Source organism: Natator depressus, chromosome 6 (genome assembly GCF_965152275.1).
Source record: "Natator depressus isolate rNatDep1 chromosome 6, rNatDep2.hap1, whole genome shotgun sequence".
Lineage (NCBI taxonomy): Eukaryota > Metazoa > Chordata > Testudines > Cheloniidae > Natator > Natator depressus.
This window is the reverse complement of record NC_134239.1, coordinates 123,809,480-123,953,658: the sequence shown is the minus strand read 5'-3', so window position 1 is coordinate 123,953,658 and position 144,179 is coordinate 123,809,480. Positions and strand designations below refer to the sequence as shown.

The window sequence follows — 144,179 nt, the reverse complement described above, 5'->3', positions numbered from 1 at the left end:
GGCATATGCAGGACGCCATCGCAGCCTTTTGAGGGTGGCTGCAGCCATGGTGGCAGAATTAAATTGTCGAAACAAAACAATTTCTGGCCCTGTGACCGCACGGCAAACCTACACAGCGCTGTCTGCCAGGGCCTTCAGCTAGGGCAAAGATGTGTAACGTTTAGTGTTATTGTCAATAAGTAAAAGATATCACCCTATGTCCCCTACCACAATCACAGTAGAGTATATTTGACTAATCATTTTAGTTCCTGTTTCAAAAAGATCTGATCTAATCAACCTAAGGTATAGAAACTGTTTGGGGAGGAGGGGAACCAGCCTTTTGTTCTGTTTTGTTCCATGCTTACCACAATACGGTCCTGGGCCATGTCTAGGCTCCTAGACACTACTGTAATAAGACTAATATTGCCATTAGCATAGTCTCTGTTAGTATATAGGTCTGTTTGTCAGCCTGGGATAGCATTTTGGGTTTGACTTTTTGAGCCTCTTCTCTCTTATACTAATGTGCGTGAACAAAGGACAAAGAAACCGTGATGTTGCTTCTGCTTAGTCAGATGGATTTGTTCGTACAATGGGAACAGATAAGAGCAGTTAAAGTGTGACTCGGGGTATGTCTTCACTAGCAAGGTTACAGTGGCTGTGTAGTTGAGAGCTCTCCCAGCGCTGTAATAAAACCACCTCCCTGAGGGGAGTAGCTCCCAGCGCCGGGGCACTGTCTACACTGCCACTTTACAGCGCTGAAACTTGCAGCGCTCGGGGGTGGGGGTGGGGTGTTTTTTCACACCCGTGAGCAAGAAAGTTTCAGTGCTGTAAAGTGGCAGGGCAGACAAGGCCTCAGAGCACACTTTAAGATTGCCTCAACCCCTATCTCAAGGCAAAGTCAAGCAACCAGTCGGGAGGGGCAAAGGGGCTTGGGGGGTGGGGAAGGTATAAAACACTAAAAGACCAAAGACATGCCTGTCCCTGACCACAGCAGAGCCTCACTCCTTTACCCTCCCCTGGGGTACAAAGGGGTGGGATTGTAGGCGTGCAGTGCAGCTATATGTGGGCCTGCTAAGGAGGAGGAGGTGGGGATAGGGAATGGGGACACAGGCAAGACTCTGTGGCGTCAGAGCTGGGAAGGGGGACATGGGGTAAATGCTCTGCGGTGTCAGAGCTGGGAAGGGAACACTGGGAAACAGGCTCTGCCGGCATGTCGAGCTCTGGATCTGTTTGTTTGGAACTAACCCCAATAAACGGCACATTGCCTGCACTTCAGCCTTCTGCTCTCTGTCTGCGTGACAAGAACCAGGGGCGAGAGTGAAGGGAAAGCCCTCTAGCAGTCTCTAGCCTGGGGTAAAGACTAATGGATATCATGTCTACACTCATTTTTTCCTTCCGCCTCTAGGTGGTGATATTACACATTGTATTTACAGTACTCCACAAATTCTAATGCTTGTAATGCTGTGAGGCTGGTGTATGGAAAAGGGGGATCCAGTGGACGTAGCGTATTTAGATTTCCAGAAAGCCTTTGACAAGGTCCCGCACCAAAGGCTCTTCCGTAAATTAAGTTGTCATGGGATAAGAGGGAAGATCCTTTCATGGATTGAGACTTGGTTAAAAGACAGGGAACAAAGGGTTGGAATAAATGGTACATTTTCAGAATGGAGAGGGGTAACTAGTGGTGTTCCCCACAGGTCAGTCCTAGGACCAATCCTATTCAGCTTATTCATAAATGATCTGGAGAAAGGGGTAAACAGTGAGGTGGCAAAGTTTGCAGACGAGACTAAACTGCTCAAGATAGTTAAGACCAAAACAGACTGTGAAGAACTTCAGAAAGATCTCACCAAACTAAGTGATTGGGCAACTAAATGGCAAATGAAATTTAATGTGGATAAATGCAGAGTAATGCACATTGAAAAAAATAACCCCAACTATACCTGCGCTACGATGGCGGCTAATTTAGCTACAACTAATCAGGAAAGAGATCTTGGAGTCATCATGGATAGTTCTCTGAAGACATCCACGCAGAGTGCAGCGGCAGTCAAAAAAGCAAACAGGATGTTAGGAATCGTTAAGAAAGGGATAGAGAATAAGACGGAGAATATCTTATTGCCCTTATATAAATCCATGGTACGCCCACATCTTGAACACTGCGTACAGATGTGGTCTCCTCATCTCAAAAAAGATATACTGGCATTAGAAAAGGTTCAGAGAAGGGCAACTACGGGTCCCATATGAGGAGAGATTAAAAAGGCTAGGACTTTTCATCTTGGAAAAGAGAAGACTAAGGGGGGATATGATAGAGGTATATACAATCATGAGTGGTGTGGAGAAAGTGAATAAGGAAAAGTTATTTATTTGTTCCCATAATATAAGAACTAGGGGCCACCAAATGAAATTAATGGGCAGCAGGTTTAAAACAAATAAAAGGAAGTTCTTCTTCACACAGCGCACAGTCAACCTGTGGAACTCCTTGCCTGAGGAGGTTGTGAAGGCTAGGACTATAACAGGGTTTAAAAGAGAACTGGATAAATTCATGGAGGCTAAGTCCATTAATGGCTATTAGCCAGGATGGGTAAGGAATGGTGTCCCTAGCCTCTGTTTGTCAGAGGGTGGAGATGGATGGCAGGAGAGAGATCACTAGATCATTACCTGTTAGGTTCGCTCTCTCTGGGGCACCTGGCATTGGCCACCGTTGGCAGACAGGATTCCGGGCTGGATGGACCTTTGGTCTGACCCAGTCTGGCCGTTCTTATGTTCTCGGGCTGTCTCACTAGCTTAGTTCCTCTACGTGGGTTAGTGGTGTTAGTTAATTCTTAGGATCCGGTGTGCAGCCACATGACAATGTCTTAGTGACCACTGCTGCAAAGAAAATGTGTTCCAAAGACAGCACGATGCTTTGTGATTTTTTGTACTGAACTTTCATCCTGGGAGAATAAATATTTCTGGAGGTATATTATATATATATTAGCAGGAGAGAGACAGAATGTCGAATCATACTGTGTGTGTGTGTGGCTTTCAATATTAATGGTATGTAGTTGAAAACAAAACCACAGAGCTGCACACAGTTAAACGTCTCCCATTGTTTCTCTCCTGCAGTACCGGATCCTTCCTCAGACCCCACTGCCAGTGGGGTCAGGAAATCCTGCAGGGTTATTTGGGAATTATGAACGGAGTCATTAAGATGATCTGATTTGTTTTGTGACCGAGTGCCTGAAGGAAAGTTGAGCACTGTGTGTTCCAGATGTAATAATTTCCTTTGTTTTAGGCAGTGTGAGCATTAATGATGTCACTGTTTTTGGCTACAAGTACTGGGTGAGATGTCAAAGGTAGTTTCTGCTCTGAATCGCTCGCTCTGTTTTATGCATTTTATAGACAGATTTTTTTGCGTGGACAGACAGGCATAGTGAGATTCACGCCAGATTTACACCAGCCCCTTGGCATCAATAGAACAATGTTGATTTATGCCAGCTAGTGATCTGGCATATTGAGTTAAAAGGAGGGACAGCAGTTTACACCACTGAGGAATCTGGTCCATTGACTTCAGTGGTGCTTGGCTGATTTACACCAGCTGCTGATCTGGCCGTTTAGGTAAAAATGTTTTGAAAAATCAGCTTTAGGATAAAATTTTCACAAGTGCTTGTGGGTACATCCACACTGCAATGAAAGCCCCACAGCCCGGCTGTGGCTGGCCTGGGTCAGCTGACTCGAGCTCGCGGGGCTACTCAGTAGCCATTTGGGCTCAGGCTGGAGCTTGGGCTCTGAAACCTCTTGGGCTTGTTCTACACTAATGCTTAAATTGATCTAAGTGACTCTAGTTAAGTTACATAAATAACGTAACGTAAGTTGACATGCCTTAGATTGACTTACTGCGGTGCCTATGCTACGCTATGTTGATTGGCGACACTCTCCTGGCGATTGAATTTCTGCCTCTCATTGAGATGGGTTACAGATGTCGACGGGAGCGTGCTGGCCCATCGATGTCACGCGTCTTCACCAGACCCACTAAATCGATGCTGCTGCATCAATTGCAGCGGCGCCAATTTAGCCGCTGAGTTTAGACATGGCTTTGGACTCCCGCCCAAGCTTGAATGTCTACACAGCAGTGTTTAGCCCCGCAGCCCCGTGCCTTGCAAGTCAGAGTCAGTTGACTCAGGCTCTGAGAACTGGTACTGCTGGGTTTTTTTATTGCAATGTAGATGTACCCTTGGAACCTAAGTCCCATTGACTTTCAGTTACACTCAGGCTCCTCAAAGGGAATGGCCGTGAGCCGCTGAGCCTGGTCAATGGCCTTGGGCTAGGGGTCTTGCACTCGTGCTCTAAGAACAGATGGAAAGACAGTGATTTTAAGCTGCAGCTCAGGCTAGTGGCTGGGCTCGTGAAGCCTATTCCCGCCCAAAGCTTCAGGGCCTGAGCTCCAGCCCAAGCCATAATGTCTGCCAATCTATTTTTAGTGCTGCAGTGCATGCCCTGTCCTCTGGTGTCCGTGCCGTGTCGTGGTGGGACGGCTTGCATGCTGTAACGATCCCCAGAGTCTGTGTCGGCAGGGGCATTTTGCTCCTGGTAGGTTCAACCATGCCGGATTGGTCTGTGGGGGAGAGGCCAGACAAAACAGACACCCTGGTCCTCCAGGTTGGGGGTTAGGCACAGGGTCCACAACCCTGTTCCGTAAAAAACAAAATATGTTATGGAAACAGCGATGGAGAAATCGCCCATTACTGTGTGTGATGGCCTTCAGGAATCCCTGCTTTGAGCAGGGGGTTGGACTAGGTGACCTTCTGAGGTCCCTTCCAACCCTGATATTCTATGATTCTATGATAACCCATATGACTGCCAGTGGTGAAAGCCAAAAGGAAGCCACTGGCATGAAGACTAAAGTGCTCAACACCAAGACAAAAAACAAACTTGGTTTTTGGAACGTATGGACAAATGTATGAAACAGGGAAGCTAGCTCAGGTCCCAGCAGAGATGAGACACTGCAGCTTACACATCTTGGGTGTCAGTGAGAGCAGATGGATGGGATCAGGAAGATTAACAACAGCCCTGGGAAAAACTTTGCTCTTTTCTGGATGGGATGATGGACAACACCATGAGGGTGTTGCCATCCTTTTGAAGAAGGGAGTGGAGGTCCATCAGCAGCAGACTTATGAGGGCCAGACTGAATGGGAAACATAATATCAGCCTGATTCAATGCTATGATCCGACAAATGACAGTGATAAAGAGGTAAAGGATAAATTCTACCTTACACTACAAGCGGAGTTAGAGACAGTACCATGCCACGACCTAACTATCGTCATGGGAGACCTGAATGCCAACGTCGGTGAGGACAACACAAACAACGACAGAGCAATGGGAAGACATGGGTGTGGCACCATGAATGAAAACGGAGAGAGGCTTGTTGATTTCTGTAATATGAATGACCTAGTCATCAGCGGAACCCTATTTCAACATCGTGAAATTCACAAGTTGACAAGGTGTTCTCCAAATGGCAGAGATAAGAACCAGATTGGCCATATCATGATCAATGGCAAATGGCGACGCTCACTGACAGATGTGAAAGTGAGAAGGGATGCAGATGTTGGCAGCGACCACCACCTTGTGACAGCCTCCATCAAGCTAAAACTGAGAAGTGTGGGTCCACCAAACAAGGGATATAGACATAATGACATTGACAAGCTAAGTCCCTTGAAATACAGAAAGCCTTCGTTCTGCAGTTAAAGAACAGGTTTCAAGCACTTGCAGACCTTGACGAAGAGGAGGGGAATGCAGATGAGGAGATCAACAAGAAGTGGGACAAAGTAACAGCAATTTATAAACAGAACAGTGAAGCCTGTCTAGGCTACATGCAGAAGCGAAGGAAGGACTGGATTACACCCAGCACATGGAACACCATAGAAACCAGACAAGCCCTGAAGTTTTATATACAAAATCCCAGAAGCTAAAGGACAAATACCACGAGCAGTATAGCAAGGCACACTGGGAGGTCAAATGCCTTGTGAGAGTGGACAAATGGCATTATATTGATAGTCTGGCAACACAAGCAGAGGATGCAGCTGCTCATGGTGAACAAGGAACCATCTACAAAATGACGCAGCTTATCAGTGGTAAACGGCAGATCCAACAAACACTCTCATCAGGAGCAAACGAGGACACCTCCTAACAACTGGAAAAGAACAAGAAGTGCGCTGGACAGATCATTGAACAGGGAGCCACCTAAAGAGGAAGCAAACATCCAGGAGGCAGAAGAAGATCTTAATATCAGCACAGACACCCCAACTAAGGAAGAGATCACTCAAGCCATCAAATCCTTAAAAAATGGGAAAGCTCCTGGCAAGGATAACTTGAGTGCAGAATTGTTCAAGGTAAATCCTAAGTTAGCAGCATCTATCCTGGCCCCTCTGTTTACATCAGACTGGGAAAGGGAAAAAGTGCCAGATGAGTGGACCAATGGGGTTATAGTGAAGATACCAAAGAAAGGACCTCTCAGTAATTGTAATAACTGGCATGGTATCACACTTTTATCTGTGCCAAGCAACGTATTGTGTCAGATCATAGTCCAGCGTATATTAGAGGGAGTCGATAGCGTTCTCAGAAAAGAGCAAGCTGGTTTTTGGAAAGGACGTGGATGCACAAACCAGATCTTCACTCTACGAAACATAATAGAAGAGTGCTTAGAATGGCAATGGCAACTCTACATAAATTTCATAGACTTTGAGAAGGCTTTTGATAGCATTCACAGGACCAGCCTGTGGTGCATTCTGCGGGCATATGGAATCCCCTTCTGTATAATCAATGTCATCAAAAGCTTCTATTTCAACTTTACATGCAGTGTTGATCACAGTGAGCTCAGTTTTGAAGTCAAAACAGGAGTACGTCAGGGGTGTGTCATGTCTGCAATCCTCTTCAACATTGCCATCGACTGGGTAATGCGGCGTACAACAGAAGACAGGCCAAGAGGTATTAAATGGACTCACTTCTCATCCCTTGAAGAACTGGACTTCGCAGATGATGTCGCTCTCCTATCGCATACCCAACACCATATACAAGAAAAAACAACTCGACTCAACGCATTCAGCCAGCAAAGTGGACTGAAAATCAACTGCAATAAGACAGAGATGATGACCTTTAATATTGCCTCATCATCCCCAGTGCGGATAGAGGATTATGTTCTCACCAATGTAGAAACATTCACATACTTGGGCAGCACCAGCAGCCAGGATGGTGGAACAAGCCGGGCATCCGGAATAAAATCAATAAAGCTAGGAACACCTTCAGGAGCTTAAATACAGTCTGGAAATCATCAAAATACAGCACCAAAACTAAACTCAAGACTTATCAGAGCTGTGTACTTCCAACACTACTTTATAGCGCAGAATGCTGGGGAATGAGAAAGTCCGACATGTCCAAACTGTCTTCATTCCACACAACCTGCCTCAGAGAAATCCTCTGTATCTTTTGGCCCAGAACAACCTCAAACCAAGATCTATTGACACAGTGCAGCCAAGAGGATCTGAGCACCATCATTGCCAGGAGGTGTTGGAGATGGATTGGCCATGTGCTTCGGATGGAAACTGATTCCATCACCAGAGTGGCAATAAGATGGACACCTGAAGGCAAGTGAAAACAACATGGCGAAGAGCTACGGAAGCTGAGCTGAAAAACCTGGGGCACAGCTGGGGAACCATTGAAAAACTTGCCAGAAACAGACAGGAGTGGAGGAGCTTCGTCACTGCCCTAAACGTCAGAGGCATAATAGGAACATGATGATGATGAGTGCAAGCCCTGTGCGCCCAAGTCTGTCACCTCCAGCTGGGAGCGAGCTGCCGCAGGCTGTCCGGACAATACCCAAAGTGACTAGGTCACCTTTGGAAAATGCGATTTAGGATCCTAAGTCACTTGGGCCCCTTTGAAAATTTACCCGTAGTCATTTCAGCCCAGATCCTCAAAGGTATTTAGGTACCTAAGGCCCCTGGAGGTGGTGGGCCTTCCTCTCTATTTTAAACCACTGATCTGTTCCTGTCCTGTTTCCCTGTTTATGAAGCGATTACAAAAAGTACATGAAATAAACCGTCAATTTGCAGTTTTAAATCCTGACCAAGCGCTATGGAAGATTTGCCATCAATTTACCTGGGAACAAGGGCAGGCCCCTAAAATATGTGTAAGCGCAAAAACGGGTTCTTTCGATTAATCTGACGGGTGATGCTGAGCTGGTGATAGCTCTGACTCAGACATGCTTCCCCTGGCGCTGCAGCTTCTGCCACGCAGCTCAGGGTGGGGGGCGATGAGTCTGTTGTTCGTCAAACACGCCCCCCCCCCACACCGCCCCCGTGTCCTGACTGCTTCCCTGATGACATGACCTCACTGTTTATTAAGCATGGCCAGGCTGCCTGCAGATAATACTGACAGGCAACGGCAGAAAGTCATTCAGAAACATTCGGCCAACGCCTCAGCTGGTGCAAATTGGCATGAATTCAATGGAGCGACCTCGAGTTACACCAGCTGATGGCCTGCCCCACAGTGTGTGGTGGGTGGCAGGGAGCATGTTGCGATAACTGACCCAGGGAATGTTTTCTGGCATCCCTTCAGCGTTGTGGCGAGGGCTGGGTTAAGGACATCACGGAGCCGGCAAGAGGAAGAGTTAAGCAGCATTGATGGGGACTGGTGAAAAGTTTGATGGAGAGGCTTACAAACACAGGCCTGGGAACTGGGGGCGGGGGGTGCTGCAGCACCACCAGGTTTTATGTGGGGCTTTGCTCCCTGCCCCACACCCAGGGTTCCGGTTGCTGGGCCTGCGCCCAGAGCGCTGCTCCCAGCCCCGCATGTGGGATCCTGGCTGCCAGCCCCACACCTGGGGCCCCGTCCCCCCCCCCAGCTGTGGCCCCAGCCTCAGCCCTTTGACCTCTGCCAACATCCCGCCCTCCTGGAGCCACGGCCCTGCCCCCGGCCCCAGCTGTAGAGGTGGGGAGTGGAGAGGGGCACGGCCCCCCGCACTCGAAAAAGTGTTCCTGCACCACTGCTTACAAATGCGTCTCACCTGTCAGCTAATTTCATGGAAAATGCCACCACGTGGAAAAAGAGCATGATCGAGATCGAGTGGGCCCTTCCCTGCCGACGTCTGTGTAACACAGATCAGATGAGAGCCATGGTGCTGGTGGTAGGGGAGACTGGCCAGCGTCCAACAGAGACAGTGGGGTCGCTTTCCCTGTGGCTCTCTGGCCTCTGTCGGATGTGGAGGCCACTCCCCTCGCGCTTCCTCTCTGACTCCCCGCAGCTCAAGGGCAGCTTCCCCATCTGTAAAATGGGGCTAATGAGGCTGACCTTTCTAAAGCACTTTGAGATCTACAGCTGAACAGGGCTAGGTCAGAGCGAGGGATTAGCAGTAATGGGAACCTGGCTGAAGGGAACCGTGTGGCGCATCCCAGGCCCCGTCCCCATCCCGCCGCTTTGGCCGTGAGTATCACACGTGGCTCTGCTGGATGAGACCCCAACCCCACTCACACCTTTCGTTCTCCTGCCAATGTCTGTGATCAGGGGAAGGATCAAGTGTTTCAGAGGCGGCCTGGATGGCAACAGGCTTCCTTGCTGCTGCTGGCTGGCTGTGGGTTTTGTGGGTCTTGGCTGGGTTAAAGTCAATTGCTGAGTGAGTGCACCAGTGTTCAGAGGGTTCCTGAGAACTGTGCTGTGAAGCTGTCCCAGGCACATGGGATGTACGACTTAAAGGGACTTCCTGGGTCATCAGACATCCCCGTCATAGACTCCAACTGTCACAGTCCAGGGTGCCAATCCAGCCCAGTGAGGGGTTGTGACTGCCTGTCCTGCAATCCCGGGTGCCTCACAACGCTTTGCGGTTGTAACTCCCAACCTGGGCCATTCACAACCAGCCTACCAGCATGCAGGTCACACCTTGGGTGTCTGTTTATTGCTGCAGCCCTGGTCCAGTAACTCTGACCCTTGCCAACAGCACACGCTGCTTCCAGCAGCCTTGGTTACTACTTGCAGGGTGACCATCAACATACTCCCAAATTTCCCCACAAATGTGTGTTATGCACTGCCCAGCCCTCTCCTGGACCATTCCGAGATTAAAGGTCCGCTGCCCCTGTAAAGGGTCAATATTCAACAGTTTGCTGCTTTAACTGGAGTGAATACACAGCTCAGTTTAAACACAGCACCCGACTAACTTAGATTAAAAATAAAACAAGTATATTTAAAGGGATAGGTTTAAAGTGAGTACAGGTATAAGGTATTAAAGTCAGAAATGGTTACTAGAGAAATAAAGATAAAATGCTTTCTAGCAGCAAAAACTGAAGGAGTTAGATTTGGTTCAAGGTAAAATCCTTAGCACAGGTTCCCAAATTTTCAGGTCAGGATCTCCCCGCAAAGTTAAAAAGCCTGGTTCCTTTGTCTTCTTAAGTGAAAGAGAAAGAGATGAATTGGGGTGTTTTTGCCCCTCACTTCTATAGTCCAGTCACCCTTTGTATTGCATTTTCCTGAGGGTCATCCCTAGATAAAGCTCATTCCAGCTGTGAGGACAGAGACATGGAGTCTCTTGGCGAAAGAAGTTCCAGGCTGTTTTTTGCTAAAACGCAGATCCATCTGTTCCTGCTCCCCTCCATTGACAAAGAATGGCCCCGTGACAGGTGATGGCCAATCAACTTCGATGACACTGGCTAGAGGCATCAGCTTGTCCTTTGTCTTTGAGAAAACGGTTTACCCTGTCCCCAGACTTGTACATGCATTGTAGTCATAACTTCAGTTTATGTCCATAACTCTTAATATGCATTTCCTCCATACATTACACAAGAATATTGATGATCAGTGTGCTCTTAGTTTTTAAATGATACTTCACAACGCATATGTTGCACAAGCATTTCAGTCACACCTGGTAATAAAACTGTCACATGACCTCCTATCACATGGGCACCTCACACCTTTATCTGAGGGGGATTGTGTTCCTACCCCATGCTACCTGGTACAAGGTAGGCTAATAGGCCTGGCTCCCATCCAATGCACAGGGCAGGAGGACAGGGTACTTAGCAGTCTCTCCCCATGCTCTGGGAATGGACGACAGGGGATGGATCACTTGACGATTACCTGTTCTGTTCATTCCCTCTGGGACACCTGGCATTGGCCACTGACGGAAGACAGGATACTGGGCTATATGGTCCTTTGTCTGACCCAGTATGGTCGTTCTTATGTTCTCTCCCTTTCATGTGTCACTCCCTGTAACCCCAGCTGGCCTGGTTTACAGTCACACTCTTGAGTGGTCAAAGAGGTCTGTGGGGCCAATGGACTAGCGTTCTCATCACTCACCCTGTGAGTACCTGGGGAAACCGATGCTCCAACCAGCAGCCCACCATCAAAGTCCTTTCTAGGGCTGTATCTTGGTCACTTGCCTGCCGACGTTCCGGGCGCAATTCTGCCCTCCCGCCGTTCGAGCCTTCAGGCTAGCCCTGAGAATACTGCCGCTCAGCGCTGAGGGGTTGCCAGCAGCCAAGCACAGCATTGCCAGTGTTTACCAGAGCAGTCCTTGCAATGCTTAATTCTGCACTGCATGCCATTAAAACCAATGGGCGCTTCCCCTGTAGGAGGGCTAGAGCATCAGTGTGAACTCCTTTAAGACCTGCTTGATTTTTACAGTCACTGATCCAATTCCCTGAAATCAAGGAAATCTGCCCAAGGACTTGAAGGGGCCTGGGACCAATCCTTTCAAAAGATCCCATAGGATAGATCTATAACTAGCTCTGTGGGTGAGAGCTATTAGAAGATTTCAACTTCCCTGCCCTATTCCCAGCCAGTAGATGCTGCCGCCTGGTATTGCCCATTGTTTCTGAATGAGCTGCAGGATGTTTATCTCCGGGGTTTAGTCCTAAGGCAGGATTTGAATAAGAGCGGCACGTTTCACTATTTGTGTTAGCTCCTCTTCTGGTCCCAGCTGACATCATGCTGCATCCACCCGTTATGTTGTCTTTGACGCTGTAACTCTTCACAGTTGTGAAGGCCAAGACAGTAACAGCCTTAAAAAAAGAACTAGGTACATTCATGGAGGATAGGTCCATGAATGCCTATCAGCCAGGATGGGCAGGGATGGTGCCCCTAGCCTCTGTTTGCCAGAAGCTGGGAATGGGCGACAGGGGATGGATCACTTGGTGATCACCTGTTCTGTTCATTCCCTCTGGGGCACCTGGCACTGGCCACTGTAGGAAGGTCAGTCTTGACAAAGCCCTGGCTGGGATGATTTAGTTGGGGATTGGTCCTGCTTTGAGCAGGGGGTTGGACTAGATGACCTCCTGAGGTCCCTTCCAACCCTGATATTCTATGATTCTATGACAGGATACTGAGCTAGATGGACCTTTGGTCTGACCCAGTGTGGCCGTTCTTATGTTCGGGGGCACCTTATGCCTTTATCTGAGGGAGATTGTGTTCCTACCCCATGCTACCTGGTCCAAGGTAGGCTAATGGGCCTGGCTCCCATCCAATGTATGTATAGTCATTTACTATACATACATCCTGCAGATGTGCAGCTCCTAGGACAACGGTGCCACCAGCCAGTTGGCAGCTAGGTGGCACATCAATATAAATCTTAAAGAACAATGGAAAGCAATGGCTCTGCTCCAGGTCAAGGTGCTGCACACCAGGAGCGAAGGTAAGAGGAATATGTTCTTCCGTGTGAGTATGCAGCCAGCCTCTGTTGCACAAAGTGAACAGGTGGTAAATAAACATTTTGAGGGGATAGACTTTCAAAGGCACAAAGGGCAGCCTGGCATCCACCCCCACTGGAAGTCAATGGGGACCGGGCAATGCCTTCCTCTTTGTTCTTTTGAAAGGTCTCCCATCCAGGCTATTCTTGCATTTGTCCCTTGAGGGAACTGATGTCTGCCTCAGTACATTTCACTGAGCTAGGAACAAGAGAGTGATTTCCAGTACATATCCCAGAGCCTGGCAATTACAAAAGCCAGGGTAAGTAACATTCTTATCACACAGGATGCTCCTATTTATTTATTTTAATTTTAGTACAGGAAAGAAAACCACAGCTTGTTTTTCGGGGCTGACCATCTGCTGACAAGCCCAGAAGAGAGCAAAATTCCCATCTGAGCAAGATGCTCATTTCTAGGCCAAGGGGGAGTGTGAACGCTCATGTTGGAGACTTCCCATCAGTCTGGCTTATTAAATCAGACATTGCAGTACAGTCCAAGAAAGGCTGTCGAGATGCTGACGCTGCTTTGCGTGAGGTGAAACGCTGAAGAGACTTATGAATGTTGTTTCCTCCATAACGAGATAAAACACCTTTGTGGCCTCTGCATTTGGGGACAGCCGGCCAAGGAAGGAATTATTCTGGCTTTCATTTTCTAAGTACAATTTTTAAAGCAGGTCAGAATTATTTGAATTTCCAAACAATGCCAATGAAGAATTTTGCCACCATTTTGAATTTCATTACAACAAATGGGAACATTGTCAAAGACATGTTGAGGGAAATTCAATTTCAAAGAGGTTTTTCAACCAACTATAGATGGGGGGATAACATTTTCAAAAGCAGCTAAGTGACTTAGGTACTCAGGGTTCCTAAATCACCTAGGTGCCTTTGAAAAGTTGTGGGGTTTTTTAAATTTCAACATTTCAAATGTTGACAAAAAATCATAAAATCCAAACCAAAAAAATCCTCCAAACTTCTCACCAGATTGAAAAATTAGGAACCAACCAGTTCTAGCAACATTGTTTTCCCTGGGATACATTCATGTGTACCTACGAGGGGAGACAATTGCTAGAGAGGGGTTTTCCAAGTGTAACATGGGAAATGCCTCCTCAGCATTCCTTAGTGCATTGCAGGCTGTGTGCAGACGCCCGTCCTTGAAAACACCCTGGGAAAAGGCCTCGATTGTGTTCTCCGAGTACGAAAACCAGCTGAGGTGGTTAAGCAAACAGAATTAGTAGTTTTAGGGGAAGAATCCTGAAATGCCTTGAGCAGCTGGATGGACGCAGCAAGTTGAAAAGGGCTGTCTGCGACGCCACTGAAAACGGAGGAGTGCGTGTGTCTGCACTACACTGACTATGTTATACTTTATAGGGTGTTAAAAGGAAAAAACGGGAATGGGGAATGTTCTCCTAATGCTTTATTTTATGCATTTAAAAAACCATCCGTCATAGCTATTTGTAGATCATTTACCTCTATAGTAGCTAGATTCTACAGTAAAACAAATTAAAATAAATGCCTGCAGTGTGTTACAAACCATTGTATCTCTAAGGAGCACGCACGCCTGGCTATAGCTCAGCCCAGCTTAACGTCACTAGGCAGATTATTGCAGGCTCGGAGCCACCATCTGAAAATCGTTCCACACTCATCATTGCACCTCAGACAGAGCAATTTATTGTTGAGAGCTGAGGGGGTCGCTCTTTGATTTCTAGTGTAACGCAACGTTACCTGACATGAGAAACGGATTAGAGCTTCGCCCCAATCCACGTCTTCCTGATTCTACTGCCATCAAAGCAAGGAAACCAACAGCCATCTGGCAACCTGCCTGGACACTAATAAGGATAATTTAATTTTGTGTATAATTTTGTCTGTGGGATGAATTCTGTCGCCCTGAACTGGAACATTCCCTGACAATGACAGTATCCGATACAGTACAGGTCTCAGAGACTCATTTCTGACTTCAATTTTCTTGTTTGCCTTGTACTTCAATCAATGGGAAAAGCAGACATTTGTGGCCTGGTCCAGCATACTTCCCTAGCACTCAAGCCCCAGAAACTCAGGACCCCCCAGGAGGAGCTCAGCACGGGCCTAGATGGAACCCCTAGCCTGATTAACTGAAACTGTCAGCACGTTTTCAAATTGCTTCTTAGAGCCTGGGAGTGGAATTACGGTCAGGGTGGCTTTTCACTTACTTAATGAGTTCACACCCTGAAGGAGAAAAACGGAGAGTCCAAGTCAAGCATGATGGAACTGGAGGAGGTTAAGAGGCGCATCTCATTTAGATTAAAAATACCACAGAAAGATGTAATCTACTTTAGAAATAAACAGTGTCATAAACCTGAAGACTTCAGCCTTGGTATCAGTGCTATCATTTTTTCCCCCTTTTAACCAAAAGGTAAACCTGATTAAATCCAGATTCAGACCAGAACATTATTCACTGAGAAACAGAAAACATCTGACCGAGAACACAGGGAAGAAATCACTATGTTGGTGGAAAGATTCAGTGATAGAAGATTTCAGTCAATAACCAAGCAGCATGAAGGGTTTGAAAGCTGTGGTTTCATGTGACATGTTTGAGAGGTTTGCTAAAGTCACCGAGTAGTTCTTTCTTGGGTCTAAAGATGGAAAGTACCGAACCTGGAGAGAACATAGCTCAGGCTCTTTCATGTTTAGCTGACTCATCCCATTGGCACAGCTTGGCTTTATTGCATGCTAGTGTTACCCAATTCATCACTAACTGCTCCTTGGAGGACACCACTCATTGTGCTGGCCAGCAAAGCTGGCGGGGGGGAAATAAAGGGCTTTCCAATCATTCTTCCCGAAACATTGTCCGGCCAATGTCAAGGTATTTCCTGAGGCACTGTTAAATCACCGAGATGGGTTAGAACGGCAAACTCCACTCTCAGGGCTAGGAGCTGAGTGCCTCCCGGGAACACAGTCATCGTCATCAAACACATTACGCCAAGGACCATTGTGCCAGCCAGCGTGACCACGGTTGATGGCGTTGCACCAGGCACCACATGGCAAAGGGCCCCCACAGAGTGAGAGCCCTCAACCCCTGCCGGAGACACACCTTCAAAATAGCAGTTGAGGTCTGACCTTCGGACAGTTCAACCCTGTGCATCTCTGCTTTGAAGAGCCAAAGCTGAGCCCTAAATGGTCACACAAAAGTCTTGGATCGGGGATTTCCAAGTAAATCATTCTTGCATTTCCTGCTGCTATGGGGATTACTGCTGGGGCAAGAGGATATGGTCAAGGTCAATGCTGATCTCAGGCCACTGATTTGCTGTAAGTTACTTTCAGATACTGTAACAGGAAACGAAAGTTCTCTCTGTAATTGTTCAGGCTTAGTAAATTATGACCCTCTTGAAGATTACTGTGGTGAATATAGAAAGAAATCATTTATAAGTATCCTTTCCTTTTCTGTTTCGTCAAGTGGCTTCCTTCCCCTCCCCATCTCTCAATTTATCAAAACAGAGCTAAAAGAAACAGTTTTGCATGTGCAGCCAGAGGGCCCTCGATCACTCAGGAAGAAACAGTGGTGGGTTAGGTGGAGCCAGAGGCCTACTTGTTAGAGAATGGCTGTGGGAAGCTGGAGACCCAGCTTTGCCATTCACTTCCGGTATGACTTTGGGCATCTCACTTGAGCTCTCTCTGCCTCAGTTGCCTAATCTATACCCCAGGTACAACCCTCTTCTTTGCAAAGTGCGGTGAGATCCTCGGGTGAAAGGTTCTGCGTAAATACAAAGTACGACTGTACTACATCGTAAAATGAGTGTCACCACTGTTTTACGTGTCGGACTTTTGGTGGGATTTTGTGCAAAGTTTAGTTGTAAAATATGCCACAGATGCCTTTATATGGTGTCTTTGGTCAGAGCTGGCCCTAAAACTCAGCCTTAAACCCAGCAGGGCCCCCAGTTTGAACCCTTCTTGGCACAATCTCTCTCAGTTTGCAGTGGGGTAAGGCACAAGTTGCACTAGGCATCGTGTTCCAAAACCACGCCTGCTGGTTTGCTGGGCTCAGAGAAATGCACGTGCAATTAGGATGTCTCTTAAGAGGTGGCCACCAAGGAGCTCTTGAATGCTAGCTTCTGGGATGCAGATAATGGGTGAGGAAACATACAATAGAAAACATGAATGAAACTGAGCCATACAGAAGCATAGGGGAGCTAAGAGGTTCTCTTGCTTAATGAGTTAGAATTGGGCCCGGAGTCTCTCTGTACTACTCTGACACATCCTCAAAAGTCTCATCCACTCAACACTTGGTCAGTGCATTCTCTGGAGCTCCTGATAACAAACTGGATCCAGGAGCTTCCAAGGGTGAGCTGAAATGTTAGGGGTCACATAGCCAGATGGGCCCAGCTCCTCAAAGGTATTTAAGTGCCTAACTCCCATTGATTTTGGAGTTAGGTGCCCAAATACCCTTTTGAGGAGCTGCGCCATGGAACCTGAGTTGCTCTATCACCAAACCGCACTAAGTAATTGTGTGCCCATGGCACTACATCCCCCACAAATCCAGATCCATTCCAAAGACTTCTTCTAACACGTGAATCCTTTGTGAGCATGCTCTGCAGCTGGGTAACACCTAGGGCTGTCACAGAAAATCTCTGGCAAACACTAGGATTCAGCATCAAAATGTCCCAGAACTTTGAGTAACTACCAGATGGGGTCTCCTAGCTCAGAGAGAAGTTTCTTGGAAGGTTGAGGTGGTCCAAATAGCAAGAGAAATTTGAAGCAAAGTCCTCTTTGGGCAAACCAAGGTCCGAGTGGAGGTCTCTCATTATGATGACCCTCCCCTCTTGCAGACCCAAATTTACTTATATTGCATGCAAATTTGGTGCTCTCCCCACACTGTGAGGGCTCGTGGCTAGAGAGAGGATTGCTTTAGTGCAGTCCCGTTCATTCCGACAGGCTCCAGGTCACGGCCCATCAGCCATGAGGGCTCCCTTGTTTGGACTCTGGCCCACGCTGGCTAGGTCTAGTCTGGGCAGCCAGTAGCTGTGTCTTGACGCTTAACCTTTGCTGAAGCCAAGAATGTTATTCTGGCAAACGCCTGGGGATTTCACCAGCAGCGTGTCTCCTCTGCCAGCCAGCCTGACACAGCGGTCTCGACAGCACTGGAATCTGAGCGTGGGCCTGAGAGCAGTGGTGAAAGGCGTGAACAGCTGAGTTATGTCCTGATCTGGATCATTAAGTGTCAGCTGGCAACGCCATTTTCCTCCGTGGTGATACCGTGCGACATACTCAGCATTATGCTACATCATGGGATAACTAGGGCTACAGAGCCTTGCGCTTCACACCAGCGCTTGCTCTCTGCACTGTAAATTATTCATTCATTTTGGCCTATGAAGGGCTGGTGAACGCTGTGCAATTCCTTGCTTCAAAGGTCATGTGAATCTCCCATCTGCTGGCTATTAAATTACTTCAGGCTTAAAAAGCTATATGAATTTTAGATGACGCAGCCAGCAGACAGCCAGCTCAAACAGCCATGCAACTCCCCCCGACACTGCATTAAGCACTCAGGCAGCCGGTTCCCATTACCAACTCTTTTCTTTTTTAATGCAAGGTGATTGCCTGGCTCAGACAGTCACACGGCAAAGAAAACCACAGGCTGGCTTGGGCGCTTGTCTGTGAATTCTTATTTTGATTGGTTCATCTCTGGAGCTGGCACGGTTTCCGCCACATGTTTCTCACCTCTAGAGAATGGGCTATTGTTTCTCACCTCTAGAGCATGGGCTATTGTTATGTGTATTGCAGTAGTAACTGTAGATGACTAGCTCCTAGCAGAAGCTCAGTGTGCTAGGCCCTGTACAAACACATACTAAGAGACAATCTCCGCCCCAAAGAGGCAAAGTGTGATGGGGAAAACAGAGGCAGATGGAAGTGAAGAGACATGCTCAAGGTCACACAGCAAATCAGTGCCAGAGCTGGGAATAGACCCCCCAGGTCTCCTGATTCCCAGTCCAGGGCCCTATCCATGACTACATAAAAGCAGAGCATGCTGTCTCTGCCTGCCTTAGTGTGGGGCGACAGACTAGCTGCCTTCTCGAGGTCCCTTCAAGCTCTGGATTTCCACGACTCTGCACGGATTTATCACTCTAACGTTAGGCACCCATCTTGTCAAATGACTTTTGGTTCTTCCATCCATCACCAACACGTAGGGCCCTGCTGTTTCTGAGAACCCTTGGTTTAATTACTTTAAAAACCACCACTGACGTTCTCCAAAGTGGTCACGGATTTTGGGTGCCCACCCTGAGTCTGAGGTGCTTGGCTTGTCTGGAAAAATCAGGCCGAAGGTCAGCACCCAAAAATGGAGGCCTCTGAACTCAGTGGCCGCTAATGACAATTCTGGCCTTGAGTCGTCGTCATATATTTTAACAACAAAATGCATTTCAAACTTTTCTGCGCCATGGGATGGGGGCCCCAGAACCCGTCTGTCCAGAACTGTTAGCTATCGCCAGGATGTTAGACAGGAAAGAGAAGCAGGTTGGCTACATAGATAGGTATTGGGGAGTCCTCTCCGTTAGCTCCTGATTAATTAGGCCATGCATGGGGGGGGTCCTGGGTAGCAGCCAGCCCTATGCTCAGTGGCTGTCCCACAAGCATCGTGTATGCTAGGATTCCCCCCATGGAGTGGCCTGGGTGTAGACTAGAAATGGCTGCCTTGCCCTCCCCGTCATGTCCCTCCCTCTTCCACGGTAAACTGCTGCTCGGAAGCCCTCTGCAATTTAGCCCCTAACTCTCTGTCCTGTTATCCTATTGACTTCTGTCACGGCCCTGCCAAGACCACGAGCCGCCACTGCCCACTGTCCTCTTCTCCCACAGCCACGGGACAGCCACGTTGCTCATTTTCCCAGGCTCTCTCTCGAGCCACGTTACCGGTTCCTTCAGACTGATTGTCCCCATCAGCACATTTTGTCACCTTCCTCCTCGGACATTCCGGGGTGCAATCCAGACCAGTGGGGGGTTGGGGCATTGCTTACCTTGCAACCTTGGGGGCCTCCCAATGCTTTGCTGCTGTAGCTCCCACCTGGGCCGCTCACAACCAGTCTCACAGCCCGCGGGTCACCCCTGGTGTGTCTGTGCATAGCCACAGCCCTGGGCCAGCAACTCTGATCCCAGCTGGCGGTCAGCAGCCCCCAGTCACACTTTGCTTCCAGCAGCCTTGGTTACTGCACCTCTACCCCGATATAACGCGGTCCTCGGGAGCCAAAAAATCTTACCGCGTTAGAGGTGAAACCACATTATATCGAACTTGCTTTGGCCTAGACCATTTCCATTATTAATAGTCACTTCCCGCCCCCCCGACTGACCCCTCAGAACCCCCGCCGCTCCTTGTCCCCTGATCACCCCCTCCAGAGACCCCCCGCCCCAACCACCCCTCCCAAGACCCTACCCCTTCAGCCCCCCTGCTCCTTGTCCCGTGACCACCCCCTCCAGAGACCCCCCCGTCCCTAATCACCCCCAGGATCCCACCCCCTACTCAACCCCCCTGCTCCCTCTCCCCTGACTGCCCCGACCCCTATCCACACCCCCACCTCCTGACAGGCCCCCTGGGACTCCCACGCCCTATCCAATGCCCCCATCCCCTGATTGCCCCACCCCCAGACCCTCCAAACTATCCAACCCCCCCTCCTCCGTGTCCCCTGACCGCCCCCTGAGACCCTCTGCCCCTTAGCCAACCCCTGGGCCCCGGCCCGGCACCTTAACACACCGCTCAGAGCAGCGTGTCAGAGTCAGACATGCTGACCTGCCAGAGCGTGCAGCCCCGCCCCGCCAGAGCGCTGCTTCACCGCGGTATATCCGAATTCGTGTTATATCGGAGTAGAGGTGTACTTGCAGGGTGACCCCCCAACACATGCCCAATTCTGGATTTCCCCCCTAAGACGCGTGTTCTGCACTGCACAGCCCTTTCCTGGACAGTCCTTTAAGGGCATCAATATACAACAGTCTGCTACTGTCAAAGCTGAATCCCCACTCTCTCACTCCGAGTGCGGAAGTGTGGGCCTCCAAAAATTAATACTGGCCACTCCAGGCTTGTATTACACTCCCAAGGTTACAGCTTTCCTCTGACCTTGGCTTGGTAAACGCTGCCACCACCCAAATGCAAAAAAAATCCCTTTGAACCCAGGAAGGAGCACTTGGGAATTCCTCCCCCTGGGGTACTCTCAAGTCCTTTCGCCCCCCCCTCCGGGGAAGAGCTGAGAAAGAAAACAAAAGAAATTAGCTGTGGCTACCAGCTAATCAAACAACAAGCACAAACCTCTTAGGACCCCAAAAATCCAACCCTGTTCTTAAAAAAGGTAAATTTTATTAAAAACAAAAAGGAAAAAATTACATCTGGAACGTAGGCTTTTGCTAGATTTTAAAAGAGCAATTCCAAAAATCAAGCACCCAAACTAGCTTTCTTGGGGGTTCAGCTTAAAGGTTACAAACAAACAAAAGCATCTGGGGTTAGCACAGAGGAGATCCACAAGCCAAAATAAAAAATAAACCTGATTGTGTCTAACTAAACATTCCCTATCCAAATAATTTCTTCTAGGTATGGAAGATGAATTTTCATACCTGGTTCAAGCCTTACACAGCATTGCTGCTCTGTCCCTGCAACCCAGAGAACAACAGACAAAGGGAAAGTTTCTTTCCCAATTTTAAAAAGTTCTACCTTCCCATTGGCTCTTTTGGTCAGGTGCTCAGTCCTTTTCTTTTACCTGTGGGCTTGTTACCCCTTTACAGGTAAAGCAAACAGAGAACAGACCAAGAGGGATTTTACAGCTAACTGGCTGGCTGGGTGTCCATCAAAGGGAGCTACTCCCCCCCCACTTCACGTATCAAAGCTACTTTGAAGGGAATTACCCACACTGTTCAGTTTAAGACAGCACTGGATTTGTTTTGATTAAAGAATAAAAAGTGTATTTAACTACAAAGAGAGGTTTCATGCGAGTACAATGCATTAAAGTCAGAAATGGTTACAAGAGAAATAAACAAGCCTCCTAAACTTAACTAGACTTTTTTCAAGATGAAGTCCCTTACCGTAGGGTTCCAGTAACATGGCTGACCAAACTCTTAGGCCAAGACCTGTTCCCAAAGTCCAACAGCTGTTTCTTTTGTCCTCTTAGGTGACAAAGAGAGCGATGGAGAGGGAGAGACCAGTGGGGTGTTTTTGCCCCTCTCTTTCACAGTTCAGTCCTCCTTTGAAATGCATTTCCCTGAGGGTTACCCCTAGAGAAAGGTCCTTCCAGCTGTGAGGATGGAGACATGGGGTCTGGTAGTGAAAGAGGTTGCACGCTGTTTCTTCTCACCTCTGTTTGCTGAAATGCACATTTTCCTTGTTTCCCATCTTCCCCCTTTTGCTCTCAGAGGACTCTGTTTACAACCCATATGTAACTTGAAGTAAGTAAATACACATTCCTTTGTTTAACATGGGTTTAAACATATGCCACCAACATCAGTCAGGGGAATTCATAACTTTACATACAACGTTGCCGCACACATTTCATCATGATATTACTGACCAGTGTGTTGTTAGTTTTCAAATGATACCTCAACAAGGGACATCTTGTACAAAGATTATTACAATGATGTGGAGTGTGCGCATACAAGGGTGCATTTGGTCACCCTTTCATACTCTATCTTGCAAGTTATTGGGCCATAATACTGAATCCTAATTACCTCCCATTCATTCTATTTCCACTCACAGGTCTTCTGTGCCCAAGGCTGCTCCAGGTCCACACCACACCAAACTCCCTGGCTCTTGAGATTAGGGTTTCAATAATATTTTATCTATTGCTTCCCTAAAGTCAAGGCAAAATGCATTGATGGTTTCTTCTCAGCAGCTGTTTCAAAGAAAAAAGTCCCACAATGTTGGGCGTCTGCTCATCTTGATCTTCTTCAACCCAACTGTAACTTCCTAGTTCTGTTCCTATTCTGCTACTTCTTCACATTTCCAGTGGCGGATGTTTCAGTGTACAGGTCTAGACTACCCTCAGGCCCCTTCTTGCCTGGAGGAAACTCTGCATTTTCATCCACAAAACTTCCTCCTTCAACTGTTCTTTAATGTGTGCTTAACAGAGTGGGGCCTGGTCCATGACTTTAGCTCTGAATCACAATGATACTACAAATAAATAATAATAATACATTCTTAAGCATAAGCATATCAGCATCAACAGCTGTCCTCCAGAGATAGTCTAAATACCCTCTGCTAAAGAATCCAGTGGTTCTTTTGTCACTTTCTTTATCGTTTCTTATCATTCCCTACTCTGGGATGAGTCTTTTCCATTGGTATTTCTTCTTCCTGCCCTCAAGACGGAGCTACATATGTGTTGTCAGCTTGTGGCGAACATTCCTCATTGTCCTGTAAAGGGAAGATTATTTTTTTAAAGCAATGTCTGCCTTCCCATGACCCTTCACTGACCCCTTCTGCTTTTGTACTTACAATGTTTCCTATCATTTATCTGACAAGCTTTTGCAATCGTCCTTTTATTCTCCACTTTTGGACTTTAAAAAAAAAAAATCAAATCATGTTCCTAACTTGAGCCCTGATCCAGCAAAGTACAAGAACATTGGAACTGCCAGACTGGATCAGAACCAAAGGCCATCTAAGTCAGCATCCCGTTTCTGACAATGGCCAGTCACAGATGCTTGTCAGGAAAGGGGAGGAATCACCATGAGCAAGTGTGGGGTAATCTGGCCTGCACACAGGTCTTACCCTGACCTCTGATGGAGATTGGTTTGAGCTCAGCGGCACGAGGAATAGAATCGTAGGGCTTGTCTTCATGTACAGCGCTGTGTGGGTGAAGCTGCAAGCCTGTAGCACTTTTGAAGACACTACTACGCCGACGGGAGAGCTGCTCCTGTCGGCGCCGTTAATCCACCTCCCCAAGAGACGGTAGCTATGGCAATGGGAGAAGCTCGCCCGCCGAGATAGTGCTATCTACATGTTGAGGGGTTAGGTCAGTAAACCTGTGTTGCTCGTGGGTGTGGATTTTTCACACCCATGAGTGACGTTGTTATATCGAGATAAGTCTGTAGTGTAGACCGGGACATAGAAACATAGGGCTGGAAAGGACCTCAAGGGGTCTTCTAGTCCAGCCCCTATGCTGAGGCAGGACTAAGTATTGTCAAGACATCCCCGACAGGTGTTTGACTAACCTGGTCTTAAAAAAACAACCTCCAACGATGGAGGTTCCATAAAACCTCCCTTCCGGTAGTTTTGTTAGCATTAACTGTGGGCATTCTTGTCATTCATACAAATATCCACTGCCTTTCAAATTTTGTTAAGATTCTTAAACCCTTACGTTACTTTAAGCATGTGCTTAACTTCCTTCCCGGGGTTGCTTTCTCTGACAGGGCTCTGAGTGATTAGCCAGGCTTTTCCAGTGCAATGCAACCGAGTCATTTGGGCAGTCTGCTGGTGCTTTCTGGAGTATGCGTGCAGGCTTGCTGGGTACGTACAACTCTTTTGGTCTGCTGTCCTTTATACGAAAGGAGCAGTGGTGCAGCTCCCCACACAATAAAAAGGTCTCATGAGTCAGCCAAACTGAGCTGAGTTCCTGACTTATCTGGGGCAGACACTGCCTGTTGCAATCACGGAAATATGGAACTGAAGGAGGCAGAGAAATAGTGAAAGTGAAAATGCCGAATGGGCCGTAAGTGCGGAGAAGTCTGTGGTGGTTCTCGGAAACGTGCCATACAGTATGGAACCCTGGCTTGCTCAGAGCGACACTCTATCCCCCTGTCAAGGTTCCTTCCCCACTCTGAATGCTAGGGTACAGATGTAGGGACCTGCATGAAAACCTCCTAAGCTTACTTTTACCAGCTTAGGTTAAAACTTCCCCAAGGTACAAACTATTTTACCCTTTGCTCTTGGACTTTCGCTGCCACCACCACACGTCTAACACCGGTATTATTATTATTAGGAAAGAGTTCGTTTGGAAATGTCTTTCCTCCCCAAAATCCTCCCAAATCTTACCCCCTTTTTTCTGGGGAAGGTTTGATAAAAATCCTCACCAATTTGCATAGGTGACCACAGACCCAAATCCTTGGATTTTAAGAACAATGAAAAAAGCATTCAGTTTCCTAAAAGAATAATTTTAATAAAAGAAAAAGTAAAAAAGAATCACCTCTGTAAAATCAGGATGGTAAATACCTTACAGGGTAATTAGATTCAAAACATAGAGAATCCCTCTAGGCAAAACCTTAAGTTACACAAAAACAGGAATATCCATTCCATTCAGCACAGCTTATTTTCTCAGCCATTTAAACAAACAGAATCTAACACATATCTAGCTAGATTACTTACTAAGTTCTAAGACTCCATTCCGGTTCTGTCCCTGGCAAAAGCACCACACAGACAGACCCGGACCCTTTGTTTCTCCCCCGCTCCAGCTTTGAAAGTATCTTGTCTCCTCATTGGTCATTGTGGTCAGGTGCCAGCGAGGTTATCCTAGCTTCTTAACCCTTTACAGGTGAAAGGGTTTTTCCTCTGGCCAGGAGGGATTTTAAAGGTGTTTATATATACACCTTTCCCTTTATATTTATGACACGCCCTCTAGTGGTGGCCAAGCCTGTGAGAGATTGATGACCCTGCTACAGCCATGATTACATGACGTGTGTCTTGTAGCTCATGCAGTAGAGGCTCCTGTACTGAGTTTCAGAGGCCCCAGGTTTGAACCCCATGGCCGGCAAGTGGGGACTTGCTCTGGAAGTCTCTGAAGCCTGGGGAGGTTCGTCCGTACCCGGGGAGAGGATGAAACCTCCTGCTTGGTGTGGTGCTCTCTCCCCCTCTAGTGGCTAGGCCAGCCAGCTAGAGAGTGATGAGTCAGCTACAGCCTGAGCTAAGTGACATGTGTCTCCTTTTAGCTCACACATCGAGGTCCCAGGTTTGATCCCCACTGCTGTCGCCCCATGTGAGTCAACATTACACCTAGACCAGCTGGTGACAGTCACTACGGTGCAGAGAAAACCCAGTGATTAAAGGTGCACAGGTCTTTTCTGTTATACATGGTTCATCTGTTGGTTGCATTCCCCCAGGGAAATATTTGTACTTGCCCCCTTTAAACTAAAGATCAGACTTGTCTCACGGCTCAATAAGGCCGACGTCTCCACTCTGAATTGGCAGGGTGAGTCTCCGGCTCACGTACACACAGTCGTGCTAGCTCTCATGGAGTGAGCGTGAGCACAAATGGCAGAGTAGCTGGGGTAGCACGGGTAATGGCAGGGGTGGCACAGATTTACAGTCAATCAGGAGAGAAGTTGCCCTCACAACATAATTTTTACAGCTTGGTGATAGGATCAGGGAGAGCCCAGAGCGCTGTACAAAAATCAGTTGGGGGTTAATTAAGTAATTAATTTTTTCCTTTTAAAATAAGACACCAAGAAGCTTAGCTACTAAAGGTTCCCTGTAGTACCAAAGAGAGAGATGCTCTGCAGTTCCCTGTGAATGTCCTACTGACTAATAAGACATGGGACAGTCATATTTTATTAATAGCTGCATCGAAGAAAGGTTAGACGTTGGTATCTAGCAGAAAATCGCTTTCCCCCCTTTATCATTCCATATTTCAATTTTAAAAATCCATCGCCTGTGAGGACCTTGGCATTGTCTAATCTAACCTTCTGCATAACTCAGGCTGGAGAAGTCTGCCCTGCATTTGGCCCAAAAAGTAAGGCTGAACTACAGCATGTCTTTTACAAAGACATCCAGCCACTATTTAAGGATTGCCAGTGATGGATGATCTACCACCTCCCTTGGTAATCTGTGCCAATGGCTAATTCCTATCACGGTTAAAAACTTGGTTTATATTTCCAGTTTGTCTAGCATCTATTGCCAATCATTGGGTCCTCTTCTGCTTTTGTCTTCTCGATTTAAACAGCCATGTAACACCAGACATCTTCTCCCAGGGTACTGGTAGGGAAGAAGGCGCCATCCTACAGTAAGGGAAAGCAAAGGAGCTCTATGGAGTTCTCGACCACAGGCATGCGAGAGAATTGTGCTGTCTTCAGAAAGTAGAGTGAATTTCTAGGGGGCTCCTCTCTGCCATCCCCAGAGGGTTTTGGAAAGTGGACCAGGCTCTCCCTTGCAATAATAACCACCTCTCTCATCGGTGAGCACGGTGGTATCCACCTGCTAATGCACATCCTGTGTGGATATTGAGCAGGAAGAAAAGCTCCATCAGGACCACAGACTGCTCACTTGATTTATCTCTCTCATTTAACGCCCCCATTTGTGGCCAGTCAGCAGAACCTCCAGATTAATCGTAGCGTGGCTTTTTCATAGAGCTTCCTGTCTGCTCTCTCTTCACAATGCCCCTACTGTCTGGCTTGACTGCATCGTACACGTTTACTGGAATCATCTTTCCGTTCTGAGCCAGGCTTTTCCCCCAGCTGGCATTGCCATCAGATCTCTCTTACGTTTGTTTTGTGATCCTGGTTTGGAACCCAAAGTTGTGTGAAAAAGGAACAGCTGCAGCTTGTGTTATTTTGGTCAGTGGAGTTTTTCAATGACACTTCTGCATTCCCGGTTTTAGATTAAAAAAAAAGATTGCAATGTGAAGGTAATTATTAGCTTCATTGGCTGGGATAGCTTCTTCACTTTAGTATATTTCATGACAAGGAAATTCAGTTAGTAAATAGACAATATTAGGGACTGGGTGTCTTTATCTAGAGTCAAAACTAGTAAATTAGAAATACTACTTTCATTTGAAATGAGGCAGTGTTGTATAGTGGGTAGAGCACAGGATTAGGAGTCAGGAGATCCAGTTCTGCCACTAACTTGCTGTGTAACCTTGGACACATCACTTCCTGTCTTTGTTTCTCCTCCCACCTTATTTAGTTTGTAAGTTTCTTCAGGCTGGAACTGTTTTGATTGCACCTAGCACAGTGAGGCACTGATCACAGTTAGGGCCTTTAGGCACTACCATAGTGATAATAAAGTGGGATGATTTCCATTATTGCTCTTCCTTTGCATTTATACAACCGCCGAGTTTTGCAGGTAAACAGTAACAAATTCACACACTAGCTCGTTTCAGATGAAGATGGTGGAATTGTGCAGGCAGAGGTGGACTTTTTCCAGCAGGTTTGAATAAAGTCTTTGGATGGCACAGAACTCAGTGACCACCATATTTTAACATCACCCTGTATTTGGGTTTTTCCACTTACTTTTGTGGCAATATGAACTACAAATGAAGATTATACATCCAAACGGTTGACTGCTTTGAGTTGAGAAAGAAGTGGAAGATTTCCTTGTAGCGTAGACATGAATTTGTTAATCACATGAAGGCTAACATGGAAAAACGAGGTGTTATTAATCAGTAGTCGGAGCAAGTGAAGATGTATTTGCTAGAGCTATCAAGACTAATTATGTAGTTGCATTCAATGGAGCGAGTGCCTGTCAGCACAACAAAGCCACGGCTTACATATCATACATAGTCCTATCCACAGTTACTTGGAGAAGACTGTGTAGGATCAACCAACTATCAAACATACTGAAGAGTCCAATTTTCCACTGTCCAGTGAGATAATCCAGTATTTCTGATACCCATTTTCCTGAGGGAGGTCTCATTTCACATTTTCAATTTTATTGATTTGACGGAGGGAACCTCTATTGACTTAGAAGTATTTTTCCTTTGAAGACCAAACAAAAAAAGAAAACTATCAGATGCCACAGTACCTCGGTCTGCAAATGCAATTGCATCAAGAAACCATTGGAAAGACCACATGCTTTGCGAACCATCAAATGGGATTCACTTTAACAAATAAATACTTTGCTGTGTTAAGGAACTTAATTTTGGGAGTGGACTTCATAACTATGATGCGTTCTTCCAGGGACCAAATGGCAGGCAGAGGAGATATTAGTGCATTACTACCAGGTACTCAAGATCTTTTTATTATAAATCAATAGCAATCCGGCTAGTGTCTGAATACATTAGTTTTGTAAATGTCTTATAAGAGGCTTTCACAATTATTATTATACTTTTGTAAACTGAGTTCTGTCCTAATCAGGAAGTATTATTTTCCCTTCCATTGCACCGATCTTTACTCATCATACTAATAACATTGTATTTAAATTTCATTACACCACCAATTGAAAGGATAAAATGTAATGTTTACCCCATAACATTTTAAGTCTGGCTTGTAAGTAGATCAATTTTTCCCTCGCGCAAATATAATTAGCATTGAGCTTGGTGCACTTATGCCAAGGGGATTGTCAGATTGAAAAGTCCTTGCAAAAAATAATTATATCAGGGGATCACAATCATAGGATGGAAAAAAATTACAGAGAGTTGTTTTGCAGAGAGTTGAGGTCACTTTTTTGTTTTTTTAAATGGAAGCCTGTATTGTACTGGTCTGGCGGAAGCAAAGAGTAATTGAATCCTTTCATCAAAACATTTTCTTTACAGCGTGGAAACATCAGACATACATTGACGGGATGGGATGGAGGTGAAATACTGCAGGCTGTCAACACAAGATAACTTATTTTGAATGCCGGGTGGCGTAAGGAATCTGGCAGCAAGTCACAGGTGACAGTCGTAGCAGTTCAGGTGGCCGGTAATGAAGGACTTGAAGATGTAGTCCCTTTCTCGGTCTCATTCTATTTTGGAAAGGGCCGCCCTGTCTCAACGGCAGCAGCTTGCAGCCTGGCGCCTTCCATTCCAAGATGCACACCTCCATGTGTGTCTGCAATGGCAGGTCCTTGGAAGCTTGGCAGCAAATGACACAAAATAACCTGGGCCACCTTTATGGTTATGGCAATTGTTATTTCACTTGCAGTAGCATCTAACACTCCAGTTAGGGGTCAGGCCTGCCCCCGTGTACTAAGCACCGCACAGAAAAAACAGTCTCGTCCAGAGAGCTTGCAATGAAGGATTTAGCCAGAGCACAACAGCTGGCCGGGGGATGGGTGGGAAGGATACACTTCTAGCCAAGACGGATGCATAGGCATAAATTAATTTTAACAGGGGTTTTAGGAGTCACAAGTTGCAGCTGTCTGTGAAGTGTGTGTTGGAATGCTTTTATGCAGCTGAGCTGGAAACACGTAGGCCCTTGTGGGTGGGGGCAGCTGGGACAGGTAAGTGACATAAGAATTTGAGCTGAGTGGGTGAGGAATCAGAAGACAAATGATGAGGAGTAAAGCCCTTTGCCTCTCCCCAGGAGCTACTGATAGCAACATAAAATGGGAGAAGGATGACAGACTAGAATTAGCTATAGCAGGCTGTCCAGCATGCCCAGATTGGTGTGTTTTCCATAGACACACTAAAATGCTAATATTTAATGTATTACCTGGTGCATCGAAGGACATGGCTTTGCTATGCATGCAGCTCCTGAGTTGGCTGTTAAAAGGCTTCCTTGTTCCTCCAGGCACCATTTGTGCGTACAGGGTTTAACCGGAGGAAGCTCAGCAGCCTACAAGCCTTACAAGGAAGCGGCATTCTGCACAGTACATCCAGTTACACGCTTGCCAAGAGCGAGCGCGCCCTTCACGCTCAGGGAAAGCAAACACCAACAGCGGTCGTGCAAGTGTATTGACAGGAACAGGCCTCCTTATGCAATGGACTTTTACTTTCCCCTCTGGAGAGGTTAATCTTTCCTCTCCAGATTAGTTGCTATTTCACATGCAGTAGCAGATGCAGCCCAGATCCAGGCGCTGTACGGACGCAGCAACAGCCCCTGCCCCAGGGAGCTCACGATCTAAAAAGGCAGAGAGAGGGATCAGGGTTACGACTAACATACCACATTCACGTTCCTAAGTGCTCTCCTCCACCTGGCCTTACTGCATATGGTATTTAATCCAGCATCTACTAGAGCAAGGTCTATCAGATCGTGGCGTGCCAGTAATTGCTCATGTTGAACATGAACGACCAGTGGTGCTAGTGAAAAAAATCAAAGCTTAGCACCGCTCGGGGCTTAGCTCATAGGTCTGATGCTTCCATGATGCTCATCCTCTGATCCATCACTGGTGAAGCAATGCAGGATTAAGATCTCGTAACTGCCCCAATCCTCCTCTTGGGCAGGAGAGTTGACTAGCAGGCCACATTCCTGGTGAGTCACTCAGGTGATCGAACTATGGGAGAAGACCCTGGAGCTTTTCCTTTTAGAGAGAAGCTGGCCTGGGGTGGGGAATTACTTTACTTATCCCTGAGGAGCACTCAGTCTGAAGAGCTCTGAAGTCAGAGGACTGGCCTGAATTTGCAGAGGCATCCCTGGCTAAGTCTCTGCTGGGGGATGGTGGTGGCTATGGAACCTCCATCCCGACTCAAAGCCTATTCTTCTGGCAGAGAGCAGCTGCCGCAGCGGTCCCCTTCGGCAGCTCTGGAGGGGGGCACCTCTTAGCCTCGGGCTTGCTCACCACAGTGGGGACAGAGGAAGCAGCACGAAGGAGCTTGGGTGGCCCACAGGAGAGGTTCTGCTCCCAGCAGCCTGCAAAGACGGTTGCCAAGCTAAGATGCTAACGGACATGGTGGCAGCTGCTCTGTTTGCTCTGCCTCAGGCTGAGGGTCTCTGGAATAAGGCAGAAGAGACAGGACCAGGGACAAGTCAGGACCAACTCTGGCATGAATAGGGAGTGAGATGCAGTCCAAACGCTGCCTGGGAGGCAGGCCCATGTTTAACAGAGCTCAGAGGAATGTGGCCAAGCTGCTTTACGAATGCCATTTCTTGGACAGAAATCTCCTGACTCCTCAATGCTGCTCAGTTCACCTTCCCTTCTATCTCTCTCCCAGTCGCAAGATTCTCCATCGCTGTCAGAATTTCAAGCTTGGACTTGGCAGAGCTCCTCCTAGCATTTCAGCCTTGAAGAGACCCAGCTATCCCTGGCTAACACAAGGGTGCCAAGGTGCTTGTCTGCGAGGAAGTGTGTGCAGACCAAGGAGACCGGAAGGGAGATCTCGGTAGCAGGTTCCTTACCAGAGAAAGGTGCTTGTGTGTGCCTGTAGGCAGCAGGCAGGGTGTTGTGTGCACAGGTGGGGAATCTCTCCATCCCTTTTCCACAGAGATCAGGGGCCAGAATTTCTCCAGATCTCTGTGCCTGGAGGTCTAAGCCAGCGTGACAATCTTTGCACCACAAAGGGCTGTACTAGCAGCTTGCCAGGAGCCAGGGGGCCGCACACTGTTGTTACAGGTATTTACATATCTGCACATGAGCGATGAGGTGTTTAAGCTCATCTCACTTGCAGTCACCACACACAGTCTTGCTTTTACCTGTTCTCCTATTTCTTCCTTGGCTTTCATTCTCACTTAATTTTCTTCTCTCCTTGACCATTGTTTTAATTCTCCCTTGTACTATATGCTTTCCTTTGCCCCTTTTCCTTCCCCCTCCTGAACTGTGCCTTTTATTCGTTAGCCTTATTGCCTCCTGCCACAGCTGTTCTTCCACCCTGCTCTGTATCCTTGCCTTTCTCTAGCCCTCCAATCTCCATAGGATCATAGGACTGGATTGGACCTTGAGAGGCCTCAAATCCCCCACCCCCACCCAGTGCTGAAGCAGGACCAAGTAAACCTAGACCATCCCAGACAAACACCTGTCAAACTTGTTTTTAAAAGCTTCCTGTGATGGCAACTCCACGACCTCCCTTAGAAGCCTATTCTAGTGCTTAATTACCCAGACAGTTAGAAAGTGTTTCCTAATATCTAACTAGATCTCCCTTGTTGCACATTAAGGCCAGGACTTCTTGTCCTGCCTTCAGTGGACATGGAGAACAAGTGATCACCATCCTCTTTATAACAGCCCTTGACATGTTTGAAGATTATCAGGTCCCTCCCCCCGGCGTCTTTTCTCAAGACTAAACATGCCCATGTTTTTCGACCTTTCCTCCGAGGTCAGGCTTTTTAAACCTTTGATCATTTTTGTTGCTCTTCTTTGGACTCTAATTGATCCACATCTTCCCTAAATTGTGGTGCCCAGAACCGGACACAATCCTCCAGCTAAGCCGCACCAGTGCTGAGTAGAGCGGGACAGCCATCTCCTGTGCCTTACATAGGACACTCCTGTTAATACACCCCAGAATGGTATTAGCCTTTGTTGAAGCTGCTTCACATAGTGGATCACAAATTGAATGTGAGTGAACAATCACCCCCAGATTCTTCATCTCTTTCCCAGTCTCCCCCGCCCCTTCTCGGAGGGGTCCCTGCCCGCATCCATGATTTTTTTTTTTTTTTTACTCTCGGACTTCGACAGAGCACTGTCAGCCGGGCAGAGCTCCTCCTCTCCTGCTGCCTGTGCTCATGGATAGGTCACTACTGCACATGGTTTCCAGCCCAACCTCTTTACCCCTTGCCAGGAGACTGCCACACATGGGCCTGGGAGGAGAGGACAGCGGCAGCAGCAGTCGTCACCAGAGCTGGGAGTTTAGAGCAGAGGGTCAGATATTTGCTGGAGTGGGGAGCTATGGGCTTCTGTGAACAGTGTTGCGAGCCTTTGGTGGCTGCAAACATGCCAGCAGCCAGGAACTAATGAGCACTCCCCTTATTGAGACCTCCAAGCACGTCACAAACAATAATTAACACTCACAACACACACAGGAGGTGGGTAAGTGGTTTACAAGGATCCGTGACACACACAGAGAACATGAAAAGGTGGAGTAAGAGGCTAATTGATTAAGATGAGCTATTATCAGCAGGAGAAAAAAAAACTTGTAGTGATAATCAAGATGGCCCATTTAGACAGTTGACAAGAAGGTGTGAGGACACTTAACATGGGGAAATAGATTCAATATGTGTAATGACCCAGCCCTCCCAGTCTCTATTCAAACCCAAGTTAATGGTATCTAGTTTGCATATTAATTCAAGCTCAGCAGTTTCTCATTAGAATCTGTTTTTGAAGCTTTTCTGTTGCAAAATTGCCACCTTTAAGTCTGTTACTGCATGGCCAGAGAGGTTGAAGTGTTCTTCTACCAGTTTTTGAATGTTATGATTCCTGATGTCAGATTTCTGTCCATTTATTCTTTTGCGTAGAGACTGTCTGGTTTGGCCAATGTACATGGCAGAGGGGCATTGCTGGCACATGATGGCATAGATGTGCAGGTGAATGAGCCCCTGATGGCGTGGCTAATGTGATTAGGTCCTACGATGGTGTCACTTGAATAAATGTGGACAGAGTTGGCATCGGGCTTTGTTGCAAGGACAGGTTCCTGAGTTAGTGTTTTTGTTGTGTGGTGTGGTGAAATACAGCAGCTCTTTTACTGCATATGGCAATGCTACATATCAGTGTACGATCAGGAAAGAACACTATAGCCCACTGGAAATGCAGGGAGCATTTAGGGAGGCGAGACAGTGGGGGTTAACACACCCAACCACCTGGCTAATGCTGTAGGATACTGAGGGAATGTCTTTGCTGCAGAGTTAACTCGCGTTAACTCGAGTTACCTACACTGGAGTCACTCCTCTCAAGTTAGCCTAGCTTGTGAGAGTGGCTACAGTGGGAAGTTAACACTAGAGCTGCTGCATCCACACTGGTGCTGTACTCATTCATCTGTGATGCTAAGACTTCTGGGGGCATATCCATGGTTCTTCGTGCTGCAGGAAGCAGAGTCCCTCTGAATTGCTGGCCAGTAACTTGTGGGAGAACTTGTCTGTGCTTGTCGCACGGGGAAACTGCAGGAAGACACTGAGGACCAGTGGCATTTGAGTGGAGCTAGCCTGCGTCCACACTGCAGGGAGGTTGTATTAAGCACAGCTCACCAGCTGCTGACTCAGGCTTTAGCCTACACCCCATGACAGGCCAGCCAACTCAAGCACAACTGCACCTTGAGTTAAGGGTTTGTGTGTGGGGATGGGACTTGAGTTAGAGACAACACTCGAGTTAACTTTGAAGTGGAGACAAGTCCTTAGTGACCATAGCCAAGACATCCATTTCACATTTCGTCTGAAAGACAACACCACCGTCTAGCAGCAAAAAGTCGTCCCCCCCAGTACCATGCTGCAATATCTGTTCAGTACTGGCATGGAAGAAAAGAGTGCTACCTACCTAATCCCCAGTACTAGGGCTTGCCGTGAAGGTGATCCATCCAAGAACTGACCCACCCAGACAACACTTGCTCGTGAGATAGGATGGGATCACAGCATAAGGTTTGATTTCTTATGCAACTGGACAAGTTATTAGCTACAGTGACAACCTGTGAAATCCTATAGAACGTGCTGGTAAATCTATTTGGTAGGGTATGAAATTAAGATTACTCTACACAAGGCACAAGAACCAGAAGTGGAAACTGAACATTAAATAAAAGGACCGACTTTTATTTAAAATAAAATGCATTTGTACATAGTCTTTAAACCACAGACTATCGGAACACAATACTGGTTATTCCTCGGCGCTGGGTGGGACGGGAGCTCCCTTATTAGTATTAATTCTGCACTGGTGCAATGTATGGGGACATCCCAACTCCAGGCATTAGAGTTATTAAGGACAGTGTTGCACAACTCTAACAAAGTCATACTTAACTTAGATAAAAATGTATTGTACGTCAATTTTTTTTTCTAAATTGCTATCCATATCCTTTTAAAAGCACTATATAGTTAATGCGGACACTAGATCTATGCAAAATTCTAGTTGGCTTGTGAGACTAGTTAAAAAAACTGTACAATTTTATAAAATTTGTGTTTTTACATAAGTTACACAAAACTTATACTTCATAGACCTTTACTTCATATTGTAATGAAAAAGTTTGCATATCATAGGCAGACAGTGAGTATGCTGGTGAGTACTAAGAGTGTTGTAATACAATACAGTGTTTTAAAAAAAAAAAAAAAAAAGAAGAGAGAGACAATATAAATGATTATCCAAAGGAAATAGTTAACAAATAAACCAAACTATAACAGACTAACAGAGGACTGTTCTTCAGGGCCCCACACAACTATCTTCAAAATAACATCAGGCATCTGCAACTGTCCTGATTCATGTAGTGTGAAAATAGAGATCAAAATTCTACTCAAAGGGAGGAGGACTTAAAAAAAAAGGAGGTCAAATTTACAGTATAAAAAAAAAAAACACTAAAGAAAAAAACATGCATTAAACATGATAAATAGACTTCATATAGTTTAAGCCCTGGATAGCTTTATAGTAGATGGCTTAGAGTTCTCTTTATAATTTGGCTATCTTAAATCAGTCAAATCTGATCATGATCTGCCCATTGTGTCTTGTGTCTAAAGACCAGCGGCAGAATTTGCTACATTATGTAGCCTATAAACTGTCTCTTCATAGCAGATTAACGGAAGTGCTCATTAGTGCACACACATTAACTGGTCTGGTAATGCAAAAATTTCCATGATTAAAAAAAAAAAGATACATTTCAAGCTTACTTTATTAAGCAGCATATTTCAAATAACAGCTTTTAAAGTTAAATATTAATATGGCCATGGGGTTTCTCTCAGTATACAATACATCAAACTCACACCCAACCGCTGGTAAGTTTGTAAAACATCTCTTCGTCTAAACTTTCATTCTGGTCTTTTGCTCGCGTTGACAAGAAGATGTAGCCACCAATGAATTCATGAACCACTTTGCAATCCACCTCAGTGCAAATGAAGGAAACCCTTACATCATCTGCAAACTCTACGGTAACCTACAGTGCAAAGCACACTGGATTAGGATCAACAAGATGGTCATGTTAATTATACCAACTTCAAGAGTTCCCCCTGTCCACATTACTGTGCTTCTCCATTAGCCCAGATGTATTCTGTATTGTCTAAACAAACACAGTTATGTAGCTTAAGATGAAGCAAATATTGTTCTTGTCCAAACATTTTAAATCTCCTTTGCCCCTGATGGAATAAAGTCTCCCTTGTAGTAAGCAACTGTTTAAAGTTTCTTGCTTGATATTCTGTGTCTATTTTCTGAAGAGAAAAAATGATTGGATAGAGAACTATTAGGGGCCAGCATTTGCCCCCCAATTTATTAGTTTCCCCCAAGAAGCCTATTATGATTCTGTTAACAGTCTCATTTGAAGTCTTCAGAAAAATCTCCTTCCAGTGATGTACTGTTCATAGGCACCAACTTTCCCCAGCGCTGGTGGGTGCTCGCGCCCTCCCCCCGCCCACTGCCTTGACTACACCCCTTCCCCACTCCCATCCCAACCCCTTCCCCAAAGTCCACGTCCCAACTCCGCCCCCTCCCTGCCCCATCGGATCCCTCCCCCAAATCCCCGCCCCGGCCCCGCCTCTTCCCCGAGCATGCTGCGTTCCCCCTCCCTCCCAGCGCTTGCCGCGTGAAACAGCTGTTTTGCAGTGGCAAGCTGGGAGGGAGGGGGGAGAAGCGGGATGTGGCGCACTCAGGGGGAGGTGAGCTGGGGCGGGGAGCTGCCGGTGGGTGCAGAGCACCCACCAATTTTTCCCTGTGGGTGCTCCAGCCCAGGAGCACCCACGGAGTCGGCACCTTTGGTACGGTTTATTAATTCTTGAGGCCAGTAGTGTTGCTAGACCATACCAGTCAGACTCTGGGATGAGCAAAGCCAACAAGTTCCTTGCAGAGCATCTGGTCTGAACAACGTGGGATACTGTGGCTTAAGGAACTGGTTAAAAAAATCCAAACCGCCCCAAAATTTAAAGCTACTGGGACATATTTTCAGCCCTCAGCCTCTAATTGTGGATATTCACAGGCATGTGCCCTTTAAATAATCTACCACAACAGTGGGAAGTTTTAACCAGGCATTGCACCTGCAAAGTGCTGGTGGGAGTTTATGTATGTATGAGTAAAAGCTGGTTAGAGGACCAGCTCAATGTTTACACAACAGCATCTGATACTGACTGCCCATTAGTTCCACAGAACTCTAAGTTGGGCTGCAAATAAAAAAATGAAAACTAAAACAAAACAAAATCTAGGTAATTTAGCTATACACAGTAAGCAGTCCAGTATTACCCTCTTAGCCCAGAAATTTCATTTTGCTTAGGTATCGGGCTGCGTGTTTGCACACAGACTAGAAACATCTGCTGAGTAATAAGGGTCTAATTAGGGTTTAGTGAAAAAAGGTCACTGAATAGTTTTTAAACACTGGTTTTTAAAGATTCTCCTGTTGGAGTCAGAAAGAACCTTTTCGCTGACTAATGGAAGTAGAATAGGCCCCCAAATGACAAACACTGATTATACATTAGAGCTAAACAACGTCTTCCTAGAAATATTTATTTATTTTTTAAATGAAGCTAAATAAATAAAAATCAGAAAACTTTACTAGATCACCAAGACACAAAGCCACCCAATCTAGACAGGTTTCAGAGTAACAGCCCTGTTAGTCTGTATTTGCAAATCCTGGGGGGGAAGGAGGGGGAGGAATAAACAAGGGGAAATAGGTAACCTATTTCCCCCCCCCCCCAATGTTCCTCAGACGTTCTTGTTAAACCCTGGATTTGTGCTGGAAATGGCCCACCTTGATTATCATACACATTGTAAGGAGAGTGATCACTTTAGATAAGCTATTACCAGCAGGAGAGTGGGGTGGGGGGAAGAGAAAACCTTTTGTAGTGATAAACACACATTTTTTCATGGTCTGTGTGTATAAAAACATCCTCACTGTATTTTCCACTTTTATGCATCCGATGAAGTGAGCTGTAGCTCACGAAAGCTTGTGCTCAAATAAATTGGTTAGTCTCTAAGGTGCCACAAGTACTCCTTTTCTTTTTGCCAATCTAGACAATCACCAGGCCCAGCTAGGTGGGGGAGGTGTGATACAGTCGTTATTTCCAAGGAAGTAGTAAAATCTTAAGTGGATTCCTTATAGTGTATAAGAAACTCTTGGGGATGCTGTAAATGAATTAGCTCACACAAGACTGAATTGCACTCAAAAACCCTACACAAACTGTAAATAGTTTAAAAAGAAATCTTGGACTCAAAGGAGAGAAAGAGAAATAGTTTATGAAACCAAGCAGTGTCCTCCCATCCGACAAAATCAGGAGGAACTCTCAGGCTAAATCTAAGTCATGTGTAGTTCTTATCAAAAAGACGCCTTACAATGGACATTTGGGCAAACAACAGTGTCTCCCCAGCTCTGTAAATGCGACCTTGCTTACCATTTTTATTTCCCAGTTTACATTCCATTGTTTCATGTTGCTGAATCGCCATGTTTTAATTGCATCTCCGGTGCTTGCATCCATTCTTATCAGTCTGTTGTAGGCAATTCCAATCAGCTCTTCTTTCTTGCCCCCTTGGAATCTATGACATTTAGATTTATAAAAGGTAAACCTTAAACATATGCAGAAATGTTGTTTGTTCAATTATTGAACTGACTCATAAAACAAGCTGAACCAATGTAATTTTCATTTTTCTTTCCAGTGCTGATGCAACTTATTACTTCAGAGCTACAGAGAGGATCAATAAATGCAGCAATGGATTAAAATCCTTCCCCAGACATTTAAATAGAATTCTAAGTATTACATGCAAATAACGTTGCGTGTGAAGTTATAATTATGCATATTAAAGCATTTTACAGAAGCTGTTTCTGTCTAAACTACACTGTTCCCAACTAGGAATATCTCATAGTAGCTTCAAATAAGACAATAATCTGCACATTCATACATGAAATTTTACTTTATTACTTAGCAGAACCACTGACCTTGCAATAAAGTGTGTGATGCCAAATTCTGGTAGAGACTGCCAAGCTTGAATAAATCGCATCTTGGCTTCAATTAGACTCATCTGAGCTACATTCTGATGGGCCTCCAATATCCTGGCTGTGATCTGAATGTGATTAGACACAGTCTTCAGGCAACTGTTGTAACGTTTGAAATATTGTGTAAACCACACGCCCCCCCAAAACCATAACAAAACAAAAAAACAAAAAAAACAAACAAACCCTACACACCCAAAACCATGCATATAATGTTAGACTCCCTGTTGGGAATTTTAGTAAGTCAATTACACTGTCAAACAGATGTTTGCAGTTTCTAAACTGCATCATACGCTATCGATCATGAAATGGAGTATGTCACAGAAAATAGCTGCCATTCTTGCCATAGTTAATAAAAGATAAATATGGAGCTGCTTTTACCTAAGCACCACTAAATATTTGTGGGTATTATTTTTATATACCAGGCATGATTATAGATGCAAACATTTTGGGCACACATTAAATTTTAAGATGCACAATGAGAATCAACTCCTGAAATGTACATTTCTAGTATAAAGGATTCTTATTAGCAGATTGACAGCATAAAATCACTGGGGATCATCATTAATACTAAAAGAGTTATGTTCCTCTAGGTGTTTTGTTTTAGGACTTCTCTCCATATGAAAGGGTTTTAAACTATTTTTTAAATTAAATTTATCTGAATTTTAAATTTATTTATTTTTACTGTCACTTACCAAGTCTCTTATATAGCCTGGCTGTAGATGACAATGCGAATAAAGGAAAAGGAATCAGAAAGAAAAAAAAAAGCAATCAGAAATATGGCAATAAAGCAAAGAAAAAAGTGCAAATTATCTGCAAACTGAAGTTCAAGCAAAAAACATGCAAATTTTCTTAGGAAGGAAAACAGCAAAAAGTGAATGCAAGCATGAAAAAGGGAACAAGGAAACACAGAACTATCCCTCATTCTACAGCCATCAAAAATTAGGAATGTCTCATTCATCTAGAATGAGATATGTACGTTTTATAGGCGTTTCAGAATTCCACCAGTGGCCAAAGTCAAAAATAGAGGGAAAATTCCCATCCTCAGCCTTCTTTCAAGGTCTTTGGTTGAATGAGACTCAGGTGTACTTCTCTTTAGAGTGCGCAAAGCCATTTACCATTTAAAAAAAAACTAGCTTCGGTCACTTCAGATATGAGGAAAATATCCCCATAGTACCTTTCTCAGAGAATAAATTAAAATGCCCAACACAGTTCAGTGGCTACAGAGATTCTAAAATTACACGAGGAAAACAAAAATTAAAATTGCCATCTGCTTTATGCATCCTCTTTCCTGAGGATACAACTACACTAAGGACTGCAACCGTAAATGCAGTCTTCTGTTTATTTTGGACTGAATGTTTCTTAGATGTAAAACCACAGAAATTCATTGGTCTGAGCAGAGTAAATGCCACAAAACCAAATCAGAATTCACAAATTAATATTTAAACACTATGAACCTAAACAGTTTGCTATTGTGTTTCTGTCTTAGCACGTCCTAAATCCATTTGCAAACCTGTAATATTGCAAATGTCAGTTTACAGTAAAACCATGAACCAGTTAGAGGGCTGGTTTGTAAACCAAGTGTCCGTATCGCCACATTCCTAAGCAGAACAACTCATCCATCTGATACAATAATTAACGTGATCAAGGACATTCACATTTATATTGACCTATTGAGATCATTAGTCCAATAATGAGACTATATGGGTTAGTGAAAACTTGACATTTATCTTTAACAGATCAATGGATATTGTAAATGTACATTTCAGATAAATTTGCACTTGGTGAGAAGTTTCCCCCCAAAAATTACCCTCAATTTAATAAACTGCAATAACTTGGTGTTCCTTTTTTAGCTGGCAGGCTACATTCCATGAATTCCCTGAGGGCAGCATTTCCTCCATTCCCCATTACTCCCCCATCACATGATGCTGTGTGATAAACAGTCTCAATGCAACTTACACAACCTCCAGGACACCAAGAAGGAGGAAACTAATAAAATGCAAAGGGGGCAAAACTGCTGAACATTCTTGCTGCCTTTATAAATGAAAGGCTCTATTTATACTTAACTAATCTTCAAAAGGGATCTGTGGCTTCAGAATTGTTGGCCTGGCTTTTATAAGTCTTTAACTGCTATCTCCAGTGTTGCACCTATTGCTTCTTAACCAAGATATAAACACACTATGTAAATAATACAAGTTAATTGTTTCCCCAGTGTCTATTTTACTAAGATCAAGTCTACAATGTCTTATATATGTTATAATTTGTTATATATGCAATCCTTCCCCGTCCCCATAAATATAAAGGCTTATTCGGAGAATAATAAGGGCTATAGAAAATGAAATTCCACTGTCAGGAAATCATACTGTGCCAATAAACAGCTACATTTTCCCGCTTCTCTGCATGGCAATCCCCCTTCTGATTTCCAGAGATCAGATTCAGACACAGTAATTTAACTACAGATTAACAATCAGTGTACTTGAGTTTACTAAATCATCAGAGACACTGAGCAATGCTTTAGTTATTTTTGCAATTTTAGCCAAATACTGTGAGACTTTGTGCAACCCACGTATTTGCTTGTTTTGTGGTAGAAATAATATGATTCTACCATTCACTGACTAGATATAGATTACTACTCAAATTAAGTCACAGTTCTTTAAAAATATACATTTTCAATGGCTGGTATTTCATCTATTTACAAGTGTTGGAACAGTGCGAATAAAAAAAATACAGACTACATTACAGCAAAGCCTGTGTAGAACACTTTGTAAACAACGGGAACCTAAATTAATCCCAAGAATTTCTGCATGAGCTTTGTGCACATAAACTGAACTAAAAATCAATTCCTACTGTTGATTTACTCTGCCACAAACATCCCATTACATTAATATTACGGTATACAGAATTGACCAGTTTACTGATGTGCAGATGTTCTTTTCTGTGTACCATATTATAGAAGTTTCAAAAATGTGTGTAAAATAATTGACCCCCATTGTTCAGACTCTGGGAGATTGTCAACGTCTGTTATCTAATTGCAAATTTGACATACATAGTCTGAATAAAACATATTTAAGATGATCACTGGGATCACATGCTGCAATCACTTGATATTGGTTCAAAACCAAAAATTAAATTTACACACGATTTAAGTAGTAACATTGTCAAATTCTGTTAAAATGCATTAACATCCGATGTACCTAGGATGAAATCTTAACCCCAGTGAAGTCATCTACTGCCATGACAAAACTCCCATTGACTGCAATGGGACCAGGATTTCACTCTTTGGGTTAAACACAAGATTTCTGGAAAATGACTAAAACCCCAGTACCTGTTTGTTCTTGTACTTTTTCAGGTAGCGAGGTGAAACCAGACATTCTGGATTTATGTCAGTTGTGACTTGTTCTGGGATTAACTGTGGATCTGGATTCAAATGCTGCATCTTCAAAAATGACAGAATATTCTGAACTTCTAAGTTGTACGAGCTGTCTGCCATGGTCTTGCCCTTGGAGGCTAGCCTGCAGGCTGCCATCCAGTGTGCATACTGCTTCTCCTGCAATTAAAGGGAAAAAGGGCACTCAAAAGGAAGGCAAATCTTTCTTTTTTCTGTTCAAACAAAGCTCTGTCGAATTTTTCAGTATAAGAATCGAACATTTTTCAGTACAAGAGACATACAATGGGCCAAAACTCTGACCAAAGTGTAGGATATAACAGTGGTACATAAGAAAAAGGAGTAAGAGCCAGTCTTGTACATTACATCTATATACACACAATGCTGTGCGTTTGTCAAAAGAATATGACCAGCCTATCAAAATGTAAACCATGGTGGAGGAGTATATTGGGGGCAAAGAGAAAACAAAGCCAGTCAGGGACTTACATTATCACAGCGAAGCCAGATTTCATTCATACCATCTGCAACTGGAATCAGAAGTTTGATATTAAACTTCTGACCAGAGATGTTTACATCAGGAGTAACCTCGCACCCTGTAATAAAAGAGCTAGTGATTAGTGTGTATGGAGACACAGGCTCTAAAAACAAAACAAAACAAACACACACACCACTCCAGTCTAATAGTATTAAAACAGTGTCCCAGTGATATGATGTGTTATAACCTGGCTGAAGAATGTACACCATGCTTTGTTTTTAAAGCAAGTAAAAAATTAAGGGAAATCAGAGGAAAAAGTACAAAACAGTGTTAGGAGCAAACTGATGTCTTGCAGCTAAAGCCAGAGCTATTTGCCTGGTTGCAAAGGGTGTGGTACTGCAGATAATAATGTAAACCCACATTGCGGGATTTAGCTAACTGTTTAAATTACAATCTAGGCTATAACATTTCAGCTTCTGTGGTGAATCATCTCCGAGACGATGGAAGGAAAAATGAAAAGCAAGATCTATTTTGAGGGAGAAAAACAAAAACGCTATACAAGTTCAATTAAATTTGGCATTACAAAATTTGCTTGACCCTTCATTTCCTCTCAAATGGACCAACATTTTGAATGGAATTACCTAGTCTAAATAATTCTCTTATAACAGCAAAACCAGGTGTCAGGTGGGGTGTTACTAATCTAAAACTATCATCCTGTAAAAATTACATGGGTTGGGTGTGCTGCTTATACCTTCAGTACTGAGGCACTACTTTTCCTCAAATTTGGTTGCTGAAAAATCTTAAAATGTTTGTATTAGATGTTAGGCATTTTGAGAACTCCAGTTTCTTGAAAACATCTAAGTTAACGTGGGCTTCATTTCAACTCAGTCTCCAAGATTCTTTTAAAATGCAGTCAGAAGCAGCAACGTCAAAAGCTCCCAAAAAGGTATTCCAGGCTACACATCTCCGTAACTATAGTCTGAGATCATTTGGCAGCCTGTCTGTTGTTGCCTTCATGGTAAAAAATTAAAGCTGTCAGTAGTTTCTGCTGTTCCATAGCCCTCTGAGCTGGAATAGTTGACTTCTGAATATAAGAAAGGCCAGCAGCCTTAGGAATTTTAAACGTAATGTGCAAGTCTTACACTGGGACTTTACAGCGCTGCCACTTTCTCGCTCAGGGGTGTGAAAAAAACACCCCCCTGAGCGCTGCAAATTTCAGCGCTGTAATGTGCCAGTATAGATAGTTCACCAGCCCGTTATAGATGTGTTTTTTTTTAGAATGCTGAGCTGTGTTGTGACTACACAAGCCACGTTAAAGACCTGCCGTGGCAGCGCTTTAACGTTGCCAGTGAAGACGTCCCGTAAGACTTGTGTGCTTACATAACAGGGGAGAGGAAAAAAGGCTGCATTTGGAGAGAAAATATTGCTATTTACAACTCATTTGATGAAGTCTAAACTTGTTTATTTCAATAAGTCCATCACAAAAAAAAAATAGAATTACATAATATATAACTTATTTTTGCTTCACTCTAAAAGCCAGACACATGTACCATCAACTAAAATAAATGCAGATCTCAACAATGAACTTTGAATATTTTTTCTGTGTGAAAACAGGCTAAGTTTTCCACGAGCCTGCTGATCCATACAGCATTATTTATGCTATCATCACAATCACTTATTTAGAAGTGTATTTTTACACCATACTTAGAAACCTCAGTCACTTTTCCTTTAATACTCAACACTTCCTTTAATACTCAACACTACATATGAAGTGTAAAACAAAAGGAATTTGAATGTAGAAATAAATGGTGACAATGACAGACTTGTTTGGATAACGTTACTAGAACGGCACGCATCTCTCCTTACCTCTTAAGTTCATTTGGTGAGCTGGAGTCCCACTGGATTCATCTTTGCTTTTATAGCAGGAAATGGATGTGTCTTTGAAGGTGCACCAGTATTGCTTGTAACCTTTTAGCGTCAGTTTCTTAGGCCTGCCAGACAGGTTGATATTACTACATTAGATCTACAATTCACCTGGGTAATAGCGCTTAGTTTAAGGGACATTGTAGGTAGCTGGGCTCTTAAGCTGATCTTCTGTACCTTGAACATGTCCCATATTGAAGTTCCTAAATTCAGAAAGCCAGATGCGCAGCTTTTCCCTTTGCTTACCTCCCCAACCAAATCTTGCTTCCGCAGGGTTTAAAACCCCGACCTTACAATGATGTACAGTAAACAAACTCATGCATGAGTGATCCCACTGGATCAGTAACGGAGTTGCACAATTATTTGTCCGCTTATTTTCATTACCCTCTTACAGAGAAGATTTATTCAAGAAAAATAAAAAAGGTTACAAGCTTGGACTCTTGACTCCAAGTACTTCCATAGGGGACAAGTGTCAGAGTAACTCCTACTAATGCCTATAAAAAGAAGCTTCCATGAATCATGGAAAAAGGTTGTTTTTCTTCTGTAATATTAAAAGAAAGTTATTTATTATTTTGAAAGTTAATGCTTTGATATTTAATTGAAAATCATGATGTTTGTTAAACAAAAAAAATCAGAGCCACGCATATGTAATCTTTTAGGCACCTGATTTCACATGGTTTATTACAGCTGTCTCTCTTGCTTGCCCCTTACAAAGGGGTCTGTCCAGTGAAAGGTTTCGGTTCCCTCTCTGTGGGAGGCCTGAGTCCTGGACGCTAGCTCCACAGAAGCCCTTCATGATATTCTGTTCCACCAAGCCATAAGGGGATGTAGAAGTAGCCATCCTCATGCGTGAAACCCACAGAATTCTAATCCCCATCCCACTGGATTTTACATTTCACTCTAGTGGATCAAGTATTTTAGTTGCTAATGGGTGAACTTCGAGAAAGGTTTAAGAAGCTCATTCCAGCATAAAACTTCCGGTATTTAAAGCACTGATGCACCTATTTTGGCCTCCCACTGCGTACCTGCAACCCATTTCATCACCCAGCATAGCTCTCATTGACTTTCTGCCTCCTTAAGACGACCGGTACCCCCCCATACCGGGTGGGCACCAGCTGAAGGGGAGGACACATAACCTCCCCACGTCTCCTCCCTGCCCCACTCCCAGCCCGGGTACCCCCGTGCTCTCCCCGCTGCTCCCCACGTTACCAGTGTATGTGTGCATGGGGCTCTGTCCTCCCGCGGCGCTGGCTCTCCCCCACCCCCTGGCATGTTTGGCTGCTCTTCTTGGCAGCCGAAGCCAGGCAGGGAGTGGGACAGAGCCATTCCTGGATGCTGCCCGGTGCAGTGCAGCAGCTGCCTGGGAGCGCGCTGGGCTGTGGCAGCAACAGCCTGTTCCCCGCCCAGGCTCAGCAAGTCAGAGGGCCCCCTCCGCGGCATGCTCAGAGTCAGCTCCCGTTCCCAGAAGCAGAGCCTGGGCAGGGAGCGGGTTGCCACCCCTCCCCCGTCAGGTGGCAGGCTCTCTCACAGCCAGCATGCTTTGTGCGCAGCAGCCGCCAGCTGCGAGAGTGCCTGCAGGAGCAGACTCTGAGCACGCCGGGGGGAGAGGGGGTCCCCCCCCCCCGGCTCGCTCAGCCGCTGTCCCAAGAAGCTAAGCCTGGGCGGGGGGCAGCCTGCTACTGCCACAGCCAGGTGCTCTCCCAGTCATCCGGGATGCTGCGCTGCACCGGGGAGCGTGGCTGGAAGAGGCTCTGGCCCTGCCCCTCCCTCTCCCGGCCTGGGGCTGGCTGCTGAGGGGGGCCACTCGACCCTTCGTGACTCCCACGAGTCACTGGCTACTTCTCTGCTTGCCCTGCTTCCTCCATTTTAAGGGTAGAGAGCACTGTGTGGCTCAATAAGCCTTGGACTACACTGTTCAATTCCCAACATGTGAAATGTAAAGAGGAAATGCCCAGGAAACAGCAGGAAAACAACTGACTCCTCCTGTCCAGTCTAAAGACTGTAGGGAGAGAGAAGTCCTTGGTACTGGAGGAAGCCTGGAAACGTGGGGGAAGGGTTAGGAGGAAGTCAGGAGGTGGGGGAGAAAAATAGAGCCAAAGGCCCAGCTTTTAAATGAAGTTAGTGAAATGAAGTTCAAGTGAAGTTTAAACCAAGTTAGTGAAATGAAACTTTTAAATGAAGTGTTGGTTTCGGGATGAGCAGATGTCTGGTCTCACTCATATTTTGCCTTCATCAGTTTTCTCCATCCTAAAGTTCTAAGATATCACAATAGCCCTGTATGTGGTTGTGGGAAGGAAGGCTCAGTTTCAAAAAGTTTGCTGCCATGACTCCCCCAGTTTTCATTTAAAGATGTTCAGCCTCTAGCCAGAGAAGAAGAGCGAGCAAGTTTTTCCATCATTTGTCTGTGTGTCTTGATCCACGTTTTCCTTTGCAACCCTCATTTTAACCTGCAAGGGGCAAGGCAGGGCACTTTGGCTACTAAGCTTAGTCATCAGGCTGGTAGGTGTGAGGTAAGTCTCTCAAGCCCCAGGGACAACAGTGTTTCTTTCATGAATTAGTATAGCAACTTCTACACTCTAAAACATGCCCGAAGAATGCAAAGGACATGTCTCATCCAAGATTGGGCCAATTTATACATACAGTCATTTAAATGCGTTTCTTATAACTTACTGCCTGGCCCCATTTTTAAAAAAAAGTTCTCACAATACACTCTAGTCTCTTTATAGGTGAGTCAAGTCCTTTACAGTTAAGATATTCTCTTTAGGAAACCAGATGCCTATAGGAACACACCTTGGTTTCAATCTAGATCATCTGCTGCCTGTTAAGTAGTGGCAGCTTGAGCTGAAGCCATTCTCAGCACCTCAGACACACTTGGCTTTTTCTTTGGTGGAAGGCTAAAGAAACAGAACAAAGCCCCAGTTCGTCCAAACTGCAGCAACAGATGAAGCAGATGCTGTAGCTCAAGCAAAGACAAAGATGATGATTATAGCAAGGTCTGGAGAATTTAGGATCCTAGAGCACCCACTGCTTTGCCTTATAGATTTTTTAGATTTGTTTAACCTTTCTGTATATTAAAAATTCAATTTAAATATTCACCTCCTCTTTCCTTAGGCACATGGATCCAAGAGAGTCTAGTGAGTCTAACACCTTCCAAAAGATAAAATGATGTTAGTCCCACAACTCTAGTTAGCTAATCAGCTAGCTTCCCAAGTTATGCCTTTATTAACAATTAAGTATGTCAAACCGTATCAAAAACTAAGCCTCTCTCTTTTAAAAAGAATTCACACAGATGGATAGACACACTAGCTCTGAAACTGTGCTGTAGCAATCAAAATACACCACAGAGACCCAGACTGAGTCAGGTACTATAGCTAACCTGATAAATATGCCTTACAAGATGGACAAAAAAAAACTTTTTCAGTAAACAAATGACAGGCTACGGTTCAAGAAGACAAACCATTACAAAATAAAGGTTAATTACAACCCTGTTCTCATGCAGTTGCTTTTCTTCTGTTCCTAATCCATGAAGTCTCATTGAGATCTATGCACAGATTCCAGAACTTTCATCATCTCCCTAACATGATGCACACTCAATTGCAAGAGATGCCCATGACTGCCAGAATATTAGTCAAGATTCAAACATGACTATTCCCAGTTTCCACATACCATGATCCAATTTATAACTAAAAAAAGCAGTACATGAGCCGGAAGAGCACTGCAGTTAACTCAGACCTGCTCCTTTTGGCAGCCAGAAGAGAACAAGCAGATTAGAAGGACACTTGTTTGTTATTCATCTAGTCTCTCAAACCAAGAAAAGCACTTGAGTAAGGTTTCTAGTTTCATGACACAGTTCTAATTTTAGGATTGCCTGATTAACTTCCTAGCATAACATAATATAAACATTTCAGCACCAGCTAATGGTGAAGAGTAGCGAAAGCATGTCCCCTCCCGCAACTCCGGAGGGGTATGGGTGGGAGGGTGGGGAGGGGCATGGAGCAATGAAATTCTTATACATCTGAAGAACTGAATCAGTGTACTAGAAAATGTAGTAAAGCTACAGCTGAGTCCTTTAAATAACGTTAAGTGGCCAGTGTATAGAATAGGTGCAAAACAAAGTGGAAACAAACAGGAAGTTTTAATATCTAGAGCACCAGGGTATTTTAGCTAGACTGCAACTATGAAGTCAATGTGTTAGAAGACATTTCACACATCACACAAACCCAAGCAGTAGCATGCAGCAACGAATCCAGACAGCAGAGCAGAAAGGGAATTATGCAGTACTGTCATTAATTATTCATTGACATTAGTTTCACAAGCGCCTCTTCCCATGAGTACTTACTTGAACACTTTAATGTAGTCGGCAAGCTCAGGAATCGAAGTGATGTCACCCTGAAAATAAAACATCATTAATTTGATTTGTCTGCCAGATACAAGACTCAGTTCTAGGATGGGAGGATCCAAAAACAAGGCACTGGGGACAGTGATTCAGTTTATAGGACAATGCCACGCCATTTCCTCAGTTACGAGGGGGGAAAAGCTTGATAAAACTTCATTGTCAAATGTCAAGGGCTCACAGATTAGACTACTTTATTAGAATACAGTTTATTTCACAGACTGAGAAAGAGAAGAAAATTCACTCCAAAGAAGTGCTGTTTTGAAACTCTTTTCTCAACACACAAGTAGCAGGAGACAACTGACTCATTAATATAGGTTTTTAAAAGGTCCGTACTGCACTTGAAGTTCTGGAGTTGATTCTGCACGCGCGCGTGCGCACACACACACACACACACACACACACACACACACACACACCTCTGAAGTAGTGTAAGACTGGCCTGGTGTTTGAGAAGAAGTACAGGTTCTTTACGACTTCACGGCTTTTCCCTTGAACCCGAGCCCCCAAAAAAGATGCTGCTTTAAAATAACACAGGGGGTTGTTTAATTGCTTCCCAATGGTCTAAAATGGCAATATCTTTCAGTATGGTCACACTGGACTATACTCCTAGAACATATCTATGGATTTCAGAGTCACAAAAAAACAAACAAAATATTCATCCCCGAGGTGGATACTGAAATGGACAGTCTCAACCAAATGTGCCATTTCTAAATTTCTTCATTCTTATCTGGCAGGGTAGGCTCCTCAATATGACATTTCGTGGCACTGAAATCTGAAGATTCCTCCTATTGAAAACTGTCTATATCCTACATAAATAGTGGCTTTCCTTCTTCCCACTATACATCCATCAGAAGCAGCACAAGTTAATACTACTAAAGCTCGGTTATCAATAATGATATTTTAGCAAGCAAAAAATCCACATTAATTTCAAAGATACGCTATAAAATAGTTTAAAAATATACTTAAGATGGCTGCTAAAAGAGAAAAAAAACCCGAATTTGAAGATTTTGGTCTTTTATGCCTTGAAAGGGTTAGAACATAAACAAGTGAATTCAGAGCCCGCATAAAGTGTGTGATGCTCCACTGACTGGAGTTACTCCTCTGAATGAAGATACCGAAACCTTTCAAGGTTGGCATTTGGCCTTAACTCTTCTTTCACAGTTCTATTCTATTGAAGAGCCAAGTACTACAATAGTACTGTGTTTTGGAAGTTTTATAATTTGAAACTAGTCCTGGTTGACTAGGGCTCCTATGTGCTACGGTAATACAAACAAACGTGATATAGGAAAACAACCCTGAAATATATTAAGCTACTTAAGGCCAAAAACACTATCCAAATGATATTTTCACCATTACTTGTTATGAAAGTTACATGTGAAGAAACATGGTGGCTATTTTTGACACCGTAAAGCTTTGTCCACTAGTTAAGGAATAGTGGAAGAAAAACTAAATATATTCAGAACTGAAAAAAGAAAAAGGAGTACTAGTGGCACCTTAGAGACTAACCAATAAATTGGTTAGTCTCTAAGGTGCCACTAGTACTCCTTTTCTTTTTGCAAATACAGACTGACACGGCTGCTACTCTGAAACCATTCAGAACTGAGTATTTTCTAAGCAAGTACAAGAAACAGAAATTAGTGCATTTAATTTGAGTTCTCCTTGACACTGCTGTATTTCACATGTATAATGGCTCAAGTTTTAGTGAGGCCATACTTCACCCAGTTTTCCAGCAGTGTAAGCTAAAGCTTAAGGAGGCCAGTGTGACTCACTTGTGGTCACAGAGGCAACCTGTGGTTCATACTAGATTAGAATCTAATAATCTTCATGCCTCACAGTTTGTTGCTATAGCCACAAATATATTGTATACTTCATTTCTACAGGAGGATCTTTATATGCTAGCTGATTGGGCAACATTATGGCAGGTAACATTCAGAGTAAGGGATACATATTAGAACAAACAATTTGATCTACTGATACGTGTCAATGGGTTCTAAATTAACTGTAAATACTCAGGACAGAGAAAGGAGGTATCTGAACAGCTCAGTGAAATCATCTGCTCAGTAACAGTGTTGGTCAAGGAATATTATATTGCATTAAGGGCTAGAGCACAATGCCAAAAATACTATCCCCGCTAGCGTGCCTTCATACTACATGGCAACCCTATGCTTAGTTCTAATCAACCCTTCTTATATCCAATACAGCAGAAACACTGTCCAGGGAAGGACAGCAAAAATGATCAGAGGAATGGAAAAGATTTCCACCTGAGGAGCGATTAAAAATATTAGGCCTATTTAGTGCAGAGAGGAGACAAATAAGAAGGGACCAAAGAAGGAAGGTTGCTTCATCAACAAACTTACTATAGTACCACTTAAGTCTGCCTGATCACAAGCATTTATTTAAACTTTAAGAAGTCATTAACTCTTACCAGAATCGTTGATGTTTTACCACCTTCTAAAGTAATTTCCAAATCAGACAGGGCAGCGTCAACTTCGTCAACTTCTTTGTCACTGTTGTTCAAATGATTTTCTGATGACATGATTGATAGTTTGTTGATGTGGTACTGAAACACAAGTTAGAGACCCTGTTGATTTTAAATACACTGTACTTTAACAGAATAATAGAACATCTATCTGACCAAGCAGAAATCTCACTATTGTCACATTCACTGTCACCCACTTAAATAGCTGTAAGGAAAAACCAAAAAGAAAACCATGGTACAATATGGTATCCCCCGGGATCACACTTTGAATGACCACAGCAACAACATTGGAGAAGAGGCTGGCAATCCATTTTAGATGAGTGCTATGCTGTTCTATATTAAAGTAACCAGAAGATAATACAGCTATAGTATTGCTCTATGCTCCCATTTAAAACATTATGGAAGTTTGTGCAATTGTGCTTGCAGTACAGACTCTACGGGGCAAACAATGGACTAGCCAGTTACAAAAACAGGCTACATTCCATCACCAATACAACAGAATTTATAAATGGAGGTCTGAAGCACAGAACTCATGGGTGGGATTTCTAAAGCATGCTCTGCGTTGGCCTAGCTCAGCTCCCACTGCAGTCAATAGGAGATTTACCATTAACTTCAATGGGAGCAGAGTTAGGCCAATGCTAAGTGCTTTTGAAAATTCCACCTGAAGTGACTTGGCCAGGATCACAGGGAAAGCATGAGAGTCAGAAACTGAACCCAGATTTGAGTCTCAATCCAGGGCCTTAATCACAAACCCATCCTTCCCTACTCAGTTTAGAATACGTGAATGACATAGTTGGCTCTACACAGGTTTGGGTCCAGACAACATGGTTAACATGCGGCAGACGATGGCATAAAGCTCTTTCTGTAACCATAAAACATTTTGCTGTATGGTGCTAGTGAAACTAGTTTGGCTGATCCTCATCCCTTCTAGCTTTCCATGTGACAGAACATCTCGGAACGCACTGCCTCAAGTGATGCTGGTGCTGCTCTGTGAATTCTGGGAGCTCTATCTCCCAGGCAGCACGGGATGGCTACCAGATTGCTTGTCCTAGTTTATTCTGGGGAAAGCTCAACTCGACTGTATGATAACTATGAACGTGCAAGCCCAGCTGACATGTGACTGTTGTGAAAAGGCTGCTGTGCAGACACCTCAAACATGGCTTTTGTAATAGGGTCCGAGGAGTCTAGCATGACCTAGTCACAAACCGGAATTGTACTCAGGGTAGATATAGGCACATCTCAACTCTTGTTCTAGTCTTCTTTGGATTTTGCAGGACAGACATAACCAAAAAACCCCAAACGACAACCTAATAATCTATTTTAGGCTACAACAAAGTTTACCCAGTTACTCATTCTATACCAGAAAGGTGCAATGGGAAATGCCAACTTGAAATGCAAATGGCTGGTCTTATCACATTATTACATCCTTCCCACACCAATATTGGGGCACAGGGTGGAAACTAGTCTCTTCCCTTCCTCTGTCACTTGCAGCTGCTTCCATCTGCTCTAGGGTGTTGAGAGATCAACTGTTCTCTCCTCCCTGCTAGGGTTCTTAGTTTTCTCTTCAGCATCCTCGTTTCTTCACATCAGTTGGTTTCCACTTGCCAGCCTCCTGGGGAATCTGTGGGTTGGCATCCACAGTGCATGCCTCAAATACATCCTGCAATTCCTGACGAGCTGATGGTTGGTGATTTCTCAGCTCTCTCCATTGGTGACTAAGTCTTTCCGACCAGTGCCCATCATCTTTTCTAGGCACTTATTTTCGAAGGCATCTAGTTCAGTGTCTAATATTTTGGTAGATCTCCAGCTCTCTCAGCCATATGCTAGCACTGAGATTATGTTTACATTAAAAATCCTCGGTTTTGTTTGAGCGCTGTATATCTTTGATTTCCATATCTCACGGAGTCTAATAAATGCTGGGGATGCCTTTCCCATCCTTGATGTCACTTCCTTCTTGAGGTCTCCATTAGTCAATATGATGCCGCCCAGGTATGTAAACTGTTCTACTTTCTTGATATTTTTGTCTTCTACTTTGATATTACTGCTTGATGCCAGGGTTTCAAGGATGTTTGCTTTAGCATAACTAGTTTTGAGTCCTACTTGGCCTGGTATTTTTGCCATATCGTCTGTGTAATTTTTTGGGGGACGTCATTCAGTTGCTCAATATCAGCAGCAAAGTCTAGGTCTTCTATGTATTTGCCATCTACCCACACTATACCAGTGTTCGTATTGCAAATACACTTCATTATAACAAATAAAATGGCTGGGATTGCCATTTCAGCAACTGCTACTATCTAAATTCCTTCTTTGTATTCCCTTGCAATAAAAGCAGCATTGTGCACATTCAGAAAAGTATTCATGCTCCTTAAAGACAGTGGAATAGAAACAACATTCAGATCTACAACAAATCTACAACACTAGAAGCAATTCTTCAAAGAAGTTAATGGATCAGCTACATTAGAGACCGCATCTCCAGCTATGGCGCTCCAAGAAGGTTGTGCGCCTCTGGGTCAATAAAGATCACAGAGTCCAGCCAAAAGCACACAAAGCATCTCAGCTGAGGGGATCTGGCTGTGGAATGAACTTCCAAAGGAGTACAGAAAAATCCAGAGTCCAACCAGCTTCAGGAAATGTTGCAAAATCTATTTGATAAACCTTTTTTTTTAATCATAAGCAGAATGGCATTCATAGCATGATCTGCTCCCTCTTTTACCTCACCAGAAAAAACAAAAACAAAAAACCCAAAAATACCTACACCCCCAAACAGAGCCTTCTATAACCTGAGGAAGAACGAGAGCCAGAAATTCCATGAAGTCCGCTAGGGATTTTGCTACTGCCAATCTATTTTATGCAGCAGGCACTCAGGCACTAGTGTAATGGGCAGCAGTATAAAACCCTAAAATAGAAATGATCTTTCCGGGGAAGAGCTATTTTCTCTGGTGTTCATTCAATAAGCATTTTTGAAGGCAGAAACTTGTGACTAAGTATTATAATCCAGAGAAGATATAATTGCCACAGCAATACCACAATTAAATCTACAAAGCTGAAACTATTGATGTCACAGTGGATGTCAAACATCATGCACCTTGGGTTGCTCTTATAGGAAAACTGGAGAACAAACTTTTACATTCTTGCTTTCTCTCTTTTTTTTTTTCCCCTTCAAAAATGACTGCTACGGGTTGAAATCCATACAGCCCCGGATCTGCTAGGCCAGAGATGTTTCTGTATGGTGGAGAAGAGAAGCAACCTGGCTGCCAGATATACTTGGGACCACCCTTAGACAGAGTTTACAACCAGTCTTATGGAAATGAATGGTAAAAGCATTCACCACGTGTATTACCGATGCCAAATTTGCACATAATATTCTGCACAACAGATAAATAGTTCTGGGAAACCCACAGATCATCATCAGCTGTTCTAGGGGCAAAGAGCCAGAAACATACAGTTCAGTAACCTAATGTACTTATTTGTATTTTTTTTAAAGGCAAAAAAAAGTCAAGATAGATACACACATCTTTGGGGAAAATAATCTAAATTCCTTTTCATGTGAAGTAACAAGTAGCAAATATTTAAATTACCTAAAAAGTTTAAGTAAACACTAGAGAATAGAAAACAAGCCAAGTTTCACTAGAACAGAAAGTTCAGCTTCCTGACAAAGATAAAGCAAGGCTTTTATTGAACTAGTTGAAGGGCATTTTAGTTTCAATCCACCCCTTGATTTAAAGCCTACAGAAGGCTACAAAATTGCAATGGAGTTCAATTAAAAAAAAGGGTCCGTCTCTTACCTGTAACGCTGCAAACATCATCATTTCTTCTTCCGTACATTCTATTTCTTCTAAAAGAATAGCCCATTTAGATTGCTCATAAAGCTGGTTGATTCTGATTGCATCGTACTATAGTGAAACACAAACACACACCACACACACATAAAGGACCTGCAAAAGAAGGCCTGGGGCCCTTTACACTTCAAACATATCTAAATAAAAGAGAACAAACATCACTAGACTTATTTTTACATCCAAATTTCTACTTGAAATTTAAATGCTAAACCACTTCAACATTGAAACAACCAGAATTCCCTTAACAGAGGCTCAGGCAACCACCTGCTTTTATTCATTTAGCAGAGTCTTGATGTGTAAACAAACAGATACACTGTATTTATCATTTGAAAGACACAGGATCGCATTTTCACAGATGGGCAGCTGAGCAGTAGCCCATACAAATGGGCGTGCAGGCATTCTGAGTGCAGACACTGATCTCCACTTTTTGAACGTTTCGCCATATGTACAAGACAGAAATAACTCAGTACCTTTGGATTCAAGTCAAAAAAGTTGTAGTACTTGAACCGGAGCAGTAAGGCCTCATTTTCTTTCACATCTTGTTCCATGAGCGATCTTGACGAATCCAGCCATCTGCAAGTTGTCAACAATAGATAACAAAAAAGGGTCTGGTTGAGACTTTGTAACCATTTTAAGAATGCAGTTTAAGTTTTTAATATATGTCTTTAACTCACCCTTGGTTGATCTTAGCTTTATCAAGAAGTGCTTGTGGCTTGTACATTTTTGCTAAGATTTCTGGGGATGTAATTGGCTGGCTGACAGCAAGTATACCAGGATTCCCTTCTGATAAAGCACTATCTCCAAACCAAGCAGAAGTTGGAGACAGAGGGCTTCCATCGTGAGAATCATAGGTGGGCGTCATTGTTTTGCTATAAAGTCCCGGACTTGAGTATATGCTTCCTAACAGAACAGGAACAAACATGTGAAGTCAGCTTGTGTTCAAATTCTGTACACTCGATGCAAACCAAATACAGTAAATAGATTTTAAAAATCCTGAGACTTAAAAAGAACAAAAAAAGGACACTGCAATGCTTGTTTTCCTATGAAAAGCTAACCTACTTTAACTATCCTTGATAAACAAGACAGATCAAAAGTTCACTTTACATTTAACCCATGTGAAAATACTCAGAAATCCACCCTTAGAGGTATGAACTGTGCCTTCTTATGTTTCTACAGCACCTAGCACATTGGGGGTATTACTGGAGACAATAAAAGTAGATAATCTGTTGCTTACGCATTTTGAAAGTCAAAGTTTAGAAGAGTAGGAAAATAAGGAGACAGCCAAAGAAATCACAGGGGACAGGGACAAAAGTCTAATGAGGTGGGGCTCACCTTTCACTGGGCCGATGTAAAGAACATCAGTGCCTACAGAGAAGGAAAGAAAGGAAGTGAGAAGGCAAGAGGGAGACAATGAGAGAAGTCAGAAACAAAAAGGGACAGATGAAGAAAAACATGCACAACTGTAAAAGACTTAGAATATTTTGGTTACATTATGTCATATTTGTTTGTTTTCGCAAGTTGGACTTGAAACCAAAACTACCCTGTTTAAACCATGCCCTAATTAAGTCAATTTTGACAGCCTCCATACATGTGAGATGTATCAGTAAGAGTAGCTGTTGCTATCTACTGACTGAACTTTATGAAATGTGCTGCTTACTCTTCAGAACAGCGTGTGGTCGCCTAGCCTTAAGACCTGCCTTTTAAAAATAGCTGATAATTATTCCATTGAGTCTGGTAAATTTTTCAAGCCCACAAATTCTATTTGAGGGAAGTTTTCAATAACCCTGGGAGTGGTGTATGGGTCATTCACCAGTTTGGATATTTTGACTCCTCACCTCCGTGTAACAAATTATGAAAAAGTCTGTTAGGCCTGATCATCACTTGCTCTCTTCAGTGGTGACCACTTTTCCCACTGTGTATATTTGTATTGCACATTGGAACAAAGGTGTAAACTTGAGAATGATATATTTAAACAGATTTGTCTTAAAACTAGAGAAGATGTGGTGAACAGGATATATAAAAAAAAAAAAAAAAAAGCTTTTTGTAATTTATTTATTAATAAAATGGCTTTGATTATACACCAATGGCCTGGATTCTCTGAACTCCTTATTGACAATCTGAACAGTCTATTTAACTGCTGAGACACCGGGAGTTAAGATTTCTTAACATGACTGCAAATTGCCTTGCCTCTTTACTGCACTTAATGCTGGCGAGAGTCCAGCTACCCAGATGCAAAGCAGGTCCTGTTTAGTAGTTTTCAAGATACTTGTGTTGCCACAGCGTGTTCTGATCATCTCAGCTGTTTTTGAAAGGGAAGAAATATGCAGTTGATCTGTATTCTTTGTGTCTCTCCAACTCTTGGCATAGCTCAAAAAAGCAGAATTTTAAATAAACCAACAGGTCACTCTGTAAAGGCTGCTTATTTTCACTTGAAAATGTGCAAGTCAGATTATATGTGCATTAAGTGGGGTGTGTGTGTGTGTGTGTGTGTGTGTAAAAATATTCTTCCAAAGTGTATAGTACTTGGCAGGTTTGAGCTCAGCATGAAAGCTGCTCTATAACAATTAGACTTTTCAGCCAAGTCCCAGCACGAGCAGAGAGAAATTGAGTCTTTTGGTTCAACTATTTGACTTAAGACTCCTGGTTCTTGCAGAACTTTCAACAGTATATGGAAGGGTTTTCTCTCACTGTGTGTTCAGGCAAACCTGATACTTGGATAAAAAAAATACTCTCTCCTTATTGTCGTTCTAGAGAATGTTAATAAATAAATGGCCAATGTTTTGGCAGGCTGGCTTTCATCAGGGCACACAGACCAAATGAAGTCCCAACTTCAGAGTATTATTTATGCTGAAACTACAGTCATCAATCCTCAGGGGGTTTATTTGGAAAAAAAAAAAAGTATCTCCTTCTTAAAGGGTGACAAAGGGTAGAATTTAAGCGTCAGCTTAAGCAGCTCCCTGAAAAGTTAATTAAATAACAAAAAAACCCAAAACATTCCTACCTGTTTAAAAGCAGTATGTTAGGGTACAGAGGTTACTTTACTCATTTATTTTGTGAGTTAGGGGAGGGAGACTTTTTGCAAGGTGGAGATGGATGGTAAAAGGGCAAGAGTGAAGAAATGAAAGGAGAGATGAGAGATTGGGTTTGTATTAAAACAAAGTCTATTTCAGTCTTCAGTTAGGCCATTCATTCATATTGCAAAATGCTTTTCTCAATTCAAAGCAGTTGGTCCAGAATTCTTTAAAAAGCTATTGTGTGTACTCCAAATCCAGCTGTCACAGTACTGTCCTTTCTTTAATTCACCAGTGTAAAATAGCTGCTCTTCAGAATAAACTTTTCTTACTTAAGATATGCAACTGGCCCCTATGTCAGATTCAGTGGGGGAAAAAGGGTGGTTTTCCTTTTAAAAAGGAAACAAAGTTTTCTAGCTCACAAGGGTGCAAAGGAAAGATTCCAAATGTGAAAAGGAGGAAACTGATGTAGAGCTGGCTTCCTAAGTCTGCAGATATCTGGAAATAACGGAGAAGTAAACAGTCTCCATTTCTCTCACTGGAGGTATTCCTTTTAATTATCACACTAAGACCCAGACTTTCAAAACTGAGGTACAACAACTACACACCTAATGAGTATTATTACAATTGTGTCTGCAAATCAGGCAAATGAGGTTGACATTGCTTTAGTATAAATAAAATATATTTCCAACGTCTTGTACCCATTGGACAGCTCTACATCGGCGCAGCTGCACCAATGTAGCTGTACCACTGTAGCGCGTCTGGTGAAGATGCTCTATGCCGACGGGAGAGTGTTCTCCCGTAAGCAAAACTACTCCATCTCTGTGAGAGGCGGAAAGGTATCTTGGAGTGAGAGCGTCTCCCGCCAACATAGCACCGGTGTGGACAGTGCTTAGATAGCTGTAACTTGCATCGCTCTGGGGGCTGTTCTTTTTTCAAACCTGAGTGATGCAAGTTAAAATCGACTTAAGCAGTAATATAGATCTGCCCACTGTTTTTCTTCTCTGAGGATTAAATTCCATTATTAGCTCTTCATTGCTTCTGTACAGATAGCCAGTGGTCATTCTCTCAGTTCACTGTTTTTCATGCCTTCTTTTAAAAGTATTACTATTGTGAAATGGAAGTGCAATGTAGTTACTTTTGTAAGGCTACACTGGTGCCCTAGGCACTCAATTAAACCAGACTCAAAGTGCTTCTATGGTCAGAAGAATGACTGTGTAAAATCAGTGCCATTTAATTCAGCAGATCCACACCCTGTACTCAGTCACATCCCCTTGATTTCTGTCACACATATATCCTAACTACTACTATCCGTGCAGGGGAGGAGATCCTGCTACAGCAGAGTAAGCCAGATTCTTTTCATGCCTGCAAAAGCCATGGACTTCATTGGGATCAAATACAAGCCAACACTCACCTCTGGAGAAAATCACACCCTAAAATGTGTCTCAAGAAATCAGTTCTCCGCTGCTCTTAGAAAACTATTCCCAATCTAAAGCCTTGCCTTTACTAGGAAAAGAGGTGTGTCTTAACACATCCTAAAACCCTAGTGTAGACAAGGCAGTTTGTTAGTTTTAACACGTTAGCTGGCTGAAAGAAACTATAATGGGGAGTTCAGGTTTACCTTGACCAACTACCACAAATTAAAGCCACAAACTTTTGTTGTTTACACTAGGATATTGTTCACCATGTGCTAAAAATACACCTTTTTAAAATACAACGCAATCAGGTTTACACATTTGTTCCAATGTGCAATACAAATATACACAACAGGAAGAGTGCTTACTGCTGGAGCGAGTGTGTGCAGTTATTCATCAGATTGCTGCCTAAGAGGCAAGCCTTGTGCTCATCTTCCATGCCCGCAGAAAAAGCGGGAAGGGAGAAAGAGCCTTGAGAGTAGAGCTGTACGTGGAGTGGGATACTGTTGGATACTGGGAACCTGCATAGGAGATTTACACTCAAAGCTTGCTACAGAATCGCAGCTCCTCGGTGATCCTTTCTCGAAAGGCTCCTAGAATGGAGAAGGACCAGGGCATCAAAAGTTATGTGGAAAAGCTGGCTGCATCCCTTGTTGGAACTGCAAACAAACAGTGAGAAAAGCAGCTACTGCAGCCTCAAGGTAGTAACAGCAGCTGCGGTACAGCTCTATGCCACACCGGAGCCTAGGGGATGATTGCATTCCTTTTCTCCCTAGCTCAGAACCTGGGTGGGGACACCATCTGCCCTTAAGGGAGTACAGTATATATATAAAATTGCATCCACACGCACGGGCGAGGACACACACACAGAAACTCATTCAGGTTGCCAAGTCAAGCACTCAAATAGTAGAAAATAAATTAAATTTTTCTGTGCAAACTATTTCCCAGACTCCTTGTTGTTTTTGTGGATACAGACTAACATGGCTACCCCCTGATACTTAACTATTTCACTATTTTCTCCTGCCTCCATACATCTCTGCCTCCTGCTGAATCCATGTTTAAACAGAAAAATTAGAATGACAAAATGTGAATGATAAATGGGAACTGTTTAAGAACATTTTGCTAGGTGCCCAGAAAACATCTTGGCTAAGGGAAGTGAGAGTAGCAATAATACAAATTATATCTGTAAGACACTCAAAAAAAAAGGGGTGGGTGGGTGAATTTGATCGCAATTAATATAAATTAGAAGTTAGAAATTATACAAAATTGTTAAGGGGTACAAAAGAACACAGAAAATCTACGGCCAGTAGAGTTAAGGACAGTAAGAAAGAGGTGGGGTTTTTTTGCCTTTGTTTGGTTGTTTTTTTTAAAAGCACAAGAGGAACAAAAGGAACCCTGAGAATGGCACTGGTCCATTATTAGATGGAAATGGTAGAGCTATTGATAATAATGCAGAAAAGGAGAAGGGTTCAATAAATATTTTTGTTTTGAATTTGGAAAAAAGCCAGATGTACCTGCCACGATAAAATATTTTCCATTCCAACTGTAACTAACGAGGATGTTAAATAGCTGCTACCAAAGTTAGACATCTTTAAGTCAGCAAATTTGGATAACTTGCATCCAAGAGTTTTAAAGGAGCTAGCCAAGAAACTCTGTGGACCATTAATGTTAATTTTCAGTAAGTCTTGCAATACTAGGGAAGGACTGTGAAAAAGCTAATGTTGTACCAATATTTTAAAAGGATAAATGGGATGACCTGGGTAATTATAAATAAAGAATTAGAAGAGGATAATATAATTAGTGCCAATCAACCTGAGTTTATGTAAAACAGATCTTGTCAAACTATCATTTTGATAGGATTACAAGTTTGGTTGATGTTATACTTTAAGACTTCTACAAGGCATTTGATTTGGTTCTGCACAACATTTTGATTAAGAAACTATAACATACAAAGTCAGCATGGCACAGACGTCTCAAAATGTAATTATAAATAAGGAATCATCAAATGGGTGTGTTTCTCTTGAAGTCCCATACGGATCAGTTCGTGGCCCTATGTTATTTAATATTTTTATTAATGACCTGGAAGAAAACAAAATCAATAATAAAGTTGCAGATGACACAGATTGTGGGAGTGGTAAATAATGAAGACGACATGTCACTGATAAAGAGTAATCTGGATTGCGTGGCAAATTGGATATAATCCAACAATATATGCATTTCAATGTTGCCATAATATAAGGTCATACATCGAGGAACAAACAAACAATGAAGCCATACAAAGGAGGAGAGGGGTCCTATCCTGGAAAGCAGTGACTCTGAAAAAGACGTAGGGATCATTGTGAATACCTAGCTAACCATGGGCTTCCAGTGAGACACTGTGGTCAGAAGGGCTAATGCAATCCTTGGATGCATAAACAGGGGAATTTCAAATAGGAGTATGGAGGTTATATTACTTCTGTCTCCAGATCAGGGTCTGAATAGTGGGCACTAAATAAGGAATTCATAGACTCGGATTTTTATGGCCAGAAGAGACCTTTGTGTTCATCTAGTCCAAGGGTCTCAAAGTCCCAGCCCATGAACCTCCCCACTGCGTCCCGTGGCGGAGAGACCCATGCAGCCATGCTGCCGGCTGTCTGCAGCAGGCGCTGCCCCCCGCAGCTCCCATTGATTGCGGGAGAGGAACAGAGATACCATCACTAGTCATGGGGCAGAGTCAGCCATGAAGGCAGAGTCACTTTTTCCCCCACAATGAATATAAACAAGTCAACATACCGAACACCTATCTGATGCCCACCTTGCTGCAATCCTGAAGGTTTCAACTGCTCAGTCACTGAGGCCAAACATCAACAAACTGACAGAACTGAAGCGTTGCCAGGTGCCTGGCAAACACTAAACACTCTCTGGCAGGTGAAGAATCGTATAAAGTTGTATGACAATTTTATTATTTCTAAAAAATTCGAAATAAAAAATACAATATAAATGTTTTCTTTTCTGAACACCATCTTCAGTGACATTATTAGCCTGCTGGGAGGATTTGAGGACTGGCACTGGCCCTAAGGTAAATTGAGTTTGAGACCCGTGATCTAGTCTAATCTCCTGCATCACGCAGGCAGTAGGATTTCCATGAATTAATTTCGGCCTCATGTCCAACAGTTGTGGTTGAACTAGAGCATATTTTTAAGGGCTTGTCTAGAGAGCACTGCAGTGTGGTCTATGAGGGTGTGAAGTGTACAGCGCCCTAGTGTGTGGTGCTGTAATTGCCCTATGTAGACCTTGCTGGCACGAATGAAAAGATACCTAGTTTGTATTGAATGTAGTCCTGTAGGACTATATTAACACACACTAGGCATCTTTTCATTCTCACCAGCAGGATCTATATGGGGCAGTTATGAGTGAAGCACATTAGAGCGCTCTACAGCTAACACCCCACAGAACCACACTGTGGGGCCATGCTGCTATATTGAAGAGCCCTGCATCAAATTTCTGTTCCCAATGCAGGTTCTTAAATACAGGAATCAAATCACCCCTTAACCTTCTATTTGAGAAGCAGAATATAGTGAGTTCCTTCAGTCTCACTGTCAGGCCTGGTTTCCAGTCCTTTAATCATTCCCATGGCTTTTCTCTGAACCCTCTGCAATTTTTCAGCATCTTTCTTGAAGCGTAGACACCAGAACTGAACACGGTATTTCAGTAGTGGGCACACTAGTGTCAAATACAGAATTGTTAGTTTCCTCCCAGGATTTTCTATCATGCTCATCCCTAGAGTCTCAGCGCTTTGCGAACACTGATTTATTTTCCCAACACCCCATGAGATGAGGGAGATGTTATCCCTATTTTACAGATTGGGGAAATGGAGGCACAGAGAGACGAAGGTAAAAAGTATACACTATGTCACAGTTACCGGGCAAACTGCACCTCTGACACCTCCTGATTTGTGTTCCCTTTAAGCCGTGCAGCAGGCTCTCAAGGGCAGCACAGGCAAGTGGGGAAGAGGAGCCCCTCCCCAAGTCTGGCCCGGCCCCGCCGGAGCTGCTGGCGAGAGGAGCCCCTCCCCAAGTCTGGCCCGGCCCCGCCGGAGCTGCTGGCGAGAGGAGCCCCTCCCCAAGTCTGGCCCGGCCCCGCCGGAGCTGCTGGCGAGAGGAGCCCCTCCCGCAGTCCAGCCCCGCCGGAGCTGCAGTGGCTGGGGAGAGGCACCTCTCACCCGGCCCCAACCTGCTGGGGCGAGAGGGGGTTGGGGGGAGTCCTCTTCCCCCACTGCAGCCCTGGGACAGCCTGCACCACAACCCCCTCATCCGCAGTCCCACCCCAGAGCCTGCACCCCAACCCTCTGCCCGAGTCCCGAGCCCCCTCCCGTACCCCTCATCCCCAGCCCCACCCCAGAGCCCTCACCACCCACCACACCCAACCCTCTGCCCTGAGCCCCCTCCCACACTCCCAACCCCTCAGCCCCATGCCCACCACACATGACTTCCGCACATGGACATAAAAAATTAGAGGGAACACTGCTCCTAATCTATCTGGCTCAGGATCAAGCCGTTACCTCCATCGGGGCGGCGTGGGGGTGGGGGAGAACTCATCACATAAATTCCCCCACATCCAGACTGGGCCCTGGGTTGCAGTCACCTGGAATTAACCTATCACCTCAGCAGGTGTGACCTAGGCTCAGAACTTGCAGTTTTATCCCTTCTGAGACCAATGGCAGTGATCAATATGGTGACCAGACAGCTTCCTTAAAGCGAAGTATTATTTATTTTTACATCAAAGGCATTTCAGCAAAAAGATCTCTTAAAACCAATAAAGTAGACTGTACACACATCTAGCTTTTCCTTAAGGCTTACCATTCCCTGGCCCCACTTCTTTAGACACCCTCCACAGAGTCTCTTCTCTCTCTAGATACAGTAGCTGACAAGTAACCCAGCCTCCGTCCTAGACTCCCTTAGGAGTGCTTTTTAACCTTTTAGTGTTCTTTTAGTCTCTGTGCTGGGCACTGGGAGATACCAGGTTTGCAACGCCTTGGAGACAATTATTGAAGCTAACTGCTTGCCTCGCTGTCTTTCAAGTGCATACTAAGGTGTCCTTATTTAGCTCTAAGTTGCTTTCCTGCTTGCTTTTCCCACAGCCTCCTATTAAGCTAGATCAATATACTCAGAGAGGAAATTCTAACAACCGCCATAGCTATACAGTAATTACATCTCAGTGATCAGTTCACATCAATGTCAGTAAAACTATTACACATCAGCATTCATAGGTTAATATATAGCAAGGACACTGGGGAGGGGGAAGAGAGCAATTCCATGTCTGTCACGTGCTAATTTGGGGCATCCAATCTAAGACACTGAAACATGATTTTTCAGGGTATGTAGTATTATAGAACAGTCAAAGCATAACTCCCACTGACTTCAGTTACAGGTATGAGTGCTCAGCACTCCTGAAAAATCAGACACCCAGAGTAGGTGTAAGGCACCCAGAAAATGAGGAACACATAGCTAGTGGCTACCTGTGAAAAATTTGGTTTAAGTGACTTGCCTATAGCATCACACAGGAATTCTGTGACAGTGGCAGGTACAGAATTCAATTGCCCAGAGCAACATTCAACTGCCTTAACTACTTACCCATCCTTTCTCTTCCTGCAACCCCCGCCTCATTCACCTTACACCTTCCAACTTCTGCAACAAATGAGACAGCGATCCTTCAGACAACTGACTCTTCCCTGTACAACTCTTAAGCTTAGGCCTGCCCGTCCCAACACTTGCAATGGGTATACATCCCATTGCCAGGGATATGCTGTGCACTGAATGAAACAGGGCTCCTGTGGAAGAGAGACTATGTGATCATGTAACTAAAGACTGTATCATAATCTATCAGCACAAAGGGGTAAATTAAGGTTTCCCAGGCAACCTTAGCTCTGGCATTTCCTAACTTCTGAGCACTTGACTTTGCATTCTTAATGTACTATTTCCTTTCTTCAAAAAAGCATGCCATTGTGTGTTATCATATTGACACCCACAAGGGACATCAGCAGGGTTGGAATTTTTAGATCTACCACACAGACCTTGGCTCTTGCACTAATGGCATAACTGACAGGAGTAGCAGGTTGTAATCCTCTATATGCACCAGCAGTAGAAAGGGGTGAGACTCTTTGCCAGAGGATTTCACAAATACTTACTGACTGCAGAGGATCAGTAAGATTAAGCGATTGTGGGTTTCATTTCAAGCTCTGTAGTGGACTGTACTCTAGTAGGCACAGACTCTTCTGCCCATTTTCTCTCCCTCTCCCCAGTCTCCAATAACCTACTTGTTCCTCATCCTCACTGACTCTTGAGTCCCAGTCTCCCTTCCCCAGATGCCTCATCCAATCTCTCAGTGCCTCCCCCAGTTCCAGCTCCTTGTCCAGCCACTCCCTGCCCTGTGGCTCCCTGTAAGATCTGGCTCCCCTTCCTTCTGACCCTCTGATACTGGCTGGACAAGGAGACTAAGTGTCTCATCTTCTGCTTTCCAGTTCCCCTCTTCAACTCCCGCTAACCTCCAGTGTGGGTCTTCCCAGGCTCCTAAATCTACTCTCTCCCTCACTGGCTCTGGGCCCCTCTCAGTTCGAATCAGGTGGCTTCCTCTTCTTGCTGACTGGGTGTGAACAAAAGTGGGGCATTAAGAGCAGAGAAGAGACAAGCTCTCTGCTCTCATTTTCTGTGTCTGGGCCCACCACAGTCTGGAACTGCTGGGAATTTCAACTACAAGGAAGTTCTGCTTAGTCCTCTGCAGCATTGGACTGAAACATGCCCAGTGTGGATAGAATCTTCAGGGAATTAAGCTGCAAAGCTCTAGCAAAAAGAAAAGGAGGACTTGTGGAACCTTAGAGACTAACCAATTTATCTGAGCATAAGCTTTCGTGAGCTACAACTCACTTCATGGGATGCATTCAGTGGAAAATACAGTGGGAAGATTTATATACATAGAGAACATGAAACAATGGGTGTTACCATACACACTGTAAGGAGAGTGATCACTTAAGGGGAGCTATTACCAGCAGGAGGGGGGCAGGGACCTTGTATAGTGATAATCAAGGTGGGCCATTTCCAGCAGTTGACAAGAACGTCTGAGGAACAGTGGAGGGAAATAAACATGGGAAAATAGTTTTACTTTGTGTAATGACCCATCCACTCCCAGGCTCTATTCAAGCCTAAGTTAATTGTATCCAGTTTGCAAATTAATTCCATTGTTTCATGTTCTCTAGGTATATAAATCTCCCCACTGTATTTTCCACTGAATGCGTCCGATGAAGTGAGCTGTAGCTCACGAAAGCTTATGCCCAAATAAATTTGTTAGTCTCCAAGGTGCCACAAGTACTCCTTTTCTTTTTGTGTATACAGACTAACACGGCTGCTACTCTGAAAGCTCTAGAACATGTCTGAACTTTTTGATTTTTTCAAATGCTTATAACTAGGACAAATTTGAACAGATTTTCTCAGGGATGGCAAGCAGCACAGTCCTCACAAGGCCATAACCCCTGCCAAATTTCAAGTTCCTGCTCCAAACTACAGGAGGTGCTAGAATTTCCTCTACAAAATGGCTATATATTTTTCAACATGGGCAAAACAATGTATTTTCCCCCAATCTCATTCTCCGAAACAGATTTACCATTTTAGCTGAAACTTAAATATAAATAAATGAATGAATGAATGAATGAATGGTCTGACTAAAGTGGACACCGGCATAGAAAATTTCAGACTGAATGGTTACAGTTTGGCAAAGTTATAAGTAAGGCTACGATTTAGTCATGAGTATTTTTAGTATAAGCCATGGACAGGTCACAGGCCACGAGTTTTTGTTTATTGCCTGTGATCTGTCCATGACTTATACTAAAAATACCTGTGATTAAATCTTGAGGGGAGGGGGGGGGCACGCTAGGGGGACGCTGCTGGTGGGGGCACCGAGGGCCAGCGGCACCAGCTGCCGGGGCCAGCAGACCGTGGCTGCTCTGGCCGGACACCCGGGGACCGCTGCCCAGGGCCTCTGGAGCAGCAGCTGGTGTGGCTGTCTCCAGGGCCACCCGAGGAGCTGGCCCCAGAGTGGGCGGCCCTCGGGTCAGCCACACTGGTCCCTGTAGAAGTCACAGAATCCGTGACTTCTGCGACCTCCATGATAGACACTGAGCCCTACCTATAAGCAACTGAAAACAGGATCTTATAATAAATGTCGGGTAACCTTAGATGTCAGCAGCACTATCAGCTTTGCCTACAGTTATTTGCCTAGAAGTCCAGCGTCTACTGGTCAGGGTATCTCAATGTGCAGAATGTACCTCTGTAAATCCGTAAGCATAGAGACAGGCACGACCTGAAATGATTACTCATGTCACATGAGACTCAATAGCACAGAAATGGTATCAGTGCAGTACCAGGGCAAACTGAACAACAGCTGTTAATTATCGTGAGGTTATTCAAGTTAAATATATGCAATTTCTATTTAATTGGATAGAAACTTTACAGTTAAATGCATTTAACTAAATCACAGCAAACAAACATAGGTTCATATGCCGAACTAAAGGCAGCACTTAAAGATGCAGAGATGCCTTACCCCACACCAGACCTGGGTAGCCAACTGATTTGGGTGAAGGGAAGGAAAAACTATTTTCACTTGATTCCCTTGCTAGTCCAGAATCATTGGTGGTTCTAATAATGTCAGTGTTGTGTCCATTGCTGGTATTTTAAGACCAATTAAGGAAGATATTACAAGTGTAACTTCTTGTCTCCACTTCCCTTCTTGTGCTTGATTAATAAGCAACATCTTTAGAAGACATGCAGTTCTGAAACATGCAGAGAGCTAGTATGTACTGCTGAAAGCGTTTGTAAAGGTCCATTCTAGTTTAAGGTTCTCATGACTGGTGCGATATTCTCCTTCAGTTACTGGATTTACAACACCACCAAGGTGAAAGCAGTTCTGATGAACAACAGTTCAATTTTCCAAAAGACTAAGTCTGGCTCAATTTAACATTCACAGTAAGTAATGCATCCGATGAAGTGAGCTGTAGCTCACGAAAGCTTATGCTCAAATAAATTGGTTAGTCTCTAAGGTGCCACAAGTCCTCCTTTTCTTTTTGCGGATACAGACTAACACGGCTGTTACTCTAAGGAACCACAGTAAGTATACTTTCTCTGTAGTGCAATTGTTCTGTTTCTGTGAGCCACTGTTCAAACTATCTACCAGATATGCAAACTATTCCACCATTAGAAATTATACAATGAACAAAGAACATGAGGTTAACTTTTAATATTAAAAGTCTGAAGCTTGTGCCTTTATATAAGGAATACTAATACAAGTAAAACTCTTTCAAGCTTTATGGCATCTGCTTAGAATAGAGAACACCCATTGTTCAGCCTTTCATAATTCATACAAAGACAGAATTCCTGCAGTAACACAGTGACAAAGCCAACATGCAAGTCATTCTATATACAAGTGCAGCTAGGTATTTGTGATAATATGGGACAAGGAAAAGCTTAGAAATTAATAAAAAGCCTGGACACTCCATTTAACTCCCTCTGTAACAGGGTAAGAAAACACATCAGTAACATACCCTAGACACTAAAAGAATCAGACTCAACTTTAAAAAAAATAAAATCAAAATATTTGGCATTGTTCTATTTTACACATGTAAAAGCATTTAGCATTCATTCATAAAACTACTAAATACTATATAGCTCTCAGATGACTTCTGCAAAGTTTATTTGCAATGCATTTCTTGTGCAGGCACCAACGGATTAGGTGTGACCAATACATCTTTCCCTTTAACATATGCTCCAATATACTACTTGACCTTCCTTCCCCTTCCTCTTCCTCCTTTCCCTTCCCAGCTTCCTTCCCCCAAATAACTCCAGAAACAAGCTTAGGCTCACCTGATCCTGGAGTGATTAATGGTCCCTCCAGTTCAAGCGCCTCATCTTCACTTTGGTCATCTATCTTTCTCTTCTTTTTTTTTGTTGGATCCCTGGGTTTCCTCAAGAGAGAGAGTTCTTCTGGATGTCTGATGTCTGGGGAGAAAATTACCATTTTAATAAAGAAAAAAATTGTTTCTACTGTTGACAAATTCAAATAACTTGCAGACTTTAACCTGGGAAATTGTCCTGCAAACAAGGCTGTGTGCGTGGAAATAAACAAAGATTTTGGTAACACTTCTCAGTATGGAATTGTCAAATTAGCCTTTTTTCTTTTCTTTTTCTTTGGGGTGGCGGGGGGGGGGGTTAAAAGGAAATAAACCTGCAACTGTTTCCTGGCCAGATTTCCTGATCGAAACTTCTTTGATTTTTCTGGCCGCTAATAGGCTGAGGATGGATTTCTTATGAGCCAGTCCAGGTGCAGTTTCGGGTTTGACTCCTATTACCTGAACTAACTTGGCTATTTGTACAGGTAATCACACTTTGACATAAACAGGTACAGTACATTACACTGAAACATTTCAAATGCATGGTAGTCAGACTGGTTGTTGTGGCAAAACAAAAAAAGACTCATGGTATGATGCAAAGCATTTCAACTATTGACTAAGATTTTAAAAAATGGGCGCCTAAATATGGATTTGGGCGCCTAAATATGGATTTGGGCACCTAAATGATTGGCCAGAGCAGCACTTCTGAAAAATCAAACCACTTATTTAGGCGCCGGAATACAGGTTTAGGAACCTATCTTGAAGGACCAATTTTTAAAAATCTTGGCCACTGTGTTTATTTTCTATGATTAAAGTAAACACTCCACAATACCTATAGAATATATACCTGTATTTTATAAAACACTGACTATTATGCCTCAATTTGATAAAACCCCTACATTAGCAAAATGTAAAATGGGTTTATAGATTTCCCATAATCTCTAAAGCACATTATACAAAGAAAAGGGGTAACAAAACCTTATGATTTTTTAAATGAAGCCCCTCTAAGAGTCAGAGTTTGTGTCACAGAAATTATGGCCATGACAAACATGCAGGCTTTACGTGTACTCTTATATTAGTGATTGTGAGTTTTGGCTTTGTTCTAGGGCAAGAGGTTTTGGGGCACTACATTTCTGACTGGCGGCTGAGGAGACCTAGGGATAGAGTCACTAAGGTACTTAGGCACCTACATCCAATTTTTAGGTACCACTGAGATTAAAAAAAACCCACTCAGCCATCACCTAACCCTGTAGACACCCAAATTCACTCGGCACCTATGTTTCTGCCTGTGAGCATGCATACTGCCTCCCTCTCGACATCCAGGTGCCTGCCTAAGCCCCAGATCGACCCATGCACTAAGGGAAGATAGGCACTCCTCCGTCTAACTCGCTTGCAGGGCCTGAGCCAATAGGTGTGTTCAGAGGCCACCTAACTCCACTCAAAACATCCAGAGCCAGAGCGAGAGAGAATGAGTGTACAGTCTGGTGGGTAGGACGCTCACCTGAGAGATGAGAGCCCAGGGTCCAGTCTCTCTGCTTCAATGACTATTTAGCCAAAGTGGAACAGTTTCAACAGGAGACTGAGGTAGACCCACATAAGAATATGCCACAGCTCAATGCTTAGGGCACCTACCTAAGAGGGGGCAGATGCCTCTTCAAATTCCACCTCTTCTCATGAGGTAGAGGGAGAATTTCAACTGGTCTCCCATACATCCCAGGTGAGTACTGAGTCACTGGGCTAAAGGTTATGCAGGAGGTCTCCTCCCCCCCCCCACCACCCACTAGTCTCCTCCCTGCCTTAAGCACCTAGGTCTGTGAGAGGGGTGGGGCTTAGCACACACCCCTGTCATCAGCATCTCCCATTGGCTAGCTTAGGTGGCTACCCACCTAGCGTGCTAGCTTTTGTGAATGGCAGTCTAAGATGCGATCTCTCTACCTTCATTGTGTAGGGAGTCAAGGTGCTTAATTCAGACTCTGAGTCACAGTGTTGTTTCTGTGATTTCCTCGCCTGAGTCCCTTTGCGAGTTTAGCCCCGAGAAATCAATACATGCAAACTGACATCTGAGAAAGGGAAAAGGTGGGTGAGGTGATATCTGTTAATGGACCAACTTCTGTTGGTGAGGGAGACAAGCTTTCGAGCCACACAAAGCTCTTCTTCACAGACCTGTGGTGGAAAAGCTTGTCTCTCTCACCAACAGAAATTGGTCCAATAAGAGATATTACTTCACCCACCTTGTCTCTCTAATATCCTGGGACCGACATGGCTACAACTGCACTGCATACATCTAAGTAAGATTATACAAAGATTGCTTATTGTGATGAACTGGACAAGAATGTACAGGGAAGGATTTCAGGTGGGGCTGACAAAAGAGAAGGCAAGCCCTCTACTCTGCCCACACAACTGAGGGTTTACACATCTTCCGAAGCACAGAAATAAAAATTTGTTCCCTCATCCCTGCGTGCGACCAGGATACTGGATGATTCTGAATTAGAGGGGAGAAGTGGATTTAATTTGACAATTAGTAATTCTGTTACACAGAAAACCCTCCCAACCCAAACCCTTGTTTCAATAACAGATGTTTGATTTAAAGCAATAGTGTCAATTTAATTTTTTGACTTGACAAATTTCAAAAGATTTAAATTTTCTGATATCAAAGGGGCTCTATGGTACGATCAGATTAAAAGGGTAAACCTCTGAAAAACGTTTTTTCTGCTGTTTATGGGTCTTCATTTAGCCAATAACTTCTCCCTTGTTAACCGACTACAGAACTGCACCAGAGGTATCAATCAGAGCACTAGACAGGCGGATGTTAACCAGCCTGCCAGCTACAGCCGTCCTGAGCAGGGTTAATTAAAATGCTGGCAATATACACGAATACTACCACAGGCGGAGCTGCACCACAGGAAGATTTTAGAAATAATGATAGTGCAGGCACGGCCAAAATGTCTAGCCCAGAGCAGCCATCAGCAAAATACACATGCTAAATCACAAGATCATTGCAGACAAAGATGGTGCTTTGCTTATACCTGTCTGCACCCAACTCTTACTGGGAAGCAGCTCTATAAGAAAATGAAGCCCACTATCTATCAAAACATAGAACTAATCCATAAACAAATTAGATGGAATTCAGAATTCCCTTGCTGAAACCAGAAAAAAAAGAAGTTCTGTGGGACTGATATTTGAGTAACTAAGCTGGGAAAGCATTCACCTGGACATGAAGCCATTTTAATGTAAGGATGAAAGACGGCAACATGCAGATCTAAGCTATAAAATATGTCAAGTGAAGATTACGAATAAGCATGGAAAGTGGAGTTTCAGCTGCAGAAGAGCTTTGTCTGTGCTCTGAACTCCATTGGTTGCTTCTAACTAGTTTCAGCAGACCCTGCATGACAATGGCAGGTAATACCGAGTTAGCACCATGTAAGACTTTGAATTCTTAGAGTAGCAAGGAAAGCAACCACATTTTCTTTTTCTAGCATCACATAGGGTGCTCAGGAAGAGACTTCCAGCCTTTAAATGTTAAGAAACCAAACAAGTTTTAACCTTTGATCACTGTACAAGCTTCCCATTGACAATAGTGGTTTGCTGTGGATAGTATGTAGGTTACCCCAGCCACAGCACTATAATTAAAATTGGAACTTGGCTCTCACCACATAAATGAGTTGGCACATCTGTATTATGCTCTAATGAGACACAGGTGTTTTTTAGTCTTCTGGTTGATTTCCATACTTTTTGGCATCTTCCTGCACTAGAAGCTTGCTAGGGAAACACCAGGATAAAAAGTAACAATCACGGATGCACGCTGAGCTAATTGCCCAGTGTTTGCTTTACAACAATCAGTCACAGTTGAGGATCAGATAGCTGCAGTACTCTAGTGAAGACTAGCTATATCCATCGAACCTGAGGGTTTGTCTACACTTACAGCACTGCAGGGGCAAAAGTTTACCAGAGACACTACCTATGCCGATGGAAGAGCTTCTCCCATTGGTGTAGATATTCCATCTCCCTGAGAGGCAGCAGCTGTGTTGACAGGAGAAGCCCTCTATACCAGCAGTTAGGTCGGTATAAGTGTGTTGCTCTGAGGTGTGGCTTTTCAAACACCCCTAAGTTACACACTTATACTGACAAGTTTGTAGTGCAGGCCAGGGCTAAGTGTTTAAACCCCAGGACTGCTCCTTTCAGACCCAACTCTCCAGTATAAATATCAGTGCTAGCCATCTTACTTCAAGCGTGATGACAAACGATGTATTCACATTTTTTTTGTCCTGCATTTTAAATATAGTGCTATTATGCTGCTGCTGGGGTTCTTCCCTGTGCAGTACTCAGTGAAAATAAGTGTAGTTACAATAAAAAGAAAATAATACAAGTTACAAAGAAAAATATTTACTGCATTTTCCAAGGTAAGATGGCTATTATTGGCCTGCCTTTTGATATCTAGTATTTGTATTTTATTCTAGCCTTTTTTTTTTTTTTTTTTAAACTACAGACCCAGTGACAGGATAGATCATGTTTCTTCAGTGCTGCTGGGGCTTCTTGTGCCAATAATCTGACTATTAAAGCACCCCAAATACCGAGTTCAATAGTTATGAAGAAGCTGTTCTGTTCCATCACGTCAATTTAAGGATTAAGAGTTCCCTGCAGCACACATTAACAACATTGTAATGACTCCAACCACCAACTGTGTGAACGAAACACACTTTTAGAAGCTGAGTTCCTTTTATGTAAGCCACTGTTAACTATAAGCACTCGGTGCATTTTTTGTTTTCAGGCTCTGATTTAGAGAAAAACCACCCAAGGCCACCTTCTGTCCCAGATGTTCTCAAATATCTAGGTGGGCCAGTTTGCTTAGCATACACAAGGCATTCTCAAACATTGTCATTGTGTGGACCACAGTATACAAGATTGTTTCAGACCACCATACATCTTATTTATGATAGTGCAACATCCTTGTGGTAAACACTGCAACTGCTTCTATGGAAAATGGTAGTAAAGTATTTCCGAGTTTTAGTTGTCTAACATATTTAGTCCTTTTTGAAAAGGTTTAAATCAGTCGACTTTTGCCACTTTCCCCTCTTCCTTGACTTAAGCCTCCTTAATTTACTTATTCTTACTTTAAAAAAAACAAAACAAACAAACAAAAACCCCAAACGCCCACACATGCTTTAGATACCTTGACACAGTTAAGTTTAGTTTCACTAAACACATGTATTTTGTGCCTTATTCAAAGTGGTAACTAGGGTGTATATGTAGGTAGTTATATTGATAAATTATTGTACACAGTATAAATACATACACTATGCAAAATCTGTTGGAATATCTAAGATTGTTATGCAAGAGATAGTTAAACTAGAAATAGCATAAAAAAAATCAAGGCAACTGCAATTTTATATTCCTATGTTTGTTTACAGTACATTAGCGACTGATATTCCCTTTCAGCTGAAAGCCAGCATTAGTTTCTGGAGCAGCAAATCATTCAAATGAGATTCAAGAGACAAATAGGCTTCCAAAGGGTGGGCTATAAACCAGCCTAGTCTTCTGAAAGCAATTCATTCTGGAAATTAACCAACTTTGACCATCTGATTTCAAAGCAAGTTTTTACAGTTTTCTCCCAGTCACTTATGATACTCCCTTCAGATGGAGATATACTGAGATTACATACAGAAAGTTTTAGGAAGCGGCCTTAAAAATGTGTTACCAGATCACTAGTAAAAGGTACATTTTTTTTAAAACACTAAAATGGTATTCTTATTATCTTATTACCCATAAAAGTTTGACAACTTCTAGCACAGTTAAACTACTGGCACAAATTCCACAGCCATTATATCCATTTCTCAGAAGCCTCATAAATTTAGCATTGCTTACCCAGAAACTCTAGGAATTTTAGCCCATTAGATAGCCATTTTAAAATGTATTTTTTTTCCACCTCAGAACCTGTAATAGCTTCAATGTGACTACTAAGTCAAGTCTTCCCCCAGACAAGTAATTCAAAAGGAATTCCTTAAGGAAAAGCTAGCAACATGATTTTAACTTAAGTTAGAAATATGAAACAAAATTGACGTAGAAAGCAACAATCAATAAAAAAAACACATTTTATTGAAGTACTTTTTAATCATTCAGTAAATTATTGGGGTGGGGGGAGAAGGTCTGTGTTCTACTACATATGATTAATACATTTACAGAGGATCTTAAAACATGTTTTGAATAAAGAAACGGCCTTGGCAAACATGGTGTTTAGTTTTTGTAGCTAAAGCAAAGAAATTCCAGGAGTTTAAGGACTACCAGATGGTAGTACTGTAGTTAATTAGAAACTGGGACAAGGAGTAGCTATATAGCTCCAGATCCAGATACCAGTACTTATTTTAACCGTATAAAGCAAGAGAGACTCCCTTAATGAGTAGAAGTGGTATAAAACACTTTAAGTCCTTCAAATAGGTTTGCACTTTTAACCAAGTTTCAGGTCACTTGACACCTGTATAGGTTAGTTTGCTGAAATAATTCACTGTTAAATATATCCAGTGAATGGGGTAAAATATATCAAAGGCATAATCTCAATGGGAAGTGAATAATTAAAGTCAACTGGATTTCTGCACTTTATTTCAGTGGAAGCAGGATCTCACCCGCATAAAGTCACTTTGAAGGGACAGTGCTCCAGTAAACAGTCGGCAATTCAGGAGAAATGTCACTGTGATCATCTGTGAGGAAGCTGTACTGAAAGTACTAGTATTTTTACAGCTATGCCAGTCCTACTCTATGATCAGCAATTTTGTTACCATGAGGTTGTGGGTTTTTTTTAAGTCTATCATTTTGCACAAGAAACAACAGGACAGTATGAGACAAAGTTCACTCAGAATTGGCTTAAGTTCTATCTAGATTTTTGTATTTTTCTAAAGTTTATAAGGGCTTGTTTCTTTACACTATACTATTATTATTTTAAGTAAATGTATGATAGCATATTTGTGTGAGTGAGTTAACAGAGGGGCTGGCAAACCCTGCAAGATTATGTTGTGAATGTGCCATTAACAACAATCTGCAAAAATATGTTGCAGTGCACATGGATATGAAAAAGTTGTGGATTGAAAAACTGGACACAGGTTTCTACAGATGTCTAGATCAGTTATTTGTTTAAAAGTCTTCACTATACTTCTGTAAAGATCTAGGGTTAGTTTGCAACAGAAATAGTGTCTTAGAACACTACAATTTGACATAGAGGCCTGAAAAAAGGGGGGAGAGGGGGAGAAGAGGAAGATGTTCACAAGCCAGATCCTGTTACACTTTTCACATTATCCAGATCCCTTTAGCAATCAGCCATTTGGCTTGGGCAGAATAATCCAAGCTACTCAAATATTTTAAAGGGAAAAAAACCAAACACACACACACGAAGAGTGTTCATTTTTCAAAGGAGAAAGATCCCTCTTGTAAAAAACTAGAGTACAAGCATTTCAGAGTGTTTATTTCAGAAATGTAGGTGGGAAGATGTCCCACCAACTTAAAATGTTCATGCTTTTATTATCCTTTTCAGCCTTTGGGTCAAGTGACAACCTTCCCCTTCATTGTATCTTGATTTCCTAGGGCCTGAAATGGCTTGTGGCTGACCAGAGGCTCCATCTCTGGTGGGAGACATTTCCTTAGTCTTTGCCTTTTGTTTAGTCTTCAATTTCTTTTTGAGCCCTTGTGATGAGAATTTCTCTTCACCCACACACCTTAGACATTAGACAGGATTTCAAGTATTTAGTGCTATTACCACTATTTGTAATTTCCATGGACCACCACCCCAAGTAGTCCCAGGGGACTGGGATTTAAAGAAAAAAAAAAAAGTACCTTCAGTGTGGACTTGTTATATGAACTTTAGATAGACTCTACACGGAAGCAAACAAGTGTTGGGATTAGACTTTTAAAGTCTAAATCTTTTGGGACCTGTCTAGCTAACAGACTGGTCCTCCTCTCACCTCCCTCCACTGATAGCAAAGTAGCTGACATCAGTAGAAAAGTTTAAGCAGAAACCCTGGATTTAAATGGGAAGGGGTGAGTGGCAGGGAATTCTCTCTACACCAGCTCCCCTCCCCCCAGTCTGATAGTGCCTATACTGGTTAACTTTCACAGCCCACAGCAAAGCACTGACCACCCCTCCCCTAACCAGGTTCTTGAGGAAACCGATTGTTTGAGGAATATAAAGGAACAGCAATGAGAGGACTGTGTTTTTTTTAAACTGAGTCTTTAGGCCCAAATTCTCTGTGGTTTGAGAAATTCCTGCCTTCAGACTTGCAAGGTTATTGTATTATTTGTGATTAAAGGGCTTGGGAAAGAAGACATGAAAATAAATGAAACAAGGGTCCTCTGATCGGAAATGCCTGCCTCAATATGCAAGGTTATCAGTCATGAGAAGATTAACAGAACTCTAGTTGCAGATTTTAACATGCCTGATTAGACAAAAATCTTATCTTAGAAGCTCTGCTAACATAAGTCACATCAGATCTAAAGGGGGGGGAAGGAAGCTACTTTTACATAAGGATACAACTACCCAATGTGCTATTTCGTAGAGTTTTAGTCTAAATGTGCATGCACAAATCAAAGTAAGTGATGTTGAAAATATAGATGAACAGTCAACTGATGACACATTTCTACAGTCTGAATATATACCACGAAGAACCCTCAAAACTTTGAAGTGGGTTTTAGCTCACGAAAGCTTATGCTCAAATCAATTTGTTAGTCTCGAAGGTGCCACAAGTACGCCTCGTTCTTTTTGCTGATACAGACTAACACGGCTACCACTCTGAAACCTCAAAACTTTGAAATTGTTAACATTTATGCTGGTTTCCCATAGCTTAAAACCCAGTTAGAAAAATGAACTTGAGAAAAATCTTCTCCACAGTATGATTTATTCAGACTCCCCATGCCTGGGATCTCTAAATGATAAGGAAGTGTTCAGATGTTTAAACATACAAATCCTCTACAACTTTATTTTTCAAAGCTATACACTACAGCACAGTCAGTCAGTCAGCGTCTAGGAGAAATCCTCGCTTTAGCGCTGAAGCCATTCCCCTAAAGTAGGAAGCGTGTTTTGAAGTGGGAATGTTTCTCAGATAGGTCACCATTGTCTGGAACCAGTGAGTCAGAAGTTAGGGCTGTTACACATCAGCATGACAATTCTTAGAAAAATGAAACCTCAAAAGCCACCCCATCACTATTTCAGACTTAAAACTCTGCTTTTTCTGAATGCAAGTGAAGTTCTATGGACCATGTTTCATGGCTTAAGTTTATGCAGTTATGGACTTAACTAATCAATCAGCCTCTCACAGTTTGTATGGTAACTTCCAACTTATCTGTATGTATATATCTTACTATATGTTCCATTCTGCGTATCCGATGAAGTGGGCTGTAGCCCACGAAAGCTTATGCTCGAATAAATTCGTTAGTCTCTAAGTGCCACAAGTCCTCCTGTTCTTTTTTTAGTACAGGATAAAGTTTTACAGTACATGCCAAAGGCAAAATAATTAATAATAATAATAATAATAATGCTTTTCAAGTCACTTGAGGTGATAAAAACAGTAGCTATGTTAGCAGTTGTACGTTATTAGACCATACAACAGGTCACAATATTCTCTTAATGAGATTTACTTGTGTCAGAGATAGTAAGAGACAGGGCTTGTATAGATGGCTGGGTAGTACACACAAGTGGGGTGTGAATTCTAATATGCAGCCAGTTGCGCATTAACTGGCCCATGTAAACCTTGAAGGCATGCACTAAAAGTTCCTCAGTGCATGTTGACAGTGTCCCGTTTTCAACAGTACTACGTTACCACGCACCGTGGAACTTTTAGTGCGCGCCAGCAGGGTCTACCTGGGCCACTTCGTGCACAACATGGTGCGCCTTAGAATTCACACCCCACTGCCACGCTGTGTACAACAGCTCACTGTATTCAGTACCTTTATTACAGATTGTGCAGTTGGCCAATTGTTTAGACATTTATTTGGGCTAAGGCCAACTGTTCTCTTGCCACCAAAGTAGAAGCAGCAATTTGAGGACAGTTCTTCCAAAGAAAGGTCTCTTGAAGTGTCCAATAACCTCTGAGGATGCAGGGCAAATTGGATCCGGTTCCAACCCTCTGAAAAATGTGGCTGTGAGAAATGAAAAGACTGAAGAGGTTAAGGGACAGGGGGAGCAAGAGAGGGACTAGAACAGATACTCTAACCTCCTCCTTTCCAGACTCTTAACACTGCAACCATGCAGCTCCTCAAGTCCATTCAAAAAGCTATGGCCACCATATTCCTAGCCCATCGCTTAGATCATTGGGAAGGGAGGAGACTCTCTCATGAACATCAAGATTTTATTATGTTCATTTTATAATGGGGAAAGTAGTTTTGTTCTCGCTATCTGTTCATTTAAAATTAGCATGTGTTTTGCTCAACCTTCAACACGCAAAATATAGTTTACACTTGGGCAGAGATCAGAAGTGGAAAATTTTAGCCCAAAAGGCTCAAAAGTTAGGCGACTCTAAACAGAATGGAAATGCCTAGGGAAGTTTCACTATAGCTGTTGTAATACACCAGTTATAATAGAACTGTAAATGATTTTTATTAAGATACCTCCCCTTTTCTCAATACTGAAGTCTTCCATTCCTGCCACTTACTGTCTATGAAGTGAAGAAAGTAGCTATGAGCCATGCAGAATTAAAAGGGGGCTCAGGAGGAGAAAAGAAGGACTGCAGCAATGCCAAGTGTATTATGTCATATCATAAGAAAGTCCAGAAATAGAACAGTCTGCTATTGTTAAACATTCTGATGATTTCCACAAGTGGGATAAGATCCCCAATTTTTTACCTCAAGTTAACTAGATGCCTTTTAGAGTACACACACATATCCCTCCCTCCCCCGCAAAAGCCCTTTTTGCTTAAAAACAACCAACCAAAAAAACCTCTTGAAGTGTAGTTAGAGTTAAATTAAGCTCGTTAGAGTAAACAAAGTGAGTAAATCCAGTTCTTCTCTGCACCAGACCATACAGAGAATTGTAAGAACTGCAACAATACCAAGTTTGCCAGCATTTACTGGTGCCTTCAGAACATGATCTGCACAGTCTATTTTAAAAACTGGCCATGCCAACTTCATAGTAAGGGAGAAAAAAAATCCACTGATTCTTGTTACATGTAACCTAAGGTTACCTGACAGGAAGAAAAGAGGGGGAGGAGGGAAATCTTTTTTCCCCTCCAACCTTGCTTACTTTGTGAATAGTCAGTTGTATTATTTTCCTTTGTCATCAGTTTTGTATGTTTGTCTGGGTTTTTTCACACAACAATACATAAGACAAACGCCATCTAAATATAGGAAAATGCAACTGCAAAAGCCACAAAAACTGATGGGTGCAGATTTAGTACTTAGAATTTAGAAAAAACAAGACTAAATTTAAAGTTGACAGTGGCCCCTTAAATGGAAAGTTTCTCTTCCATTCATATCCCCCTCCAACACATTTGGAAATTGTTACACCATTACCAGATCCTCTCCTGGTAGCAAGACTGCAAACATATACTTTGTTAATTCTTCATTAGCTCTCTGTCTATAAGGGAAACTGGTATACTCTAGTTCAAGTGCTTTTTTCTGTAGAGGCTTTCCCAGTGTCATTAATTGCTCAGAGTCATAAGGACTTTCATTAGATCCATGCTGTATACCCTGGAGCACTCAAAAAGCTTTATCAGGATTCCATTGATATTTTTGTCTCCAGAAAGCAACTGAAAGACGGGAACACCAGGACGAGGCTGCCCTTGGAGCAGTTTTAGGGAAGGAGCTGCACCTATGATCAGTTACCCATTTGCAGTCTTTAAGAAAAGTAGAGACTGAGCCAGTGTTGGAAAACCCTAAGATATACAGAAGCTACAACATGCTACTTAGAGATCAATAACAAGACTTCTTTACTGTTGGAAACAGAAGCAGGACAAGTACTGTTTAACATTCTCCCCCACCTCCTGGTTTTATATTAACTCTCCATTGTGAGCACTACTTATAAAAGTTGCAAATATAGCTTTTCTAGTTTCAGCGAAAACCTACTTCATGTTTGCTTGTTTGTGTATTATCAGCAAAAATGGGCAAAGTTCTGGGAACAGCATATGTTTGTTTCTAGGAGCACCAAGCAATTTACATTTATAAAAATAAGATTTTTTTTTGGAGGAAGTTGGAGGACATTCTATACTGGATGAGACATCATTTTGAAGAGGTAGGTCAAATTTGGTGTCTAGACTACTTGAGAAGATTTGTATTCCACAGCCCTACTTGCATCAAAATGCCCGTGCCACACAGTATCAGCTTGCATTTAGTGGTCATATGCAACACTAGTTTGTTAGGAATGAACCAGATTTTACTCCTCTTAGCTTTCCCCTTGTCCATCAATCACACAGTGTATGGCAGCTTGTTATATTAAATTAAATGTCCTCTCCCGGCAGATTGCAACACAAAAACTAATAAAAGAACAGACATGTCAGCACTGAGAATTTCAGCATGAGTAGACTGCAGTAATTTAACTAACCTGTATTGCAGGATTAAATTAGTGCCTCTACATAATACAGGAAGATATACATTTTAGTAGCAATGTGTTTGAGTTCTATCAAAGAATCGCACAAATACAGGTAGCTGAACAAACATGCCTTTTCTGCACAGCTTCCCTCTCCCTGTACCCATGCATCATCTCTCTCCAATTTTATTTCCTACTTCAGGGCAGGGAAGGGGAAGGGAATTTTCTTCTAGTCACTTCCACTTCCTATTTATTTCCTCCCTTTCCAAGACTAAGGAAGAGAAAGGGGAGCATATAGCCACACACCACTCCTCCCCCCCGTGGAGAAGAGTGACATCCCTGTAGTGAAAAGAAAAGGAGTACTTGTGGCACCTTAGAGACTAACCAATTAATTTGTGCTGGAAATGGCCCAACTTGATGATCACTTTAGATAAGCTATTACCAGCAGGAGAGTGGGGTGGGAGGAGGTATTGTTTCATGGTCTCTGTGTATATAATGTCTTCTGCAGTTTCCACAGTATGCATCCGATGAAGTGAGCTGTAGCTCACGAAAGCTCATGCTCAAATAAATTGGTTAGTCTCTAAGGTGCCACAAGTACTCCTTTTCTTTTTGCGAATACAGACTAACACGGCTGTTACTCTGATCCCTGTAGTGTGCAGTTACTTCTGACCCAGGGAACAAGTATGCTTGGAAGGCAAACAAATGACATTTCATCTTCCACCAAGGATAAGTTTGGGGCCTGAACTACTGAAGGATAAGAATTTTTCAAGGCTGCGGTGTACTTCCAGTACATCGCCTCACCCTAGTTGGGTCAGTCTCCTCTTACAGCTCCAGGACCAGAACTATGGGCAGGAACAGCTGAAGCAATGGAGAAATCCTTTGCATTTGCAATTTACAGTTTGCTTTTCCTCTCGCAGCAGACAAATTTCCTGCCTTGGGCCTCTTATTCCTTCCAGAATACTGGTAACTGCTGTAGGCAGCAGCGGAGTAAGTGGGAGCCTCCTGCAAGGAAGCTGTAAAAGGGCATGGGAATACGCAAGGTTTCCATGGCCCCATAATCAAATAAAGCCATTATGCAATGCAGGCTGTTCCTCTGAATAGTTATGTGACGCATTCAGCTACCACTAAGACTTCTGCAATCTTATATACAGAGTTATTTCTCCTTGAGCACCAGCAGTGCTGTACAATGCACGGCAGTCACGTTCTCTGCCCTGAAGAGCTTACAGTCTAAATTGAAGAGAGAGATTTTCCTCACTCACACTGCAAACTCCTGCACAAGAAAGGGCTGTCCAAACTCCACAGCTATATCCTAAAATGCATTGGAATATTTTAGGAGTTGTTTGCTGTATAGAAAAAATCAGAGGAGTCTGTGAGAGGAGAAGGCACATAATCTCCTTATCTGTCTCATAAATACAGTATACCCTACAATACTGCATCTCCCATCGATCTGTATCTAGGGGAAGGCAAAATAAGAATACAGAACTGCAAAGGTGTTATCCTTACAGGTAGGATCTCACACAGGCACACAAAAATCGTTTTTTAAAAAGCAGAGTTTTACTTTCTCTATAGTCCCTACTGTGAGATTAATTTTTCAGGTGCAGAGTTCAGTCTTCAGCACCTTATTGCCCTACAGGTTCTGTTCCAAAATGAACTGTCAGCAAGAACACCGGCCTGAGAAATTCTATCACTGGACACGGGAGGTAGGGATAGGTCTCACTTCTATTCTCACAGGCCCTACTCTAGGAATTATATTCCAGTGTCTTGGGGTAATTGGGGAGGCATCTGGTAGATTCTACCCTTTGGGCCATTAGACCCTTCACTTGTCTGGTAAAGCCCATTCAGTTCCACAGGGCCTTCAGCACAGTAGGGTGGCAGGAAGCAGATCTCATGCACATTGCAGCAGCAAATTCTACTCACTCCTGCTACCAGAGGCCAGAACTGAGAAGTAAAAGTGTCCCAAATCTTTTGGGCAAGCTGCTAGGGAAGTCCAAGGGCTACAGCAGCAATGTGTACAGACAAAAGGGTCATGACTCCTGCCATACCTTCTAATCTCACAAGATCATATGTGCATAGTTACTCCCATGAGGTGACCTGTCCACCAGATCTAATGGGGGAGGAAGCAACACCTGCTGTCTCAGAAGAGCATCAAAGGAAGAGAAGAGGGGGTAGAAGTCACCTGTCAATGACCGTAGTAGTCCTTAGGTAATTGATTATCCTATTTATCTTGTGCAGTCTAAAGTAATTCCCGTCTATATTAATACACTAGAAGGGCACATTGGTTTTAAAAGTTGAGTTTAAAAATGTGTTTCTAGAAGTCTAGAGGCCAGCTAATACACATCGTCACAAAAGGCTTTTGTCAAAACTTCATGAGCCAGTCTACCAAGTTCCAGCTCTTGTTTTTTTAACAAAGTGGCTACTGTAATAGATATGATGCTGCTCGCTATAAGAAACTATAGCTAATTGACTGTATTGAAACCAGTATGCTAGGCCCCTCAAGACCTTGATTGCGAAGAAGGCTGTAATTGTAATGGAAGCAGTGCCAGAAGTTTACAATGCATTCATTTTACAAACTGCTGGAAGACAATAGTTCCCTACTATTAAGGCCCGTTCCAGAAAATGGGTTCTTCGCAAAAATCAGTCATGCACTGCATTATCACATTCATTGCAAGACAGAAGAGTTATGGTGACAATGACAAACATCCAAGTCCAAGTAATTCATTTATATTCAGTGTAACTGCACTGTCAGCCACGGCACGTAGCACACCACAGAAAATAGTTCAAATAAATACTTTGTGAACTACCATTAACAGTACAGAGCTCAAGAGCCGGTTACTCCATGCCCAGCTACGCAGTTCCATTGATTAAACAAACACACACACACACCCCTCATTCCTGGTCTATTACTCTTTTGACACATCTTCTTCTAGTGCAGTAAATTCTGCCCAAGATTTTTAGCCTTACCGTTTTTGTTCTGAGGAAGAGACCTCCCCTTTCGCCCCCTCAACAGTGACTAAAAAACACCCAAACAAGCCACTTAAGATAACTTCAAGGCACTGCTGCAAGGTACAGAAGAGTGGCCTTCCCCATGTTCCAAGAGTCAGCTTTTGAACATTGCTGCCCATCAGTCTTCATATTCAAGCGACAAATATCCAGAATAGCTAAAGTGGATCTTTCTGGCCCCTTTTCTTCTCTCTGTTCTGTAACACTCTCAAACATGGCTCTCTTCTTTTCCTCCCCCCAACACCTCCCCGCCCTTGCTTCTCTCTCTTATTGGACATGCTTAGCAAGATTTTGATGACCTGGATAGCGAGGACACACAGTGCTATAGCTCTCCATGGGAGAGGTTTAAAATAAACATCCTCCACCCTAAGGGAGAAGTTGCAATTCAAGTTACAGCTTTTGCCATTATTATTCAGATCCTTCTGAACAAAGGTGTCAAGAAGCTAAATTTCTAAACAGGAGGAAAACAAGGAGAAAATATTCAGAGGGGAAGCAAACAGAAGGAGATCTCTATTGCACACACAACTGGTAACACAGTCTCTAGTTAAGATTGCCCAGCACAACTTATTATAAACAGCTCCTGTTTTCAGAGGCTTATAAAAACTGCCAGGTTTTCCTCTCTCTTTTTTTTTTTGGGGGGGGGGGGGGGGGGGAGAAGAGGGTTGTGAAATTCTAGCCACAACAGTTTGGCTGTACCCAAGAATGAGGCTAGGGAAAAACGCATTGTTCTGCCTATGTTAAAAAACCTCAGGCAACTATTTCTTTGAACAACACTGGCAGCCCCATGCTTTGGAGCAGGTGGTCACATTTGTGCCAGGGATCTGCCTTTCGCCATCCTCATGAAAATCTGCCCAAGTTAAGCCTTTGGCGGGGGGAGGAGGGATAAAAATCAGTTTGCACATGCTCAGAGACTCACTAGACCTTCACAGCTTGATTTCCTGAAGACTCCATCCACACTGGGTATGCTCCAGCCTCAGCAGGACTTACCTGATCTGGACACCAGAACCAAAAGCAAGGAATCGGTCTCTCCTGTGCTTTCAATGTTTACCTGCTGCCACCCATGCAGTGGGGAAGAGAAAGCTGCTCAATTTAAAAGGGGGACAAGAGGACAGAGAACCAGGGAGGGGAGACAGACCAGAAGAAGAGCAGAGTGAATGTCAGTGATGCAGAGTGAGAACTAGAACTGGCTGAGCAGAGTGGGACAAGAAGCTGGGGTGCACACAAATCAGGGAAGAAACCTAAGGAGGGGGACAGAGCATGGGGGTGGGGGGGCAACAGGAGGCTGTGGGAAGAAGAGAGCGATCAGATGAGAAGCCAGGAGTGGGAGAAAATGGGGAACGGCTGGGCAACAAGACTAGCACTGGAATGAGAAGGCTGAGCAGCAGAGGCTGGGACTGAGATCAAGACTGGAGGGGGGAATAGTGGGAGAAAATAGAAGCAGAAGGGGTTAAGCTTGTGGGGGGAAATGGGCAGAAGAGTTTGTACCCGAAAAATGGAGCACATTCCCTTTTAGGGAACCCAGGATTCCTGAATCTCACTGTTCTTTTGCTGTCAGCAAGTATCTGTGAAACCCTGTGGCAAAGAGGGCATGTGATCCCACTCAGTGCTGGTCCACAGAGGATTATAACTTTCTACTGCTATCGTTTGCTACTTAAACTAATGGAGTAAAGTCTAGGCAGAGCATTTAAAACCCTGCCAGTGACCCTTATGATTGTCAACTGACGCCACATGATGGAATTTGTTTCTTCAGTTTGCTTTTTTTTAAAAAGGCTAGGAAATTACAGACAAACTGTTAAAAAACACACACCATTAAGTAAGGTGGCAAAAAGTCAAGCACTCACAAGTCAGGAAATGCCAGAACTCAGATTGCCTTTGCAATCTTACTTTGGCCACCTTGAGCATATGAGTTTAATTGCATATCACATGTATGGGTGTTTAATTACATGATTTTTTTTTTTTTTTTTTAAAATAGACACCTGCCTTATTCAGTACTTAGGATGGACCTGCTCTGGGGATGAATTAGGGATGTTGTCTGAAGGCCCTGTCTCATATTTTGTGCACAGCTTGGAAGATATGTACTATTTGTAGTACTGGCACAGACAAGTCTAAGTCCACCCACAACTAAAGGCCTGTCTCCTATGAAGAAACAGGGGCGGGAATTATGTCAAAGGATCCAGAGGGAGACACCAAGCAGAGAGCCTGCAACAGTGTCCACTAGGGAGTCAGAGGGGACAGCCCAGAGGAACTCTGCCTGGAGATGTGACCAAACAGAAATAGGCCCCACAGTTGTAGAGCGCACCCCTCTTTCCCTCCCCCCGCCCCCCCCACAGCTTCCTCTTCTTGGACTGATGGATGGCCATCTTGGTTGGTGCCAGGAGGAGGCTGAGGAGGTCCTGCAACTTTGTGGGGCCATGGATGGGGTGTGCATAAATGAGGAAGTGCAGGTAAAAGTACAGCCAGAACCTCAGTAAGAGGTTCTGGAGGAGCCAAAAGAAGGGCTGCAACCTGATGCACCCTACATAGAGGTGTGCCAGTGTCTCCCTTTTGCTGCAAAAGACAGACTGATGTTGGGGGAGTTTGTGGACTGTGCCAGGTACACACCTGTGCTCATGGCTCCGTGGAAAAGCTGCCTACTAATATCCCTAGAGGGCTGTGGAGTAAAGGTTGGTTCACGGGGGTTCCTTGCCCTCCTCAGGTGGCAGCAGGTCCCGCCAGTTGGTGTCAGGGCAGGACACGACAGCGAGGAAGTGGATGGTAAGAAGCACACGCACTCCCTCTCATCACAGTCTAGGAGGTCAGAGTCTGATACCACCAGCCAGAACCATCCTCTGGTGCACCAATGGGGGCTCCCCCACCTGCACGCTCAGGTGTGGATTGTGTAGTACGGATCCTGCTAGGAGTTCCTCCCCCTCAGCAGCTGCTATGGACCTGCTTGCTGAGACTAGCTTCCAGGTCCTGATAAAAGGACTAGCAGCTCAGACAGGTCTCCTGTTGGAAGATATGTAGTGAATGACACAGGGGATTAGAGGAAGAGAAAGAACGGTCTCATGGTTAAGGCACTTAAATACTGCCCTAGGGAACTGAATCCTATCGCTTCCTATTCCAGAGTTCCTATGTGATGCTAGTCCAATTGCTTAAACAAACAAAAAAACTTTCCAGAGGTGGTCACTATTTGTGTATTCCTCATTTTCTGGGTGCTGGAATGGAGACTATAGGGTCTGATTTGCAGACATGCAGAACACTCAAAATTGTACCTGAAATCGGTGGGAGTAGTGCTCTGAAAGTGCTCTACAATGCTAAGTAAAACTTGGGGGAGGGAAAGGAGGGAAAACCGATTCAAGACATTCCAAATTGGGTGCCCAAAATTAGTGGATACTTTTGACCTTTGTCTTCGTGCCTCAGATCCTTATCTATAAAATGGGGATAGTAATACCACCTCATCTCAAGGGGGGGGCCTGTGAAAATAAAATATTATTTGTGAAGCACTCAGATTCTGCAATGATGAGCACCACAGAAACCCTCATGAGGAAATTAATACTTCTGCTCTGAATACAGAGATTGTATAGTGTGCAATCAATAAAGGATGGAGACACACTGAGAATACAAAAAGAAAAAAAAGAGTAGCTGTAGCTCACGAAAGCTCACGCTCAAATAAATTTGTTAGTCTCTAAGGTGCCACAAGTCCTCCTTTTCCTTTTGTGGATACAGACTAACACAGCTGCTATTCTGAAACCTGAGAATACAAAAATATTCCATTACTGCTCATTAAGTGAGCAGTGACAATCCTGTGCACGGAATTGAACAGGGGTCGTTTGGAAAAGAAAAATAGTATGTGACCACGTAATTATCATAATGCACGCATACAAGGGGCCAAATTAAGGTGCACTGTGCAACCTTAATTCTGACATTTGTAACTTTAATGAATAAATTCACCTTTCAAATTCACCAACAATACACCTGTTAAATGTAATGTTCTAAAAATATAACTACTTAACTAGCTTGCTCACCATGATTCACAGCATCAAGGATTACAGTCACTTAACTATACAATTCAGTGGATCCTAAGTGTTCTGGGGGTTAAAAGTAAGCGTACCATTACAGCCAAAACACAAGGGAGTGATTTAGTCATTAAAACAGTTTTTCTCCTGCACTCTGATTCAGACAACACTGGATTATAAATTGCTCCATTTTTAAATATAAAAAGGGGACACTGCAGGAAGGTAAGTACCACTGGTGTGATTATTATTGGCTGTTTTCAGGGTTAAACTGGACAAATCTCAAAATAATCAGCAAAATACTGGCTACAAAAATTAGCCTCTCCCCCATCTGCACTCAGATACTACAGAGATTGGCAGCAGTAGAGAACTGCAACATAGGAAATGCTTTTTAAGCCATCATCTCCTTTTAGAGTTTTATATTCCCTATTCCTCTTTCTCCTGACCTGGGAAAAGGGGAGGGGAGATGAGACATTATTCTGGGGAGCAAAGGAAGCGCGAGAAAAAACACAAACAGGATACCCTTGGGAAATGATGGAAAATGACTCAAGAAGCCAAGATGGCGGCTTCCTACTGGGTTGAAAAATAAAATGCAACCTCTTTCAGGCTTCCCTTGATGTAAGTAGAAGGGAGATGACTCAAAGCCTTTGAACCCACGCTTAGGGCTGAGAAGGAAGGCTTGGACTTACTACCCGGTATACAAAGGAAACCGTTTCTCGGTTTCCCAAAACTGGAACTAGATGTAGGTTTCTTTTCTGGGAAGCTAAACTTGTTGTCTGACATGTCAGGTAGAGTAAAATCCAGGGGTTCTTTAAAAAGAGAGGAACCTCCCGCACACACAACTCCATGCCCCAGGAGAAGAGGTATTGTAAAGAGCTGGGATGAGCTAGCCCCCCTAAAACCAAGTCTAATACTCAGCGAGCCACTAGGGAAGAACAGAGGATGCTGGTGGAAACCCTTAAATGTTTTGAGCAATATAGTTCAGATTGTTTGCCCAAGGGGCTTAGTTAGGTTCCTGCTACCCACACCCTTTAGGGGAAATGAAAAAAAACAAACAAACCCAGAACCTTCACCTCATCTAACCAGCCAATAAGTAGTTTAAGAACAGCAGGGCATTTGATTTTTTAGAGACCCCATTCTCACACCCAGGGGACCTTTTAGATTCTTTTCTCAGTAAGAAAAATGTGAATCCATGCTTGGGATAACTGGCTTTCTCCCCTCAGACATTCAGTAACAAATACTCCCTGGGCAGATTTGACAAGACAAAACAATCAGCCCACTTACCGAGTGGGCACTCTCTGTCGTCTTGGACTGGGAAGAAATTCTGCAAAACCAACATGCCTCAGTACTCAAATTCTTCAAAAGGTTGGGGGGTGGCGGGGAGAAGAGAGGCAAGAGAATGGGAGTGTTTCCTGCATAGCACCCAGTTGCAATGAAGAGTTACCTCTCACCTACAGAAGGTTGCCGTAGAGTAGGATGGAAGAAAAGTTATTTCCAAACTCTCAAAACTAAGGGACTTCTGAATGTTTCCTTCTTAAAATATACCAAAAAAACCCAACAAAATAAGTACTACAGTTTGAGCCCTTTTAAGGTTCTGAATGTTTTGTGGCACCAGCTAGTAAGAAGAAGAAGAAAAAAAAAAAAAGCTTTCCTTAGGTGACTGTCTACATCAGAATCTCCTGATGTGACTCATTGTTACAAAAATTCACTAGCAACAAAGCAGGACCTAGTGACATCTTTAGCAAGAAAGAGTTTAATACCTGGATAGATAAGGTCTTAAAGTAAAAAGAAGGTATTTATTCTAAAATAATGCTGGTTAAGCTTTATTTTTTTTAAAAAGTAGCAATTTTCAGTTGCCATTAAAACAGCAGTAAAAAGGCTACTATAAAGAATCTTAATCAGCTTCATAGTTTGTGGATAACATTGTAATTTATGTATTGGGGGCCATGTCGTAACAGTTCACTTATAGCTGAACACTTCCTGCCTAATGACATGAATGAGTCAGCCAAGAGTAATCCATATCTTTTTTGAAAACCAAAATAGATTTACTATGACAAAGCTCAAATTGCACACTCCGATTCGGAAGACAGCACTCTGATGCTCATTTCCTTTTGGAACGGAGACTGCCCTTGAGTGAAGGAAAGCAATGCAATCCTCCCACATAAGCAAGACTAACACAGACTGCGATGAGGAGATGGTAACTAGAAGGCAGTAACCACGAAACTGAAGTAAAAAACCCAAGTTAGACATTTACATATATCTACCTCTTACACATACTTCCTCCAAATCAGAATGTATTACTAATATGCACAATTTGGCAAGTGAAGAGAGAAGGACTAGACCCTGGAGACCCATGAACACCCAAGATAGGTAGTGGGGGGGATCTCCACAGGAGCTTTGAAGTGAAGTGCAATCACATCAGCGGTAAGCCTAGTGTACAGGTAGAGGGTTCCTAGAGTCTCTCTTTCAGCCAGGGGTAGGAGGGATAGATATATTTTTCAACGCTATCCACAGGCTTTGGGCACACTGTTCTACATGCATCAGGCAGAGCAAAACAAAAGTACGTTCAGCAAGGGAAGATGGAACCAATGCACCAGACAGTTCTGTGGTGAAATACCCTCATTTGATCACTAATTTGCTTCTCCATTGAAGAAGCAGTGAGCCTGGCAGATAAACAACAAGCCAGCCTCTAAATTGAAATTGGCCTTTTTTTTTTTTTTTAAATAAAGTTATCCAGTGTGATTTTACATCCAAATTAAGAGGCAACTCCAACAATTTTAACAAAATGGCAAAGTTTGAGTACAGCCTTGTTTAATAAGGACTGATTCTCTAGGTTGTATTTGTTAAAAATTATGTTTGATCTTGATGGGCAAAATATTTTTTTTTTTTACCAATTAAGATAATTGATGGTCCTTAAGTTTATAGGCTTTCAACTAAGTAATTACACCTACACGACTGGATTTTCATAAAACCAAGTTATTTTATTCCCAGATTGTTGTCAGACAGTAAAACAAAGGGGGAACCCCCCCCCCCCCACTAACATCAAGACAGGAAAAAAAGTTAAACTTCACATTTGATTTTCTACAAGGCGGACAACTGCAGATAAATGCCACTTTAAACTGACTAAGCAATTACAGCTGTCTAGATACCAGAAGAAGGCCTCTTAGTTTTCTAAGTATTGGATACTTACTGAACGTCTTACAGATGTCAGAGACAGCTTTGAAGACTCTATCAGAGAAATTCACTTTCACCTTCACATACTTCATATTTGGAAGCTGAAGGCGGAGTAATTTGTGTTGAGGAGTGAACTGGAGCTTAGCATCAGCTTGTATGCCATACTTATCCAAGGTCCAGTGAGTTTTAAGGAGCCAAGTTCTCTTCTTTTCCCACCATAGCGCATGATCTGACCAATCTTTCTTGACATCTAGAGGGGAAAAGTAATTTGAAAAAATAGATTAAGAACCATTTCTACTTCTACTGAAAAATATATTCATTAAAAAAAAGTGACAGTCAACATGAAATCTGTTAAAATGCATGTAAGTACCTTTCCCAGACCCGAACAGCTCTGTGTGGCTCAAAAGCTGGTCTTTCACCAACAGAAGTTGGTCCAATAATCGATATGGTCTCACTCACCTCTTTCGAACATGAAATCTAGTCAGTTTCAAATAAGTATTTTAAGATACCTTATTTGTATTCCAATAGCACCTAGTGGCCACAACAAAAAACAACGGGACAGTGATTTCAGAGGTTGTAGAAATACAGTGAGCAGTTATACAGCTTTTCTGGCAGCACCTAAGCAGTTAGCAAACCGGTATGTTGTAACCACTTGCTTTTTGAGTAAGCAGTTTTGTCTCCTTGTTTCTTTGCGCTTCCCTTGTCTGTTACATGCATCTGTTGTTTATTCTCTTCTACTTAGATTGGAAGACACGCCTTAAGGCAGGGACTGTCTCTTAAGTATCTGTACAGCACCTAGTACAGGGAGCTTCTTGGCATCGCCGCAATTTAATTATTAGTGACAAGACAAAGGCTGAGGGGGGAAACAGAGGCACAAAAAGTTCAAGTGACTTACTAAGGATCTCACAGCCAGACAGTAGTGGGGCAGAGACCTGGGTTGTTTCTAAGTCCCTGTCCAAGATCTCAGACTGAAGGCATCTGCTGCTCATTTCCTTTGTCAATTTTTGAGGTTTTACAGTCATTGCCTAGGTTTATCTCCCATGTTGCAATACAAGAGATCCACACAACCAAAAGATGAAACAGGTCACCTACACAGGGACAGAAGTGTAACTAAATTTTACACAAAGTGCCCTTAAATGAATAAAACGAGAACGATATTTCCTCACTTGTTACCTATAAACAATAGGGTATGAGGTTTTCAAACAGAAGCATGGATTTTTTTAAACCTCCCTTTCAGAGTAATCTAGTGAAAAAACGTGATTTAACCCCATCCTCTACCCCATCACAAATAACTTGTACTAACATTAAGATATCACAGACTTTTTGAAAATCAGGCCTCTTTATAAAAGTCAAATTGGGACCCCCGCCACCAAACCAAACCAAAGGCATCTCAGATAGATAACCTACACACACACACACACACCCCCTGCAGCACATACTGTGTGTTGCAAAACGCAGAATGGAAGTCCACACTCCCACATGCTGTATGACACTGCCTCTGAGTCTTTTGTGCTTCAGACATGACAAATGCGGGTTTCCCCCATTACACTTTTAAGATAAGTATATCAACAACAATCCAAGTGCTACAGTGAACTTCTTTGACATTTGTCTACAATTCCATAGGGGGAGAATATACATAGAGAATAATGACACAGATCTTTCCTCAGGATCCAACAAGCTAGTTAGATTTACTTGACATGAGGCAAGGGAGAGCGCAATTCATGAACAATGTTAGGATTTATTGCTTACACTCTTCTCTCCTTCTTCAATCCTCCTATTATCACCTTGTCTCTCTTGACGTCTTAATACATTAGACCCCGCATGGTAAGGCAGATCCTTAGTGTTGCCAAATCTCATTTGCACTGGTTAAATGGTGCAAAGGGGACTTAAAGTTGCCTTAAGTGGGCAAATGAGGATCTTCCCAAGTGTGGGGGGAATCCCTGGCTGTTTAGAACTGGTTACACACTTCTAACCCCTCCCCTCTCACAACAACATAAAGAGTTGAGCCACACAGTGTGCTCTGCCAGCAAGGATCACTGGAGCAAAACAGCATGTACAAGATTTGAGGCTATTCTAAAATTATGCTGTGGGTCAGGTCAGCTGCCAAAACTAGCGACAAAAAGACTCCCCACATCCTCAACTGGTGTGTTGAAAGCTGCTCCACTGCACTTGAGGATTCACTTTTTGAAGACAGTGGGCTATGTGTCGGCATAAAAAAAGTTTAATCAAAAATGAAAGTCTTCTATACATATTTTTATTGCAAATAAAAAACAAATCCTTCCACAGAAGGTCATCTACATGTATGCATGAGATTCCTAAAAAGTTTACCAAAATTAGAGGTTCATGCATAAAGTAAATATTTGCAGTACAGTACAGCTAGCAAGAGATGTTAAGAGTAAAAAGAAGGGTTTCTTCAGGTATGTTAGCAACAAGAAGAAAGTCAAGGAAAGTGTGGGCCCCTTGCTGAATGATGGAGGCAACCTAGTGACAGAGGATGTGGAAAAAGCTAATGTACTCAATGCTTTTTTTGCCTCTGTCTTCATGAGCAAGGTCAGCTCCCAGACTACTGCACTGGGCAGCACAGCATGGGGAGGAGGTGGCTAGCCCTCTGTGGAGAAAGAAGTGGTTCAGGACTATTTAGAAAAGCTGGACAAGCACAAGTCCATGGGGCCGGATGCGCTGCATCCGAGAGTGCTAAAGGAGTTGGTGGATGTGATTGCAGAGCCATTGGCCATTATCTTTCAAAACTCATGGCGATCTGGAGAAGTCCTGGACGACTGGAAAAAGGCTAATGTAGTGCCCATCTTTAAAAAAGGGAGGGAGGAGGATCCTGGGAACTACAGGCCAGTCAGCCTCACCTCAGTCCCTGGAAAAATCATGGAGCAGGTCCTCAAGGAATCAATTCTGAAGCACTTAGAGGAGAGGAAAGTGATCAGGAACAGTCAGCATGGATTCACCAAGGGCAAGTCATGCCTGACTAATCTAACTGCCTTCTATGACGAGATAACTGGCTCTGTGGCTGAAGGGAAAGCAGTGGCCGTGTTGTTCCTTGACTTCAGCAAAGCTTTTGACACGGTCTCCCACGGTATTCTTGCCAGCAAGTTAAAGAAGTATGGGCTGGAGGAATGGACTATAAGCTGGATAGAAAGTTGGCTAGATTGTCGGGCTCTACGGGTAGTGATCAATGGCTCCATGTCTAGTTGGCAGCCGGTATCAAGTGGAGTGCCCCAAGGGTCGGTCCTGGGGCTGGTTTTGTTCAATATCTTCATCAATGATCTGGAGGATGGTGTGGATTGCACCCTCAGCAAGTTTGCAGATGACACTAAACTGGGAGGAGAGGTAGATATGCTGGAGGGTAGGGATAGGATACAGAGGGACCTAGACAAAATAGAGGATTAGGCCAAAAGAAATCTGATGAGGTTCAACAAGGACAAGTGCAGAGTCCTACACTTAGGACGGAAGAATCCCATGCACCGCTACAGACTAGGGACCGAATGGCTAGGCAGCAGTTCTGCAGAGAAGGACCTAGGAGTTACAGTGGACAAGAAGCTGGATATGAGTCAACAGTGTGCCCCTGTTGCCAAGAAGGCCAATGGCATTTTGGTCTGTAAAAGTAGGGACATTGCCAGCAGATCGAGAGACGTGATCGTTCCCCTCTCTTCGACATTGGTGAGGCCTCATCTGGAGTACTGTGTCCAGTTTTGGGCCCCACACTACAAGAACGATGTGGAAAAATTGGAAAACGTCCAGTGGAGGGCAACAAAAATGATTAGGGGACTGGAATACTTGACTTATGAGGAGAGGCTGAGGGAACTGGGATTGTTTAGTCTGCGGAAGAGAAGAATGAGGGGGGATTTGATAGCTGCTTTCAACTACCTGAAAGGGGGTTTCAAAGAGGATGGATCTAGACTGTTCTCAGTGGGAGCTGATGACAGAACAAGGAGTAATGGTCTCAAGTTGCAGTGGGGGAGGTTTAGGTTGGATATTAGGAAAAACTTTTTCACTAGGAGAGTGGTGAAACACTGGAATGCGTTACCTAGGGAGGTGGTGGAATCTCCTTCCTTAGAAGTTTTTAAGGTCAGGCTTGACAAAGCCCTGGCTGGGATGATTTAGTTGGGGATTGGTCCTGCTTTGAGCAGGGGATTGGACTAGATGACCTCCTGAGGTCCCTTCCAACCCTGATGTTCTATGATTCTATGATCACCTGTGTATTTCATAGACTGATAGACTCTAAGGCTAGAAGGCACCAGACTGATCATCTATGTTACACTGGAAATCAGAACTACTCTCCACGTCACCCCCACAATTCCTGGGTGAATTAGATGATGCCTTTTAGAAAAGCATCCAGTCTCGACTGAAAAAATTCCAGTGATGAAGAACCCTTTTGAACTTTTGTTAGGATTTCAGACTTTATCAACAATGAAAAGGAAGCTTACTAAAACTGCACTGCAAAGTACATCCATTGATGGAGAGGCTTTGCCAATCCTCTGGTGTTATATTAAAAGCAGATTCTCTTGTGATCAGAGAATTAGTTGACCTGAGTTACAGCCGATAGTCTTTTTACAGTACAGGCGAATCACATCATACCCGCATTTAACTTACACGAATTCAACTATACGCGCTTGGCAAAGAAAAATAAGGTACCTGTAAATAGTGCGGGCGATTCTGCTCACCATTCCACTCAATGAGCGTATGCCCCAGAGTGAGCGTGAGATGGGAGACATGAATCTACTGTTCCCCCAGTCAGTCTCAGTTCCCTCGTGCCTCATATAGTGTGAGCATCTCACTGCACTGGAGTGCGATTCTAGTATTTAAAGATACTATACGTATTTTTCGTACAACATGGCCCCTAAACGCAAGCCAACTACTTCATCTGGTGCTCAACTGAAGAAACAGTGATCTGTTCTAACACTGGAGAAAAAGCTGGCTGTGTTGGACTTTTGAGAGACGGTATGTCAGTCTCCGTGGCACGTAAATATGGCCGCAGCAAATCTAGCATCCGTGCCATCAAGATTCGAGAGAGAAAAATTCATCAAGCCGTGGCATCAAGTGCTCCAATAACTGCTAAGGTGATGAGCCAGGTGCGTATTAAGACTTTAGTGAAGACTGAAAAGGCATTAAACTTATGGCTAGAAGACATGAACCGTAAACATGTGCCTATCGAAGGCAACATGTTGCGAGAAAAGGCTCTTGGCCTCTACGCGCTGTTCAAACCTCCCGCCGAAGAGGGACAGACTTCTGAGGAGAAGGAATTCAAAGCCAGCCACGGTTGGCTTAACAGTTTTAGGAACCGCTTCAACCTCAAAAATGTGCAGACCACTGGTGAAGTTGCATCTGCCAATGAAAAGGCAGCAAAAGCTTACCCTGAACAATTAAAGAAAATCATAGAAGAAAAGGGCTATCTTCCAGAACAAGTTTTTAATGCTGACGAGACTGGGCTCTTCTGGAAAAAGATGCCCAACCGCACTTACACTTCGAAATCAGAAAGACAAGCCCCTGGCTTCAAAGCAGCTAAAGACCGTGTGACTGTTGCTTTGTGGCAATGCAGCTGGCCATTTAATAAAGCCGGGCTTGCTCTACAGGGCTGCAAATCCCCGTGCCCTAAAAGGCAAGAACAAAAATCTCCTGCCTGTGTTCTGGCAACCAAATAAAAATGCTTGGGTGATGGCAGCATTATTTCTGGATTGGTTCCACAAGTGTTTCATTCCGGAGGTCAAGCGGTACCTCAAAGAGAAAGGACTTGACTTTAAAGTGTTGCTGATCGTAGACAATGCTCCTGGCCACCCTGTGGCACTCCGGTTTGCGCATAACGACGTTGAAGTCGTCTTTCTCCCCCCCGCCAATACCACCTCCATCCTCTCGACCAAGGCGTGATTTGCTGTTTCAAGGCCACGTATAAGAGGCTTACATTCTCACGGACACGTAGCACTGTGGATGCTGATCCCAATCTTAATGTGCTGGAAGTCCTTGAACACTGCCGATTGCATCACTTATATTAAGCAGGCAATGGATGCAATTAAGCCTGAAACAGTCAATGCATAAGTCAATGCACAGTCAATGCAGTTGGCAAAACCTATGGAAAAAATGTGTGAATGATTTTAAGGGTTTCCTGACCATTGATAAAGAAGTGAAATGCATTGTTCAGGTGGCCAGGCAAGTGGGTGGTGATGGCTTCGTCGACAGCCTTGAGGAAAAAACTGAAGAATTAATTGAGAGCCATAGAGAAAACACTGACTAATGAAGAGTTAGATGAACTGATAAAATGGTCTACAGAAAACGATGACGACGACGACGACGACGACCAAGAAGAGCCAGCAAGTTGGAATCTTCATAAATTTGTTGAAGTGTTCCAAGCGGCGAAAGACTTGAATGATTTAATTTCTGAATATGATCCCTCTATGGAATGAGGCCTCAAAAATCACATGTAGCATTAGGGACGATTTGAGACCGTATCAAGAAATGTTTGAGCAGCTCAAGAGACAACAGTGACAGTTGCCGATCACCATGTTTTTCAAGGAAAAACAACCAGCAGCAGATGAGCCTATGCAATCAACTTCTTGAGCTGAACCAGACCAATCACTTCATGTACAACTCGCTCTCCGTCAACTCTGTCTCCTGGATCGGCATCAAGCTCTGACGACCCCCTGTAATTACCCCCGCTTACTACCCCCTGTAATTAAAAATACAGTACTGTAAAATTGTATTTTGCACAAGTACTCTATTATATACTGTACATTACTGTATCCATATTACTGTACAGGGTTGTATACACAAAACCATGTACAGTATATTGTACTTCATGGGCAATTTAAGAAATTTTCAAGGGTAATTTTGACTATATGTGATTTTCGCCTTACGCACGGACTTTAGAACCTATCCCCCGTGTAAGACGAAACTCCACTGTAGATGTTAGTGGTCTTCTCCACCTCTAAAATCTAGGAGTTTAAAGAACTAGCTAACATGCAAGCACCAAAACAAGCATTTTTAAATAGCCAACCTTAAAAAGGCAGATGACTGACAGTACAAATGCCATATAATGAATAATATATTCTAGGAGTTTTATTATAAAAAACATTTCTGCAAGCACATCTCTGAACTTCTGAAGCTAACTGATGCTCAGACAAGGAGAGATGGAAGAAGAATCTGAATTACAATGAATCTTCCTTCTTTATACCTCATTCTATCTTGATCTCAGGATCACTAAGAAAGTTCACAGAATATAAAGGGACAGTTTCTTTAAGCATGCAAAAAAAAAAAATAAATAAAAAATCCTATTGGTAGAATCCTGGAGCTAGAAAGTGGGAATGTCAGCTAAACTTTTCAGCAGCTTTGTACAATCAAATTAAACAAAACCAAATATAGAAAAGCATGCAAACTTGCACAAGCCTTGGCTACTCTCGAAAATCTGATATATCATTACAATGAACTTTGGACATGAAGTCCAGCTTCTGCTATCCTGAAAGTTTATGAAATTGGCACTGAAAATAGAGTCAGTTTGAATCTCTAACACTTGTCAAGTATCAGAGGGTAGCTGTGTTAGTCTGTATTCACGAAAACAACAAGACTAACAGATTTATTTGAGCATAAGCTTTCGTGGGTAAAAACCCCACTTCTTCAGATGCATGGAGTGAAAATTACAGATGCAGACATAAATATACTGACACATGAAGAGAAGGGAGTTACCTCACAAGTACAGAGCCAGGGCTGACAGGGCCAATTTGATCAGGGTGGATGTAGTCCACTCCCAACAATAGATGAGGAGGTGTCCATTCCAGGAGAGGCACAGCTGCTTCTGTAATGAGCCAGCCACTCCCAGTCCCCATTCAAGCCCAAATTAATGGTGGTAAATTTGCAAATGAATTTTAGTTCTGCTGTTTCTCTTTGAAGTCTGTTTCTGAAGTTTTTTTGTTCAAGTATAGCTTCTTTCAAATCTGTTATAGAATGTCCAGGAAGACTCAAGTGTTCTCCCACTGGCTTTTGTATGTTACCATTCCTGATGTCTGATTTGTGTCCATTTATTCTTTTACATAGCGACTGTCCGGTTTGGCCAATGTACTTGGCAGAAGGGCATTGCTGGCACATGACGGCATATATAACATTAGTAGTCGTGCAGGTGAATGAGCCTCTGATGGCGTGGCTGATGTGTTTGGGTCCTGTGATGGTATAACTTGTGTAACACTGATGGTGTAACACTTGTGTAACTTCAGGGTTACAGAGGGTGGACTTGTGGTTTAAAAAAAAACAAAAAAAATCAAGCAGCAATTTGCATGGCACTGTCTTTGGGCCAAGACGAACGCTCTGCATACAGTAAGAAATGATGTGCATTACGAAAGGTAAAAATCAAACAGTTATGTAGCTCACGAAAGCTCATGCTCAAATAAATTGGTTAGTCTCTAAGGTGCCACAAGTACTCCTTTTCTTTTTGCAAAGAATCTTGTAACTACCTTACAGATAGTTAGGTTTCTTTATTCAAACAAAACTTGCTAGATTTACAAATGCAGTTCTATAGGTGGTCATTTAAAAAACAGCAAGTTTCTAAAAAGACAGCTTGGATAAAACTACATTTAGCAATAGCCCCATTAGGTCAGACTTCAATGACCATGTTAGGTTTAGGAATTTTTTGTGGTTTCTGATGTAACAAAATGTGAGATCCAAGTTATAAAATAAAACCAGTTGTTAAAGTTAGTTTTGCAGAGAGAGACTTGAAAGTGTTTCAATTATGTCCTATCATAGGTTTCTAAATGTTCATTAAAATGTCTCAGTTGTCTACTGACTAATTTGTCTTGGTAACAGTTGTGTGACAGCAGGAGATGGGTTTTTGCTTGTATGCACTGCAATTATTGAACACATTTCCTACTACTATTCCAAATAGTGAATCTGAGTGTTTAACAAGGATCTCAAAATTACTTTTCACAAGCATTAAGACTCCCTACAAACCTAAGACTCAGATATGTATAATATCCATTTGAGAGAGAGAGTTATGGACCTTGAAGCAGTGGTGATCATGCGTCCAGAGTCACACAACGAATCACAGCACAGGTAGGAACAGAGCCAGAAGCCCTGACTTGCAGTAGCACGCTTTAACTATTAAATTATACTCACTAGCTGCTACTTTTAGCTATGAAATTTACTTGATTGTACAGCAACTGTGTCATTTTAAGGTAAGTACTGTATAAACATTTAAACTCAGTAAGACTTTATTGGCATGACCAGCTGGACAAGTATCAAAGGGACAGACCCCTACGCTTAGGATGAACTGATTTACGAAGTGATTTTAATTAAGTTAAATCAACAGGCAGAAAGTTTTCATAATAAATAATTGATTTTAATCAGGTTTTGTATTTGTACTTTAGCTATTTTTTTCCAGAAGTGCTAGTTCTCCTTTGTTGGTAACCAATAAAACATGCTGATTTGCACTTAAATAGTTTTTCAACTAAATTGGTGCTTCTTTTTCTACCAGAAAAAAGAACACACTGATAGCTATACTTAAACAATTATATAGCTGAATTTACATTTATTCAGATTCTTAATTTTTATTTTATGTTAAACGTGCTGGACACCTACAAAAAAAAAAGTTCACCAAAACATGTTTTGCATTTAAAACAAAAAGTGATTTGTTGAACAAAAAGGAAGCATTATCTGTAGCTTTCCTCTTTCTCACTCCCAATGGGTTTCTTAACTTTGAATTAGTCAAACATTGACCTGAACTAGAGGCATAAACTGAAGTGAAGAAAATATTCTCTGCACACACGCAGAAGATGCTACTGTGGTCAAAATCCAGCTTAGCACTTCTAACTCTGGTTCCAGATGCATGGCCAGTGACTTCCATGCATTCGGTGGCCTGACTTTGTTTAAAAAAAAAAAAAAGAAAAAAAACAACTTGGCATCAAATATGTAGGATATATTTATTTTAAATCATTACAATAAATTTAGGCCTTAACATAAGCTGTCAATTTCAAAATAGGCTCATTTTTAATAATAAACCTTATTTAAATTCAAAAATCCAATCTTTATTTTTAATCAGTTTGTATTCACCCTGCCTAGAGGTGCTAGTCATGAGTAGGCAAGATCCCCCCAGAAGAGGACTACATGCTGTGTCCATTTGTCTGCAATTACAAAGCAGACCTGAACCAGGCTGAGCCACTGGTGCAATACAGCAAGGATACGCACACATGTGCGCATGCACACTCTTCTTCTCCTGGTCACTAACTCTTAGGCCTGGTCTACACTACAAAGTTGGGTTGACGAAGCAGCCTTGTGTTGACCTCGTTGTGCACGTGGTCTACACTCCAATTTGTCTCTCACTGATGTAAGTGCCCGACTACAGCAATGCAATGACATCACCTCCCCAAGTGGTGCTGAGCCACAGCTGACGTACTAAAGGTCAATGCAGCATGAGTGGAGACACTACATTACTTTTGTCAACCCTAATAGTTCTCCAGCAGCACTCCCACATTGCCCAACACTGACGGCTCTGGTCACAATTGTGAATTCCTCTGCTCCGGGGGTCACAGAGACTGGAAGCCCCTTCCCTTCCCCTCCCCTCCCCGGCCTTTGAAGCCCCATGAAGTTTTGAAATGCTTTTTCCTGATTATGCAGTTTGACAAGCACACCTAGCAGCTCTCCATTGTTTGGTGCAACTGCCCAGCTGACCATGCTGGCTACATGCTAGAGACATACTCTGGCTTGGAGTAGACAGGAAATATTAGATCCCCTGGGCCTGTGGGGAGAAGAGTCTGCTCAAGCACAGCTAAGGACCAGCCTTAGGGTATGCCTACACAGCAAAGAAAAACCCATGCCCGCTGACTTGGGCTCGTGCCGCGAGACTGGTCCGTTGCTGTTCAGACTTCCAGGCTTGGACTGGAGCCCAAGCCCTGGGACGCTCCCACCCTGCAGGGTCCCAGGCTCCAGCCTGAGCCTACAAGTCTACACAGCAATGAAACAGCCCCACAGCCTGAGCCCAAGTCAGTGGGCACAGGCCAGCTGCAGGATTTTTTGTTGCTGTGTAGACATGTTCACATTCCTATGGGTATGTGCCAGGCGATTGCATGGGGAATGCAGGAAAACAGCTACAACAGAGACAAGCAGCAGTGCTGCATGAAAGCAAAAGAACTGCATCAAGCACATCAGAAGGCCAAGGCAGCCAACAGTCAACCTGGTGCCGAGCTGCAGACCTGCTGCTTTTGAAACAGCCGAGTGCCATACTTTTCAGAGACGCCCCCGCCACCCCACACACCTGAGCTGCAGATACCTAGCATGAACAGTGAGGAGGATGGAGTACATGTGACCAGAGGATCCACCTATGCTGCAGGCCAGGACTTGTTTGCAGTGCAGCCTGACAGTCAAGCACAGGTGAGGCCGATGCAAGGGAAGGAACAGCAGTAAGTGTGTAATTGTATTCCCCATTACAACGATGTACTGACAGTGTCCACAACTTAACAGGGTACAATTATCTATTTATTTGTACTAGAAGTGCTAGTGGGGCAACAAATACTGGTGGGAGAATTTTGCACCACTGTGCAGTGCAGAATTTGCACAGAAATTAATGTTTTTTGCACAGAATTTCCTCCCCCCGGCAAAGAAATGGGCTGCAAAAGATGCTCACTGCAACTAGGGGGCAGTGGACCTGGCAGAGCCCAGCTCACAAACAGAAGACATGGGGGGGGGGGGGGGGAAGAGGGGGCACAGAGGAGAGGGAAGCTGGAGGGTTCCGGACAGCTGCAGTTCCCCACACACCCTGAAGGAAGGAGGAGCCATACAGGAAACTGTACAAGCCCAGGACCCAGCATCAGGCTGTTTCTCCTCTGGATCCCTGGGCTCTGTGGGGGAGGGGATACCCATGACTGGGCTCTGGGAGGAAGGGGGTATGAGTGTCTTGCCCCCCCAAGCTCAGCTCTGGGGGGAGGGGGCAGAGAAGCAGGAACTGGGTTGTTGTAGGGGTTCCCTTAACTTTCTACTCCTGAATGAATTTTTTTGGGTCTGTATTGTTACAAAATTACCAAAATAATTGAAACTGGTGTGATTGTATAGTGTTAGTTTGGACAAAAATATGGAGAACTTTAAAAAAAATTTGTGAGCAGAACTTTTAATTTTTTTGGCACGGAATTCCTTCAGGAGTAAATAAAGACGTAGCATTGCTATCAGCTTTTCATGCCTCTCTGTAGAGTTAGGCAAGGGATCCATGTGGAGCAGTTTACATACAGACGGATGTCCCTTGAATGCTCCTGAGACCTCTCCATGAAACTTTCATGGAGGTATTCTGCAATCCTCTCCCAAAAGTTTCTAGAGATGGCAGCCCTATTTCTTCACAGTAGGACTCTCTCCCACACCAGTCAAGGGTAACTTCAGCAGCCACCATTTCAGCGTGCAGCCTAGCAGCCGGGGGTGAAAGTAACTTAAATTTTTTACTGGTACGGTTGTATTGCAACCCCACTTCCCACCTCCACTCCCACACACTTAACTTCATGGATCCCTTTGCATGACTGATACTCTAGAATAAAACTAGTAGACAGCTACTGTATTGGTAGTAACGTTAAGGGTAAGTCTACACAGCCAATGTTAAAGTATGACACAGCAGCACTTTAAGGGGGCTGCGTAGTCACGGCTCCAGCGCTGGGAGAGAGCTCTCCCGGTGCTGTAATAAAACCTTCTCTGCGAGGGGAATAGCTCCCAGGGTTGGGAGCACGGCTCTCAGTGCTGTAAGTGGCAGTGTAGACAGTGCTACAATGCTGGGAGCCCCTCACGGAGGTGGTTTTATTACAGCACGTGACTACACAGCCATGTTAAAGTGCTGCCACGGCAGCGCTTTAACGGCAGCTGTTTAGACACACCCTTTTGTGGAGGACTTTCTGCTTCATTTGTTGCTGTTCTTTTTGATTGACAATCCCCCCCCATTTCCTCACTTTAACGTGTGTGTGTGTGTGCGCGCGCGCGTGTGTGTGTCAGGCAGAGGCCTGGGGGGTATCACAGACCAGCAAACAGCTCCAGTGGGAAAAAGGCATGAGACAGAAATTTCACCCAGGGTGCCAGCTGCTCCAGAACCCAGCTCGCGCACTGCCAAGCCCCATGCCTTGCCCCCCACTGTTGGCTCCTGCCTCTGCCACCCCACAGCCACCTGTAACAGGCACAGCTGCAGAGACTGCCCCAAAGAACCTGGATACAGAAGGAAGGAGGGTCCCTGGCTCTGGTTCTCCCTGATTGCAGCCAGCTGAGCTCTCCCTTCTGCAGCTGGATGAATAATGAATGAACCCAAGGGCTAGAAGCAGAGCACAGTGCCCTGGGCACGGAGTGCAAAGCCACCCCTCTGTCCTGCAGTATGCACACAACACTCGCTCCCCAAGCTGCCTTGTCCCCAAAGGGCGCACGCATGTGAATCTGCATGCTGGAGAGCGGGTGGTCCACGGGAGAACTAGCCCAAGAGTGAACTGGGTGGGGAGTAAGGGGCTTTCTGCACAATCACACTCCTTAGTCCTGTTTGTATTGAGCTCCTTAGACCTCCCTGTCTGCCGCCTTTCAGCTCCTCTAATCTTGGAGGTCAACTCAGATTCCCTTTCCAACTACGCTTAGGGGTGGTTGGTTAGCTTGCAGAGAGGGATGTTTGTTGCAATCCATTCAGCCTTCATGGATTTCACAACACTGGGCTCCTTCCAGCAACATCTCCGCTCCAGTGAGTCGTTCTCTCTTAGCAAAGGCTGAATTATGCAGCGTGTGATTCTGCAATCAACTACATTTAATTACATTGTTCCAACAAAGGGGACAGTCACATCAGGAGCTTTCTACTGTAAATTGCGCACCTGAAACGAAAAAGACTTGACCAATAAGAAGCAAGCAGTTACCATGATGCACTCAAAAGCGAACGTTCGGAATCACATGAATGTCGTCCACCTGACAAGAAGTAAAAAAAAACCTGAAGGGGAGCATTTTGTTTCTAGAGAACGTAAAATATATTTAATTCAAGAGATAAATCTGATTTTTTATTACTATTACAGTTAAACCTAGCCTATTTTACCCATTTGTACTGAATGCTTCGGCCACTTCCTTACCGGTATGCTCTATCGGCCCATACCGGCTTACTTTCGTCTCTGCTAGCAGCATATAGGACCAGGCAACTTTGGGATGCCAGCAGCAGCTGTGCTCCCTGCCTTTGTTACCTTCAGGAGTGAGATACCAGCTAAAGCCATCACCACCTGTGGAAACTGGCGCCAGCATTTAGTGCTATTGCCCTATACTCCGTTTCATGCAACTGAGCAATTCCCTCCTCCTCGTTTCCCTCACCCTGGAGGGTCATCCTCACCAGGGCTGGTGCTGCAAGTGGCACCATGCACAAGCACTCCAAAGCACAGAAGTGTCAGTAGGTATGACTTGTTTAAAAAGTTTACAGGAGCAAAGAAAGGGCAGTCTGAATCTTCTTCACTTTTGCTTTCCATTTTAACTATATGGACAACAGTAACTGTGTGTTTTATCTGCAGCTGCCCATCCACACCCGTGCAATGCTGGAGGCCAGATAAGGAGGAGAAAGAAGAGGACTTTGGGTAACATGTTCAATGACATCTTACAAGCCAATGCTGCAGACCATTGCAGTGATCCAGCTAGGCTAAGCTGGGCTAACTGAGGAGAGAGAGGCAAACCACAAAACAAAATGAGAGATAATTTTAAGGTTTTTAAGAACTTAATAGGGGAAAACCCAAAAGATGTACCAGGAAGATAAATATAGAACAGTGTCTGTCAACCTTTCTAGACTACTGTACCCCTTTCAGGAGTCCTATTTGTCTTGCGTAACCCCAAATTTCACCAATTTAAACTGCTTGCTTACAAAAAAAGCCAGACAGACAACTGTTACAGCACACTATTACTGAAAAACTGTATACTCATTTTTACCGTAATTATAAAACTGTAAGTACAATATTTCCGATTCCATTTCAGTGTACAGTATACAAAGCAGTGTAAACAAGACATTGTATGACGTTTTAGTTTATACTGACTTTGCTAGTGCTTTTTATGTAGCCTGTTGTAAAAGCAGGCAAATATCTAGAGGAGTTCATGTACCCCCTGGAAGACCACGGTGTACCCCTAAGGGTACGCAAACCCCTGGTTGAGAACCACAGGTATAGAACATGACCAAGTAGTTACCACTTACAATAAGAAGCTTCAGGTTACTAACACATTTACCTTTGTGAGAGTTTGTACATGGTACTCTTCCTTACTCTGTGCAGTTAATGCCAAAGGCATTGTTCTTAAACAAAACAGAACAAAAGATTACGCATGCTGTTTCATTTCAGAGAAGAATCAACTTTCCCCCTCCTTGGCTGGAAGTCCAGCTTCAGTCTTGATGTCCTATTCTTTGCTTCTCTTTGGCCTGAAGTGCTGCATAGATTCAGTGTTCCTGTGACTGTACTTCTTTGCATCAAGTTTATCCACAAGTGGGGTTCCTTCACCTAGTAGGCCCTTACTTGTCCATTAGGCACCTGTGACTGTTTGGATATCTATTGATGGAATATAGCTCATTCTCCCTGTTCATATGCTTAGGTCAGAGGTGGGCAAACTATGGCCTGGGGGCCACATCCAGCCTGCGGGACCATCATACCCAGCCCTTGAGCTCCCCGCTGAGGAGGCTGTACCCCCTCCCCCGCTGCCTCAGCACACCACGCCACCCACACAGGAGGGGGCTGCACTGCGGGGGCAGGGGAGAGCAGGAAGGGAGGCTCACCTGCAGCCTCAGGGGAGCAGGAGGGCGGCGGGAGTGCAGCGAACGCGGGTGGAGGACTCAGGAGGAGCAGCGGGTGGCTGTGCAGCTGGCTGGAGAGAAGTGGCGCTTTGAAGGGGGAAAAAAAAAAATCGCTGCTTCTCTCCGGCCGCTGACCGCGCCTGCTCCTCCTGATTCCTCTGCCCATGTTTGCAGGGCCGCATTCTGAAAGGGGCTTTAGAGGGGGAGGTCCCAGGGGGCCTGTCAGGGGACAAGGAGTAGTGGGGGTTGGAGATTCTGAGGGGGGCAGTCGGGGGGCAGGAAGAAGATGGGTTAGAGGAGGTATAGCCTTCCCTACCCGGCCCTCCGTACAGTTTTGGAATCCCGATGTGGCCCTCCGGCCAAAAAAAAATAAAAAAAAAAGTTTGCCTAGCCCGCTTTAGGTCCTTTGTAGGCGGGTTTCTCATGTACTGTTTTCAGGATCTATTTTCATCCAAAATCTTTTTGAGCAATTTCCTTTCAGTATTTTCCCTGGATTCCCTTCAGTACATCTGTAGGTTCCCCCCCCCCCCTCTATTTTCTCTCTCTAATGCTCTGCTCATCTACGCAGGTCTATTTTTTGCCACTCCTCCTGACTTGAAACTGTTCCTATTTTCCTCCTCCCCGCCCCCCCCCCCGCCATCTCATTTCCCAGCCCTTTAAAAATTAAAGAACAGGAGAATAAAATCACCTCAACTCCTACTCCAGCTCAGCATCTTGATTTTTCTTCTTCCCTCCTTCTCTAACAGCTTTTTCCAACTGCCCCTGTCAGGTGGGCTCCAAGCCTGCTCCCCAGCTCGAGTTGCCCTCTCAGTGGCTCTCTCCCCACCCCGGGACAGCATTCAGTGCTGCTGCATCATAGCTGCAGGAGGCGTTAGTGCCAGGGTCAGGGTCACCACCCTGTGAGCAAAGGGCCTGGAAGGTGAACACTGCAGACAGCCTGGAGAAGGAAGAGCAGACAGCAGAAGACCTAGGCATCCCAGCACGAAGAGTAGAGGGAGATTCACCAGCACATAATGGGGCTTTTCCAGTAGCAAACTGATGCTGCAGTCTCACTCAGGCTCAACAAATCAAAGTCTTGCTTCCCTTTGCGGTCCATGGAGAACTCCATCACATCACCTCCCTACACCCTATCCCCAACATTCCATGGGGCATCAGCGGCCACATCCCTACCCCTACACACTGGGGGACCTTAAGGACAACTACAGCTTCACATATACAGCAACCGTGGTTTTCCACAGGTGAGCGTGTGTAGGCAAGATGGACATGAATGTTCTTCATAATAAATTAGTGAACAGAACTTGTTTTTAAAATGTATGTGCTTTTAAACTGAAGATTTTTCTTTGCACTGGTTTTGTTAAAGATTAACAGAATTTTACTCCGTATTAGTTCACAACACATGCTGCAGAGTGCCTAGCAGTTCTGAAAGCACCTTCTGACTTGTTACTGTACAGGGTGAGAACTCATAGGTTCAGTGACAAAGCGTAGTAATCCTAAATGTACAGCAAGCACCTCAAAAATCAATAGGTGCATGGTCAGCGTTATATTCATAGATGCACCCCAAGCACTCTACAATTCCTAACAGGCCCCAAAACACCAGGGCCAGGTAGCTCACACTACACATTGAAAGAGCACTTTAACAGTGAGCCACAGTAAAGCCTCCCTGAGCGGTACAGCTCCACGTTGAGCTCTAATAATCTGTGTGTCTGGCTGTTCAAACTCAGCCGACAGCTGCTCCACCTCCATCCTGCAACCCAGAAGCAACTTCCCCCACTTTGCTTCACAGATATTATGCCGGACACAGCAGGGAGCTAGAACCATTGGGATTCTCCCCCCCCCCCCCCCAAGGAGATGGAATCTTGTGATTAGACAATGCCAGCATCCCTTCAGTCAATCAAAAGAGCATTCAACTGTCATTTTGCACCTGCTAAGCCAGTACTTGAATCTTTTGCTTGGTGTGGTCGAGGTGGCCGTATACAGCTTCATGAGCAAGGGGTAGGCTGGGTCACCCAGGATCACTATTTGCATTTCAGCATTGCCAATGGTAATCTGCCAGTTGGGAAAGGAAGTCCCTGCTTGCAGCTTTCTGAACAGTTGTGTGTTCGTAAAAGATGTGAGCGTCATGCCCCTTCCCTGACCAACCACTGTTGTCTATTAGCCATCAACTTGCATAACCGTAGAAAAGTAGCTCTCTGTTGATGTACTCTGGCAAGGTGGTTTTGTGCCAAAATAGGGAAAGACCTGCCTGCCACCTATTGCTCCCCATCCACTACGTCCCGCACACTGCGGAGAGTCACAGTCCTACATAGCAGGAAACGATTAATGGCTCTGAATACTTGCATTACAATGGCCCCCACAGTGGATTTTGCCACTCCAAAATAATTTCTCACTGACCAGTAGCAACCCAGCATTTCAAGTATCCACAGTGTGATCACCACTCGCTTCTCCCTTGTCAGTGCAGCTCTCATTTTGGTGTCCCTGCACTAGAAGGCTGTGGCAGGCTCAGCACGCAGATCCAGATTTGTGGTCTTTTGCATCCCAAAGTTCTGCAGCCACTACCGGTCAACCCAAGCCTGCAATACAATACAATCCCACCAGTCAGTTCTTGTTTCTCGGGCCCAGAAGCAGTACTCCACCATCTGCAGCTGCTCCATCAACCTCACCAATAACCTTTAATTGGTTCTTGCTATGTCCCACAGCAATCTGTCCTCCAAGAAATCGTCACGTTTCCTTGCCAATTCAGTTCTTCTTATGGCTCTGCAGATACTGGAGGATCATGTGTTCTGAGCTTGTGACACTTATGACAGTAGTGCAGAGTTGTACAGGCTCCATGCTTCTGTCAGAGATGGGGGAGAGCAAGGAGGGCTGCATGGGTTTATGGGATTTAAAAAGAAAAGGGGGGGGGGGGAAGTTGAGATATAGATGACATGGGATGAAGACAGTTGCACACTGGGAAGCTGACCCCTTACTTCTAGTCACTCGTGTGACTTGTTTCTTTCCCACTATGCATTGCCAAAACTTCCCAGGAGGTGGGCTGCACACTGCACAGACAAGGACTCCTGATGAGTATGCATAGCTCCAAGTACAGAAGCACACAAGCAATATTCTTACTGCAGCGGCTTTATGCCAGAGTAACTTGCATCGTCCAAAGTTTGTAACATAGACAAGGCCTTAGCACAGATGTCCTCTGACAGAAAGATAACCCTTCAGCATGCCCTTCTTGGGAAGAAGATATCTCTAGAGTGAGCTCAGATTGTGAACATGTGATTTGTCTGGGCATACCTGCTGTTTGTCTTACTAGTAAAGAGAAACGTGAAATTGTCTTCAATGGCAATTGGCTAGAAGCCTGCTTTACTGCAGTTTTCTAGCCAAGTAATTTCAAGGGAGAGTGCTACAAAGTCCGGTTCAACCATGCGCAGCCTCTGGAGCAGATCTGAGATACATAGAACCCAGAGCTGTTAACTGAAGGTGCTCAAACTGCAGACCCACTTATGTTCTATGTTACTGAGGAGACTGGGTCAAATTGGGGGGGGGGGGGGGAGGGAAAAACCAAAGCTTCTTTTCCTGCATCAAGAGGAATCTCAGGTCTCAACTTTCTCCATTTTATTGGATGATTCTTCTAGAGACTTTGAGCAAGAATGTGACATCACAGTAGACTGAAACTTGAGCATTTCAAGTCCCAGCCTCTTCTCTCTCTCAAGGGAGAAGTGTGGAAGCTGCATCTAAGGTTTCAGCCTACTGTGATGGCTCACTCACTCTAGTTCTTTGGAGCTCTCCAGAAAACAGGAAGAAATAAGGATCTGAGATGTCTGGGGGTTATGTCTGGAGAAGAAAAAGTGTTGCATCCAAGGTCAGAATACGCATATGCAAAACTAGGGCATGTGTCTACAGTCCAAATAGGGAGGTGAGACTTTTTTTTTTTAAAAAAATAAAAGACTAGGGCAAAATTGTACACAGACTGAAAGAAAGAACTTTGTTTACTTGATTGGCAATGCCACTTGGTGAACAGGGCTGCAACACCACTCAAATTTGGCCCAGCCACCCCCCCATCATGGTTAACTGCACCTCGCGCAGCAGGATGAGCAGTCGCTCCCGGCAGATCCACCCATGTAAGTGCCACATTACCACCACCTGGTCACAATTGTGAACTCCACTGCCCCAGGGGTCACAGCAACTGGAAGGTCCCCCTCCTCTTTAAAGCACTAGGAATTTGAAAAATTCCTTTTCCTGATTGTCCAGCTTGGCAAGCCCGCTTAGCGGCTAGGTGTATACTGTATTGCTGTTCATTGTTATTTATATTAGAAGGTAGGGCCCCAGAAGTGTTTTGCCTAGGGCCCACTGATAGGTTAATCCACCCCAGGTCCCAGTCTCTCCACCCCATAGTGTGTGAAAACCCCATTAAAAAGGCACCCTAATTTAAGTGTCTGAATCTGCATTAGCTGGTTCAGTTGTAGCCTAGGCTACAACATGACTTCAAACAGGTTAGCCTGTGGCTTTTCAAATCCTATTAAACTGAACAAAAAACCAAAACAAAAACATCCACACAAACAAAAGAGAACCTATGCTTTTTGCCCATCAAGACCAGGCCTGTGGATGGAAAATGGTATAGAGGCACAATGAAAAGGACTTGAGGGCATCTTCATATAGCAAAACTGAACTACTGCCAGACTGTGTTGCTGTTCATCTTGAAACCGAGATATATTTTAACAGTCTTTCAAATGTGACAAGCACTAAAATTCCCACAGTAGTTCTAGAGACCTCCCCAAGGGCAGAACATTATGACAGGAGGACAAAAAGGAGACCGTTTACTGCATAAAATATTTAATATTAAAAATTTCCTTAGCTATTAATTCATACTGGTGTCTGCCACTGCAGTCATTAGGCATGCTAGCCCATCCATCATCTCAATGAGAACGGATAGTGGTGGATTTAAGATAGTTCTATTTCACATCCAGAATTCATGTAGCAGAAAAACAAAACTAGACTGCCAATCCCAGAATTAAAATCATGTATAACATTAAGCTCAGAGTGCAGATATAAATGAAGAGAAACATGAAAGCACTGGGTACATTTTGCAGGCACTTCAAAATGAAGCTAATTTTTTGGATGAGGTACAAGTGTAAGCTACCAAAATATCATAGTTAAGATGACTTTTTAAATGCTTTCTTCAGCTCCAACTGTTGCAGTGAAAAGAGAGCAGGAATATTTCTACCATGAAAGTAAAGTTTTATTGTTCTACTAGTAGCACTTTAGAGATTTAGAAATGTTTTGAAAGTTATATTGACTGGTTCATTAGCTTGCATGGTTACAGAACTAAACACCAAGTTACTCATATTCCCTTGAGTAGGCCACTGCCTCATTCTTCTACAATCAGCATATGCAAAGAGCTTTCTATTTATTCCAGGAAGACTTAACTATTCAAAAACAATTTACTTCAGCCAATTTGCTTCCCTTGTCAGAAGTTTAGAGAGCCATGGTATATACTCAAAAGACACCTTTCCTCTCCAGTTCAACAGGAGAGATTTTTATTCCTTCTATAGGAGGTATTAATGTTATTTGACAGGCACTCTGAAAATCCGTGACTTCTCAGTAACTGTATACAATACTCTTGCATTAAACAGACTATTTTCTCATTGTTTTGGGACATCCTATATTTAAAATGGGAACATCATACTTGTGTGTGATAAGAAAAAATGGCTGAGTACATCAATCACCAGGGCTTGGAAGTGCCATTTCCCCCCCAGTGCATGCGGTGTCTCACAAACTGTTAACCTCCACTATATTGATATGTGGATTAGGATAACAGGAAACTGCGATAGCCATGAACATTACCTCAGGAAGCCATTTCTGCAGAGTAGCACTAGGTTTCATTTTACGCCTAGGCCTCTGATGAAACCACTGCTATACTATGAACCCTCATTAGACAGTTTAACTCACCATATGACTTATGGAATTTTTTAACAAAGTGCCATTGTGAACTATGTTTCTGTATAACTTTGAGTAAGTATGTACCAAAATCTCTGCAGGTATGTCTGTTATGGCTACTAGAAACTTTTTAAAAAAATGCTAAGAGTAAAACCCAAATACTTTCCCTTCACTACCCCTACTGCTAACTTCCAAGCTTGAGCGAGAAAATTTAAAAGGCTGCAGGACAAAAGCCAAAAAAAGGTTCCCATTTGATTTTTAAATTGTTATAAGAGAGTCAGTATCTAGGGTAACAGATTTCTTTATTGTGTTCTCAAAAGAGTGATGTAAAAAGAGCCATTGTTCCCAAAATCCCAATCTAAAAACAAAACTGCAGTGGCCACAGTCTTAGCCCATTTGTCCATAGAATTGATATTAGAAAAGTTATGGGTTTCCCGATTCCAATGTTCACAAATGCTGAACACCATGTACAAGATCTGCCTTTGAAAGCATCACTGTACTCAGTCTAGTCATTCTCAGAAGTCAGAGAAATGTCAATTTATATTAGCATTTAACAGAGTTTGCAGCCCATCCACAATTCAGATGACAAGTTTCAGAGCAGCAGCCATGTTAGTCTGTATCCGCAAAAAGAAAAAAGGAGGACTTGTGGCACCTTAGAGACTAACAAATGTATTTGAGCATAAAGCTTTCGTGAGCTACAGCTCACTTCGTGCATCCGATGAAGTGAGCTGTAGCTCACAAAAGCTTATGCTCAAATAAATTTGTTAGTCTCTAAGGTGCCACAAGTCCTCCTTTACTTAATTCAGGTATGTAATCATATTCATATATGTATTCAGTAACCAAGGCAAATGGGCCTGGCTCATCCCCTCCATGAACATAGCCAGCACAGGGGGATTGGAAACTCCACAAGCCTCCTCTTGTGCCATTTCCTTGGTCTTGTTTCCTTACTACTAAATATGGAACATGCAGGGGTCCTGTTGCTCCAGGACCTGGAAATTTTGTGGTATGTGAAGGGGCATAGGCTTCTCACAAAGAGGACCTGTGCCTCTGACTGGGCACAAGGCATCCTGCATTCAACCCCATTTCTGCAGTCTTTTGCACCCCTTGGTGTTCCATTGGCTCCATGAGGTCACAGAGGTCCACAAACATGCGTCAAGTTGCACGATCAGGGCTTGTATTCAGAGGCAGTTAAGGGCATATATGAAGTTATGCTACCCAGCCTTAAGTATTTCCACTTAAATTTAAAAAAAAAAAAAAATCACTTTTACACCTTATATTTGATGGAGACTACAGTATGATACACGCAAGGGTGGTTTTGCATGTATTGCAAGAGTGCATTTTTTTAAATAGGCTTTTTTTTTTCCTTTTTTTAAAATATATCATTTCAGGCAGAATTAAGTGATGCAGCAACTCCAATTTATGTATGGATAGTGACAGAAGGGAAGACAAAGTCCTTCGAAGTAGGATGCCTTCAAAAGACCTCTTAACATTTTGTATTTTTAAATTTTAAGCTGGGCTTGTGCCTTTTTATAACTTTGGTTTTGCCAAGAGGTCCCTAAGAAGTCTCGGGGAAGTTTAGTGTCAGCTCCAACATGAACTGAAGGAACAAGGATAGTTTGTAATTAGTAACAGTATTGCTAGATGGAAAGTTTATTCTAAGAGAGATAAAAATTCTACTTTGTAGCTCTAGAAGAGGCAGTAATAAAAATTACTGCTGCTTTCCTAAAATATTTTAAACATTTAAGGCCATTTAAGATATTCACTAGGATCAGCAGGCAAATCAGACACATTTCGACTTCAAAAGTTCAAGAACCTTTTGATCAAGGAACTAGTCCAATACCTGCATTATGTATGAAGCAGGTTGTTTTGGGGTGGGGTTTTTTTTGGTTTGTTTTTTTAAGATGCAAGTTGGCTGCCTAGACTGTGTACACTCCTTGCTGAGAAGTCCAGAGGGGGAGAGAAATGTTTTTGCATGCATGGAATGGGAATGGGGTGGGGATGAGAGGGAGTTGCAGGCTCTTTCTACTGAGATTACCTAAGAGAGCGCTGACATGCAGCTGTTTGGGGTGAGGTGGGGCGGGGTGTGTGGAAGAGATGGATTTTTGCTGCCAGAGATCCAAGGGAAAGAATATCTCCAGACAACCAGGGCTGGAGCCCCAATATTTGTTAGCATAAGTAGCCACTGTATGCTGGAAAGAATTACAAGATGCATAACAACCTATACAGTGAATAGTTCTAGATCTAGAGTGAAAACAGTTTAGCACTTATCAAAAGCAACTGTGTTCTTACATAGGTGTCAGAGAAAAACTATTTTTTTTTTAAAATAAGTGTTACAGCAATAACTTACAGTAAGGTTGTGCATGTGCACATGCGTGAGAGAAAAGGGGAAAGCTTATATTTCCAGGTCAAAAAAAGATGCCATCTGAGAATATTTTGAAGAGATTCCTGCATCATTTGGCAGTGTTAGAAAATGATTACATGCCACATGTGAAAAGAGCAACACAGATGCAAGACTTGGTAGTAGCAATGAAACATTTTAATGCCAAAAATGCTCTTGAAGACCCTGTTTCAGTCAGTGAGAAGTCTGGATCTTCTGGTGATTAGTATAGACATTTTTACTGATTTTAGGAAAAATATTTAAATATTAATAGTTATTTTTAAATGCTGCTGGATTCTTTCATTTGTAGGTTTTAATGAAGAGTGAAGTTTATATAGATGTTACTGGAATGGATCCATATTTAAATTTCTCTCTAAAGGTTAGAAATTGGTCATTAAAAGATTATCAAATATGGCAGAGGGTTGTGTTTCATAATGTGAGTGGAGATGTGCAGACAGACAACCAACCATTCTGACCGATAGCCTTGGACACAGAGATGCTAATCTTTTAACCTGACCTGAACTTTCATGTTGAGGTAACATAGTCTGTAGACAAATGAAGCAAAGCAATAAGCAAGTTGATTTACTGTACTATGGGCAAAAAAAAAAAAAAAAAAAGTCACCATTTGAACAAAATGCTGTCCTTCCTTTCCCTCATATGTCAATTACCTTTGTATGCCAAATTCCTTCAAATATGCTAGAGATACAAAGTCCTCAAATGACAACCAAATCCACAAAGAATCAGATGCTTGAAAACCTATTTGAGTCATCTTTGGGCAAAATTTAAACAGGACACCTTTTTTAAACTGCGATCACATTTTCGTCATGTTACCAACAAGGACCCAAAGCAGTTTAGTTGAACTATTTCAAAACACCTTTGGGCTGAAAGCAAGCACGAGAGTCAAAACCTAAGATTATATTTTTAGTTATTATGGGATGAAATTAGGAGTTTGGGATGGAAAGTTTCTTCCACTTTATGTTTGACAGTATTAATATTATGGGATATTTTCCTCTATTTTAGAATTGTACACAAGAAATGAAACAGCCTCTCTCTGCAATGGCTTCCAGCCCTAGTACTGCAACTAAAACATACATTCAAACACACTCACACCATGGACAACTGTAGTCACGACTACTAAATTCCAACAAAAGTCCATACATTTGATTCTTATATGAAAACTAACGCTTTCTGACTTGATCAAAATCTGAACATTTGAGATGTTTCAGGTTTTATGACCAACTTGAACTCCACCCAGTGAAGTTGAGGATTTATGATATGGTAACACCTAGGGCAGTGGTTTTCAAACTGTGGGTCAGGACCCAGTACTGAGTCGCGGAATGTAAGGCACTGGGTCACAGTGGCTCTGGTCAGCATCGCCGACCGGGCCGTTAAATGTCCCATTGGTGGTGCTGCCTGGCTAAGGCAGGCTAGTCCCTACCCGTTCTGACACCACGCTGTGCCCCAGAAGCGGTCCAGCTCTGAGGCGGGGGCGGGGTGCGCTGCCACAGGGTACCGCATGCTGTTCCCGACCCAAACACCAGCTCCACACTCCCTCTGGCCCAGAGCTTGGGGGGTGGGGAGGGGGGGGGGGGAGGGAATGCCTGCGAAGAGCTACACGCCTCAGCGTAGGAGCCAGACCTGCTGCTGGCCGCTTCCAGGGTGCGGCGTGGTCCGCGGTGCCAGGGACAGGTAGGAAGCCTACCTTAGCACCCCCGCTGCACCTGCTGACTGGGAGCCGCCCAAAGTAAGCCCGTGCCCCAACCCCACACCCCAATCCCCTGCTTTGAGGCCCCCCCCCCCAAAACCCAGGGTCCCTTCCTGCACCTCAAACCCTTCATTCCCAGCCCCACCCCAGAGCCTGCACTCCCAGCCCAGAGCCCCCTCCCACACCCTGAACTCCTCATTCCCAGTCCTACCCTGCAGCCCTCACCCCTGCACCCAGCACTGACCCTCTCCCACACCCCTCATCCCCAGCACCATTGGGTTGCAGGCATCAATTTTCTTCAACTGTGCCGCCAGAAAAATAGTTTGAAAACCACTGTCCTAGGGTATATCGATACTGCAGGCTGCAGTATGCCTCCCAACTCAGGTGGGGAGACACGTGCTAGCTCCGCTTGAACTAGTGTGCTAAAAATGATTGCAATGTAGACGGCAACACAGACGAGCGAGCCATCCAAGTGCAAGCCTGCCCAACCCCCTAGGTCTGAGCTCGGGTGGCTAGCCTATGATGCAGTTTTTAAGCACACTAGTTTGAGTGGAGCTAATGCACCTCTATCTACCTGGGCTCAGAAGCATGCTCTCAGCTGCAGTGTAGATGTATCCCTCGATGCCTCTATCAGGGACTCTTATTCATACAGAATTGCTGGATGCTGCACCCAATGACAATGGGATTGGAAAGCTTTTGCAAATGCCTAAGGGGAAAACTCTGGAGTCTCAATGGGTGGGGTGATCTTGAGAATGATTCTTGTTTTTCCCCCTATATATAGTGCCCAGCACAATGGGGACCCAATCCCAATAAGGGCCTTCGGGCACTATCATAAAACATTTAATCATCGTCATCATAGTTCAATAGTTTGTGAACATGTGACAACAGGAGATGAGGATGTACATTTGACAAACATCAGGATATGCTCAGTTCAAAAAGTAGTAACACCAGAATTTTTGTTCAGTATGGGTGCATCTTAGATGTTGATAATCCTGCAAATGTGGAAGAGAAGAAGAATCTTGTAAAGATTAATGACAAAGCATGAAATTCACTGCATGTGGCTGTAATGTGTACTTGACATCTGTAGCCAAAGATCTTGGTACTGCAATGAAGAAAAATTGTAATGAAACTGTAAAATACTTAAAGTCAACTTTAAGTAATTAAAATGCTTTTACCCATCTGCTTTAAGTGAAGCCATCTGAAGAGATGCTGTGGGGGGGGAATTGAGTGAGCATTTTGAACAGTTTAAGAACTAGCCTGTCTGACAATTTGTGACTGAAACACTGCCCTCTATTTTGACACTTATTGCCAAAATAGTAAACCACAGAACTAGAGACAAGTATGGAAGACATGTGGATTAGATTGAAGCCTATTTCAAATCACTTTAGACAAACTAAACAGATCTGTTAATGACCAGAAAAACCAAAATCTGAACATTTGAGTTTTCAGAAATTGACCAGCTCTGCTAAACAGAAAGCGGTTATACTGCTACTACGGAAATGCAGAAGGAACTTCAGGAGACTCTGCAGAAAGACATACCCCAGGACAAGTCTACACCACAAACAGTGTGTGAAGTGTTTGTTCATTTCTTCAATCTCAGATTCTCAACCCACAGTATCAAAGTAGAAGTCTAAATAAGGAGGTAAATGCCATGATGCAACAGAAATTTTACTGATCACCCAATCGTATTTTTAAAAGTGCACACCAAAACCCCCATCCTCAAGCAACCATATTTGTTTCTTTGGTGATCAATAAATAAAACCTGTGAACTGACAGATATCAGTGGCCAGACATGTCAATGCAGTTTGCAGGAGAGAAACCAACTTTTCCCCTGCAGTGGTCTTTGCCACAGGGGGAAGAACAAATGTTTTAAATTTTGGACTACTTCACTATACAGCAGGCTTCTCAAATGGAAATAATCAGGGAACAAGAGCAGGTGGCAAAAGAAGAGCTTGAAATGTCCACTTGCAGTTTTAGTCAGCTTATTGAAACCTGCTCTGCCTTTACCTAATGTTAATGGATTCTGTAATCACCAAAAAAAAAGTATTGGGGGGGGGGGGGAAGCTACTAAGAATGCAGAACTAGCCAAGAGACCCGAACTGCTACGAGAAAAAGTTTGTGTCGTAAGTTGTATTAGCAGCTAAAAAAACCAAAACAAAAAATACCACACACCTCAAATACTTAAAACAAGCTACTGAGAATTTTTAATTTAAAATCTAACAATGTTGCTTTCATAGAGAGTAAAGTTAATGTCGAATCAGAAATTAAAAAAAAAAAAAAAAAAGTCAAATTCTCACAATTCTCTGACCCATATAGTTTAGTAAAAGTCACTGCTTGACTAAGGCAATCACTATTATTTAGCCTAAGAGGGCCAAACTGTAATACCCTTAACTCACTCAAGTGGTACCAATGGGACTACCCAAGGAGTAAGATAACATGCTTACTCAGGGTGTAGAGCACCTTATTCCTTGAGCAGCGGAATTATTCTAGAGAGAGTACACTACTACTGCGACCAGACCTTAGACCATCCCATGCTTTGCTGCACATTGGACTACCCACATTTGCAATCCTTGCCTGTCAACTGACCTTCACTCCAAAATCTTCCCATTTCATGTTGGGGTGCTTGATGTTGTTCAGAACTGTTGGTTTCCATGTTATTCGTGGTCTTCATCTCTTTCCTCTTGCATTTTCTGGTTTCCATTCAAGGGTTCTTTTTCCATTCTCAGCACATGTCCCAGCCACTGATGTCTTCATTTGTAGATTTGTGAGAGAGGGTACCTTGTCCAGTAATTTTTCTGACTTCATTTGTCTTCCTATCTCTATGTTATTCCCAATATTCTTCTCAGACATTTGTGATGAAATGCATCCTGCTTGTGTGTACCTTCCTTGGTAAGTTGCCATGTCTTACTGCTATATGTTGTGATGACGATAACAATTGCTTTGTAAACATTCAGTTTTATCTTGAGGGAGATGTTTCTGAGTTGCCAGATGTTTGAGTCTTCCAAATGCAGCGTTTGCCTTCCCCATTCTTCACATTTCCTTGGAACTGCGGCCAGGTCTACACTCAAAAGTTAAGTTGACTCAGCTACATAGCCCTGGGATGTGAAAAATCCATTCCTCCTCTTCCTCCCTCCACTCCCCCCAGCGACATAGTTAAACTCATCTACCCCTGGAGTAAACAGCACTAGGCTGACAGATGGAGTCTTCCCTTGATCTAGCTACTGCCTCTCAGGCAGGGAATTAACTATGCCAATGGGAGAACCCCACTGTGCCATTGTAGCATTTCAATTGTAGACTAGCCCTTAATAGCTCAGCCTGGCATTTAGGTTGATTAACAACACTTACAATATATTTCTCATATTGTGCGTTCCAAGTTGTCTTTTGGAAACATCTTTTCTACTGCAGATTAAAAAAAGTAAATCTTGATTTTAAAAAAAAGTCCACACTGTACACGGTTCTGTAATAAAAGCACTTAACTCTACTTGTGACTACTTAAAATGTCAAGATTCTGAGATCTGTCTTGCTCAGGGGTGAGAAAAATACAGCCTGTGGGCTGGATGCAGCCAGTCTAACATTTCTGTCCAGCCCGCCAGGCTCTTCGGCTGACCCCTCGCAATCTCTGGGCTGCTAAAAGTCCCAAGGCACAGCAGGGTGCTCAGGCAGGCTGCGTGCCTGCCGCGGCCCCACGTCGCTCCCGGAAGTGGCCAGCTGCTGCTGGCCTGTCTCTGCCATTGTGCAGCAGCAGGCTTGAGTTGGCGCGTTCTTTCTCCAGTAACTTGCCAGTGGCAACCTCTCGTCTGACATGAGGAGGAGCAATATTGCTCAGAACTGGAAGCCATGGGAGTGGAGTCAGACGCAGGGTGCCGGAGAGGATACGCATGGCAGCATGTAACTGTGTATTCACCAGTTTGGTGTGTGATGACCGATTCCAAACTGGTGTGCAATACTCCACCACCAAATATGAGGTGGCAAGAGCTGACATCTGCTAAGTTGGAGCACGAGCACCCCATGACAAGCCTGCCAGTTTGCTAAGAAGATTGTTGTGCATCTTAACTTTAGCTGCTGTCTTCAGGTGGGCATGGTAACTCAGTGGGGGCATGACATGGGAAAGGAGGTGTGGCTAGACCATTTCTCAGCTATAGCTATTCTTGGCTGCGGAAATAGTCCCTTGGGGCTGCAGGTAGCTAAGCATAAGTTAGAACGGTCTTGAGCTTGGGTGGTTCCTGGCTGGCTCAGAAATCTGGAGCCACAAACATGGTGCAAAGCCATATTTGCACTACCACCCCTCCTCTGGGTCTTTGTCAAGCCCACAAGTCTAGCACAGCACGAAGTTCTTTGTGTTACTTGTTGTCAAGTCTATAGCACAAACTTGTCCTTTAACGTGCCTTTATATTGTGCCAATGCAGGAGTGATATTCCATCCTAGACTTTGAAGTTGGAGGTTATTTTAAGTCAGGCTCTATGTAACATCAGCAATAGTGGAGTTCAGTAAGATTATGACCTTTCAAATTTCACTTAAATTTAAGCAATTAAGACTTCCCAAAAAATGCACACATGGTGACAGAGAGACATTTAGTACAGTTTAATATTTATTAAATAGTTTATATTAGATTGATTTTTGGTCTATAAAGTTCCCAAGAACTGGGTGGAGTTTGTAACATGACCTCTCAGAGGCCAAGGACTGAATGGCTGTGGAGAACAAGCTGATCTCGCACTTACACCACCACCACAACTGTTTCTGCAAGACAGTGTAGCACATGAAAGACTGCGATGCTACTGCCCAGGCTGTTACTGTTCTGTAAATAGGAGAATGTCAATCTTGCTGTCTACACTGACACTAGCAAGTTTTCTTCAAGTTGCCTGCAATTCCTAGCACTCACTCAAAAAGCAGCAGCAGTCAGAGCACTACTGTGGACAGGCTGCTACCAGCCTCTTCGCCACAGTGTCAGAGCAGGTCTTGACAACGTGATGGTGAAAACTAGATCTGGTAGGAAATGGTTCTCTCAGTGCACAAGAATTTAAGATTGAGACTTCTTTTGTCCCATGAAAAAAGTCAAAATCTTGGAAATTTTCACATACTAAAAGAAATTTCAGACTGAGTCAATGACACTTTTTTCTCCTTAACTATAAATTAACAAAATTTTAAAATGCAAAGTCATTTTGAACCAAACAACCCCTTAACTTTTTCATTTAGATGTGTTGAAGCAGGACATATGTTTCAACAACTTTGGGGGGAAAAAACCCCCACACACTTCCAAAAAAAAAACAAACAAACAAAAAAACACACACCCAAGAAATTCATCAAAACCAAATTTTTCCCAAGGACAGTTTCAGTTCAAGTAAAATCAGCATTTTCTAATAAAAACAAACATTTAGTAAACAAATTCCAACCAGCTCTAGTTAACACACTAGAAGCCTGTCTACACTGGTGCTCAAAACCTTTGCTACCAATGAAGTTGTAATGGGAAGTGTACAGAACAGCGTTAGTGTAAAACATCCTCCCACCCAACTCCCAGGAGAATTCAAGTCCTCTTTCTCCCCGCCCCGCCATGAGAGAACAAGTCACAATGTTAAAAATCAACCAGGGATGGATAAAGAGTCCAGACATGAACTTTGTTGTCTCAGTCTGCTACTCAGTTGACTGAAGGAGAAACAGATTTTACATGGGTGTGGAAAGGGAAGTTGCAGTCTAGTGTTAGTTTTTCCTCCCGCTATCAGTGGATGTGCATTTCAATTTACTTTCCAGCATGGTATCTTATATGATGAAGCATCAGCAAAATAGCTGTCCTGCACAAGCCATATCAATATACATCTAAAAAGTGATTAAATATAAATCCTTATTAATCTAATTGTCAGAGTATGCCACAACGCAGATAGCTATACTTCCAACAATTTCCAAACAAATTCCAGCCACATACAAATACATTTGTTCCTAGATATATGGTCACACTAACAAAATATTTTTGGATATATATTTCTAAACACAGAGAAAGGTATGAAATACCACTAAATACGGGAAATTTGTGTAACACTAACTCTACTATTTAAAAAGGTATCAGTCACAACAGTATTCCTGTAAAAAACTTAGTATTTTTGCAGGTTTGATAGAAATTTGTGCTTTAGTAAACTAGAAAGCTAGAAAATGCAAAGGCTAGATGTGCCAGTGACTAGGGGGAAAAAAGGGAAGTATATGAACATGGATTGCTTTAATGAGGGTTTTTAAAAACTATTTCTAAAATAAGTCAGACTCTCTTAACACATTACGTAAAACAGAAACCTGAAAGTCTTAAGAGGAAACTACTGATTTGGGTGGGGTCTAAACTGTAACCCAACAATTTCCTGTCTGTGGTATAACAAACTAGTGCTTTGGTATTCGTGAGAGACTGTAGCAACCTATTTAAACCAACCAGGTCCCAATTTTCTTTCTAACCCTGCAAGTCTTTATGTTGCAGGGAAAACCACAAGACCTGATTGTTTCAAGCAAGCAGTTAATTTGAAGTTAAATAGCAAGATATCAAATGCTATCTAACAATAAAATGAACCAAATGCAAGCAGACAACTGAGATCTGTGGGAATTCTCCTCCCACATCTGCAGGTGGTACGGGGAGGAAGGGCTGTTATACAAACTCAGAGGCACTTCTTTTAGTCTGTTTGGCTCCACTTGGTTTGGGGGGGGGGGGGGAGGACAAATTGATAAACACAGGTTTGGGTTTAGGCAATTAAAGGCTGTATATAGACATCTGCAATATACTGGTGAAGTCAATTAATAGTTTTGCCAAAATTTCATAGCTTTGTGAAGCAAAGTTATTCTTAAAAAAAAAGTAGTGTTCAGTTTCTCAGATGTTTGGGGACTTAGCAGAACGTTTCCCCTTGTGGTAAGAAAGGCTACGTTACTTAAACCCAGACTATGCAAATCATTGTGCCTGCAAGGCTGTCCACTGAAGTCATCAAAAGGGCTCTGTGTGGGAGCAAAGGCCTGCCCACATGGATCCATTTGAAGGATCTAGCCTTAAGCATGTATGATTAACTGGTTACATTAAAGGTATACTTCCATTTTCTCATCTCACACTTCTAGTGATTATAAAAATAAAGACTGCCTTGTTTATACTATAAACTGAAGTGTTTAATTCAAGGGAGAGATTCAACATGGATCAGAAGCAAAGACAATTAGTTGGCAATATTCAAATTCATGTTATATTAAGGCCATTACTATCTGGAAATAGAAAAAGGAGTACTTGTGGCACCTTAGAGACTAACCAATTTATTTGAGCATAAGCTTTCGTGAGCTACAGCTCACTGCTCAAATAAATTGGTTAGTCTCTAAGGTGCCACAAGTACTCCTTTTCTTTTTGCGAATACAGACTAACACGGCTGTTACTCTGAAACCTATTTTTTTTCTTGCCTGAAAGCAAAAACTGTTGGCTTAAGTGCTACCTGACAGTTTAAAGAATTTGAGAAGATATCATTGCCCTCAAAATGGGCAGTTTTTGAAAGACTAATTTTGCCCTCCATAGCAAGGCAAACCCCATTCCTGGCCTTTGGTAGGTGTCCCTTGTGGTCATTAACCTACATCTTGACAGACCATTTTAACCATTGTTATTGAAAAAGTGATCTAATTGAGATGCAAATACATAGGAAAATCCAAATCACTACAAGTACTGAATCTTTCAGGAATGCTTTTTGCTCAAGACAGATTCAAGAGCTAGAGTTGTGTTTAGCAGCAAATACGGCTTGAAGAGTGAGCATGCCAAACTGCACAAGTCATTTCCTGTTTAGGAAGGAAATTTATGGAATTTTAGCACGTTGAGCCATTTATCACATTATACAGAGGTAACTTACTACTATGCCTCAAATAGAACATTAGCAGTTCTTTGCAACTATATCTACAGGGCTCATACACAGCACTTTTCTTTATATGTACAATATGTTTAGTCAGTTCTTAAGACTGATATTGTGTACCTAAAAAAACTGTTAGGTCAGAAGGAAACTGCTTTAAAAAACACTATTCTGATGATAAGCTTATGACCAGAAGTAATATGTTTTCAGCTCTTGTAACCAAAAACAAACCAAAAAACAAACCAAAAAACAAAAGAAAAAAAAACACTTGTCCAAAGTGTAGATGCTCTTACTCCTAGAAACAGCTAATCTTTATAGAAAGAAATGCTTTGGCTCATTCCGCCAGGGTAGAGTACCGCAGTTTAATTACACAACGTATTTTCCTTTATAGCCATAATTATGTTTGTTGCTTCTTAGATTTTGAGTGCCCCACTGCTCTTATATTATGGAAAAGTACACTTGATCACTCAACTAGACTTCACTTATTTGAATTTCTATAAAATGACTTAAGAAGCTACATATATGGAAAATAAAGACAATAGCTTGTGGTTGTATTCTGTAACCCATGCAATAGAAATTTTTAGTACTATTTAATCTTAAATAATTGTTTAAAGAGGATTTATTACAAGTTGAAGACAATCTTCTGAATTAACAGTGTTAATATTTGCAAGTACTTATCAAGTACTGTAAAACCTCAAATACAAAATTGGTAAATCAATAATGTTGCGCTTTCTTGGTGTTTTATTCATAACCCTCTAAGTGCTCCATTAAGACAAAAATGAACATGACACCAAGTACACTAATGCTTTGAATTGCACAATTGATCTTCCTAAAGAGGTAAGTTTTTAGCTGTACTGACAATGCAATATGCAAAAAGAACAGAGTTCTATCTCCAAAGAACTGACTCTGCTCTATTTTTCATGGATTTCATGAATTGAGAACACATTTCAAAGTTTTAGCACCCAAAAAGTACCAGTTATGCCAACAGAATGTTTTACATTTAAACACCAGTCATTTTGGAAACAGCCTTGCACCAGTGAAGAGCAACAACCTCTCCAGTGACTGACAACTCATCTAGAGAAGAGACAGGGCAAAACTTTGCCAAGGTAGAACACTGGGTTTAAAAGAGAGTGCCCCATACACCTACAAACCTAAGACCTCTGCTTTTTGTGAATCAGAGCCATGAAGACCTTATCTTTTCCCCTGCCCAAAATGACAGCCACTACAGACTCAACAGCATGGTACTCATCTTTACACTGGCAGTTACAGACCCAAGAGTTCCATACAGACTCTGAGGTACTATGACATACATAAAGACTCAGACAGGACTACTATGCATCCCCTCGGCACATACACATCCCAAGGATTATCCTCTTACCACATGTGTCTGCCTGAATGAGAAATACTTTGAGGATTTCAAATTTAGACCTTTTACTTTCAACCCAAAAAAGAACCAAAATTCTGAAGACAGTTCTCTTTAGCCCACATCCTATTTTTTAAAAACAAAAAACCATAAACAAAAGCCACCTGTTTTTACTAAGCACCGCTAATGCATTCCCACCCCAAAACACAGACCCTCAGGTTCTAACATGTATGTACATCCACACAGACTCACAGTCATGACTTAAAAAAAAAAAAAAAAAAGAGTAGGCACCCAACAACTCTTCATTGCACAGTTCTGTAAGTATAGTTTATAAATCTGTCTTAAGTCAATCACCTGCCAAACGTGGCTTGCCCACTTCCTGTTTTTGTCGGACACATCATTTATCCATTAATTATACTTCTCATTTTGAGCCATCCCTGAAAGATTCTTGCATGCATTTGCAGTTGGGCAAGTTTTAATTTGTAAGTATTTTAAGAGCATCATTAAGTGGTCTCAAATCTTTGTTCACTTCCCCCCTTTTGCTCTCATGGACACTAAGATTAACTATATGCAGAAAGCTAAGTACTGCAGGATTCTCAAAAGCCACTGAACAAGTGGCCAGCATGAGTTTCCTGCCATTTTGACAGCAAGTCCCATCCTCCACAAAGAGATCATGGTTCTAGTTAAACTGAAGAATCAGTATGCAATGTTTATAGCACTGAGAGAAGCGATGAGCAGGGCTGCTTCCTAACAGAGAACAGCTTTTCAGACATTCAAGGTTGTGTTTTTTTAGTATTCTAGGGGTTTACCAAACTGATGTTTTGTAAACAGGATGGATCCAAACCCATTTAAAAAAAGCACAGCCAGGCCTAAAATTGGATTTCATGGTCATTTGTGGCAAGGGCTCAACTTGGTATAAACTATTCTTTAATTAATAAAACCCAGGACCATATGCTGAATAAACAGTTGCATTTTTATGCATAATGTGTCACAATAAGATTAGATTAATGGACACATTTACTATACTACAATTTATGCTTTCACACAGTATTTATAAAGCTGGTTAGAAGATTATTATAGTCTGGACGATGCACTAAATGCTGGTACTCTTAAAGTGTCAGTATTTCCATTTTATTTTGCAGAGAAGACTTTGTCAAAAACATGGCATGTTTCACACTACATAAGTGACTGAACCCAAGCAGGGGCCACTGATAGCAGGTAAGCAAACGATGAAGTGAGCTGTAGCTCACGAAAGCTCACGCTCAAATAAATTGGTTAGTCTCTAAGGTGCCACAAGTACTCCTTTTCTTTTTGCGGATACAGACTAACATGGCTGCTACTCTGAAACCAGCTTTTATTTTGTGCATACTCCCAGTGAGCTTTTCAAATTTGAAAACAGTCACCCAATACTTGCAAGGAATGAATTTACACAAGCCACTCAGACCTACAGGTTTTCAGCTAATACGAAAGAGGAGAATCCTCCCTACTCCACACCCAAGACAGAACCCTGGTGAAAATCCAAGTACACATACAGACCTCCCAGATACTACAAACAAGTTTTCTTTCTCATCAAGGAACTCTGCACAGACCTTGCTCTCAGCCACACTCCTCGAAGACTTCTCAAGCACCCACTAGTTGTGGTCAGATATAAATATGGAGCCTCTGCAACCTTCCTCCCCAAGCTGCTGAGCAGAACAGAAGAGAAGCTTTCCTCCCCTACCTTGCTCCTCAAAGAGGACAATATGCTTAGTTCTGCTCCATTGCTGATGTTTAGGCAAGTCTTTTCAGTTAGGCTCCCAACCTCTAACTGGATCAATTGGATGGGTGTGCCCTTACACCCCTACTGAGCCTCCTTAACTTCAGTGGAACTCTGGATGAGCATCAGAATCCACTTGCATGTCCAACTGCAGGATTAGGGACCTAGTTTCTCCCAGCTAAGTGACTAGACAAAAGCCTTGTCATATACACAAAGCCAAAAGACTCTGGAAAACAGATAAAAGTGTATAGTAATTTTAGACATTACTCATAACGGAAGCCTCAAAAATATTCATACAGAATGTGACTTTTTTAAAGCAGAGGAAGTCCCTTTAAGATCTCCATTACCAATCTGGAAGAAGGACTTCAAAGCATGTTACTAACATTTGGATGTTCCGATCACTGAAGATGATAATAGATAAAAAAATAGTACCGGCAGAGGTTAAAAATATGGGCATAATATGATGAGAATTTCAACTTGGAAAGATGTAAACTAATACATCGGGGGGGGGGAATAATCCAAGATACAGATAAATCATTGGAAGGGAGGCATTAGGAAAAACAATACTGAAAGAAACCAAGGGCTGATAGTGGACAGGCTAGCATAGACTTGCTATAAGCAAGGGGGATTGGGGAAGCTAACACAATGGGGGGGGGGGAGAGAGAAGTTGCTACACAGAGAAGCAATGATGTCATAGAGCAAAAAGGCACTAGTGCCTTTTCTGTATCTCCCTGCTCTGACTGTACCAGGAATGTCAAAGCCAGTTCTGTGCACATCATGGCTAGGAAGATACTGAAATTGGAGGGAGTGCAAAGAAGAGTTAGTGGGCTAGAAGAACTGACTTGCAGAAAGATTAAAGGAGCTAAACATATAGCTCGACTAAACAACAACAAAGAAGGCACTGTAAAAAACTGAAGGGTGTGACCATTGGAGTTGGAGAAGAATTATTCAGATTGGTGTAAGTGCACCCTCCAGAAACAAGCCCATGTTCAGAAAGGTGGCAGTTTCCACCCCCGCCCCCTCATCCAAACTGTAATACAATGTAGAAGGGGGGGGGGGGGGGAAGAATGGTTCTGAATAAAATGCAGTTTACACAAGACAACTCATTGCTTGAGCTATGCATGTTCTGAATCACTTAAACAGTGAGGTTACTGATTTTAGATCCCAATTTAGCCAGGCACTTAAGTATGTGCTGAATTTTAAGCATGAATAGCCCCACTGAAGTGAATTTGGCTTTCCTGAATAGGGGGCTTTAAACCATTCTATTGTATTTAAACAGTTTTCTAATCTCTCTTGTAAGTTGATAACAATTCTAATCAATGCAATATAAAGATAGAGAGAAACATTATTTATTCATTACATGATAGTCAGTGGTTTTCTAGAAGCTAATTGACTTTTTGAGTCCTAAAAACAGCTGCAGTCACCTTCAGTAGATCCCTTTGTAGCTGGGGCACAAAAATAGCTGATTGAAACTTTCTATAGAGCCAAAGCTACCTCAAGAACAAGAATGCTTCATGCAAACACTTGCTTCCTTTTGAAGCAAGTATATTTATATCTGCCTTTTCCTTCCTTCAACTTCAAATCATTAGTATACCAATATGAAAATCTTAGTATTGTGCAGGATGGCTTAAAAAACACGCAGTGCAGATCTCTTATGTTTAAGTATGACTTGTAGGCATAGCCAAAAGAGTCAGCTCAGATAATTAGACCGCCATAGCCATGTGCCAGGCAATTCATATTAATATTTTATTTGAGCGATTATATTAATCTGCCTCAACCATATTGTTACGGAAAAAAATAGCTGACCACTGATGAGAGTTTCAGAATATGTATTTGGCTCTTCATTTTGACTATTAGATTTCAGAGATTCTTACTAAGGCAGAAAGTTTAACATTAAAAAAATTTAGTTTCACAGACAGTATATTGTAAAATGGCATTCACCCAATATACAAAAGCTCATTTCTTCTTTGAAATACAACCAGCTATTCTATGCCTCTTGGTTCAGATTTTCCTTTTAGTGTATCCCACACAAATGGGCCCTTTGTCCAGGTGTGAAATTGAAGGTTATTTGGATGTTGTGATGCTGCCCTCTACATTAGTCTCCATTTGATCCTGGAGGATTTGGTCCTAATTGAAACCTTTATTCATTTAAGCTGTTTTATTGAACTGAATGGACTACTGCAACCCTTATTCCTAATTTCTACTATCAGCCTAGGAGTCATGGACCAGGAATCCCTTGTGCTAGGACATGGGTGTGCAAACTTTTTGGCCTGAGGGCCACATCTGGGTATGAAAATTGTATAGCGCGTCATGAATGCTCACAAAATTGGGGGTTGGGGTGTGGGAGGGTTCCAGCTGGGGGTGCAGGCTCTGGAGATGAGGGTGCAGGAGAGTGCTCTGGGCTGGGACTGAGGGGTTCGGAGGGTGGGGGAAAGAGATCAGGGCTGGGGCAGGGGTTTGGGGCATGGGAGGGGGTCAGCCTCCAGGTGGCACTTACCTCAAGCAGCTCCCAGAAAGAGCTGTGTGTCTCCCCTCCAGCTCCTACGTGGAGGTGCTGCCAGGCAGCTCTGCATCCTGCCCTGTCCACAGGCACCGCCCCTGCAGCTCCCATTGGCTGCAGTTCCCGACTAATGGGAGCTGCAGGGGCAGTGTGCAGAGCCCCCTAGCTGCCCCTACATGTAGAAGCCGGAGAGGGGACATGCCGCTGCTTTTGGGAGCTGTACGGAGTGGGGCAAACCCCCGACCCCGCTCCCCAGCTGGAGCGCCAGAGCAGGGCAAGTGCCGGAGTGGGGCAAGCCTCAGAGCCCGCTCCCTGACAGGAGCTCGAGATCCGGATTAAAATGCCTGGAGGGCCAGATGCGGCCTCTGGGCCGTAGTTTGCCCAACCCCGTGCTAGGAGCTGTACAAACAGAAGAAAAAGACAGTCCCTGCCCCAAAGAGCTGACAATCTAAGATAAGATTCAATAAATGGATAGACAGACAGACAGATGGGGGCGTTCCAGGAAACAAGACAACACTGGTCAGCATTACAGGCAGTTATATTAATTGCGGACTTTAACATGAATAAGAACTGGAAAAGCTGCAGGATATGGTTTAATTCAAAAAAATTGGATCAGTGTTAGTCTTAACACCAGGAAACGGTCTACAAAAGTTTCCTAGAAGTTAATGTACTACTACTCAAGCCATGTGTAGTTGGAACCCTCCGGAACAGTCAAAACTAGTCAAATGCTGCCCCACCCCTTCAAAATACCAGCAGGCAGAAAGGAAGAACACTTTAATAAGCTTAATAATTGCATACAACTGAAAGCTGTATCTTTCACCAACAGAAGTTGGTCCAATAAAAGATATTACTGCACCCACCTTGTCTCAAACACATTTCTACAAAATTCTCATTAAAGGTTTGCCAGCCCAGCCACAGAATGTTCTCGTCTACCTTTTACCATACGGTTTCATAATTAGAAACAATTTACTTGCCTAAACAAACAGACCTCCCTCTCCACTCAAAGCAAGTAATTTTAATAATACCTTGCAAAGTACTATGGATTTATAACAAAATATGGGACCAAGAGAACTTTCTAGTTGCAATATGAATGGACTTCCACCTACAGCAGAACCTCAGAGTTAAACACCCTGGGACTGGAGGCTGTTCATAACACTGAAATGTTCGTAACTCTGACCAAAACATTATGGTTGTTCTTCCAAACGTTTACAACTGAACATTGACTTAATACAGCTTTGAAACTTTACTACGCAAAAGAAAAACACTGCTTTTAACCATCTTAATTTAAATGAAACAAGCACAGAAACAGTTGCCTTACCATATCAAATCTTTTTTTAAGCTTACAATACAGTACTGAGTTAAATGTATTTGCCTCCGCGCCCCCTCCCCCCCATCTCTGCTGCTGCCTGATTGCATATATTCGGTTCCAAATGAGGTGTGTGGTTTGACTGGTCAGTTCATAACTCTGAGGTTCTACTGAAGATTTGATCTCTAATACTTCAAATGCATTTCACAATATATTAAGCACCCTTAGGTTACAAAATTAAATCCACCTCTTGGAGTGCGTTAAGCATATAAAGCAAAGGAATCCACACACATCTACAATAAGCTTCCCCCAATTCTATGCATCAAAAAATTTGCTAGCAGATTAAGGCGGAGAGATCAAGCAGCTGATCAGGGGCACATTAAGTTATTTTGAGATATTATTTAGCAGAGTTAAGGGATGCAAAAATTAATTTCAATATTGAGATTTTAAAATACACCAACACGGTCCACTTGCAAATGACCGTTTAATGTTCACTCGTACGTGTAAATACTATGCATTCTGAACAAAAACAATTTGGGCCATTTTAATTATGGACAACACTTGAGGTACAACAGATTTCTCATTTAAAAAAAACCTGAGCTTTGGAAACCAGATTTCCAAAGAAAAAGAAATCTGTTCCATAAGTGACACAGATGTGTAAACCCCTCCATGCATGGAGAAGAACCATTCAGCTACACGGAGAGCCACACCTTTTCCCCGAATTACAACTTACCGAGTTTTTCCACCAACTTCAGCATTACCCCTCCAATGTGCACCTCCCCTGTGACTCTCAGGGTAACATCTCTGTTCAGGTCCGTCACATGGACATTTAACTCCCATGTCCCATCTGCATAGCAGCCATCTGGCATCCTTATACCGTCCAAAGCCATCGTTCCTTCTTCCTGTGAGAGTAAAGGAAATGGCATTCATTAGCCAACAGAAGGGCTTGCTCAGGGGGATGGGTCTCTTCCCTCCCACACAACCTAGAAAGTAAGAGTTCCCTAATGGAAAAATATCATTCAAACTCATCACAATAAATTACAAAGCAAACGAGAAAAAAAAAATCTGTGCAAAGGGGTACATGCCCAGGGTACTGGAGCTACCCACCCAGGATTGCAAAGAAGCATCACAACTCACAACAGGGCTCCCTTTTCAAAAATCTGAGTTATTCAATGGACAGGGGTGAAAAAGCACATTTTGTTTGACTGCCATCAAGTGCATAACTGCCAACTACACAAATATAGGAACAAAAATGCAAGCCTAGGAGAGCAAGAAGCAGGATTATCTGTCCTACACTGCATAAGAAAACGGTTTGAGCAGATTTACATCTGCATCATAGGAGTCACTAGCATTTTCCTAGGTCTTCCTTAATACTCCGAAGCCTCTGGCAGCTCCATTGTGCTTCACCCCCCATTTGTGACCTGCAAACACTTGTTAACCGCTTGCTTGGATTTCCCCCATTTGCTACTTATTCCCACTACTCACCCTCTTTGGACGAGCTGCTAGAAAGCGCTTTGTTTAAGGCAGCAAACTCCAGTAACAGCTGATGCAGCAGCAGGGATGTGCCTGCCTGCGTGTGTATCTGCCAGATCCACAGGCAGGGCACTGGGTTAGAGTCCCAAATCCTCCTGCACTGCATAATGAGGGCAGGGAAATGGTGAAGCCCTGGGGCTCCCATGGGTATGTGTGTATGTCCCCCCTCAAAGCCACGCCCCCCCCAGCTGCCTCCAATGGGCCCCCCCCCCAGTGCCACACACACACCCCAGCTGCCTCCAAGGGGGGGGTCCCCCTCAGTGCCCCACACGCCCCCCCCCGCTGCCTCCAATGGGGGCCCCCCTCAGTGCCCCACACGCCCCCCCCCCGCTGCCTCCAATGGGGGGCCCCCCTCAGTGCCCCACACGCCCCCCCCCGCTGCCTCCAATGGGGGGCCCCCCTCAGTGCCCCACACGCCCCCCCCGCTGCCTCCAATGGGGGGCCCCCCTCAGTGCCCCACACGCCCCCCCCCGCTGCCTCCAATGGGGGGCCCCCCTCAGTGCCCCACACGCCCCCCCCCGCTGCCTCCAATGGGGGGCCCCCCTCAGTGCCCCACACGCCCCCCCCGCTGCCTCCAATGGGGGGGCCCCCCCTCAGTGCCCCACACGCCCCCCCCCCCGCTGCCTCCAATGGGGGGGCCCACAGTGCCCCCCACAACCACTCCAGCCGCCACCAATGGGGCCGGGCTGCGGCTGGGTTCCACCCCCGGCTCCAAAGGCCGCGGCTCACCTCCGCCTCAGCGCCTGGAGCCCGGCTCGGCCCGGGCCGCCCGGTCCCGCAGGAGCTTCTCGGGACTGTCCCTCCGCCTCCTCCCCGCACCGCCCGACCACGTCCCCTGCCCCCCAGAGCCGCTGCCTAGGGGCCGCTGCGGGCGGGGGGTGGCGGCTCCAACCCAATCCCGAGGAGCCGCTGCCCTTTTATGGAAGCGAAGGACGAAGCGCGCGGCACGGAGCCAACATCCGGGCCTGCAGGAGGGGCCGGCCCGGGACCCCCGGCCCGCCCGCCCGCCCGGGGCCGCGCTGTGGGGGTCTTGGGGACTGCGGGTGGGGGTCACGGGGGCTGTGGGGCTGGGAGGCCGAGGGGGTCATGGAGGCCGTGGGGACAGTGAGGGGGCGAGAGGGGGAAAGGGGGTGGGGGTCATGGGGGCAGTGAGGGGGAGAGGGGGCATAGGCCATGGGGGTGTTGAGGCAGGGAGGGGGAAAGGGGTCATAGGGGAAGGAGGTGGGGGTCATGGAGGCCGAGGGGGTGGGGGGCGTGGGGGTGGGGGCGTTGGGGCAGGGAGGGGGGCAAAGGGGATGGGTGTCATGGAGGCCGTGGGGACAGTGAGGGGGCGAGAGGGGGAAAGGAGTGGGGGTCATGGGGGTGTTGAGGCAGTGAGGGGGAGAGGGGTCAGAGGGGAAGGGGGTGGGGGTCATGGGGGTGTTGAGGCAGGGAGGGGGAAAGGGGGCATAGGGGAAGGAAGTGGGGGTCATGGAGGCCGAAGGGGTGGGGGGCATGGGGGCCGTAGGGGGAATGAAAGGGAGCGTGGGGAGAGGGTGTTGGGGATTTGGGGTGCCACAGGGCTGTGTGAGGGGACTGCAAGGGGACAGGGGAGGCGGCGGCACTGGAGATTTGGGGGAATCATGGGGGCTGTGGGAGGGAGTGAAAGTGGCATAGGGGAGGGGCATTGGGTATTGGGGAGTCATGTGAGAGGGAATGAAAAGGGAAGGGGGTGCTGGGGATTTGGGAGGGGGCTAAAGGGGCACAGAGAGAGGGGGATGTTGGGGACTTGGGAAATCATGGGGAGAGGGAGAGAGTGTCAGGGACATGTTGACAAGGGAAAGTGGGAGCAAAGGGGCTAGAGGACCCCCAGGTTAGGGGACAAGGATGTGTGGGGCAGAGAAGAGGGGTGGGGGGAAGCAGGACATTGGGGTGGGGCATGGGGGCTGTGGTATATGTTTTTTGTGCCTGGGCAGTGTGGTTATTTGGTGCTTTCTAACCACTCAGAGCAGTGGTTCTCAACCTGTTTACCATTGTGGGCCACAGGCTGAGAACAACTGTGCCCCCCGCCCCCCAACCAATCCCTCTACAATTCCTTATGCCTAGCGCCCCCGCCGAGAGTGGGGCCAGGAACAGAGCACTGGGCCGGGCAGCTGGGACCTAGACCCCCGCGTGGGACCGGGCAGCTGGACCCTGGAACCCTGCTGTGTGGAGCCTCTGTGTGGAGCTGGGTGGCCAGCAGCTGGATCCTGGGACCCCACCATGCAGGGTTGGGTGTCCAGACACAGACCCTGCAGCGGGGGGCCAGGCATCTGGTAGCTGGACCCACACCCCGGAGCTGGGCAGCCAGAGCCCAGGACCCTGCAGCGCGGGGCCAGGCAGCTGGAGCCAGTGATGAGCTGCCAAAATCTTAACAACGGGTTCCCTCCTCACCCCACGAGGGGGTCGTTGCCCACCCCCTCCCCCTGGGACTCCTGCCCCATCCAACCCCCTCACATTCCTTGACGGCCCCCCTGCCAGGACCCCTGCCTCATCCTCCCCCCTCCCCTGTCTGCCCCCAGAACCAGGCAGGAGGGTCTCATGGGCCACCATAGTGGGGGCCCACCCCACCCCTAAGAGCCAGAGGCACCTGCCGGAGGGCGAGGTGGGGAGTCCTGGCAGTGCTTACCTAGGGCAGCTCCTAGGAAGCATCCGGCAAGTCCGTGTGGCTCCTAGGGGCGGGGGAGCGTAGCTATGGGGGGAGCAGCCGCTCCCCCACTGATCACATCAAAAGTGGTGCCTTAGGCGCCAACTCCCTGGGTGCTCGGGGGCTGGAGCCCCCACAGGGAAAATTTGGTGGGTGCAGAGCACCCACCGGCAGCTCCCCAGCCCGTGCCCGGCCCCAGCTCACCTCAGCTCACCTCACCTCTGCCTCTGCCCCTGACTGCACTGCCCCGCTCTGCTTCTCCGCCCCCTCCCCCGACTTCCTGCGAATCAGCTGTTCGGCGGGAAGCCGGGGAGGTCTGAGAAGCAGGCGGTGGCTTCACACTCAGGCCCAGGGTGGTGGAGCTGAGCTGGGGTGGGGAGCGGTTCCCCTGTGCGCGTGCCCCCCGACCAGGGTTACCTGCTGCGGTGCGGGCGGCCCTCTTCGTGCCCTTCCCCTCCCTCCCCCCCCAGCTCACCTCCGCCTCCCTGGGCCTGAGCAGGAAGCCGCCACCTGCTTCTCAGCCTGTCCCAGCTTCCTGCGCGAACAGCTGATTCGCAGGAAGCCTGGGGGGGCGGAGAAGCAGAGCAGGGCAGTGCGTTCAGGGGAGGCGGTGGAGCGGAGGTGAGCTGAGGCCAGGGGTGGGGCGGGGAGCTACCGGTGGGTGCCCACCAAATTTTCCCCTTGGGTGCTCCAGGGCTCACCACTGGCTGAAGCCCTCGTCCCTGCCACATAGGGTCTGGCAGCTGGACCCTGGGACCCCACTGGCAGGGCCTGGCAGCTGGACCAGGACCCCACAGTGTGGGGCCAGGCAGCCAGACCTCGGGACCCCACTGCGCAGGGCCAGGTGTTTGGATCCCGGAACCCCACTGTGAGGGGCCAGGCAGCCCACAGCTGGAGCTGGACACCCTTCCACCTCGCCCGGGGCCTAGCAGCTGGACCCAACCCCTGGAGCTGAGCCCCACCTAAAACCTAGGGGTGCTGCAGCATCCCAGCAAAACTCTAAATTCCAGCCTCCTCATCCCCTCAGTGCCCAGAGACACCCCCCCTAACCTACCCACAGACCTACTCTCTCCCACCCTGTGCAGCACCCTCCAGCCCCCTGCTGGCAGCAGCATTCCTGCAGGCTGCCTTACTCTCTCTCTCTCTTTCCCCCTCCGCCAGCCCTGCCCCCTGCCAGACCAGAACAGCACATTTTGAATTTTTTTAAGCTCACAGGTGTGTGCTAGTTGGACTGCAGTCTGAGAACTGCTGCCTCAGAGAGATCCATGGATCAGGTTGGTTTGGGGTGTGAAGGACTGAAATGTTGACCAGTCTAGGCTGCCAACGGACTGGCGTGACAACCTGGCTTTCAAGGAAATAAAGGACTGCCTGAAAAATAGGAGGTTGAAAGGCAAATTGTCTGCTTCCCATTTGGCTCCAGCTTTAAATTTAGCAAGGACCTGCTTTTATAAAACCTTATAGCAACACAAAAGTACACAGTTTGTACTTTAACACAGTTGCTTAAAAACAGCATTCCCACAAAATTCCAGGGGAAATATGTTTTGAAGCAAACAAACAGTGCCCACCTGGTGGTGTGTGAAAGTTGCAGGCTACAGCAGGGGGGACCTGAAAGTGAAACTGACCATAAACAAAAGCAAAACTGGATTTACTTTTATTGTTATGCACATTGTGGGGGCACCCACAATGAGTTAGATGCTTTCCAAACACAGAGGAAGTCAGTCCCAGCCACAAAGAGCTTACAGTGTAAGAACGACTAACTATAAGGGAAAGGGATGTAGTACGCAAGCAGAGTGATTAACTGTGTGTTTTGCTGTAGCTTATTTTTAGATTTCCCTCTGATCATCCTCCCTTCACAGGTTAGCCCTCTCTGCTTTCCCCACAGCACTTCCCACCTTCAAATCTAGTGTTCTTTTATGCCCCTCTATACCTGTACCTCCCTCATAAAGATGACCTATTCAATCATGTGATACGTAAGTGAAATAGTAAGTAGATGGCTTAGGCCCAGATCCTACAGACTTTTAAACTTTGCAGGCTCAGAGACTTAATAAACTGAAAATTATACCAAGCTAACTATATGAATTAATATTGTGATTTTTTTTAAGTACAAACCCATTGTGGACACATTTCAGAGTAGCAGCCGTGTTAGTCTGTATCCGTAAAAAGAAAAGGAGGACTTGTGGCACCTTAGAGACTAACAAATTTATTAGAGCATAAGCTTTCATGAGCTACAGCTCACTTCATCGGATGCATACAGTGGAAAATATTGTGGGGAGATTTTATATACATGGAGAACATGAATCAATGGGTGTTGCCATACAGACTGTAACAAGAGTGATCAGGAAAGGTGAGCTATTACCAATATAAAGATGTAGCTTATTGGTCTTCCTGTGTGGAAATGTGATATTGGTATAAGCACTTTTATACCATCATAACTGTCATAAGAGGAAAGTTGTAGTGCTTTAACTATACCAGTGTAGTTCAGGCAGTTTAGACAAATCCTAAGCTAGTTTCCTGTGAGTGTGTGGCAGAATCTTATCTGCAGGAGGGATTTGAGAGAGGAGAGGGAAGTGGTTTTGTGGGCTGATCCCAAAAGGGTGTTTTTTCTATAGAGCTGCTTGAAACTTTATTTAATGTTCGTGGGAATTTTGAAAGCATGCTCATGCCATTGTTTTTATTTCTAAATTAATCAGTTTTTCATTTTCTGCAGGTTTTTTAAAATTATTTTTCCCATTTTCAAAATCAAAAGTTTTCAAAAAATGAAATTTTCAAATTTTTAAAAATGTATATATAAAATAGATCAGATTTTTGCATTATAGACCCCTCTTCTTTTTTGAGTTGGTCATACGTTGCTGGTGGGGAGAGGGAGAATGTTTGATGCTGAAACTTTCCATGCTTAGACTTAGCTCTAAAGGTGACTTTCTTTTCTTTTTTTAGAGTGAGCCAAATTGTTTTTGGATTGTAAGCAACTGGGGAGGGTGGAAACACTTTTCTACTCTAAGAAGTGTTTCCCACCTTTCTGTGTGTGTGTACGCACGCGCGTGTATACACACACACACACACTGTTTGAATTAGGCCATCTGTAGATGATTTAAGCAATCTTAATATACCTAGGTATAAAAATAGCCAAATTATCATTACTTCAAATTCATGGCAGATCAGAGATCATTGTGCAAATCTATATTTTAGAAGATTATGTTTCATACAACATATGACACAATCTACAGCATGTATTATCTTGGAGCAGTTCACATCTCCCCCATACATGTATTCAGTAATCAGATATGCAGAAATAGTAAACATATAACGGATAATGATACCTAGATGTCATTCCTAGAGGACTAGAGAGGTATAAAGAAAATAATTTTTAAACCATTTCTTAGTGGGCAAAAACCTCACCTTAGTTTAAGATTATATGGCTAGAGCCCTGCAAATCTGCAGCTATCCACGGACCGTGTTTGTGGATTGGATGCAGATATAAATTTTGTATCCGTGCAGGGCTCTATCTATGGCCGATGTTATGCAGGAGGAGAGATTAGATCTAATTGTTCCTCCTGGCCTTACACTCTATGAACTAGGAACTGTATTTAAATAAGAGTTTGAATTGACATAAAGGGAAAAGAAATTCTCTGCTCCCTGTACTCTACCATCCAATGATACATATGTTCCAACAAGGCTACTAACTAGGCAATGTAGTCTGGGGGTGACCCTAGCAGGATGTCAACCTGATGGGCTTTAGTTTTAATATATAAAATCAGCTATGTGGATGTTAAACAGGATGCACTGTTCTTCTTAAGAGAAAACAGGAGAAGGGAGGGATTGTGACACCTCGCAAGGGTCCTTTTCTGTCCAAAAACTCTGTCCCCACCAGCTTCCAAGAAGGTCTTGCCTTTCCTAGAGAATATAGTTTCTAAAGGGGTGTGGACTTGATCCTACACATTAGTCAGAGTTTTTCCATTGATGTGAATGGATGCAGGATCAAGCCCTATAATGGAGGCTTTAATCTGTTATATGACTAAATTTAAAATAGTAGTAGTAAAAATGCTGTAAGATATGTCTACACAGCATCTCGGAGCGAACCTCAAAGGCCAGGTCCACAGACTTGTGGTATCAGGGCTCACACCAGCGCACTAAAAAAAGACGTGTAGGTGGTGCTTTGATATTAGCTTGTGGGGTAGGCTTTAGAGCCCAACCTCCAGCCCCAATTGCAACATTAAGGCAATGTCTGCATAGCTATTTTTACCATGCTAGTGTGAGCTGTGCTGACACAAGTCCAGACCCAGGCTGGGAGGCTTGCTCCCAGATGCAGTATAGATAAACCCGTATAGGTTTATAATTTTTTTTCCCCGTTTCCCCCGTAGCCTTACAACAACTGTGGTTTCTGGGAGCCTCTGAACAAAAGTCATCCTCAACCTCAAGCCTCTCAAGGTCTGTGTACCTAGCCCTCTGCTTTGTTCTGAGACTTGTAGAATTTTGTTTACATGGTGAGTGACTAAGAAAAAGGAACAATTGTTTTAACATTTAGATGTTTCGAAACATTGTATTATGTTGAGTTGCTCCAAATTGAAAACACTGGGGTAATAGTATTACAGATGGGATAGTGTCAACTTAAAAATTTGGACTAGATCTCCAGTTCATGTAATTCAGTGTAGCTCTGTTGAAGCAAATAATGCTGTAGCATTGTCAGCTTCATACTATGGTATGGATGGCCATTGTATTCCCATTCTCCTAAAACAATTTTGCATGTTTGTTTGAATGAAATTGGGCAAAGCTCTGATCTCTACAGACTTGTAACTTAGTCTTGAATAGAGCTGTTGTATGACATTTTCCTTAACACTTTTCCTTTCCTCCCAGAACTTTGTTGCTCAACCATGTGAGCTGGATATGCAGTCAGCCTTATCTCAAATCCTTTACTGAAACTCAAAGGCAAGGTTGAAAATGTAAAGCTGAGGCACTTGCGTCAGCAGCAAAGTAGCTGAGAGCTCTTCTCCCTGTTTGTAACAACTGCTCGCTCTTGAAAAGCAGCAATAACCAAATAAGGTGCCGAAGCACAGTGCTGAGATTTAGACATAAATGATACCTACCAGATCTGCCTTCAGTTTAGCTCCCACGCCTGACACTTCTTGTGGACTTCTGCCTTTTCTTTCTGCGACTCTAGGTAGAATGCTTTCTCTGTGACTACGGGAAGTTTTATTTAGAAAACAGCTATCCTCGTTGGCAATGGTTGGCCTCTTTGCAACAATTGGTTTGTTAGATAAATATAGCCCACTTTTCGTTTATAAACAGTACAACCCACTTCATGCAAACAAATTTCAGCTCATGGACTGTGGACAAGCTATGGGCTATTTGCAGTCTGGGTCTGGTCACTTAAGTCAGTTGGTGTAGTTTCTGCTCCCTGATTAAATGACTGAGGCAGGAAAATTATGTGTAAGGAATAGACAAATATTCACATGCAAATACACTAATTTGTGCAGAGGAGAGCAATTCCCTAAACATCCATGCAGACAAAATCTTGTTTGCTCAAATGTTCATGAGTAGCAAATTTAACAGGACACAGACCTGCTCAAAGTAAACAGCTGTTTCGAATCCTAAGGAACGTTCATGAACACTGCACTATTCGCCCAACTCTAGATTTTTACCCTTCTGTCTGAGTTGAGTTTACTCTTTAGCAAAGGCAACGTTTCTGAAAAATCCTAGAAAAGATGAAAGGAGCAATCTTTTTCTCTGTGGCATTTTTGCATTTGTAATGTGTTCCTTCCTATATACTTTTAATAATTATTAAAATAATAATTTCATTTGTGTGTTTATATTTCCCTTACATAACACCTTCCATCTGAGAATTTCAGAGTGCTTTACAGACTTAACTTAATTAGCTTCAACCAATACTTTCCTCCCTCAGAAACATTTTGAAAAGAAATGTAGTACTGGGAGTAAATTCTGAAGCAGTAGCAAGTCCAATATTAGATAGCAGCTAAAAAGAGCTTAGACATGGGAATGATAGCACCCAGAAGCACCCACCCCAATCAGATAGAATGAGAATCAGAAGAAGAAAATTCTGCAGCTGTAAGTGGTTTAGCAGATCTGGTACATATCTCCCGGTCCTTCAAATATTCCACCCAGCCCTCCTCCCCTAACAATGCCCCTGCTGACCACTGAGAGCTAGAGTCCCTTTCCCTCCAAGGGAATTACTGCCTTGTCAAATGGCAAAACCTGCTTTCTGTGAGCCCAGATCTCTGCAACTTGTTTATATTCTGCTGCCCACTTAATTGCAACAGCACTGACGTTTGAACTGAGTGCCATTGTCCCTGTGATTGACTGGAACACAGACTTGCAGGGTGGAATGCAGCAGCATATAAACAGACCTAACCAGTAATATGAAAATCCTACTTTTAAACCTTGCACGGGGAGGAAGAGGGGGGGAGAATTGCTCCATCTATTTCCTGGTGACTGTCTGGCATGAGAGTACTTGCCAGAAGTTCATAGTATTACTGACAAGAGCTGGTGAATAGTGAAAAATTTTTTGAACAGGAGAGCTCATTTGGTCCAGCCAGCTTGGTCCATGTTTTACTTTGCCGTTTCAAAGATGTTTGTATGATGGACTTTTGTTCACCTGAATATTAGGGGAGGATCTTTTATTCTTGTGCTGAAGTGTATTCATTGCTCTGCATATATACACAATTTTTCAAGGGCACTGTCACAGAAAGGAATGATTGGCTTGTGGTTAAAGCACTGGACAGGGGCTTGG

General features: G+C 43.8%; 1 protein-coding gene across 6 annotated transcripts; it reads right to left on the bottom strand.

Moving 5' to 3' along the window:
• Positions 1–34,889: 34,889 nt before the first annotated feature.
• On the bottom strand, positions 34,890–135,735 carry FERMT2 (FERM domain containing kindlin 2). Of its 6 annotated transcripts, XM_074956500.1 has the most exons (18): positions 135,502–135,734; positions 134,725–134,872; positions 133,973–134,141; positions 92,768–93,001; positions 70,061–70,195; positions 57,080–57,112; positions 56,422–56,647; positions 56,218–56,320; positions 55,694–55,801; positions 51,855–51,989; positions 49,373–49,422; positions 44,977–45,101; positions 43,122–43,228; positions 42,576–42,797; positions 39,946–39,966; positions 39,197–39,321; positions 38,655–38,796; positions 34,891–36,217 (listed from the first exon to the last, which is right to left on the bottom strand). In XM_074956500.1, the coding sequence occupies exons 3-18, from the start codon at positions 134,127–134,129 to the stop codon at positions 36,044–36,046; spliced, it is 2,097 nt and encodes a 698-aa protein (XP_074812601.1). In that variant the 5' UTR covers positions 134,130–134,141; positions 134,725–134,872; positions 135,502–135,734; the 3' UTR covers positions 34,891–36,043. The 6 variants fall into 6 exon arrangements, with proteins under 6 accessions (XP_074812603.1, XP_074812604.1, XP_074812602.1 ...); XM_074956502.1 differs by lacking the exon at positions 39,946–39,966 and having other exon boundaries at positions 34,890–36,217; positions 135,502–135,735; XM_074956503.1 differs by lacking the exon at positions 57,080–57,112 and having other exon boundaries at positions 34,890–36,217.
• Between the last annotated feature and the right edge of the window lie 8,444 nt (positions 135,736–144,179).

Excerpts from the sequence above, each read along its gene's own strand:
- FERMT2 (XM_074956501.1), bottom strand. The coding sequence starts at position 134,129 with ATGGCTTTGGACGGTATAAGGATGCCAGATGGCTGCTATGCAGATGGG. Across the intron at positions 93,002-133,972 it reads GAAGTTGGTGGAAAAACTCG|ATGTCAAGAAAGATTGGTCA; the intron begins GTAAGTTGTAAT and ends TTTCCCCTCTAG. Across the intron at positions 49,423-51,854 it reads GTAAAACATCAACGATTCTG|GGTGACATCACTTCGATTCC; the intron begins GTAAGAGTTAAT and ends TTTTATTTTCAG.